Here is a 144,179-nt window from a genome sequence, read left to right as displayed (position 1 = left end):
TATAACAATTTCCTTGAGGTGAACAGCTCAGAGAGGCTACAGGAATCCACAAAGCCACTACATTTTGTCTGCCAATGACTTCAGATACACAAGATAAACATACCTGGAGGTTCTGAGATTTCTATACACACTCATCCCACGGTCACTGTCACTTAAACAATCATGGATGCATCTTTATTTATTTATTCATTTTTGTGGATGCATGTTTAGAAGAGGCACATTCTATGTAGTTTGCCGCAGTCTCCTCCACTCTCAATTAATCCAGTGTTTCTATACCAATTACAGTCTCCCCTGCCCCTGTAGACTTACAACTAGTGACACTAGCCTATTAAATTCTGGATATGAGGGCATATGGCTTTTCTGTAGGACTGGGGTTAAGATTCCCCTCAGCCTTCCTGGGCATTATGTACTATCCCCTGCGAGTAAGAAAAAAAATTCATGGTGACTCTATAAACACTGGGGGGTGTCACAAATGCCCCTTCCTCAGTGTGACTTCTGAACTCACAGATCTCTGGCATCCAGGTAAAAAATTAGGACTACAAAGCAGTCTTTTCCACAAGGCCTTGTCAGCAATGTAAACCAGGCTAAAACTAGAGTGCCATATTCAACCACCATACTGTCCTGAGACACCCAAAATTTGGATCCTTACAAAAGTTTTTTACCCTTCAAGTTGTCAGTCCTATGGTGCTTTCAAACTACCCCACACAATGAACAGAATTTTCAAGATTGAAGGAGCTTAAAAAAAAAGGTGTCTATTACTGCACAAATCAGATCAATGTGCAACCAGCATTTTCTGGTTTGGTGAATCGGAAGCCAGAAAACTTCACTGCAAGCACTACCTGAGATCAAATGTGTCCCTAAAAAACCTAGTCTTTCTCTGCAAGCCATCAGCAGAACTCAGACAGCATTCTCTGCGACAACACAGGGTCAGGTCCATGCCCTAACTTGTCACAGAATAGGGAATGAAGACCCCAGAAGAGCCAGGATACTCATGATTTCACAAGTCAGCTTCACTGAGCACACTGGGGTGGTGACTGATGCACACAATGTGGACATGCCAGGTGGTGGCAGGTGAAACGGCTTCTGCCACAGAACATGGTAATAACATAAATCTGATTAAAAAACCCTGTGGAGGGTACGTGTGCTTTCCACATAACTGAACTTATGGGAAATCTCTGGTCTGTGAATGTACAAATGTATGAGATTCAATTCTGGAGTCTGGCACCTCGCAGAGCCTTTCCTCCAACACTGGTATACTAAGTAAGGAAGGAGCACATTCTCTGCATAGCTAAGGCTTTTTTCCAGAGTGAACTCATTGGTGTTGGCTGAGGTGAAATTTGCACCTTAAAGATTTCTCCTATCACTACATGTGAGCTCTTCTGTGTCGGAGGAGGCCAGAGCTCTGGCTAAATGATTTACCACATTCATTGCACTCATAAGGTCTTGCTCCAGTGTGAACTGTCCGGTGCCGAATGAGGTGGGTTTTGCGGCTAAAGGATTTCCCACATTCACTGCACTCATGCGGCCTTTCTCCAGTGTGAACTCTTTGGTGTTGAATGAGGACAGATTTCTGGCTAAAGGATTTTCCACATTCACTGCACTCATAAGGCCTTTCTCCAGTGTGAACTCTCTGGTGTTGAATGAGGACAGATTTCTCACTAAAAGATTTCCCACACTCAATGCACTCATAAGGCCTTATTCCGGTGTGAACTCTCCAGTGTCGAACGAGGTGAGTTTTACAGCTAAACGATTTCCCACATTCACTGCATTCATAAGGCCTTGTTCTACTGTGAGCTCTCTTGTGTCGGAGGAGGCCAGAACTTTGGCTAAATGATTTTCCACATTCACTGCATTTATAAGGTCTTTCATTAGTGTGAACTCTCTGGTGTTTAATGAGGATGGACTTCTGGATAAAGGATTTCCCACATTCACTGCACTCATAAGGCCTTTCTCCAGTGTGAACTCTTTGGTGTTGAATGAGGTCAGATTTCTGGCTAAAAGATCTCCCACACTGAATGCACTCATAAGGCTTTGCTCCAGTGTGAACTCTCCAATGTCGAATGAGGTGGGTTTTGCGGCTAAACAATTTCCCACATTCACCACACTCATAAGGCTGTTCTCTAACATGAATTTGCTGGTGCTGAACAAGTCTGTATTCGCAACTGAAAGCTTTCTCACACTTGTTACACTTATCAAGACCTGCTCCAGTGCAGACTCTATGCTGATGAAGTGTGTCTGTGTTACTGAAAACTTCTCTGCATTCAATCCACTTGTCATGACTTTTTCCACTGTTTAAGGTCTCCCCACATTTGATGCTGCTGTGAGACATCTCACCATTGGGAGTGGCCTGGTGCAGAAGGCCTGCGGTAGATAGGAACTCCTTTCTGCCCTCCTCAGAGGTGAAGGGCTTCCCTGACACATGGAATCTGCAGTTCATCACAAACGAGGCCTGGTCCACGTCCATTTCAAACATTTTCTCTCCACTGTCATGCTTTTGATACTGCTGAAGGCTTGCACTGAACCAGAAACCTCTGGATGCCCCATCCAAGTATGGTTTATGCCCAGGATATGTTGCTTGAAGCTCAGTCAGATGCAAAATGTCTTTCAAGACTGGAACACACTTTTCACAGGGCTGAGTCACCTGAGCTAATGAACCTGCCTTAGAATTCTTGACCTGTGACACTCCTTCTACAGAAATGCTCTGCTCAGAAAGTACCTCCTTAGTCTCTGCTCCACACCAAGAATCTGAAAGCAGAGAAACAATCATAAAGCACATGCTAACTTAGGTGAGAAAGGGAAGTCCCATTAAAAATGTGTGTCATACATATACATTCAAACCAAAGAATAAATTCACAGGAACGTTCTTAGCATGAAGGAGCAATCTGAAAGCAGGGCTGCTTTGCAGTACTGGGCATCTAAAGATCAGAGAATGATGAAGACATTACAGAATAAAGGGCATAATGATGGGGTGCCATACAGGGAGGAGAGGCAGGATCACTGACTCACTCCTCTGCCAACAGCCTTTAGCAGGGCCTTGTCATGGGGACATGTCCATGCCATGCAGAAGGATGGTTGTGTTCAGGCCCAGAAGAATACAATTGGAACTGAGTATCTGGTTTTCAAGGACTATTTAAGGATATGTGCACACCTCTCAACACATTATGTGTGGGTTACTGTGGGAGAACTGCAGACTGCAGGAGAGAGGAACAAGTGATGCACGGAGGTCAAAGTGCATAGGGATGGCAGAGACCAGAAGTCACAGATAAAATGACAAATTAGAAGCATCAAGTATGCAGAAGGAAGTGTAGAAATTATTTGTATCCAGTGGCATTTATACTACAACATTGGTGGACACAGGGCAGGTTCCTGGTATGACCTGAACACAGCCATGATGTCATGTCCTCCCCAAGCTGCCACTCACCAGGGCCAGGGCTCCTTGGAGACCATCATGCCATGTGCACCCTGTGAGACAATCAGAGTTCTCCCCACACTCCCAGTTGTGTAACTACATGGGACCTGAATGAAACAAGTCTTTAGGGAAAGACAGTTCACGTGAGCAGTCAGCACTGGCCCAGACCAACTCAAGAAACAATGGACCACAGGAAAAATAAAATATTACAACAAAAATCTCAAATGTGGGTCTTTCAAGAAAAGCTTATGAACTACACCAGTAGCAACCAGGACAATGCCTGCAATTGCTGATACACGCTGTCAAAGGGAAATCTTCAGGATTCTCATCACAAGAAAAAAGAAGTTTGTAACTCTGTATGATGAGGAATGTTAACTTGACATACTGTGCTAAGTATTTTGCATTATATACACATACTGAACCACTACATTGTACACCTGAAACTAATATGATATATAACAATTATATATAAATGAAAAAAAAAAGAAAGTGAAAGGGGTTAGAATCTGGGCTGCAGGTGCCATGAATCTGGACAGTCTTACAGCCAGGGAGAGGGCAAGCAAGGGGAGATCCATTATGCTGACTGCAAGACTTCTGACTCCCAGATCCTACCCAGCACACCTTGGGGTAGCAGGTGTTAGGGGTACATGGGGAATGTGTTGCTCAGGGTAGTGCACACAGCTTAGCACTGGCCCCCACAGTACATATGCTAAGATAGTAAGGAAGCTGACAGGGTCCATGGTCTGGCTGTGGAAAGGCCAGAACTGCCTCCAGGACAGGCGAAAAGACAGACCAGCTATGGGAGGAATATGAAGTCCTTACCGAGGGATGTTGTAAGTACAAAGTTCTCCAGCATCACATCGTGGTACAGAAACCTCTGTGCCTCATCAAGGAGCCTCCATTCCTCCTGGGAGAAGTAAATGGCCACATCTTCAAAGGTCACACAGCCCTGTCATAATGAAGACAGTTCATTCCAAGATCAGCTTCTCTCCTAGTGGAAGTACACCCACCCACTACCCTATTATCCCTTGCTCACCCTTCCCCCTATTTCCCCATTTCAGAGGAGATAACAGGCCCTGATGTCACTGATGTACACTCTCTCCTCATGGTCCCTTTGATCCCTACGTCCACCCGCAGCAACAGGCAGGTGGGCAGATAGACAACACCTAAGCTCTGGGCCTGGCATGCAGGGAAGCAACCCCTCTTGTCAGGCAATTCTCCTAGGATCCCCTAGACCATGCCTCCCAGACACAACCAAGGGTATGGGCTCACATCTAACCTTTATGTCTTCAATGATGGGCCTTGGGCCATCAGTTCACATTTCCTCTCCACATGGAAATCACTCTTTCTACTGTCTCTCTCTCTCACAGTCACCACTTTTCCCCTGCCCTGCACCATAGGCATCTCCTTCTCCTTCCTACATATTATTCAACAGAAGGCATAAAGAGAGTGCTTGGCAAATTCAAACAGGATGAAATACTATTCGTGACCTCCAGTGGTCCCCACTGCCATTGGTAGCCCAGAATCTTGTTGTAAGTCTCCCCTTATTAAATAAATAAGTCACAGAGATGTAACAGATAGCACAGCAAAGAAGGTAATCATCGTGGTAATGTTTGGTGACAGATGACAACTAGATTTAGTAATGTATGAAAATATCAAATCACTATGTTGTACACCAGAAGCTAAGATAATATTGCATGTCAATTATGTTTCAATACACACATGTCTCTCTGCACAACTCTATTCCTTACTTCAACCTCAGCCACTAGAAACCACCTGTGGATATCATATACCCATGGCCCTCCTCCACTTGTGCTGCACTTGATGTGCTCTCACCAGTCACAGCCTTCCTCTTTCCTCCTAACCTTCATTCAAAACCCAGACCCAGAGGCTTTCACCTCAGGTCCAGTGATTCTCCCAGATGACCACCTGTGCACCTAGACGAATCCAGCCACCTGACTGAAACTTCCCAGACACACAAAGATCACAACAAATCCCAGAGAGCCCATAGAGCAGTGAATAAGCAGAAGCCCTGGCCTGTAATCTGGCCTCAGTTACTCCTGTGCCTCTGCTTCCATCCCACCTGCACTCATCCCTCAGAAGCCCAGGCCACCTGCCAGATCATCCTCTCTCCAACACCATTCCCATGGCCACTTCTCTCCTTCACCTGTTTTTGTGATGACTATGACCTGCCACCTAGGTGCTGAAGCATGAGACCCAGTCCTCATACTCCACCCTCCTCTTCCAAAGCTATTATTAACATCATCATGACCAGAATTACCCTCTACTGAATGTGGCCCAGGGTTACAGACAACGTATGTGTCCTCCTAAAATTCGTATGTTGAAACCATAATCCCCAAAGTGATGGTAACTGGAGGTGGGGCCTTTGGGAGGAAATCAGGTTTAGATTAGGTCATGAGGGTGGGACCCTTACAAAAGGAAAATAGAGAAATCCCTTGCTCTCTAAGCTCACTTGCACCAAGGAAAGGCTATGTGTGAACCCAGCAAGAAGGAAATCATCTGTAAGACAGGAAGAGAACTCCTCATCAGGAATAGAATCTGCCAGCTCTTTGATCTTGGACTTTCCAGCTCCAGAAGTGTGAGAAATGTAGGTATTTTGTTTTAGCTGCCCAAGCTAAGACATGCAGCTCCAACCTGGTCCATATACTATGCACCACTTTCGCAGATGTCTCCATCCTGAAGACCTCCCCACAGTCCCAGAACTATGTGTCCAGCAGCCCACTTAGCACTTTACCCGTTTGTTCTCTGAAGTATCTCATACACTTAAGGTGGCCAAAACAAAACTCCTCATACCCTGAATGAAAATTAATGCCACTACTGAATTCCACATCCCAGTTGATGGAGCTTCCTTCCCTGCAGCTGCTAAAACCAAACACCTTGCAGTCATTCCTGACTTCTACCTTTTTCTCTCTCACCTTCAAAATCAGGAAATCAGAGCAGACCTACCGAAAAACACTGAGCCAGAATCCAACCGTTTCTACCACCTCCATGGCCAACACACTGGTCCACATCATCGACACTCACCTGGACTACTGTAGTTGCTTTTCCCTGGTCCTCCCACCACTTTCCTCACAACCCCAGGCTGTTCTCCATGCCGCAGTCACAGGGAGTCTGAGGAGAGCTGGGTCAGATCACCTCCCTCCTCTGCTCAAAACCTCTTATCGTTCCCATCCTCCAGAAGAGACACCCAACTTCTCAGGGAGCCATTCCAGGCTTCACTCCTGACCCCTTGCTCTCTGTCCCCAAGGAAAAGAAAGGAGACTTCCGGTTCTCTTAAACCAGTTCAGCCTCACCTCCAAGAGTCTGCACAGACTGGCACCTACACTTGGGGCAACATTCCTCCACACCTCATTCCATCGGTTGCCAGCAACAGTAGCCACTCCATATAACCCGACGCCTGCTCTGAGGACCCTGGGCTTAGGATTTGTCCAGGCTCCCCAGGTTCAAGGCCTCGACCCAGGACACCACAATCCCAGAGATCATCAGTAGGATCAGCATCAGTGAGGTTCTGCAACACCCTCCACTCACTCCCTCTGTAGGGTCCAGAAGTGCTTCTGTACTTGTGACAGGCTGGGTGAAGAAGTGCTGAGAGGCAGGTGACCATGGCAGGGCTCCACGGGCTCCCGGCTGCCCAGTCACCTTGCCCGGCTCTGGAGCCAGGACACCTGGGATGACGGCATTCTCTCTGCGTCTCAGGCCTCAGTGCTGACTCTCATCAGCTGTGAGACTCTGGACGAGGACTAAATCCCCCTGTGCCTCCCACGCTCAGTCCCTGCCCAGTCTGTGCTCCGAGCAGCTTCTGGAACACGCCTAAGAGCCTAGCTCAGGCGAAGCCTTTCCAGTCCACCACTCTCCACGGCTCCCAGCCTCCTGAGAACGGCAGCCTGCTACTCCAACAGCGACTTCGCCTCACAGTCAGAGCAAAGGTCTTCCCTCCTGAACACACACGACAGACCCCGGGTCCCCTCGGCCCGGGACCCTCGCCCGCAGCCCGGCCCCCGCCCGCAGCCACAGGCCCCACGAGCGCCTCCCCGGCCCGACCCTGGGGCCTGGGCTGCAGGCCCGGGAGCAGCGCCCGCCCTCGGGCTGGAGCTCGGGCTGCGCTGCGGGCGGGGCGGGCCGGAGCCGAGCGCTCACCTGAGCCGGCTCCCTCCGTGCGGCCGCCGCCATCGGCCTCGGGGGCGGAGCGGGGCCGGGAGCGGCGGGAGACGAGGCGCCGGGCGCGGCGCTCCCTGGCTCGGGCCTGGTGCGGGGCCCCGGGCGGCGTCGCCGAGCCTCAGAGCCGCCTCGGACCCCGGGACGGCGCCTCCGCCCACGCTCCTTGTCAGTCCCCTCACCCCCCACGCGGCGCTCCGAAGACCGTTACCAGGAGAACGGACTCAAGAAAACCCAAAACGACCGCCAGGAGGAGGGCGCCAGAAGTCCCGTCCAGAGTAGGTGGGCACGTACGGAAATGCTCCTCTCTTGATCTTTCGTTGGCTCAACGCCGAGGGCTCCCGGCGCTGTTTCCTCTGGGTAATGTAGTTCTCACAGCTCCAAAGGCCCAGGTGGTAGGCGCTGCTGGGTGCAACCTCCAGGGGAAGAGGCACTGCGAGAGATACTGGGAAATGGTGTCTCCAGCCCCTTAGGGCGAGGGAAGATCTATGCTTTTTTTTTAAGGGGCTCTTTTCAGATTTCTGGGGAGTGTTGTCTGCAACTGATCACCTAAGTGTTCAGTCTCCTTGAAGCTTAGCATGCTCCCAGGTGCTCCCAATGACTACAAATCCAAAGGGATGTATCATTCAGACACATAATGTGTCTACTCTTAGCTGGAACCTAACATTATGTGCTTTCTCTTCAAGTGCCTGTTGCCTGGAAGGTTAGAGTCAGCTTGATGAGTTTCAGTATGTCATGTCACGAACAAGAGAAAAAGACTCCACACAGGGAGGGGACAGAGAAGATAGAAAAGGGATGTTAGACTGCCCTGAAGCAGGACAAAGCTGGAACTCTGTTTCTGGTTCCCACAGAAAGTGTCTCTCCTGCCTGTAAAGTCAGTGATTGTGTCCAACTAACTCATTCAGGAACACTGGTGTATCTATATAATATTTCTTACTCCATAGTCCTAGATACACTCAATTTCTTTTAGGAACCTGACAAGTAGAAGAGCCACTTACCAAATGTCGTTTTGGAAGAGGACAATGTTTATAGTGTTCACAGTAGGAGCACATGTACAAAGGGGACAGAAGATCCCTAAGAGAAAGATTTGGGACACCAAGATCTCATCTCTTTGATGGGAGGTGATTATCATTCCTACTGTTATTGCAGGAAAGGTGTCCTCATGGGGAGTTGAGATTAGCTCAGAAAAAGTTGTGAAGTGAAAATCACTGAAAGCCATTAATAATGACTATTTAGTTACTCAAAGGCAGTGGCTGGCTAATTCTGGAAAACATCAGTAAAAAGGTTTTAAAAAAAGTTAAAATCTCAGAGAAAATGAAACAGAACACACTGACATCTGGGTGGAGACAGATTTATCCAAGCAGTAACTATACTGAAACTTTGGCCACTCAGGATTTTGTCTTAGAAATTTGAAATTTTTTTCATTTCTGAAAACATTGATTAATACTTGGAGGTATAGTTAAAAAGGACTTTTAAGGTAGCCTCAGGATACTCTGGTGCAAGTTCAAGAATATGTTCCCTGCTCTGTAGGAATATAGGAATTTTTAGTTTTTTGGAGACATTTACTACGATCCAGGAATCTGTTCTGGGCTTTGTCAATGCAAGTAACCCATAATCAATCTATAAATCAAAATGGGGGTGAGTTTATTGTATGAGCCAGTTTTGAGGACTATAGCCCAGGAGCAGGCCTCCACCAAGGAATGAAGCTCTCTGAAGAAGTGGGGTGTACAGAGTGATTATATACCATCTTATAACAAGGAACATATCTCAAATGTGACAGAAGTATCCCTTTTACTATAGTCAAGAGATGCTTTGTTAGCACAGCAGGTCAGTGGTCAAGAGGTCAGTGGTCATGAGATGAGCACAGTAGGTCAGTAACTAATTCTTAGTTTCTGGGAAAAAATGCTTATCTTTTAAGAAATGCTGCTATGGGAGGTGGGGAGGCAAGATCCCTACCTTTAAGGGCATCATTCTCTGCTTTAGGACATTGTAAATATTTAAAGCAGATGTACAGTGCCTACTCTACAGGCCGCTTCCTTTCTGGAAAAAGAAGGTCGGGCACAATTAGTTTTAAACCAAATGTCTTTTTCATATACGCCAATATATCTTATTGCTTTTCATTTATTCATCAGCTTAATTGGATATAATTAAAATTTCCTTTTGTAATAAATAAATTATGAAAATGTTTATATGATTAGTTCTCTTCTTTCATCATGTCTAAAGTATTCTTGGCCATATGTTTATTTTTAATATTAGTTTTCAAATAAGCTTTTGAATTCCCACAGAAATAAAGCTTTTTGGAATATTGACTGTAATTTCATTAACTGTATAGAGATATTAAAATACCTATCAATAGTTGTTCTATGCCGGGTCTTAATTTATAAAGGCAACTGAGTGATGATATGGAGGACAATGCCATTAAAAGAAAAGTGTCATATCAATCACATTTCCCCTAGAAATGAGAGACTTAGAAGGAACACTAGGTTTAGGTCAGGAAGCTGAAGCAAGAACAAGGGGAGAGCCTAGGCCAGAAGCCTTTATTGGGGTTTCAGAGGGAAAAGCAAGGCAGGGCAGGGTGAACAGGTTAGCATTGGCCAGTTTGAATAATTTTGGTGGGTTTAGGGCTACAAAGATGGTCCATATTTGCCTGGTAGACTGGCCTTAAGATGATTAAGGCAGAGCAATACTGCCTCCTGGGGTGCATGGGCCAGATGGAGGAGGCCTGGCTCTGCATGGGTTAGTTGGCATATCAAAGGCATGCTCCTGGCTGGGCCCTTTGCTGTCTCTAAGAATTGGCTAGCCCCAGGAAGACAGTCTCCCCAACCAGAAAGGCTTTTTGAGAAGTCAAAACATCATAATGTGTAAAAATAAAAAACATGATCAATATAACTGATTCTCTGATGTTTTGACATCATGTTAAAGAAACTTTGGAGTGATGATAATGGAGACTTTTAGGTAGAAGGGAATAAATTGCCCCAAAGAAGAAGAAAACATTTTACTATAAGACTAGAAAGGAGGAAGACCAGTAGAGGTATAAGGAGGCCTTGTAGGCTGGCCCATAACTAGATTTTCTATTTATATGGCATTAGCAGTGAAAATAGATATGAAAATGTTGAGACCTCTAGTAATATCTTGGTGGAGTTGTAAAGTGTGTTAGTAATACGCTTAGTTCAAGGTGGCAGGTCTGGCAGTTATGTTGTTGGAGGGTATGAACTGATAAGTTAGTAAAGTATATGTAAAGATTAGTGCTATTTGTGTGTAATTAAAAGGAAGGAGTGTTTGTGATGGTCATGGGCAGAGATGCAAGGCAAGAGATCATGGTGGGAAACTGGAGAGGTGTATTAGGAGAAGGCACTGGGGAGTGGGTGGTCCTCTACTTAGGGGGTCAAGGGGCTGATTAACATGAGGCAGGTGCCTCTTGGAGAAGCAACAATCTCCATTAATTTTTGGAATGGCACAGGCAGTAATAACCTCTACTAGATTTCCCTTTAGGCAATGAGTGTAGGGGTGTATGCTTTAGCAGAGAGCAAAGACTATATCAGGATCAGGAGCTAAGCAGGTAGAGAGCTCAGAAAAGATAACAGGGTTCCTAATGTCAAAGAAAGAGATGCAATAAAATCTTGTGTCCAACTTGTGCCTTAGGATAGGCAATCCATGGGCGTTGTTGAGGCAAAAGCTTTGGCGTCAGGGGTGAAGTCATCTTCAACTTTGAGCTCTTGGGTTGGGGTGATGTCATCTGAAGTGATATCATCTGAGGTAATGTCACCTCCCACAATGAGCTAGCTCCTGGGACAGGACGATGTCACCTGGGGTATGGGACTGGGGTATCCTTTCCAAGTAGGTAACCACTCGAGTTGATATAGGTCTCAGCTTTGCTATGTTAGTTAGAAACAATGGCTTACTTGGAGGGATTGGGCCTCCCTATTGTAAATTAATAAAAGAACTCAGACCAGTAGCAATAAGATCAACAGTCACAAGAATGGTGTGCATTTGACAGAGTTTTGGTTTTTGTTGGAAGTTTAGGTTCAAATGAGTCCTATTTGAGCAGCTGCTTGGCCTATGGGACAACCTACGGTTAAAGGGTTCCAGGAGAATATGTACCCTCTATCTGTCCTCCAGCCCTCATAAGATGGGGCAAGACCAAAACTTGATAAAGATAGGTTAAGGCCTAGAGCAAGACAGAGACACATTTAGGGGTTTATTCAGACTGGAATTTGAAAAGGAGCTGTTTGAGGAGACCATTATGTCTCTTAGTTAAACTTGCTATTTGGGACCTATTAGGGACATGAAAATCCTTTTGAATGCTTCTTTCAAGAGCTCACATTGTATATTTTGAGAAGTAAAATATGTGACTTTTTACCGTTAATGTTTATAACTCTGAAGGGAATAAGTGTCTGGGCAAGGCCTTGTATTGTGGGGCCTCAGAATACATAGAGGTGGGGCCGGCTCCGTGGCTGAGTGGTTAAGTTCGTGCGCTCCGCTGCAGTCGCCCAGGGTTCGGATCCTGGGTGCGGACATGGCACCGCTCGTCAGGCCACGTTGAGGCGGCGTCCCACATCCCACAACTAGAAGGACCTGCAACTAAGATATACAACTATGTATTGGGGGCAGTTTGGGAAATAAGGCAGAAAAAAAAAAAAAAGATTGGCAAGAGTTGTTAGCCTAGGTTCCAATCCTTAAAAAGAAAAAAGAATACATAGAGGCAGGTGTGATTTTGATTTATATTTGGGGTGTGTGTGAGTCAAGAGATTCCTAGAGATTTTTATCCTGAAAGGGACAATTTTTAGGTAATAGCCCAATAATTTATAATAAATGAGAAGGTGAGGTCATTTGTTGGCCAGCGCATATGGCACCAAGACGACTGCCTGAAGTTTGGCCAAGTGTCTTAATTCCTGGCTCCCCTCCTTTTATCAGGGACATTCTGACTGAGGGATGGAAAGCAGCAATATTCCACTGAGCTCCATCTTTTCTGATAGTTGGCAGTATCATTCACATTGCTCACTAAATAAGCGTTCTGAGACCAATTCCATTGTGTATGTGTGTTGTGGGGGGATCCCCACACACACAATCAAGCATTGTGTTCAAGAAGTCAACTCAATTCTGACACTACCTACCCCAAGATAGCATCATATTCCACAAGTTAGGATTTAGTCCTACAAGACTCCCCACACTCCCCCACTTCAGAAGACAGTTGAAAGCACAGGTTGTTACTTGTGTTTCTGACCGATTGGCTGTCATTCAAAGGTTCCCAAGGCTTCCTCCTCAGGTTTGATTAATTTGCTAGAGTGTCTCACAGAACTCAGGGAAACATTTTACCCACTAGATTACTGGCTTATTATAAAAGGATATAACCCAGGAACGCCAGATGGAAGAACACATAGGGTAAGGTATGTGGAAAAGGCATGGAGCTCCCATACCCGATCCAGGCACACCCCTCTCCCGAAATCTCCATGTGTTCACCAACACAGAAGCTCTTCAAACTCTGTCCTTTTGGATTTTTATTAAAGTTCATTACATAGGCAGGGCTGAATCATTGGCCATTGGCAACTGAGTCATCCTCCAGCCCCTCTCTCCTCTGGGGGTGTCAGGAGAGTCAGGTGGGATTGAAAGCTCCAACCCTCTAATCACATGATTGGTTCTCTTGGTAACCAGCCCCCATCCGTATGTGCTTCCAAAAGTCACCTCATTCACATAACTAGACATGTTTATCACTTTTTGTTTTTGTTTTGAGGAAGATTAGCCCTGAGCTAACATCTGCTGCCAATCCTCCTCTTTTTGCTGAGGAAGACTGGCCCTAAGCTAACATCCATGCCCATCTTCCTCTACTTTATATGTGGGACGCCTGCCACAGAATGGCTTGTGAAGCGGTGCCATGTCCGCACCTGGGATCCGAACTGGCAAACCCCGGGCCACTGAAGCAGAACGTGTGAACTTAACCACTGTGCCACCTGGCCGGCCCCTGTTAATAATTTTTAACACTTAGGAAATTCCAAGGGTTTTGGAAGTATTTAGCCAGGAACTGTGGACCAAGACCAAATATGTATGAGAAATATATTTTTGTCATCTGAATGACCAAATATATATTTCTTATAAATCACAATATTGCAGTCCACCCCCCAGTCTTCAAACATGGATCTCTTCCAGCAAAACAATCATAAAAATCAAAAGATACTGGCACATTACTGGAATCTGATTCAGTCATTAATAACCACCCAGTCCATCATCACTTCATATGAAAATGTCTCATAGGGTGAGGCCACTCAGGATTGCAGACTTCCATTCGATCTTGTTAGGTTCCAAAAGCAGGAGTGGTCTCAGCAATACATGGATTCACCTTTTCAGGCTTCTATATAATGGAGCTAAGAGACAATATCATCTCTTGTTCTGAACCTCTTTTTCAAGTGTTAATGTAATATTGGATTTCCCTCATTACTTAACACTTTTATTCATTCCTTTACCCACAGCTACTATTTTTCCTTCTCTCTATTTATACTCAAACTTTTACACCTTTCGAAGGGACATTAGGTTTGACCACTGTGCTGGTCTAGATTGCAGACAATAATGCTAGTCTAGCAGGTCCGCTGCTATTCAGCCAAGGTCAGGTTACACAGGTGCAGAACTAGAGGGCTGTCTTTACCACCACGTAATACAGCTGCTTTCATTGTTAGCCCTAATTTTCCAGATGGGGTGAAAGCACATCCTGCCCTACTAGGCCCTTAGGAATTCTGACATAAAGGTTAAAAACATAGTTACATTTTCTTGCTTAATAATAATCCCTGCTTCCAGCCCTTGAAGTTGAGCCCTGGTCCTATGACTACTACATCAGAGAGAGAAAAAAAGAGTGAAGATGACGTGGGGAAGAAAGAATACCAGCACCTTCCCCACCCTCTCTTCCCCAGATGCACCAGAAGAATAGAGAAATCTATCCAGTAGGGACACTCCTTAAGCCTCACTCACGTTCATGTTGAATGTGAGCAGACTCATGAAGGTGCGTAAGTCATCCCTTCATGCTTTTATCTCCCTCTTTTAGACAACCACTGTTTTAACTGCCCATTCCAGTGCTTGATTAAGACTATTACTCTGAGGAGGATCTCTCTCTACCCATTGTTGAACATTATAGACTGTAAAGTGTGTTCCTTGGTCTGAAGAAATGATGCTCAACCATCCACATTGGTGTAACATTTTCTGTTCTGGTTCTTTTATAATACTCTATGCATTTGCATCTACCATCAGGTAAGCAAAGCCCAGGCCAGTGTCTATTCCATTTATAGGCCCCCAGGGCTGCTTGGATCGGTCTGATGTAATCCATTTACCAGCTGTGTGTGGAGGCCTTCCCCCTAGGAAATCTGCCACATAGCCATCTGCAGTCTCTGTCTCTTTTACTGGCAGGCAGAACAATTCTTATTGACATTTTCTGCCTCAGAGGGTGCAAGTGGAATATGTCTAGATTCAGCCCATGTCCTCATTGCTGCAGTGCCCCCATGCCCACTCATTTCATGGATCCAGGTGACCAAATTAAGGGAGCACACAGGGATATCTGCTTGTCAATTCCAATTACCTTCTGAACCTGGAAGGGAGTTCTTCTGGTGGGCATGCTCATGTCTTACTTTAATGCACTCCCTCAAATTCCCACAGTGCCATGATCCATATTGGCATCCCTTTAGTAGGCCAGGTTTTCATTGCCCTCTTGCCTGACCATACAGTCAGGCCATTGGCCATCAGCCACGAATCAGTAAAAACCCAAACATACAGGCCCTTTCCAACTGTTCACTTCTTTCATCACTGCTAGGAAAACAGCATGCAATTCAGCACACCAGGATCATCCAATTTTTAATCTTATTTAATCAGAGTGGTGGCCTTCCAAACACGGTGTTGTCAATTCACCTTGGAACTGCTGTCCAAAAGTAAAGCAGCTCTTGGTCAGTCAGTTGAGGGCTCTTTATAGTGTACTGTCCAAGTGATGATAGAATCCAGCAACTCCTCACATAGTTCCAGAGTCTCAGCCTGAGGGGAAGAGAGGCTCCCTGCCTCACCTCCCATATTTACTCCTTGGATTCCCCAGGCAGCAGGGTCCCATATAGATTTCCATTTCCATATATATTTATGGAACTCTTCTGGGCACTGCTGCCCGCATTGGAGGTTTTCTCTGACATTATCCCAAACATTATAGCTATTTCAGATTTTAAGATCCTTTTATGTCCTTCATTCATTGGGGTAGCTTCAATTAACATCCAATAGCAAGGCAATAAATACCCCTCAAATGGAAATTCTCTAGTCCAAAGTTCCAGTAGTCACGGCTGGGAGGTGATCACAGGCTTTTGCTATCAGCCCCAGTATATGCTCCGCATAGAGCTATAGCACAGAGAATTTGTCCCTACTAGCACTGCCGCTTTTATTCCTCAGTGTGTGGGCTTGGGCAATCTTACCGGTTCCCATTTAGCATGTCCAGTTAATATTGCTTGAAGGGCAAATTTACATGCTTTCTGTTTAGAGTACTAGGTAGAGGAAACATTCCCCAGACATAATGTCCATCCCCAAAATACAATCAGGTAAAGACCCAACCACTTCACATGAAGCCTCTTCAAAGACATCAATTCTTCTACAAACTTTTACCTTAATTCCATCAACTCTTACATTCCTAACTGTAGCCTCCATTAGGATATCATCCATGGGTTTTAGTTTACAGCATTAGGTAGTGGAAGTGTTCCAGGCCAGATGTAATATCCATTCCCAGCAACATTCTGGTAGAGTTGACAACTTCTTTACGTAATACCTCCTTAAACATTCCAACTAAGTTGATATTCCTATCAACTCTTACACTTTTACATTCTCTCAGCCTAATTGTAGCCCAAGTCAACGCTTTGCCAATAGTGCCTGGTACCCCAGTTCATGGGGTTCCTGTATCAAGGAGTCCTAAAACTTCTCTTCTCCACCCCTGACCATTTTACCCACTCCTGTGCGAAAGGCTTTGGGTCCCCAGTGAGGGGTCCAGCTAAGGGACCCTGGCCCTTTTGTCAATCTTTACCTTGATTAATTGGCCTAATAACTGCCGCCGGCAACTGCTGGTCAGGTTTTTCATTGTAATTTTTGCCTTCCAGCTTTTAAAATTTCACCAATCAGGGGTAAATAGAGTGGACTTGTTTGGGGAACTTGAATTTTGGGGCCCAGCAAGCAGTCCCTTTGGCCCACCCAACTTTGGTGGTACTATATTAAAACCTTTGCTTCAACCCCATCAATGTCTCTTTATTCATCACATTTCTTAATAATCATCCAAAGATTTCCACTTGCTAGGACAATTCCTGTGACTCTCCTCTTTCTGTTTCCTCTTTGTTTCACTCCTATCAATATTCACTTGCTTCACCTTATGTCTTAATAACCTTTGAAAAATGTCCACCTCATTGGGAAGAGTCCCTTGACTCTTCCCTAGACCTCTTTCCATTCTCTTGTTAATTACCTTAATGCTTTTATTAGCATCTGTAAGACCCGTGAAGGGAAGCTGAGACAGCAAATTCCATATGGTTTTCCGAACTGTTTTTCAGTTTTGCAACAGTAAGATTATATGGGGTGCCCAGGTGACAGGGGTCCCCTTAACCACAGCATTTACCATGACCTGGGTAACAGACATACTCAGCAGGTGAGCATCCCAGTCATCATAAAGCCAGTCCCACATGGATTCCATACGAAGCCTATCAGCTGCTTCATCTGGGCGCTCCACTCGGCATTCACAGGGGGAGATGGACAGTCCTCCTTCTCAGAGTACACAGACCTTACAGTGGCTTTTATCCAGTCCACCAGGCTGGCTGTTCCCTCAGGAATAACCTCCTGTGTGTCTGGATCATGTACAGCCCTCTGTGATTGTTCCACAGTGAACTGTGAGTCCTGCATCAACCCAAACATGCTCAGCCCCTAAATGAGTCACTCTCATAATCCATTTCAGTAAAGGTGAGACAGGGCAAAGGCAGAAGAAAAAAACTGTCTATTGAGCAGCATACAGTGCAGCAGCAGGATGCGGCTGTCACCCAGCATCTGGGATTAACCATTGACCCATGCCTCACAAGTTCTAGGAACTCCATGCTCCAAGAACACCCCTCTTCTTTTGCCTAAACATGCCCCTTCCCTTGCCTAGCCAATCGTCAGTCCGGTCGCCAGCTTGCCACCTCACCTACCGGAGATGGCCACCTGGCCTGGAGCCTGACCAGTCCTCAGCTTCCAACCTGACTCCTTGCTTCAAACTGACCAATCTTCAGCTGCCCACTTCAACCACTATAAATCAGCACCTCAGACCCCCACTCGGGGCTTGTTAGTCAGTTTCCACCCAGTCAGCCTGGCCTGCTTTCCTTCCTTAGTTTCTTTCTAATCAGTCTGGCTTTTGCCTCTCGATAAACTTGCACAATCTCTCCTGACCTGCTCTTGAATTCTTTCCTGTGTGAAGTCAGGAACCCACACTAAGGGCCCAGTCTCACCCAGCATCCTGAGCCCACCTGATTCAGTATCAAAGGTTCCTCAGGAAGCTGATGATAACAACCCATAAAATGAAACAACTCCTCCACACTACACCCCTGGTTTCAATAGTTTCTTGGTTTGGGGGCCAGCCTGGTGGTGTAGCAGTTAAGTTACCAGCTCCAATTTGGTGGTCCGAGGTTTGCTGGTTCGGATCCTAGGCACAGACCCACACACCACACAACAAGCCATGCTGTGGCAGGCGTCCCACATATAAAGTAGAGGAAGATGGACACAGATATTCGCTGAGGGCCAGTCTTCCTCAGCAAAAAGAGGAGGGTTGGTGGCAGATGTTAGCTCAGGGCTAATCTTCCTTAAAAGAAAAAGTTTCTTGGTTTTGCCTCCATGTTTATTACCTTCTTGGTGACTGGAGGTCTTAGCGATCTTGCTGTTGTCTCTGCACAATTTTTCATGTGGGGAGCAGCTTTGAGGCCAGTGGTCAAAGCTGAGACTCACTGAAATGTGAGTTTGGTCCAGCATCAAGGTCCAACCCAGTGCTCTCTTCTACTTTTAGTTTAGTTATTACAGATAACAGTAACCAAGTGATTGAATATTTTGCCTTTTTCTTATGAGTCTGCACTTCCTAGTGCATCCAGTGAACCAGCTCCCAGGAGTTGGATCTGTCTCTGAATTCCATTCATAACTTTTACATTTAGTAACTGATTGCAGCACAGCTGCTGCTCCAAACCATGGGTGACAACGTGAACACCAATAAAAGATTCTTCATCCCCCGCCCTTTCATCCTTTCTTTCCCAAGTTACATGATTCCATGGGCCAAGACCGATCTCGCAAATTGGTTCCCACACACAGAACCAAGCAATTCTTGGACAGCAGCAAGGTGTCCGAGAATTCAACTCAATTCTGACACTGTCTACCCCAAGATAGCATCAGATCCCACACGTTAAGGGTTCAGTCCTACAAGATTGCCCACCCTCTTCAGACACCAGTCACAAGCCTAGGTTGTTTCCTGTACTTCTGACCCACAGGCTACAAATCAGAGGTTCCCAGAACCTCCTCCTCAGGTTTGATTAATTTGCTGGAGTGGCTCACAGAACTCAGAGAAGCACTTTCCTTACTAGATTACTGGCTCATTTTGAAAGGATATAACTAAGGAACACCCAGATGGAAGAGATGTATAGGGCAGGGCATGGGGAAAGGAGCACAGAGCTTCCATACCCTCTCCAGGTGCCACTCTGCCAGCACCTCCACAAATTCACTGACCCAGAAGCCCTCCAAACCCCAAACTTTTGGATTTTTATAGAGGCTTCATTACAAAGGCATGATTGATTAAATCATTGACAATTGATGGTTAATTCAACCGCCAGCCCTTCTCCCTTCCCCAAAGGTCATGGGGGTGGGACTGAAAGTTTCAACCCTCCAATCACAGAGTTGTTTCTCCTGGCAACCAGACCCATCCTTAGGTGCTTCCAAAAGTTACTTCACGCACATAATAAAAGACAAGTTTATCACTCTCAACACTTAGGAAATTCCAAGGATTTGGGAAGCTGTGAGCTAGAAACTGTGGATGAAGACCAAACATATTTGAGAAATATATTTTGGTCATCTGAATGATTAAATGTATATTACTTATAAACCACAATATCACACTCATGAACTCCCATTTCTGTTCACTCAGTTAATCCCAAGGGGCTCTCCAGGTAGTCATGGGACTAGGGGAGGGGTGACCTCCTCCAGCACCACAGCATCTGGCAAGGGGCTGAGGACAGGAGAAGTCACCTCTCCTACAGATGGAACATGCCAGAAGGCCCAGATTTTATCCTCTCTTGGGGAGGCCTGTGTAGCATGCCAAGCATGTGGGGTGTTGATTCCATGACCCAAAGCATAGCAGGGAACTGGGTGTGGAGGGTCAGAAGTTCAGGGTCTTTGAGAGCCTCTCTTCTCTTCCAGGAGAGCCCAGTAGGTAGCCAGTCATTTGTTGTTTAATGGTGTGTAGGGGAAGAAGACACATCCCCTACCCTCTGTGTCCTTCTGGCTGAGCTACAAATTAAATTCACATGAGACAGAATAACAGGAGAAAATCAAACAAAGCTTTATAACATATATACATGGGAGACACTCACGAAAACTGAGCAACTCACCAAAATGGCAGAGGCTTTCATCTTAAATACCATCTTCAGCTAAAGACAAAGGAGGATGTTGAGGGTTGTGGTTTGGAAGTTCAAAGGGAAGGAAGGCAACTCACATGGAAATGGAAAAGCAAATGTTTGGCAAATAGAACTTTGATAAGAATGGGCTTAGCAAGGATCCTCCAAGTCTACTGGAACCCAGAGTTATCTATGGTGATGGCTTTCCTGGGGACAGGCCTTTATCTTAAATTTCTTTTAGGCAGTTAGGAGGAAGATCAAAGTTTCTTTGAGTCTTTTGTTCTTAAAAATAATCAAGCCAAAGAGACACATTTTGGGGTGGCCAATTCTGATCCCCCCCAGGTGTATAACACAAGGCTAAGAGGGGCAGTTTCTTGCATCAGAAGCCCTAAGGTAACTAATGGCCATTGATACCAGCTAAACACAAGGTAGACATAAGGGAAGCCATATTGTAGAAAAGAAACCATATTGTAACTTTGAATGACCTGTTTAATTAACCGAGCTGAATATGCACCCACCAGAAGATATACATCCTCCGTAGGTTTTATGGCCCCTCCCAGCTGCAATAAGTTGATAACTTTGTTCTTCTGAGTTCTTTAGGAAAGTGATGACCCCCAGACAGAGAGTTTATACTGATAGCTTTCAACAATGGCAACTGAAAGATCTGGGTATAGGGCATTGCTCCAGTCTCCGATGCATATCCAGTAAAACAGAAGATTATCAGGAACTAAGACCAGATGTTTACCCCAACCCAGAGACCAGATGCCTGCCTCACCCAGAGACCAGCCCCATATATAACTGGACTTTGTTCTGTAGTCTTTGTTCTGTAAGATGGTTCTTTCAGACATTAGTCAGCCATCTTCCCCCTTGCTAGCAAGCTATAATAAAACCCTTTCTCTCCTACCACCTTGCCTCTCGACTATTGGCGTGTCTTGAGGTTGGCTGATGATTCCCCATTGGGTGGTAACATCATCATAATTGTCCAGACTCCAGGAGGCATAGGAAGAGGTTGCCAAAGCCTCTACAGGGAAGAAGTCTGTGATGGCACTAACAGGAGTACCTATTAATTTTAATTTATAAGTAAAATTTGTAATAAGGAATATATTGCCACTAGAACCCTAAAAGAACTAAATGATGTTGGACAGATATGTCCATAATAAGCATGTCAAATGAATCTCCTTGGAGCAGGATAGTATCAATGTAATGTCACACCTGTGCTTTTGGAGAAAGGTGAACATAGTCAAGATTTGTCTGCAGAGATTATGTGCGATGGCAGAGCTGTTGAGGTAGCCTAGCATAGAAGTATTGTGTCCTTTTGGAGGAGGAAGCAAACTGCAGTTGAGAGGCTGTTGAAATAGGCACTGAGCAGAACATGTTACCCAAATCTACAGAGCAAAAAATATTTATCAGTTGTTGACTGAATAGAATCAGTCATTTTAATAATATTGAGAATTGGCTATGGGGCCTTGATGGATGGGACCATAGCATTAAGGTTGTAGTAATCCATCAAGAGAAGCTCTCTGTTTCTTCCAGATTTAAAAACAAGCAAAATTGGGCTGCAAATGGAGAAGCAATGGGGATAATAATCCCTTTATTAATTAGGTCTCATACAAAAAATTTTAATCCTTGAAGACTGTTTTAACTTACATTGGGCCATATTCACGTTTTAACTGGATGTTCATGGCATCTGTTTATCATGCCAATTTTTTGAATTGAGGTTATGATAGTTTACAACCTTGTGCAATTTCAGTTGTACATTATTATTTATTAATCATATTATGGGTGCACCAATTCACCCTGTGTGTCCACCCCGCTACCCTCCTTTCCCCTGGTAACCAGTAATCTGTTCTCTTTGTCCATGTGTTTGTTTATCTTCCACTTATGAGTGGAATCATATAGAGTTTGTCTTTCTCTATCTGGCTTATTTCGCTTAACATAATACCAGCAAGGTCCATCCATGTTGTTGTGAATGGGATGATTTTATCCTTTTTTATGGCTGAGTAGCATTCCATTGTATATATATATACCATATCTTCTTCATCCAGTCATCAGTCGATGGGCACTTAGGTTACTTCCACATCTTGGATATTGTGAATAATGCTGCAATGAACATAGGGGTGCATAAGTCTCTTTGAATTGCTTATTTCAACTTCTTTGGATAGATAAACAGTAGCGGGATGGTTGGATGCACTAATGGGTCCCCATGGTTGTGCACCGAGTGGGACTTGGGATGACAAATCCAGCAATTGGTTACTTTGGTAGCGGAGACTAAGGTTTGAGTTATTCTAACTAGGACATTACCTTGCCAAGCCAGGCAAGTCATGGTAAAGAGGAAGTGGATCCCTAGCTTAAACGTTCCTCTTAAAGACATACTTTAAATCTTTTAAAGGCTCAATCTTCCTATTATTGTTAATATTGGAAGTGTTACTTTCCTGTGAGGCAGGTGCTAGCTCGACCCAGGAATCATATACCCATGGCTTGACTCCAGCCAACTTAACAGTGGTACGTGTTGTCGGCAGCACCTTGTAGGGTCTGGTCCACTTAGCAGACAGTTGGTCCTCCGGTCCTTATTCCCTCCACATCTTCAACAGCACTTGATCTCTGGGTTTGAAAGAGTGCACTGTTATATCTGGAGTGAGTTTTAACCTAGAAAAAGCATACTCAAGTACTGTGGTTAGAACAGTGCTAAGCAACTTTAAGTATGATTTCATTGGCACATCCTGCAGAACAGTAGGGGGAACAGATGGCACGGTGGATGCTAACAACAGTCAACCACATAAAATTTCATAGGGGCTTAACCCAAGCCCACTTCAGGAAGCCACTTGCACCTGGAGTAGGGTAAAAGGCAATACTTTGTCCCATGTTAAATGTGTTTCCTGGCACATTTTGGCCATTGTCTTCTTTAAGGAGTGGTTCATTTTCTCAGTCTGTCCAGTGGATTGAGGTCTCCAAGCAGTGTGAAGATTCCATTGTATCTTGAGAATTCGGGACACCTGTTGTGTAACCTTAAATATGAAGGCTGGCCCATTGTCACTCGTAAGGTATCAGGCAGCCCAAGCCTAGGTATAATGTCCTTAATAGAGTCCAGATTACATCTGAGGCTTTTTCCGTCTGAGTTGAGAAGGCCTCAACCCAACCTGAAAAGGTATCAACAAAGACAAGAAGGTATTTAAAATTTCCAGATACTCGTGACATGTGAGTAAAGTTCAGTTGCCAATCTTCAGTTAGCCATTGGCCCTGGCGTTGAACTCCCATAAGGGCCAGTGCTGATATCGGTTTAGGATTACTCTGGGCACAAAGATGGCATCTTTTTACTACTTGTTCAATGGTCTTTTGCAAATGTGGTCCTGTCAGATATCTTTTGGTCCATTGTACAGTGGCATCTCGCCCGTAATGATTACTTTCATGTAAGCACATAAGGATGGGGTATGATAATTTTTCAGGAATCGAAATCCATCCTTGCTGGTTATATTTTCACCCCAAAGGATGTTCCTGTGAAAATCCCCATTCCTCTATTCACTCCATGTCCTTGGGGAAATAAGTAGGTTTGTATTTTGATATGTCAATTTGGGGGAGTAAAGAGCCAAGAAAAGTCATAGTACCTCCCTTGGCTGCCCATTTTGTAGCTCAGTCTGCCAATCTGTTTCCTCTTGCCAGAGGGGCTTCCCCTTTTTGATGGCCAGGGCAGTGTGTAATAGCCACTTCAGAAGGGCAATGGACCACTTCAAGTAACTGTAAGATTTCCAAACCATACTTAATGTCCTTATTCTTCACAGTGAGGGGTCCCCCTCTCCTTCCAGATGGCGCTGTGGGCATCTACCATGGTAAAGGCATAATGAGAGCCAGTGTACAGGTTTGTCCATTTGTCCTTTGAAAATAGAAGTGCCTTGGCTAAGGCAATCAGCTCAGCCTTTTGGGCAGAGGTGCCAAGTGGCAAGGCCTGAGCCTCCATAGTTTTCTGTAATGTCACAATGGCATAGCCTGCCTGCTGCTTACCTTGATCTATAAAGCTGCTTTCATTGATGAAGAGCTCTCAGAGTCTGCCAGGGGTTGGTCACTCAAATCAATGTGGCTGGCATAAACCATAACAACCACCCGTAGACAGTCATGTTCTAATTGCTGTTCTGTTTCTTTAGGCATCAGGCTCACTGGATTTACAGCAGTGGTCACCTGTAACCTCACATTTGGGTTATCCAGGAGGATGGCTTGATATTTTCCCATCCTGCCAGTTGTAAACCAGTGCCCTCCCTTTTGTTCAAGCAAAGTGAACAACTGGTGTGGTACATACACAGTGGTGGGCTGGCCAAGGGTGAATTTTTCGGCTTCGAGGAGAACATCTTAAGTAGCTGCTACTGGCCGGAGGTAGGCTGGCCATCCCTTAACAGTCTGTTCTAATTGTTTTAAAAAATATGCCACCAGCCTAGGAGTGTTTCCCAAGCATTGTGTGAACACTCCTAGGCTGATACCTTGCCTCTCATGCACATAGAGGCTAAATGGCTTTGCAAGGTCAGGAAGGCCTAAAGCTGGGGATGATATTAGCTTGGCCTTTATGTCCTAGAAGTGCAACTGGCATTGCTTAGTCCATTCTAAAGGCTCAGAATCCAGCCCTTTTATAGCCTCATATAAGGGTTTGACACTTAAACCACAACTTGGAATCCAAACGTGGCAAAAACCTGCCATGCCCAAAAAACCCTGTAATTATCACCAGGTCTTTAGAGGGTCAAGACAGGCTAGAGCCTTTTTCTGATCTGGCAATAACTCTCTTTGTCCCTTAGAAAATGGAAAATGCAAATATGTCTCTGTTTATGTACTTGGGCCTTTTTCTGAGAAACTTTGTATCCACAGTCAGCCACAGAGTTAAGGGTTTTTAATGGTATTCTGTAGGCACAATTTATAAGTGGGGCTTGCAATCAAGAGGTCATCAACGTACTGTAACAATAGTCCATCATCTAATTTGAGGCCTCTTAAGTTTTTTGCTAATGCTTTCAGGAATATTGCAATGGGATTTCTGAAACCTTGAGGGAGCCCTATCCAACAGTACTGCTGTGTGCTTTGAGTATCTGGATCACACCACTCAAAGGCAAACAGTAGCTGAGATTCCTTAGCCAGCGGGACACGGAAAAAGGAATCTTTTAAATCCAAAACAGTAAGCCACTAATAATGTCCTGGAATGCTGGTCAACAGAGTGCATGGGCTGGGCACCACAGGGTGCAGGTCCTGTACCAACTCAATGATGGCCCGCAAATCCTGGACAAATCCATATTCATCAGTTAGGCTTCTTCTGACAAAATTGGGGTGTTGTAGGGTGACTGCCATGGCCGAATAAGTCCAATCCATATAAATCTTTCAAAAATAGGTTGTACTCCCTTTTGGGCTTCCTGATTTAATAAGTATTGTTTGAGATTAAGTTTAGCTTTTCCTGTTTTAAAGAGAATTTCCACCAGCATTGCGTTTCCGGCTTTTCTGGAGTTCCCGTCTGCCCACACTTTGGGCCTTACCTGGTCGTAGAGGTTGGGAGGCAACAGTTCAGGTTTCTGGTTCTTGGAGGTCCAACAAGGCCATCTGTAATCTCAAAGAATGTTCTGCAGGGACCTAAATGCCCAGCTGACCAGGAGAAAAAGTGATTTCAGCATTTAATTTACACAACAAATCTTGTCCCCAAAGAGGTATTGGACACTCAGGCATTTACAAAAAACTGTGTTTAGGAGTCTGATTTCCAGTGTGACACTCTAAAGGCTGCAGGAAAGCTTTATTCTTTACTTCGCCACATACCCTAGTAACTGGGTTCAGCCAAGATGTCTTCTTAGTCATTTGGTATTTAACACGGAATATGTGGTTCCAGTATCCACCAGAAAGTCAACCAAATTATTCTCCACTGTCAGTTCTACCTGGGGCTCCTGGGGGGATATTAGAATAGGGTGACTCATGGGGTCAGCCCAGTGGCACAGTGGTTAATTTCACACGTTCCACTTCAGTGGCCCGGGGTTCGCCGTTGCGGATCCTGGGTGTGGACTTATGCACCGCCCATCAAGCCATGCTGTGGCAGGCATCCCGCATATAAAGTAGAGGAAGATGGGCATGGATGTTAGCTCAGGGCCAATATTCCTCAGCAAAAAGAGGAGGATTGGCAACGAATGTTAGCTCAGGGCTAATCTTCCTCAAAAGAAAAGAAAAAAATAGAACAGGCTGACTCAAAGTCTCTGGAGCCCCTGGGTCCCATCAGCCCTCATCTGAAAAATTGTTTCTCTCAACCATCTGGGTGGCCCCTTTTTCAGGCCTCTTTTCTTTTTCCCATCTTAGGGCAGTCATTTTTCCAATGCCCTACTTCCTTACAATAGGCACACTGATTTTTACCAAGAGGCCGCCCTCATGGCATCCCCTTCCCTTTCTTTCTCCAGTGCGACGACCACCTAGGGCTGTCGTGAGGAGGGCAGCACTCCTCTTGGCATCTTCCTGCTTGGTCTTCTGTTTCAGGTTGTTGTACACCTTAAAGGCTTTATCAACCAACTGGGAAGGGTTCATTCCTAGGGCTCCATCCAGTTGCTGCAATTTTCTCCTGACATCAGGGGCACTCTGCCCCATGAAAGTCATGTTTACCACTTAGAGGTTTTCAGGAGCCTCCGGATCACCCTCTGTGTACCACCACTATGCTCGATAAATTCTCTCTAGAAATTCAGAAGGATGCTTGTCTGGCTTCTATTGTATTCCTTGTATCACGTTTAGACTGTTTTGTTTTGGGAACCCATTTTTCAGGCCTGTCAGAATACACCTTTTGTAATGATCAAGTCTAACTCTCCCTGCTACATCATTTGGGTCCCAGGTAGGCTCAACAATATAGGTAAAGCAGCATTAGCATCTGGTGTACCATTTTGATCTGTTAGATGGACCTATGAGCTTCCTCATGAGCCTTATCAATAACCATCCGTTTTTCAACCCTGGTCAAGATTATGTTCAGGAGAATATGTACGTCTGCCCAGGATGGGTGATAAGTTGCAAAAATTGGAGAAAACAACTCAGTCATTTGGGAGGGATCCTCTCGATAAAGTGGATTATTGTTTTTCCAGTTAAACAAATCAGAGGTAGAAAAAGGATTATGCGTCTAAATAAAACTAGCCAGTTGGCCCTGTCCATCTACACCCACAGGGTACCACTGCAAGGGAAATTGTCCAGCCCCAGAGGTGACTCCTTAGCCAAAGTGTGTGCCTTGCCTCATATGGGAAGGCAAAACCAATTGGTGACCATTTCCCTGCACCCATCATTCCCAGAGGCGAAGGAGGTGGGGGAGGCACTCTAGGGGGTGCTGCTTGCCATAGCCCTCAACTGGTGGGTTAAGTGTTTGCAATATCACTATATCATCTTCCTCATTATTTCCAGCCTCCTGCACAAAGGAACATTTTCCTTGCGTTCCATCCCTTGCCACCATTACCTAGTCCTTTCCTTCTCTCTGATCCTCCTGATAGAGTAACATGAAAGCCTGAACTTAAAGCATTTCATCATCCTTGCCAGCTTTTTCACAGAATAGTTCTAGTTGCAAAATGGTATAGCAATTCAAAGACCCATTGGGAGCCCACTTTTCTCCAGACCCCAAGGAATACCGAGGCCGTGCAGTATTACAATAGAAAACCATTTTCTTCTTGGACATGGGTTTGTAGCTAAAGTCAGCCCTTTTAGCTAAGAAGTGGCCCAGAGAGCTTATCTTGGGGACAGATGGAGTTCCCCCCATTTTGGAGTTTCACATGGACACAAAGATGGGATCAAAACAGAACAGACAGGTGCACTCAACAGATTATGAATAGTTCTGCAACTACTTCTCTTGTTAATTGGTACCCAGACTCAGATGGGGAGATCTATCTAGGATTTCCCCTGCAAGAGAAAGGGAGTTTTTGGCAGGCCTGGCCAAGGTAACTTACCCCATTTCAGATGCAGATCTGCTATTCTTGCTTTCTGTTTCTGTTTCACCAAAGAAGTAGTGAAGGCAGCTGGAGCTCAAAGGGGGTGAAGAGGAGCTATCCCCTGGAAAAAAGGTTCCCAGGCAGCTGCTGGGACTTCCCTGGGGTGCTCCCCAAGATCTACCGGCCACAAGCAGAAGGTGAATCTAGGTGGAGTCACCAGAAATTTTACTGAGCAATGGGCTCCAGCTTGCCAAGAGACTAGCCAAAAAGTCAGGAGGCAAGCTAGTGAAATAGAAAGATTTATTTGTTCTTTCCAGCAAAGATGGAAGATGGTAGACTCACATCCTCAAAGCCCATCTTCCCAGAACAAAGACTACAGGCCAGTTATGGGGGGAAAGACATACAGGAATGCATGGAACTACTTTTGGAATGTGGTTTCTTCAGACTTCTGGTCTCTGTGTGGGCCTCCAAGGCCTGGTCTCAATTCCCCATAATCTTCTGTTTGTCTTCCCACATGACTGATGTTCCTGTCTTCCCAGAGACTGGGCATGCATCAGAGACCACTTCAAGGCCCTATACCCTGATTTAGCTTAAAGACAGTAAGAACAAAGGTTAATATCCATGTGTAATGTAAAGATTATTGTTTAATTCATTCTGCTATGTGAGTAGCACCAACATTCTCAAGGAAGATATGATTACTGGGACAGAGTCCCCACTCCTATCAGGATCCTCTCCCACATTCCTAAGTTTAATGGCTTGTTCAAACAGACCCTCGCCCTGATGATTACTTTGCGCCTGGAATTTGTTAAAATACATTCCTTCTCTCTCTCTCTTTTTTTTTCCCCTTTGTTAGTCATGACTATAAAACCTTCCTTCTCCCTTCAACTGCTAGAACACAATTCAAGTACAACTTGAATCTCTGCTTCCTGAGCTGTAGTTCTAACAGACCCCAAATAAAATTTTCATTTTAAGTTTACCAGAGTTGAACGCCTAACTGATCAACATGATCTAGGGCTAGCATTATATTTGTTAGACCTGGATTTGCTCAGTACATAAGGAGACCATTTGACTTTAATGAGGAGACTCCTAGCATGTTAATAGGTAGCAGGACTTGAAAGTGAACCAGGAAATGTTGCCAGCAGATCTCCAGTTGGCTGACAGGAATTAAGGCCCTGTTGACAGCAGATCTACAGCTCGTGGGAACCAACACCCCGACTCTCCACTAGAGGTACCCGCTAGAAGGGCAGGCTCATGTGCTCAATCACTTACAGCGAGAGGAAGAGTTCAGCAAAGAGCGCAGGTACTCTCTGCTGACCTCAACACTCATGGGTCAGTTGACCTGACTTGCCCCCAACAAAGCCCCATGGGAGGAAGCTTCTCACTCCCTTTGCCTTGTAAGTTAGCCAGTGATCTGAATCACCCCCAGGTCACTGCTAGGAACCCAGGGTCAAACCATGTTTGGCCCAGTGGACCAAGCTGTCCAAGCTAAGGTGGCAACCAGGGAACTATGGCCATCATCAACCTAGACTCAGCACCTAAGATACATGAGAGGGACCATAGAGGCGTGTGCCTTCTAAATCCTCTTACAATTTTGGTTGGAATATCATGGCAGTACCTGCTGACACAGACGAAGTAGCGGAAGCCAGAGCCCAAGCATATGACAGTCAGCTGTGCGCTCCCAAGCAGCCACTGTTGTTTGGTGCATCCAGGCAGCTGCCAAGAGCAGAGTATAGGCAATGTCCTTGCTGCACCAATGGAGCTGTGTATAAAAGCGACTGAGTGATGACATGAAAAGGTCAATGCCATTGAAAGAAAAGTTTAATGTTACTCACAGTTCCCCTGACACAAGAGGCATGACTGACTATGCAGGGCCATAGTAGGGACATCAGGTTTTGGTCAGGAAGCAGAAGTAGGAGCCTAGGCCAGAAGTTTTATTGGGGTTTCCAAGGGAAAGGCAAGCCAGGGAAGGGTGAGCAGTTTGGGATTGGCTAGTTTGAATAATTTTGGCAGGCTTTGGGCTATAGAGGTGGTCCTTAGTGGCCTAGTATCAGGTCCTGGTGTGTCTGGACCAAAAAGAGGAGGCTGGGCTCTGAATTGGCTAGGTTGCATATCAAAGGCATGCTCCTGTCTGGGCCCTTTGCTATCTCTAAGAACTGACTAGCCACAGGAGGGGCAATCTCTCCCCAGCCAGAAACATTTTTTAAGAAGTTAAAACATCATAATGTATAGAAAATAAAAAATGATTTGTACAACAGTTTCATTCCTCTCAGATAAAGTTTATCATCCAAATTTGTCAGCCTTCACAGTGAGCTGAATGTACATCTCTCCCCAAACATGGTGAAAATTAAGGCTGGGTATGAGGTCTAGGGGAAGGACAACAGCTCATTTTAGTAAAATGCTCCCACAGATTCTATTTACAAACCACGCTCTCAAATAAGCAAAAACCAGCATGCAAACAATTGCTACAGAGATGCTAAATGCCCACTCAGAAGCTATGAGTAAAACAGTCTCCTTGCTCTTCACTTCCTGCGGAATGAAGCTCTTGGAGTGGATGTTGTCAGGTTCAGTGTGTTTGGTTGGCCATGAGAGGGACAATAATCCAGACAGGTTACCAAGAAAACACAGAGAGGAGAAATAATGACACCTTCAACATCAAAGCGTCTCCTGAATCAAGTGGCCTAAGTGGCAGGACTGCTTGCACCACAGCAGAGCCCTTTCCTGTTACCACCCAAGTTGGGGGGGTCCTCTGCTCACCACAAGACATGCCAATAGTCAGAAGGCAAGGTGGTAGGAGAGAAAGGGTCTCTTTATTACAGCTTGCTAGCAAGAGGGAAGTTGGCCAACTAATGTCCAAAAGAACCATCTTACAGAACAAAGACCACAGGCCAGTTATATATGGCACTGGTCTCCAGGTGGGGGAGGTGGCTGGTTTCTGAGTGGGGCAGACATCTGGTCCCAGTTCCTGATAGTCCTTTGTTTTACTGGATATGCATCAGAGACCAAAACAACAACCTATACCCTGATCTTTCAATTGTCATTGATGATGGCTATCAGCATAGGCTCGCCGACTGGGGGCCATCACATTCCTAAGGAACTCAAAAGAACAAAGTTATCATCATAAAGCAGCTGGGAGGGGCCACAAAATCTATAGAGCATGTCTGGGCTGGTTAATCAGAAGTCATTCAAAGTTATAATATGGTTTATTGTCTACAACATGACTTCCTTTATGTCAACCGTGTGTCAAGCCAGTATCATTCCTACTCTAGGACTGACCAATGCTGGCCATATTTCATGTCCTCTGGTGGATGACTATATTGACCAGAAGCTGCTTCTTGAGATCAAAGAAGCCTACCAGGCACTGTGCTTTCCTTCTTTGTTTTTTCTCTTGCAAGGAAATTCAAGAAACACATTAGAATGGCTAAAATTTAAAAGACTGATTATACCAAATGTTGATTAGGAGGTAAAGAAACTGAAATTCTCATACACTACCGGTGGGAACCTAAAATTGTATAACCACTTTAGAACACAGTTTAGCAATTTCTTAACAACAGAAATATTCTCCTATCCTCTGACTCAGGTACTACACTTCTAGGTATGAAACTCAAAAGAAATGAAACACATTTCCATAAGAAGACTTCATATAAATGTCTGTGGCAGCTTTAACTGTAAGAGCCAAGAAGTGCAAACAATCCAAATGTTAATCAACAGATAAATGGGTAAACAAATTATGTTATATTTGTGTAGTAAACAAATATCTATTTATAGAATATACTACTCAAAAAATAAAACCTGATCTATTCATGACACATCACAAATGACTATCAAAATAATTATGCTGAATAGAAACCACACAAGAAATAAGGACTTGATTTGTATACAATTCTAGAAAAGGCAAACCAACTATATTGAATAAAATAAGGACATTTACCTAGACACCATGTATCATCCACTCTCACCAACATTTCCAAAGAACGTTTACCATCAAAGGAGCCAGAGGACAGGATTTCACCATGAAGGAATGTTGTCTATGTTGAGCAGGTTCAGCTTTCTGAGAAACTCCCTGCACTGGGCACATTTTTCTTATTTGGCTGAGGATGCAGATATTGTGAGAAGTGAACAGGCCTGACACATGGTCAGTGTTCAGGAGATGTTGACTCTGCTTTTTACTAATTTTTTCTCTTTAAACTGACACATGATTTATTTTTCTTAAATTATTGTATTCTTTACATCTCTCTGGTCAATCAGAAAAACAGTTTTCCTTGTCATAAATGATAGGTTACCAAGAAAACACAATAAAATCAAATTAATGCTACCTCACTTCCTTGGTTTTACTTGTACTAGTTGTGTGTGCCTCAAGTTTGTCACATACCTTCTGTGTTGTGAACCTGGTGTACACATACACATGCCCACGCTGGGTTGAGGGTAACAACATCCCACATCTGTCACACGTTCCCAGTGTCTGTCAGGTACCCCCAAGATGTGCTAAGGAGTGTTAGTATCACACACCTGTCACAGTGTCATCACCACACATCCATCCCACCCAACACCTGAATGTGTTTCCAGGTTGTGCCTCTCACACACCTTTCTGCCAGGACCAGACCTCACTCGTTCATCTTCGCAACATCTAGGGCCTGAGAAATTTGGGGGAAGGGTCAGCATGTTAATAGTATGAGAGATGCAATGAGCCAAATCCAAATGGTGCAAATTATAATGGACACATGGCTCATCACTTCAACAAGGACATAAGAACAAAAAAGAGATGAGTAGTGCCTATAGGTTAAGACTCCCAAGATACACATTGTATATCCTGATTAGTGTGCCTTAAAAAACAAACACGTCTTTGAGAAAATTGGTAAAATTCAGCACTGACAATACTTATATTTAAAAATTTTTGTGTGTGACAAAGTTATTGGCATTATGAAAAGGCTCATACATTTAAGAAAAGCATTCTCAAGAAGTTATGTGTTAAATGACATGATGTCTGAGCTTATAAGTAAAATTACCCACTAATGTGCATGAGGAGAATTCAAACAAGAATGATCATAAAGATAAAAAATTGAGGATTCATCAGTCTTTTCCACTTTTGTATATATTTGAAAAAAGTCATTAAAAAGGTAGAATATGTCATTATAACAGTAATTTTATAAGTTGAGGATGAATTTAAAAAGGGCACAAAGTGGGGCTGGCCCCATGGGATAGTGGTTAACTTCAGCACACACTGTTTGCGGCCGGGGTTCACAAGTTTGGATCCTGGTGTGTGGACCTATCACTTGCCAGCCACGCTGAGGCAGTAACCCACATACAAAAGAGGAAGACAGCCACCGATGTTAGCTCAGGGCGAATCTTCCTCACCAAGAAAAAAAAGGGCAAAAGGAAACTTGTTTTCCTATGTCAAAATATCAAAATATACACTTCAAATATGTGCACTTAAGTCAATTATACATCAATTAAACTGTTCAATTAAACTGTTTAGTTACAAATACTCAAACATCATCACTCTGTAATCATTTTACTGTTTTGTTACTATCTACATTCTTGAGGTTGTTTGCGGCTACTGGATCAGTATGGTGGAAATAGAGTACCACTGGCAATTTCTTCCAATTCTATGTTCAGTGATATTATGTTGTCAGTTTCAAATTGGCCATGGGAGGAGTATTTACACCAGGGAAATTGGCAAACACTACGAACTAGGCCTTGATTTACTGGATTGTTGAATATAATATACTGAACGTCTACACTTAGAAAAGTGATGGAGAGTATGTTAATAATGCTGATGAAACTTAAGTGTTTGGTATTGGTGGCCATCACATTGTGCATACTACAAAAAAAAGAGAAAAAAATTAAAGAAAAAATGACAATATACTCTTCCAGTATTCAAAAACAATTATTCCATACAGCAAAGTTGTTGCTCACATCACTGAAGAATGAATTTCCAACATGTGTTTGTTGTCTCACTGTCTTATTTGTTACTAAAAGGCACATAGCCAAAATTCATAAAATAGAAAATAGACCAAAGATAAGCAAAGGCATTTTACTAAAGAAGGTATGCTGGTAAAAACACACAAAATAATGATCAACATCCTTAGGGAAAGAAATTCTTAGGGAAATGCAATTAAAAGCACTGTGACATCACTATACACTTATTTTAAAAGAGCAAAATTAAAAAGTGACCATACCAGGTATTGCCAGGGTGTGATGGAATTGGAACACTCAAACATTGCCAGTAGGAATGCAAAAAAACACAATCATCATAGATTACAAAGTTAAATATTCAGTGATACCATGATTCAGGCATTTCACTCTGAGTCAAGAATACAAGAAAATGAAACATGTACACATATAAAAAAGAGTAAACAAATGTTCATATCAGCTTTTATTAACAATAGCTAAAAACTGGAAATAATCCAAGTACCCATAAACAAGTGAATGGATAAACACGGTCAATTATATATGAGAGAGAAAGCTACTTGGAAACAAGAATGAAATGTGCATATAAGCACCATTAATGAATCTCAGAGTAATTATGCAGCATCAATGAAACAAGAAGAAAACTAAACACCTAAGGCTAAATAATAAAATTCCAGAAAATGCAATCTATTATAAAGAATGTAAATCAATGGTTGCCTGGAGACAGGGAGAGCAGGGAGAATAAAAAAGGCCACGAGGAAAATATGCAGGTGACAGATATGTTATCACAATGATGATGATTTCATGGGTTTATATACATGTCAAAATTTATCAAATTGTATGCTTTAAATATGTACAATTTATTCTGTGTCTCTTATACCTTAATACAGCTTTAAAAATTGGTTCATAATAAAAATCTAAATCTCCCACTCTTCAGAAAGTTGGGTTTGGCTACTCTATTGACTCTACTATCTCACTCCTTTCCTCAGCGGCAGGAAATACTGGCAAACAATGAAGGCCATTTCCACTTGAGTCAAGAGGATCCCTGGACTGTGGGATCTCCCTTCTCCTCATCCTCCTTTTGTTGCCTGTGTAACAATAGCCTTGAGGTGAACAGCTCAGAGAGGCTACAGGAATCCACAAAACTATTAGATTATTTTCTCTGCCAGTGACTTCAGATACACAAGATAAACACATCCGGAGGTTCTGAGATTTCTGTACACACTCAACCCATAGTCACTGTCACTAGAACAATTGTGGACCCATCTTTAGAAGAGGCACATTCCATGTAGTTTGCTGCAGTCTCCTCCACTCTCTAGTAATCCAGTGTTTCTGTACCAATTAGTCTCCCCTGCCCCTGTAGTCTTACAACTAGTAGCTTTCTGAATTCTAGATATGAGGGCATATGGCTCCTTTGTAGGACCTGGGGATAAGATTCTCCTCAGCAGGTTTGGGCTTTAAGTGATTTCCCCTGTGGGCAACAAAAAATTCATGATGTCTCCAGAAGCACTGGAGGTGTCACAACTACCCCTTCCTCAGGCTGAGCTCTTAACCCACAAACTTTAGTGTCTGTGAAAAAGCTAGTCCTTCTCTGAAAGTCACCAGCAGAACTCAGATAGCATTATCTGAGCCAACACTGGGTCAGGTCTATGCCCTATCTTGTCAGAGAGAATGGAATAAAGACCCCATGAGAGCTCAGGATACTCACGATTTCCTCTAACAAAACGGGAGACCTCAGAGGTCAGCTTCACTGAGCATACTAAGGTGGTTACTAATGCACACTGCATGGACGTGCCAGGTGATAGAAGTGAAACACCTTCTGCCAAAGGTGAAACTGGCAATGACATAAATCTGACAAGAACCCCAGGCAGGTTACACATGCTTCCCATGTAACTAAAACTTACATGGAATCTCCAGTTTGTGGATATCTGGCTATGAAATTCATTTCAGGCAGATGGCTCCTCAGAGCCTTTCCTAAAACAGTTGTTCCCAGGAAAGAGCACATTCTCACCATATCTAAAGTCTTTTGCCAGTGTGAACTCTTAGGTGTTGATTGAGGTCAGATTTGCAGCTAAAAGATTTCCCACATCTACCGCACATGAGCTCTCCTATGTCGAAGGAGGCCAGATCTCTGGCTGAAGGATTTCCCACATTCACTGCACTCATGAGGCCTTGCTCCACTATGAACTGTTCGGTGTTGAATAAGCTGGGCTTTGCGGCTAAAGGATTTCCAACATTCACTGCAATCATAAGGCCTCTCTCCAGTGTGAATTCTTTGGTGTTGAATGAGGACAGATTTCTGACTAAAGGATTTCCCACACTGACTACACTCATAAGGCCTTTCTCCACTGTGAATTCTTTGGTGTTGAATGAGGACAAATTTCACACTAAAAGACTTCCCACATTCAATGCACTCATAAGGCCTTACTCCAGTGTGAATTCTCTGGTGCTGAACAAGTTTGGATTTACATCCAAAAGCTTTCCCACAGTCAGTGCACTCATAAAGTCTTGCTCTAGTGTGAGCTCTCTTGTGTAGAAGGAGGCCCGAGCTTTGGCTAAAGGATTTCCCACATTCACTGCACTCATAAGGCCTTTCTCCAGTGTGAACTCTTTGGTGTTGAATGAGGACAGAATTCGCACTAAAAGATTTGCCACATTCAATGCACTCATAAGGCCCTCCTCCAGTGTGAACTCTCTGATGATCACGGAGCCTGAAGCTAAAGGTAAAAGCTTTCCCACATTCACTGCACTCATAAGGCCTTTCTCCAGTGTGAACTCTCTGATGATAACGGAGCCTGGAGCTAAAGGTAAAAGTTTTCCCACATTCACTGCACTCATAAGGCCTTTCTCCAGTGTGAACCCTTTCGTGATGGACAAGAGCAGATTTCTGGCTAAAGAATTTCCCACATCCGCTGCATTCATAGGGCCTTTCTCCAGTGTGAACTCTCTGGTGTTGAATGAGGATAGATTTCTGGCTAAAGGATTTCCCACATTCATTACATTCATAGGGCCTTACTCCAGTGTGAACTCTCTGGTGTCGAATCAGGTGGGATTTATAGGTAAATGATTTTCTACATTCAGTGCATTCATAAGGTCTTTCTCCAGTGTGAACTCTCTGATGATGATGGAGGGTAGAACTAGTGGTAAAATATTTCCCACACTCACCACACGCATAAGACCTTTCTCCAGTGTGAATTTGCTGGTGCTGACCAAGTTTGTATTTGCAGTTGAAGGATTTCCCAAATTTGTTACACTCATCAAGACCTTTTCCAGTGCTGACTCTCTGGCGGAGAAGCGTGTCTGTGTTGCTGAAAACTTTCCTGCATTCAAGCCACTTGTCATGACTGTTTCCACTGTTAAAGGGTTCCCCACAACCGGGAATGGCCTGTTGCTGGAGAAGGCCTGAGGTAGCTAGGAAGTCCTTTCCACTCTCCCCATAGGTGAAGGGCTTCCCTAATACGTGGAATCTGCTGCTTGTCACAAATGAGGGCTGGTCCATGTCCATTTTGAAGATCTTCCCTCTACTATTATGCTTTTGGTACTGCTGAAGGTTTGTACTGAACCAGAAACCTCTGGATGCCCCATCCAAGTATGGTTTCTGCCCAGGATATGTTGCTTGGAGCTCAGGCAGGTGCAAAACATCTTCCAACACTGGAATACACTTCTCACAGAGTTGAGTGCTCTGGGTTGATGGACCTGCCTTAGAAGTCCTGACCTGTGACACTCCTTCTACAGAAATTCTCTGATCAGAAACTACCTCCTCATCCTCTACTCCACACCAACAATCTGAAAGCAGAGAAATACTGATAAAGTGCATGTTAACTTAGGTGGGAGAGGGAAGTCCCATCAAAAATGTTTCTCTCACACACACACACACGATCAGCTAGCCATATGGGATATGATACTGTCTTGTGATGCTGGGCAGCAGCAGCAAGCCACAGCTCCCAGGTAGCCAGGATCACAAGGGTAAACAACCAATATACTTACAACCATTCTGTTTTTCACCTTCAATATTCAATAAATTACATACGACATTCAACACTTTATTATAAAAATAGGCTTTGTGTTAGATAACTTTGTCCTAATGTAGGGAATATAACTCTTATGAGCATGTTTAAGGTAGGCTAGACTAAGCCATTATGTTCAGAAGATTAGGTGTATTAAATGCATTTTTGACATACAATATTTTCAAGTTACAATTGGTTTATCAGGACATAAACCCATCATAAGTCAAGGAAGATCTGTACATTCAAACCAAAGAATGAATCCATGGCAATGTTTTCAGGATGAGGGAACAGGCAGCCATCTGAAGAAAGGACAGGCTGCTTTGTAGTACTGAGCCTCTAAAGAACACAGAATGGGGGAGACCTTATGGGACAAAGACCTTATGGCACAAGTATGGGGTGCCACCCAGGGAGAGGAGGCAGGATCACTGACTCACTCCTCTCCCAACAGCCTTCAGCAAGACCTCATCATGGGGACACATTCATGCAGTGTAGAAAGATATCTGGGTTTAGGCCCAGGGAAATACAATTGGAACTATTGAAGTTCAACAACTATTTAAAGATATGTGCACACCTCACAACACATCATGTGTGGGTTACTGTAGAAGAACTGTGCCATACAGTAGAGAGAACAAATGATGCATGGAAGTCAGAATGTGGGGACAGTAGGGACTGGAGTCACAGATGAAATAAATCAAAAAAGTGTCAAGTATGCAGAAGAAAGTTTAGAAAGTATTTGTATCCAGTAGCATTTATACTACAACACTGGTGGACACAGGGTAGGTTCCTGGTATGATCTCAACACAGCCCTGATGTCACATCCTCTCTGAGTTGCTTCTCAGCAGGGCAAGGCTTCCTCTGAGTCCATCTTGCCATGTCCACTCTGTGAAACAATCAGGGCTCTCCATGCACCCACAGCTGCATAACTACATGGGATGTGAATGAAGCGAGTCTTTAGGGAAAGACAGGACAAGTGAGCAGTCAGCAGTGACCCAGAGCAACTCAGGAAAAAACAGACCACAGGAAAGGACAGAATCGTATAATAAAATCTCGAAGGAGGGTCTTTCAAGAAAACCCTATAGACCACACAAGTAGTGACCACAATAATGCCTGCAATTCCTGATACAGACAATCACAAGGAAATCTTGAGGGTTCTCATCACAAGAAAAAAAAATCAACTCTACGATGATGAATGTCAACTGGACTTATAGTTCTGAGCATTTTGCAACATATACACATACTAAATCATTATACTGTACGCCTAAAACTAATGTTATATATGACAATTGTATCTCAGTTTAAAAAAAAAGAAAGTGAAAGGTATTAGAACCTGGCCCACGAGGTGCCGCAGATCTGGACAGTCATCTAGCCATGGAAAGGGCGAGAAAGGTGAGATTGATTAGGCTGACTCAAAACTCCTGACTCCCAGACCCATCTCTGCACACCTTGGGGTAGCAAGTGTTAGGACTGCACTGTGCATAGTGCATTGCTTGGGGGAGTGCACACAGCTTAGTGCTGGCACCCACAGTACACATGCCAAGAAAGTGGGGAAACTAAAACTAGTAGGGCCCACGGCCTGGCTGTGGAAAGGACAGAGCTGCCTCCAGAACAGGGCGAAAGACAGACTAACTAAGGACACCGAGAGGAATATGAAGGCCTTACCGAAGGATGTTGTAAGTACAAAGTTCTCCAGCATCACATCGTGGTACAAGATCCTCTGTGCCTCATCAAGGAGCCCCCACTCCTCCTGGGAGAAGTAAATGGCCACATCTTCGAAGGTCACACAGCCCTGCCATGATGGAGACCATTCATTCCATGAATTGCTTCTCTCCTAGAAGTTCATCCACCCAATCATCCCCTGCTCACCCTCCTCCCCAATTCTTCATCTCAGAGAAGATAACCAGGCCCAGCTGCCGCTGATGCACACTCTCTCCTCCTGGTCCCTTTAATCTGTGTCCACCCACAGCAACAACAGGCAGGTGGGCAGAGAGACACCACCTAAGCTCTGTGCCTGGCATGCAGGGAAGCACTCCCTCTTGTCAGGCAATTCTCCTAGGATCCCCTGGACCATGCCTTACAGACACAACCAAGGCTATGGGTTTGCATTTCACCCTTATGTATCAATGCTGGGTCCTTGAATCATCAGTTCACACTCCCTCTCCAGGTGGACATCATTCTTTCTACTACGTCTCACTCTCACAATCACCACTTTTCCCCTGTCCTGCACTATAGGCATCTCCTTGTCCTTCCTACATGTTATTCAACACATGGCATATAGAGAGTGCTTGGCAAATTCAAGCAGGAGGCAGTATCACCCCCGACCTCCAACCGTCCCCACTGCCATCAGCAGCTCAGAATCCTGTTCTAAAAGTCTCCCCTTATAAAATAAGTAAGTCACAGGGAAGTAATATACAGCATAGCAAATACAGCAACGATATTGTAACATAACGCTGTATGGTGACAGATGGTAACCAGATTTAGTGTGATGATCATTTTGTAACGTATAAAAATATCAAGTCATTATGTTGTACACCAGAAACAAAAACAATATTATATATCAATTATACTTCAATAAATATGTATATACTAAACGTGCCCTGCAGTGTTACAGACTGAATGTATGCTTCCTCCCAAAATTCATATACTGAAGCCCTAATCCCCAATGTGATAATATTTGGAGGCATTTGGAGGTAATATTGGAGGCATCATGTTTAGATTAGGTCATGAGAGTGGGACGCTTTTAAGAGGAAGACAGAGAATTCTCTTGCTCTCTATACTTGCTTGCACCAAGAAAAAGCTATGTGAGGATACAGGGAGAAGGCAGCCATCTACAAGACAGGAACAAAGCTCCTCACTAGGAATAGAATCTGCCAGCACTTCAATTTTAGACTTCCCAGCTGCCAGAACTGTGAGAAATGTAGGTATTTTGTTTTAGCTGCCCAAGCAAAAACACACAGCTCCACCCTGGTCCATATACTACGCACCACCTTTTGAAAATGTCTCCATCCTGAAGACCTTCCCACAGTCCCAGACCTGTGTGTCCAGCAGCCCACTTAATACCTCTACCCATTCGTTCTCTGAAGTATCTCACACAGTTAAGGTGGCCAAAACAAAACTCCTCATACCCTGAATGAAAATTAATCCTACTACTGACTTCGACACCTCAGCTGATGAAACTTTCTTGCCTCCAGCTGCTAAAACCAAACACCTTGCAGTCATTCTTGACTTCTACCTTTTTCTCTCTCACCTTCAAAATCAGAAAATCAGAGCAGACCTACCGAAAAACACTGAGCCAGAATCCAACCGTTTCTACCACCTCCATGGCCAACACGCTGGTCCGCGTCATCGACACTCACCTGGACTACTGTAGTTGCTTCTCCCTGGTCCTCCCACCACTTTCCTCACACCCCCAGGCTGTTCTCCATGCCGCAGTCACAGGGAGCCTGAGGAGAGCTGGGTCAGATCACCTCCCTCCTCTGCTCAAAACCTCTCATCGTTCCCATCCTCCAGAAGAGACACCCAACTTCTCAGGGAGCCATTCCAGGCTTCACTCCTGACCCCTTGCTCTCTGTCCCCAGGGAAAAGAAAGGAGACTTCCGGTTCCCTTAAACCAGTTCAGCCTCACCTCCAAGAGTCTGCACAGACTGGCACCTACACCTGGGGCAACCTTCCTCCACACCTCATTCCATCGGTTGCCAGCAACAGTAGCCACTCCATATAACCCGACGCCTGCTCTGAGGACCCTGGGCTTAGGATTTGTCCAGGCTCCCCAGGTTCAAGGCCTCGACCCAGGACACCACAATCCCAGAGATCATCAGTAGGATCAGCATCAGTGAGGTTCTGCAACACCCTCCACTCACTCCCTCTGTAGGGTCCAGAAGTGCTTCTGTACTTGTGACAGGCTGGGTGAAGAAGTGCTGAGAGGCAGGTGACCATGGCAGGGCTCCACGAGCTCCCGGCTGCCCAGTCACCTTGCCCGGCTCTGGAGCCAGGACACCTGGGATGACGGCATTCTCTCTGCGTCTCAGGCCTCAGTGCTGACTCTCATCAGCTGTGAGACTCTGGACGAGGACTAAATCCCCCTGTGCCTCCCACGCTCAGTCCCTGTCCAGTCTGTGCTCCGAGCAGCTTCTGGAACATGCCTAAGAGCCTAGCTCAGGCGAAGCCTTTCCAGTCCACCACTCTCCACGGCTCCCAGCCTCCTGAGAACGGCAGCCTGCTACTCCAACAGCGACTTCGCCTCACAGTCAGAGCAAAGGTCTTCCCTCCTGAACACACACGACAGACCCCGGGTCCCCTCGGCCCGGGACCCTCGCCCGCAGCCCGGCCCCCGCCCGCAGCCACAGGCCCCACGAGCGCCTCCCCGGCCCAGTCCCGGGGCCAGGGCTGCAGGCCCGGGAGCAGCGCCCGCCCTCGGGCTGGAGCTCGGGCTGCGCTGCGGGCGGGGCGGGCCGGAGCCGAGCGCTCACCTGAGCCGGCTCCCTCCGTGCGGCCGCCGCCATCGGCCTCGGGGGCGGAGCGGGGTTGGGAGCGGCGGGAGAGGAAGCGCCGGCCGCGGCGCTCCCTGGCGCGGGGCCCCGGGCGGCGTCGCCGAGGCTCAGAACCGCCCTTGGGCCACGGGGACGGGGGCTCCTCTCGGCGCCTCCTCGGTCCCGGCACCTCAGCCCGACCCGGTGCTCCAGACTCTGAGGTAAATACGTGAGAAGAGCCAAAATGACCGCCACGGGGAGGATGCCAAAAGTCCCGCCCCGACTCGATGCGCACGCACGGAAATACCCCTCTCCTGAGCTTTCATTGGTTCAGACGCCAACGGCGACTGGCGCTTAGTACCCTGGGTAATGTAGTTCTCACATCTTCAAAGGCCCAAGGACTGTATGCTCACCACTGGGGTGTCCAGGGGCAATGGCACCAGGAGAGATTCTGGGAAGTGGTGTCTCCAGCCTCCTAGGGCGAGGGAAGACCTTTGCTCTTTGTTTAAGAGGCTGTATGCAGATTCCTGGGGAGTGTTGTCGGCAACTGATCACCTAAGTGTTTACGGATATTATTTCAGACTTCTTGAAACCTAGCATGCTCCCAGAGTCTAAAAGTATTGTCTCAGGTGCTCCCAATGAGTACAAATCCAAAGGGATGTATCATTCCACAAAGTCCTTCAGACACACAATGTGTCTACTCTTAGCTGGAACCTGGTGAGTATTATCTTCTTTTCCTTCAAGTGCCTGTTGCCTGAGACGTTAGAGTCAGCTTGATGAGTTTCAGGACGTTGAGTCAGGAACAAGAGAAAAAGCCTCCACACAGGGACGGGACAGAGAAGATAGAAAAGGGATGTTAGAGTGCTCTGAAGCGGGAGGACAAAGCTGGAACTCTGTTTCTGGTTCCCACAGAAAATGTCTCTCCTGCCTGTAGAGTCAATGATTGTGTCCAACTTCTTGAGGAACACTGGTGTATCTATATATTTCTTACTCAATAGCCTTAGATACCTTCAATTCCGTTTAGGAACGTGACAAGTATTTGAGAAGAACCACTTACCAAATGCCATTTCTGAGGGCCATTGGTAAGTTCTTTTCAGTTTGAGCTCCACTTTTTCATCTGAGCTCCAGATCTAATTGGCCTTTTAATTGTGGGCTCAGTGGGTCAACTTGGAGTGCAGACGGTTCTGTCCAGAACCTGAAGTCCCTAGCCTACAATTCCACATTGGAATCCCTTCCCCAGTTCCAATCTGCTGTCTGCATTTACTGGGGTTTCCTGGTTTAGTCCTTTCCCCGGTTCTAGTCTGTAGTCTCCATTTCTTAGAGCTAGCTGGTTTAGGTTGTGCAGTGAATTGCTGGTGGTACCAGCCACAGTTTGACTGGGTTCAGCTTAAACACCAGACTGGATCTGGGGTTGGACTGGGTCCAATTTAGTTGGCAGTATTGTCTAATCCTCAGGCCTTGGTTTTGTCCCTGGATTCCATGTGGGGAACAGCTGATGACAGCTGCAGTTCTCCATTTGTTTGGAATCAATCTGCTATCCCCACTCTTTGAGGTGTGCTGGTTCAATCCTATCCCCAGTCCCTAGTTTGTTGGTTACTGCTAGTGTCCATGGTTCCATTTCCCTGATTACTCTTGGTTTCTCTTAATGTACACATGAGGTAAAGGCTATTCCTAAAAGAAAATCTCAGAAGCCTCATAACTTAGGTATTGATGTGGCTTCGAAGAAACCCAAACGTCTACCTAAAAGAAATGGGATCTTTTATTTCCAGAGTGTTGAGCACACCACCTTCCAGCACATTGGCTTATTTTATATTTAATGACCATAGTCCTGGAATTTGCAGATACTTAACAAGATGGCAACATTTTACTAAAAACAACCTAGAATTATAATGGCCATTATGGGGAATGTTCCAATTAGGTGAAATTGCTCATTTAAGAAATGCATCCGCGGGGCCGGCCCCGTGGCCGAGGGGTTAAGTTCTCGCGCTCTGCTTTGGCAGCCCAGGGTTTCACCAGTTTGAATCCTGGGCGCGGACATGGCACTGCTCATCAAGCCATGCTGAGGTGGCATCCCACATGCGACAACTAGAAGGACCCACAACTAAAAATACACAACTATGTAAATAAAATCTTTTAAAAAAACAAAAAAGAAATGCACTTGCGAGCAAGGGATCCCAAATTGGGAGAGCAAAATGAAATGCCTACTTTGTTATACAAATACTTACAAAAGTCTTCAAGATTCCAAAATAGCTTCATTGAAAGACTATTTACAAGAGGCTAGTGAAAAATGAAAGTGACAAAAAATACCTAAAACAAAAGACAGTGGGCTGGATGTGACAGTGGGTAGGACTCTTACAGCCCTCCTCCCCCTTCCTTTTTCACCTGAGTACTCACCACTCACCAATTCTTTGTATGGGAACTTTTTTTTTTTTAAAAGATTTTTTTATTTTTTTCCTTTTTCTCCCCAAAGCCCGCCGGTACACAGCTGTATATTCTTTGTTGTGGGTCCTTCTAGTTGTGGCATGTGGGACGCTGCCTCAGCGTGGTTTGATGAGCAGTGCCATGTCCGCCCCCAGGATTCAAACCAACGAAACACTGGGCCGCCTGCAGCGGAGCGCGCAAACTTAACCACTCGGCCACGGGGCCAGCCCCTGTATGGGAACTTTTTAAAGCCTTCCTCTCCTAAGTTAAAATGAAACTATGTACCCAGAGAGAAAGAAACATTCCAACAATAAGTGGGTGGATGTGTCAATCCTTTTTGCCAATCCCCAGACCTCCCATATTATGTTGTAAAAGATCAGGAAGTTGGAAATAGAATTGTCCGGCACATAAAGAGAAGATAAATTTAAATAACAGTTACTCTAGGAACTAAGAGCCATTCTTTGAAATGCAAACATTAGGGAGAAGTTTCTCATCAGAAGGAAAAAAATGTGAGAGAGAGAAGAAGTATTTGGAAATTGGGCTAATGAAAAATCTTAAGTGTCCTCTCCACAGATATTAGTAACTATAAGGTCTCCGTTTGTGTTTGTCTGTATGATTCTGTGTGTGTCTATGTAGATGTGTTATGTTTTTCTACCTTTGGGTGATATTGCCAAAATTAGTTTGTAAAAGCACTCTATTTAATTGGGTTGAAGGTCAAGTGCTTCTAAGGATTGGGCATTCTAAATTTCTCAGGAATATAAAAATTAACCCAAATGTTCTTTCAAGTTCACGTGGCCTAAAATAATCTTTAGTAAATAAAAGCTAGTTTAAGTTCATTGGTTTAATTAAAAGAGACATGTCTTTACAGCTATCATCATTAAACATAAGACTTTTATTTTACTTAGGCTTACAAATTTGTCAGCAAGAAAAATAACTCGATATGATGAAATTTTCATAGGTATTCTAAACATAATTGTTAAGAGTGAGTAAATTAAATAAATGTAAGTAGAATAAAAGATTTTTAGGTGAACTTTTCAAATATGTTTCCCAAATCTCTTTGGCAACTTGAAACTTTTTAGAGTTTTGCTAAGTTAAATCAAATGATAGAAATGTATTGAATATATCAGTCATTCCCTAATGAGATCAAATATTGAATATTAATTACTGAATATATGTTTATCTACTTTGAGCTTCCTATTGCAGAGAAACTAAAGATAAAACTGGATCTATTAGTAAGCATGTCTTGTGTCACACGAAGAAAATTTCCATGAAAGAGCACATTTCTAGAAATTATAAAAAATATTTACAGACATGAGCCACATTACAACGTTTTGGTCAACAACAGATCACATATATGACAGTGGTTCCATAAGATGAGTACCATATAGCCCAGGTGTAAGGTAGGCTATCCCATCTAGGTTTGTGTGAGTACGTTTTTTTTTTTTTTCACAGGGAAGAAAAATGCCTAATGGCGCGTTTCTCAGAACACATCCCTCTCAAGAGATGCAGATCTGTATATGTCTGCCAATCCACAGAATGCTAATGAAAAAAATAGTTCATAATTGCTTACTTCTTAGTTTACACTAGAAATCAAAGGTTTCTAAGGGTTAAAAATCCTAATGTATGGAATTAGATCTACTGGAAATAGTAAGGGAAAGGAATTTTATGTACAGTCAGGGCTGGCTAAGTTTGGAATAAACTTAATCAAATAAATGAATTTTAATACCAGAAGTAAGTTGATACAAAAGTAAAATTTGGCTTTCTCTCTGTTAAAAAGTTTTTTTAGACTATTGGTCTGCTCCTGATAAGAGATTATGAAAGGAAAACAAAGATTTTTATGGTGTATCAAAAAAATTTTCTGTGCTGTATGAAGTCTGCCTTCTTTATGCTGTGCTTATATTGGCATATAAGTCTTCTAGAAATTATGTGAAGTTCCTAAAATCCTGATATGTCCTGGTATAATGTTATCAGTGATAATTCTCCTTATTATCTTAAAATGTTGTATGTCACAGAAATGACCAAATTTTTTTGTCAATTGCATTATAACAAACCATTTAAAAAATTCTTTTGTCACTTATAGTTACTCTGATGCTTTTGCCAAGATGCTTCATCTTCATAACATTCATAGAAAGGAAACACATGAGACTGAATTGGGCCTCTGTCATCAAAATTGAGACTCACACTAAAAGGACTAAATCTGAGTATCAGGAACATACCCTACCTGACTTTCATGCAAAGGCAGCAGCAACAGAATCTAAAAGATTGCGGCACATATGCGTGAAGTCCATTCTGCTTCTGCAAAAAAAATGACCCCTCATTGCCAGACATTTGCCATCCTGATGTCCTTGTAGCATGGCAACACTCCGCTCCTGAATCAGAAAAATTAAGATAGGTAGACAATGGCTGTAAAATAAACAAACAAACAGTGCTATAGGAAACCCAAGACAGCTGCTTAGTTTTTCCTTGTTCCCTAGAAAACTGTATGTTTTAAGTTTTGCATTCCTTCACCCACCATAGTGCATTTAAGGTGACTCAAATTATGAATCAATGCCAGAGTCCTGCTCCAGCTGAGTCCAGGTTCCTGAGGGAGGGACGGAGTCGGCGCAGTGAAGGAAGAGACATGAGACTTGAGTCGGTGTAATCAAGTCTCTCTTTACTGTTCACAAGTGTCGTTTTTATATTTTTCAGGATTAGTACAGAAATAGCTCTACAAATATTCTCAGAGAGATAAGGAGATACAAAGCGAGCACAAGAATATTTATTAGCATTCCATTCTATAGAGCATAAGGTTAATGATCGTCTTCTCCACAATTGACTATTATTTATTGTCTCTAAGCTAAAAGAGATAGGTACCTTGACATCTGTTGTAATTCATGGTAAAGTTAAATCAAAGAGAGAAGGTCCAGACCTCCGGACAGGACAGCATTCCGTCTCTTCACATCCTGGGGGAGCTACTCCTGCCTCCACCAACAAATTATGAATCAACATTGGTGGGGAGACTTCTACAAAATTGCAAAAGCAGTCTACTAGCAATGTCTGATCTGCCAGGTTCATAGTCCTGGAAAAATTATTCTTGTTCCCAGAGACCTTAGACCTACCTTCTGGACCCTTTGAACACATGCAACTACACTTCATTCAACTGCCACTTAGCATGGGTTATGAATATGTTCTTGTTATTATATGCATGTTTTCTGGATGGGTCAAAGCCTTCCCCTTTCTCAAGGCTGATGCCCTCAAGGTGGCAAAAATACTATTAGAGAATGTGTCTCCCACTTGGGGTATACCTTCCACAACCTCCAGTGATAGAGGCACCCACTTCACTGGGCATATTATATGAACCTTAACAAAAACCTTGCAAACTTCTTGGAATTATCAGGTACTGTTAACTAACCCTTGTGCCACCGAACTCCAGGGAGTGGACTCTTGGATTCATTTGTTCACCTAAAGAAGGCAACAACCCCAACTGGACCTGCACACTGTCCAGTGAGCTGAAATTGAAGATTTCCGGGAATTGAAGCGATGGCATCTGAAGGAGACAGCTCTCCTGAGATGACTGGGCCAGGCCTGTACACCCTTTTCTCACTGTTGCTTCTTCATTTTCTCCCTCTCTTTCTTGGAAGGACAATGCCTTTGCTTCCCTTTCCCAATCTATTGCAAAAGGGGGAAACCTCTCTGATTGTTGGATTTGTCATCAGAATCCTCAATTTGTCCAAGACAGCAATGACCCCTTAGTTCACCCTATAAGTAACTTCACTAGATTCTATATGCCACCGCATGGCTAAATTGTTCTGCAATTCCCTTTTATAAAGTTAGAATACTAAACGCATGTAACCTCATTCCTTGCTTCAATTTAGCCCTAAGATGGGAAAATGAGATCTCTCGACTGCATGCGAGACACTGCAGGGCAGCCAATATAAATTGGGCCATTTGTAAGCTTGCTGACATACCCATATATTTAGGTTGTCTTTCAATATGTAATAATACATTATCTGAGTCTTGGTCAAATTCTCCGAACACCTCTATACCAATGAACGGGTCCCTGGATGTTGTCACAATGCAGGAGCCTTATGCACACCTTCTGGCTACATCTTTATATCTGGAAGTTTTGGTAATGGCCTTTATGCCTGGGCAACTAATTGCCTTGACAGCTGGAGAATAAAAGGACAATGTAGACTTGCTGTATTCACTGTTCTATTCTCTCCCTATAATAAAACAGAAGCCTCCCATTGGTTTGTCCCATTAAATCTCTATAACCACCTGCTCTGCCACATGCCAGCTGGGTAGGCAGTGCAGGATAGGTTGCTGAGAGACTAAAGAAGAGATCTGGAGACAGTGAATGAGACATATTGGTTTATTGGGGGTTACTTACAGGGAAGGTCCAGTGGCGGCCAGCTGGATGGAAGCATACACCACTACTGCCCCTTGAGAGAAGCTTGTTTAAGTAGGCAGAGGAACAAAGGCTGCATGCTTGCCAAGAGGGACTGTCGCTGTATGACCTGTATTCCAAGAAGGGCCCCCCCGCCGCCAGAGGGCCTCCCTGTTCCCTCAGACTGCAAGCGTCTCTGTGGATTTAACCAAAAAAGAGGAATTATTTCCAATGAAATTATTTCCAATGACTTCCATAAAGTCAATATGACTACATTCTATATTAGTAAATAAGAGAATATAATGAATATAAAACATTTCAACAATAATATTTTGAGTAAAATAATGGATATTTAAAGTTTGAAACTATCTATCTGTAGTTTCTAAAAACTTCTTAAAAGAAATGGCATGTGGGCAGATTTGCAAAAAGGAAAAAGCAAGAACTTCACGGGCTCTTGTTTCCTAGTTCTGACCAAGGTTTTCCTGTGTTACCAGGTCATCCAATCCAGATTGCTATCCCCTTTTTTTAAATTAAAAATATTTCAATTAAAATACACTGTGGGGAGTGATATCAGCATAATGGTGGACTAGTGAGCTCCAAGCCCTATTTCCCTTGCCAGAGATTTTTAAAAACCCCAGTCAACTGAGAATTCTATACCTGGGAAATTGTTCTTTAAAAAATGAGGAAGAAATAAAGACATTACTAGATAAACAAAAGCTGAGGGGATTCATGACCACTAGACAGGTAGGGATTCTCATCTGTTTTGTACCACCCTATATAGCCCCAGAATTTAACTCATCCTGGCAGTTGATGGTCACTCATTACATATATGTCAGGTTGAAATCAATATTTCAGGTGGAGAGGGTGGGGGCTAAATGGAGGCAGCCCTGGTGCAGAGAGGAGGATTAGAGGGGACCACAGAAGAACTGAGGGAGTAGGAACTTCGAGACAGCTTCAGCCCCCAGCCAAGATGAGGACCCTCTAACAACCTTCACAGTTAAACAAAAAGAAAGAGAAAATGACTAGTAGAACAGTAATACAAAGAAATTATAGGGCCAGCCATTGGCACAGCAGTTAATTTTGCATGTTCCACTTCGGCAGCCCGGGGTTCGTGGGTTCAGATCCTGGGTGCGGACCTATGCACTGCTTATCAAGCCATGCTGTGTCAGGTGTCCCACATATAAAGTTGAGGAAGATGGGCATGGATGTTAGCTCAGGGCCAGTCTTCCTCAGCAAAAAGAGGAGGATTGGTGGCAGATGTTAGTTCAGGGCTAATCTTCCTCAAAAAAATTTTAACAAAAGAAAAGAAAGAAACTATACTGATGAAGCAAAATAAAAGGAGGGTTAAAGGGAAAGAAACAGAACTGTGAAGAGAAATTGGAAATAAATTTAAGTTAAAAACAGTGATACTATCTTGTTTAGAGTGAGAATGAACGAGGTTTGTATTAGAGACAAGAGGGGCTTACAAGTCCAAAATTTGCTCTTCTTACTGAACACTCCTGGCCCTTAAGAATGGCAGTCGCTGAAGATCAAATAAAGGCTCTTAACCTTCCTCTGATTAAAAAGATTCTATGAGTGCATAATTGGGATTTAATTAAGAAAACAACTCTCTAAGAAAGGGATATGAAGATGCTCAGCAGAGAGTGTTTGTGGCCTGAATATTGGTTAAACCAAACTGTTTCAGGCCTTCTAAATGGTACACTAAGAACCAACACGTATCTGAGGTCTTTATGGTGAAAGTAGTGAGATATTAAAGCAATTAAGATATTAAGTACACATACAACATGCTTCTAGATCTTGGTAACATTTATATCTGGAGATTCTTCACCTCTCTTATTATTCTTGCCATTTGAAACTTGCAAACATTCAGTCACAGTTTTCTTATGTGACTCTTTCAGTTCACTAAATGGGAAAGGCGATCATCTCTTGCACTGATCAGAGAAATTTTGGACAAATACTCCTACTTACTTACATTAGCAAACTATGCCTTGAAAAGATCCCAAAAAAGTATATGAGAACAATGACTAAAGGAAAACTCAGTAGCTGTGAGTTAAACACACTCTTCTCCTGGTCCTCACTTCACACATATGGAGGGCTTTAGAGTGGATGCTGTGAGAGTCAGTGAGTTTGGTCAGAAATGAAAGATGGATTCACACAGGCTATAGGAGAGAAGACAGAGAAGAAATGAGGAAGCCCTAAAGCAAGTGGACAAGGGGGACCCACTGCATCTCTCAGAAACCAACCCCCTGCCTTTCTGTCAGCGGTTATGTCCAACCCAAGCAAGCAGAACTGATTTTCAAGACAGTATTTCTTTTTGATATTCATAATATGTTCTTTTCTTTCCCATAGCCTGACACTTATCTGGAAATAGTAGTTACTTATCAAATTGTCATTTGCTGCCAGCATGGTGGCTGTCATGTGCCATCCATGCATGTATATAAAATGAAGATCTGAGCCCTGAGATAAAGGCTTGTGTATCCGTGATCTCCTCTCTTTCTGGGAAGTGATTACCATTTACCTCTAATCGCTGAGATCACATCTACCTGAGGAGTGGAGATGATTTCTGGGAAATACTTGTGAAAAGTACAATCCCTTGAATGCTATTAATAATGTTACCCCTAAAAAATGGCAGAAATACCAGGGAGAAAACGTATCTTTAATTACTGAGATGATTTAAATATAAATAGCAGGTGAGCAAAGGATTGTGAAGTAAGTTGTGTGAAATAAGGTAATGAAGTGAGCAGACTGCATTCTAGGCTCCTAACTATCCTGAGGGTTTGTCTTCCACATGTGAGGTTTTAAAATTCCTGTGGACAGTTAAAAATACCATATTTGAGAGAAATGTAGAGCAAGAGGAGAATTAAAACATTTCCAGGGTAGTAAAGATGAACAGGGGGTCAGTGGTGTCACATTCAGACAATGGAATGTTATTCAGTGCTAAAGTGAATTGAACTATCAAACCATGAAAAGACATGGAAGAAACTTAAATGCATGTTACTAAGTGAAAGAATCCAATCTGAAAAGACTACATCCTCTATAATTCCAATTGTATGGCATTCTGAGAAAGGCAAAACTGTGGAGACAATAAAGAGATCAATGGAGGTTAGCCCAGTGGTGTGCTGGTTAAGTTTGCATGCTCTGCTTTGGTGGCCCTGGGTTCACAGGTTCAGATCCCAGGTGTGGACTTACACACTGCTCATCAAACTGTGCTGTAGCAGCATCCCACATACAAAATAGAAGAAGATTGCCACAGATGTTAGCTCAGGACCAATATTCCTCACCAAAAAAATAAATTAAAAAAATAATTACCAACATTTACAAAAAAAAAGATCAGTAGTTGCCAGGAGTAGAGAGGAGGAGGGGAAGGATGAATAGGCACAGCATAGAGGATTTTTAGGGCAGTGAAAATGCACTGGATAGTATTATAATGACGGATATATTGATACCCACAGTGATATCAGTTTCCCTACATTAAACCCAGCATATATGGGGTTAAAACCAAAGCACTCATTCCCTGCTTACTCCCTGGCTTCCTGGCTCCAGAATCCACTATCCTCCATGGAGACAGACACAGCCAAGGACAAGCACCTGCATTCACTGTCTCCTCCAAGCAAAGAGGTACAGGCTGGTGGGAAAGATGCTGACCAGCAAGGTCACGGGCTCCCTCCTCTCTGCAGGTAGTCTCAAAGCCAAAGACAGGCTGGTGGGAAAGATCTGACCAGCAAGGGCATATGCTCCCCCTCCCCTACCTAAAACCCCAAATAAAAACCCTTCCTTTTAGCTTTTCAGGGAGTTTGGGATTTTAGCATTAGCTGCCCTCTCTCCTTGCTCAGTGCTGTGCAAAAATAAAATTCCTACTTTCTTCCACTACCCCGGGTGTCAGAGATTGGCGTGCTGCACAACAGGTGAGTGAATTCACTTCAGGTTCCATAACAATATGTCATTATATATTTGTCCATACCCATAGAATTTACAACACTAAGAGTGAATCCTAAGGTCAGCTATGGACTTTGGGTGATTATGATGTATTAAGGTAGTTTCCTCCTTGGTAAAAACTGTGCCATTCTGGTGAGTGATGTTAATAATGGGGGAGACTATGCATGTGTGGAGGCCAGATATATAAAGGAAATCTGTGTACCTTCCTCTAAGTTTTGTTGTGAACCTAAAACTCCTCTAAAATATAAAGTCTTAAAAAAAGAAACATGTTGGGGCTGGGCCAGTGGCATAGTGGTTAAGTTCATGTGCTCCACTTCAGCGGCCCAGGGTTTGCAGGTTCAGATCCTGGGTGTGGACCTGTCATCACTTGTCAGGCCACACTGTGGTGGCATCCCACATAAAATAGAGGAAGACTGGCACAGATGTTAGCTCAGCAACAATCTTCCTCAAACAAGAAGAGGAAGATTGGCAACAGATATTAACTCAGGACCAATCTTCCTCACCAAACAAAAAAGAAAGAAATATGTTATTGCCATCATGTCCACTAACTTCCAATGCTAAACCTAACGCATGTTTTCTCAATTTAAATAGGCATTAAGTATTCGTGCTCATGTGTGCAGAGGCTATTTATGGAAGTTCTATTTAAAAACACTTCAAATGTCTATCTACAGGAACCAGGTGACTGCATTAGGGCCCACCTGCACAATAGTTTAAAATCAAACACAAAACCAGAGAATTTGAATAAAACTAAAACCTACATTTGATAGGAACAATGCATATTAACTCACATAATATTTGACTTAAACATATATGCATTTTCTCCCCCTTTAAATTGAAAAAAATCTAGAAATTATAGACAACTCTATACCAATGCCTAATTCTAGCACCCAGTTTTTGGACTCTTAATCCATTTCCCAGTATAAGAAAGCAGAATGTCTTGAGTGGGGGGAAGCTTATTCCAGGTCTAAGGCAGGAACTTTCCAAGATAATCCTGAAACTTCTTGTTATATAATGGAATCAAGGGAACAATCAAAACACTGAGATCACTTTAAGAGGTCACAGGATTCCACCTGAAGAAGCCACCACTGCACAGTTTCGGTACAAGAGTAATTCCAAAGGGTTGACTCATGTAAACCAAATGCATATAAGTGATATAAAAATAACCGTAAAAGTAAATGCTGGAAGATGTTAAGGAAATAACTCATTCAGAAATCTGATAAAGGGTAAGTATCAGCCATTTTCCTGCAATAGCGGTACAGGCTGTATTTCACATTGAGAAATCTGTGTGTGGGCACACAAAACTGGTCTGTTTCGGATGAGATTTGTGGATGTCACTTACAACATTTCCCATCACAGGTAAAGTTAAAGAGATAGAGAATAAAGTACCAAAAAATAAATTCAGTTTAGAGGAGACTTCCTCACGAGAATAATTCCTTCTTCCAGATGGCGTAATGTTTCAATACTGTATGAAGTATGAGGATATTTTCACATTTGGAAGGAACAAAACCACCAAGCTCTCCAATCCAGCACTTCATTGAGTCACCATCTTCCTGGCATGGTTATTTCAACAGGGCAGGAATAATAGCTGTGACACGTATTTCAGTTTCCATGATCAAGAACTGAAGTAGTTATACCCTCGAGAAGCACTCTAGAAACACAGGAATTGTTATTAGGATCAATAATATAATTTAGAATAGTCACATTCAGACAATGGAATGTTATTCAGTGCTAAAGTGAATTGAACTATCAAACCATGAAAAGACATGGAAGAAACTTAAATGCATGTTACTAAGTGAAAGAATCCAATCTGAAAAGACTACATCCTCTATAATTCCAATTATATGGCATTCTGAGAAAGGCAAAACTGTGGAGATAGCCAAATTTCTTCCTTTATATAGGCACCAGTCTCCTTAAATGTTCACAGTAGCATAACACCTGGAGACAGTCCAGGAAAGGAGATTGGTAAATGGTCTTCTCCACACAGTGGGGCATTATCCACAGCCCAATAGTTCTCCCTTCTGTGGATGCAGCTAGAAATTTGAGCAGATTCTGCATAGCACCCCCCAGTTTCTCAGTAGGATTGAACTCCAATTTCTTAGCGGAAGATAACTCAAAAAAGTATCTGAAATAACATGCCCAGTGCACGGGCTTCTGCCTCAGCACTCCAAAGAATAGTTTCTTACTTTCCAAACCACACTTTCAAACCTGTTCTGGAAATAAGCCCCTCTTCACCTCCTCATACCTGCCATCTTTGGAAGAAAAGAATGGAAAACATTTTACCATTCTGGTATCTCTTTGTCAATAAAATAGCATCCTGCAACTTACAGTCACCAGTTATATTCAGGTCCAATTTAGCTACTAATATTTCCAGTGAATTAAAGAAATGATTATAGCGTTTAAATATAAACATTCCCTTTAATCAGCTAAGGCCTATTTCTGGTTTCCACCTCTGCTCCCCACATTTTTAGGTGCCTGCACTAAATTTAAATTTAGGTGGCTGCACTAGAGATAAAGGGTGTGGACAGAGGATGGGGGGCAGGCAGGGAGCCTCCCTGGACCACTGTGAGCTGGGGTTTGTGTCCTGGAATTGGACATTCCTGGATTGTAAGGAATAAATATAACGAGAACAGAGTCTTGAGTGGAAAGGAAAGGCTTTACTTTCTTTGCCAGGCAGAGGGAGCAAAGAAAGTGTTAGTGTCTCAAAAATTGCCAGCTCCCCATTAAGAAACGGATGGGGGTTTTTAGGTAGGGGAGGGGAGCCATGGCCTTCTTGGTCAGCATTTTCCAATCAGCCTTCCAAGGGGAAGAAGACAAAGGATTCCACAGATGGACGTCCTTGGTTGTTTATCTCCATGGTGGATGGTAGACTCTGGGAAGCTACAGTTTCTTGATATTCTCTAGACATTAGTGTTCCTGTAAAAGAGCTTCAAGATCTTGTGATTAGCCACAACTTTAGTAGGAGCCCAGCTTGAGGCCATCTGGGCTTTAACAATTTGTACCTTCTATTTGGTTGTAAAGTTATCAGCGAGTCAGAGGTTAAAGAAACAAACGTTTACATATGAGTGTAATTAAAGGCAGGGAACTGGGAATATATGCTTTTAGTTTTAACCCCATATGCTGGATTCACTGTAGGGGAAATTATATCAGGGCTGATATTAACTAAGAGTCAGTAACATAAACACCAATATTACACATTCGTTCATTTATTCAACAGATATTTATTGGTCATTTGAAATGTGTCAGCCACTTTTCTAGGCACCTGACATATGTTAGTGAACAAAACTGAGAAATTCCCTGCCCTTCTTTAGCTTACACTTTAGTGGAGTGAGACAGTAAATGGAAAATATAATCAGGAAATTATAAAATGTATTCTAAACAGAGAAGTACTATGAAATATACATACTTGTACAGATTCATATACATTACATTGGGGCTGTACCGAGGAAGCATCTGGTGTGGAGGGAACACTTTTGAAGGCAATTTTCTGGTGAGTCCTCAGGTGGCGGTGGTAGGTGGGTGACTGGCGGTAGCTTCTCTGGCAAAGGGAACACACATAGGGCTTCTCTCCCACGCGGATTCTCTCATGAGCCCAAAGGTTGGTTTTGTGGCTGAAGGACATTTCACACGTGCTGCACTTGAAAGGTTTCTCTCCTGTGTGAATCTTCTGAGGCACACATAGGTCTGATGCCTGGAAGAAGCCTTTGTCACACTGGCCACAAATAAATGTCCCCTCATTATTGTGTCTTCTTTGATGCGCTTTTAACCAAGACAGATACCTAAAGATCCTGGGACACTTCTCACATTTGTGTGACTTGGAGGTTCTCTGGGATCTTTATTGGTGTCCCCCACATGCTGAGTTTCCCTCAATGCTCTGGTGGGTAGGAACACGCTCAGGGGTAACCTGGTTTGGCCGGGAGAGAAACCCTGGTCCCACCTCTATAAGGACATCTTGATAAGGGGGTCCTTTCAGGGACTCTTCCTGGGACCTGCAGGTGCCTAGACCTGCTCTTCTGGAGCTGAGTGGATTCTCCAAAGGAACACCTCCCTCTCCAGGCCCAGGCTGTTCTCTTCCTGGATGATGAGTAGGGAAGGTGTTTGATTGCCTTGACTAGTCATACTGTCATTTACTTGACAAGTTTTCAAAGAAATGTTGCCACCATTTTCTTTCTTTTTTTTGCTTTATCTCCCCAACCCCCGCCCCCTGTACACAGTTGTATATCTTAGTTGCAGGTCCTTCTAGTTGTGGGATGTGGGATGCCACCTCAACGTGGCCTGATGAGCGATGCCATGTCGTCGCCCAGGATCCGAACCCTGGGCCGCCGCAGTGGAGCGCACAAACTTAACCACTCAGCCACGGAGCCGGCCCCAAGCCACCATTTTCTTTATCTCCTATGAAAATAAAGAAGTGACTCAATGAAGTTGTACCCAAAAAAGAGTTCACGTAGAACATCCTCCTGGTGTCTGGGCTCCCCTCACTTACCTCGTCTTGTCTCCAGAGAATTATCTTCAGGGGTCCCCATGTTCTCTCCTGTTGGGATTCCTATTGACAACTGTTTTGTTAGATTAACGACGACTTCTCTTAAGGGCATATTCTCAGAAAAGAGGGCTCCCTGTCCCTGCATGTAGACATCGACATGTTTTTTTAAAAAAAAGCTTGATCACTGTCATATACAGATCTGCTGCGTGACAAAAGCCACTGTAGAAAACCTGCCTCAGTCAGGCTTTCCCAAGAGCTCTGTACTGTGGGCCCCCACACCTCTGTGTTCTGCTCTTACTCTGCTTGCATTAAATTTCGAAGTAATTTGCTTACATTTGCATTAAATGAAGTAATTTCTTCATTCCTAATGAAAACATATAAATACTAAGGCTTTCTGAGGGAAGAACCAGATCATGTTAAGGCCTTTCTCCTCATCCTTGAGGTTTCTGCCCAATTGGCAGTTTCACGGTGAGTCCTCCTACCACTTTACCAATGAAAATCAATTAAATTAATTAATATGTTATTTCTTATATATCCCACTGAATGAATGCCTGTAAAACTTCTTTTATTGTTGTTTGCTTAGGATGGTAAAGATTCACCTTGGTGAGGAAGAGGGGTGATCTGACTAAGAACTGGGTCTACAATTAACTCTTCTTTCTCTGCTTCCAGGCATCTCCAACTGACTCCTCTCTCCTTTCCGCCCCTCACTCCAGGAACCAGAACCCTCAACTTACTAAGCCAGTGGCTTCATGCAGTCATCACTCAGGTCTGCCATGAATTTCTCCAGGTTACTGCCACTCGATTCCCATTTCTCTTTCAAAGTAGCCCTGTCACAGCATTGCCTATTGATCGTAAACTGTTCCAGTTTAATTCTGTTCCAGAATTATTGGAAAATAATTTCACTCTTTCTGTGCTTTTCTGGCTGCAGCCACAAGTGAAATGACTTATGGAGTCTTTGCAGTTCCTGTCTTGCATGTGAGTTATTGCCATTTTGAAAGAAGCTGTGCTGAGTGTTCTGGAACTCAGAGATCTCCTCTGACTTTTGGAGAGCAAGTCCTTGGCTGAGTTTAAAGTCTATTTCTGAACCAGGATCATTGTTGGATCTTTCACACAGAAATGAGGTTCTGAGGGCTGGCCCCATGGCAAAGAGGTTAGTTCACTCGCTCCGCTTTGGTGACCCAGGGTTTTACCGGTTCGGATCCTGAGCGTGGATGTGGCACTGCTCATCAGGCCATGTTGAGGCGGCGTCCCACATGCCACAACTAGAAAAACCCACAACTAAAATATGCAACTATGTACTGGGGGGATTTGGGGAGAAAAATCAGAGAAAAAAAGAAATGAGGTTCTGAGATCTAAATCCATTTTTAGCAATATTTCTCAGAGACTTAGTTTCCAGGATTCAGTTCTTGGAGCCCTGTGATTTTGGGGATCTGTTTCAAAACAAAATCAAGACATCTATAAATAATACTTGACATATTTTGTGATCTTATTTCAATAGTTAGGTAACAGTGAAATGTTGCATAGAGTTGATAGTGGTGGATGCTTAAAGACTGTAGGCTAGAAATAGAAGAGACGTGTTTGATTACATCATTGGCATAGTTAGGAAACAAAGAAAACACAAATCTCAGGCCCAGATTACTTCATAGGTGAATTTTATGACACATTTTTAATAAGTCTAATCTTAAACAAATTCTCTGAGAGCATAGAAAAAGAGGAGATACTTCTCTTTTAATTAAAGAGAAAAAGTTAGTTAATTAATTAGCTTTCCTGATAACAAAACCTTACAAGTATAGTAAAAGGAACACTACTGAGCCAGCTGTTGGCCTAGTGGTTAAAGTTCACTATGCTCTGCTTCAGGTGCCTGGGTTTGGTTCCTGGCCATGGCACCATGCCACTTGTCTGTCAGGTGCCATGCTATGGTGGTGGCTTACATAGAAGAACTAGAAGTATTTACAACTAGAATATACAACTACGCACTGGGGCTTTGGAGAGGAAGAAAAAAAAAGAGGAAGATTGGCGACAGATGTTAGCTCAGGGTAAATCTTTCCCAGCAAAAAAAGAGAAAGGAATACTACTGGCCAATGATTCTCAGTAGTGTAGATGCAAAAATCCTAAACAAAATATCTGCAAATCAAACCCAGTCATATTTTAGGAAAATAATACATCATGAATAAATGGATTTCATCTTTTATATGCAATTTGGGTTAAGTTTCAAAAACTAAGATAATTTACCAAGTTAATAGAATTGAAAGAACACGCTATCATATTATTAGGTACATTAAATGTGCTTAATAAAAGTCAGTACTCAATCTTGAGAAAGACATTTAGTCAGCTAGGAATAGAAGGGAACTTCCATATGTGATGAAGTATTTACAAAATAACTATAGCAGAAATCATTCTTAAAAGTTTTGTCCTTCGGATTGAGAGATGGAGGCACACTATCAACTCTATGCGACATTACGCTGGCACCTAATCAGTGACATCAGATCAGAAAAGATAGCAACTATTATGCATAGGTGGCCTGATTTTATTTGAAGGAAAATCCAAAATACTCTACAAATATTAGACTAGTTGAATTTAGCAAGGTGTCCAATACAAGGTCAATATTCCAAAATCAGTTTCTATATTAAGACAGGCAAATAAAATAAAAAAGTAAAAATTTTATCACTTCTGTTACCAACATCAAATCCCTATGAACAAATCTAATGCAAGACAGGCAAGATATCTACGCAAGTAACTACAAAGTGTTAATAAATATGTGGAAAGAAAAACCGTGTTTAATGTATACAGAATTCGAAATATGATGTACATCCGAAAAAAATAAAAATTAAAAAAAAAGAAAAGCCATGTTTATGGATTGATTGAAAGTCTCAACGTTAAAGAACATGTCAGTTTTCTCCAAATTGATTTATATATTCAATGAAATGTCAAAGAAGATCTAGAAAATCTTTGTGTATGTGTGTGTGAACATTGCCAAATTGATTCTAAAATGATGTGGATATCAAAAGGCCAAAAAATAGACAAGATAATTTTTGAAGAATAAATTTGGAGGATTTATACAACTGGATGATAGAATTTTATTATGAAACTATGATAATTAAGATGGTGTCATAGTAGCACAAAGATGCGGCAGAATAGTGTCCCAGTACAGAGCAACATGAGCACATTCACTTGATTTGTGAAAAATAAGACGCTGGCTCACTGTAATTAAATGAAGGCCATGATCAGCAATAAAGCATGTTCTCTCAGTTATTGTAAGAAAATCAAGTATGAGAAAAAGTAGAGAAAAGTGAAAACAGAAGAGAGAGGCTGGAATCCATATGAATGACCCCTGAGCTGACAACTCCTACATCAGGCTCAGACGTCTGTCTGGCCACTCCAGCTATACCACCATGTCAGTCCAGTGATACGTTCCCTAGGAGACCTTCCCTCATCACCTTGCCTGGGTTTTTTTCTCCATTAAGTTAGTCTTCCTTGTTGATCTGTGTGTTTCTAATGTGAAGGCCAGTACAGATGAAATCAAGTTTGCATTAGTCAATATTTATTTCTACTTGCAAATCACATTACCTGGGCAGCTATAGGTACAACACTTGGAAGATCAAGTTTTTGTTTTTGTTTTAGGAAGATCAGCCCTGAGCTAACATCTGCTGCCAATCCTCCTCTTTTTGCTGAGGAAGACTGGCCCTGAGCTAACATCCATGCCCATCTTCCTCTACTTTATATGTGGGACGCCTGCCACAGCATGGCTTGCCAAGCGGTGCCATGCACGCACCCGGGATCCGAACCAGCGAACCCCAGGTGGCTGAAGTGAACATGCGAACTTAACTACTGCACCACTGGGCTGGCCCCAAGGGCAGGGAGTTTTGTCTGTCATGTTGTCCACTATATTATCTATCAGCAGTCTACACAGAACCTGGCACTTGGTAGGTCTTATTCAGTATGTGTCAAACTGAAATGAATATTCTAGCAAGAGAAAGTGAAGCCTCCCAAAATGATGTGCCAGCAATAGTGAGGGAAGAATCAGATTGGATGAGAGGCTATTATGGAGGAGCTATTCAAGAGACTCAGGCAACTGATAGATGGGCGGCTGGCTCTGTCCCAAAATCACCATAGAGAAATTAGAAGTTAGAATTCGGATTCCAGAAACGAGCAAAGCCCTGTGAGAAAACTATGGGGGATACCGAGGCCTGGCTTAGACTCGTCGGGGTGCAAACCATAGGCCGCAGGGAAGGGAGGACTTGAGACAAGCGCTTTAACCTCTCACCTAAATCACCTTGGGGCAGCTGCTGCCTCCTTCACTTCTCCCGGTCTTCTGATGCTCGAATAGATGGTGATGTCAAGAGGATTTGAGGGTTTGAGCAAGTCAAGCTGACCAGTGGCCCCTGGGCTGCCATATCCCTCCCTCTCATCTTGCAGACTTTGGGGACTACACTTGGGTTGGACGCGCCTCAGCTCAGTGCTCCTCCTCCCTAGGCAAAACCGACCAGCAGGGCCACCTAGTGTGGAGGGAGCTGGTCACTGTAACTCAACAGAGTGCGTGGCTGAACTATGTCCCTTCCTCTACGCACATAGGAGATGGAGGATTTAATACACCTCAGGGAAGGTAACTAGAGAGGGAAGACATGTACACTCCACCCCCAAAATCATATTAAACAACACATCCTGTTTAGAATGAAGGGGGGGAAAGAATAATGAAGAAATTAAAATAAGCATATAAAAATAATTAGGGAGATAAGGGGGGGAAAAGCCACCAGAAATAAGAAAGTATGCTAAAAAAAAAAAGAGAGAGGAGAAAATATTAGTCAGGAAAGATGAAAGTCTAAATTACAATAAAAAGGAAGATGGACATATTTTTTAAGTTAGTAGCAAGGTAGAGGAGAATACCTAAAAATCAAAAGAAACAAAAAGGAAATAGAAGGCACAAAATAGCTTAAAATATACCCTGCCATAAGAGGACATGCTTCTTAAACTTTGTGTCCCTAAAAGCAGCCCTTTGTCTCTAATTGGCATTGAATAATAATTGTGTAATAAAGAAAGATGACAGAAATAGAGGTAGCACAACATGGTTATGAGGGATCTGAAGAGGAAGGAAACAAAATTGGGAGGACCTGGCGAGAGGTGTGTCAGCGGAGGGAGCGGCCAGCCGGTGACAGGAAAGGCCACGAGGTTTTTAGGCTGAGGAGCCCTGGTGCACGTGGTGGGAGACAGGTGAAGAGGCTCTGGGATCAGGAAGGAAGACGCAATGGTGGGCACGGCAGGGTGTCTGGGGGGCTCAAGTTGAGGAAACCTAATGTTCGCATGTCTGGACATTAAACTTTGAAAATGCCTGAATTTCATCCCAAATATCATCTTGGCTCTACTAAAATTAGGATGGTCTCTCTCCTCTCTTTCTCGCTCTCTCAATTCTCTGTCTCTTTATTTATATTATTTTTTCCTATCATGCTTTTATCCCAGGGTGTCCATTAAGACACATTTTACGGTCTTCACCATTTCATTCTTCAACTCTAATTATTGTTTGCTTATTCACGTATGACATATATTATGTGCTGAATATATATATATATATATATATTTTAAGATTTATTAAGATACCCAATCATAGAATTGCTCACACTTTTTTTTTTAAAGATTGGCACCTGAGCTAACATATGTTCCCAATCTTTTTTTTCATTCCTCTTCTCCCCAAAGCCCCCCAGTACATAGTTGTATATTATAGTTGTGGTCCTTCTGGTTGTGCTATGTGCAACGCCACCTCAGCATGACCTGATGAGTGGTGCCATGTCCACGCTCAGGATCCGAACCAGCGAAACCCTGGGCCACCGAAGAGGAACGCATGAACTTAACCGCTCAGCCACAGGGCCGGCCCCTTGAACATATTTTTTAAATGAATTCACATTTTTACACTTGTACTGGGGTATAATTGACATATATTAAGTTGCTTATACTTAAAATGTTCAATTTGGTATATTTTCTTATATGTGTACCCTTGCAAAAATATCCTTAAAATTAAGATAATGAATGTATTCATTACTCCCCAAAACCTCCCCTACACCTCATCTCCAGGCAACCAGTAATCCACTTTCTGTCACTATAGAGTAGTTTTCATTTTCTAGAACTTATATAAGTGGAATAAAACTGTATGTACTACTTTTTGTCTGGCTTCTTTCACTTAGAATAATTGTCTTGAGATTCATCCATGTTGTTGTTCATATCAATAGCTCATTCCTTTTTATTATGGAACGGTATTCCAGTGTACGGGTATACTACATTTCGTTTATCCTAATGGTGGTGGAAGAGGCAGAGAGTTTACATTCAACAGGCTTGAGATACGATTAACCAAAATTTTGTAAGTGAGGAAGAAAAGCTCTTGGGTCTCTTTTCCAGGCATTCGTTATGATGAAGTGTGGAATCTCAGCTTTGTGTAGAAGGAATGGGGTCATTGATGATGGCATCATAGTGGAGTCAAGAGAACAGAGATCCGGATGTGGTAAAATAACTGAGAGGGGTGGGAAAGATGGGAATTTGGTACAATACATATGGTTTTTTGTTCTCTGGAAATAAAATGAAGTTCAAGGTGTCATGTAGATAAACTACGCAATACTTCCATAAAATTGTGATCTATCATGAAATTATAAAATTACAATAACATCCTTAGAGTAAGAAGAGGATAGTAGTTGGATAAATAAAGAGAAATAATGTTTTCTCTGATAAAAATTTGAAAAAAATAAGGTCATTCATAAGTTTGCAGTAAAAGGATATTAGCAAAGACAAAAATATTTTAAATTTAGTTAATAAAAGTTGATCATTACAAAATAAGAATAAATTCTCTTGGAGGACCATTAGCTGTTAAATCTTAATAATTTAAGCTAAAATTAAACATTGGGAAATGTAAATTTTATTAAATAATGTATTTTAATTGAATATTTACTAAATTATTTGTAATAGGTAGAGCTAATCATTATGCCCACCTGACTTGGTTTTGTAAAGCTCCTTCCTTACACTTAAGGAAAAAGTTCATTGTCCTTCCTGATCTTGGGAGAATTGAAGTAACAGAAATAAGATCCTCTTACAAAATAATCCATAAACATGAACACGATAAATGTTTAAAGAATATGTGAACTTTTTTACTAAAATAGAATTGATAAACCAAGGAAATGTGGAAGCTTTAGACTTCAGTAAATTAAGTTCAAACTTTTGGTGAAGTAAATAAAATATTATGTGCATTATGTAGGATATGCAACCCAAAACAATAGCATAAAATAACTGAGGCTTTCAGGAAAAATTTAGTCTACTAAAAATCCTCCAGAAAGCATGAGTAGCCTTAAATAACTTGAGAAGCATTTTTCCAACTTGGAGAAATTCTGCTCCCACTCGCAAGAGCTGTTTCGAACCATCAGAGACAATTGTGGTTGTCATAACTGGATGGTGGTGCTACTGGGGTTTAGTGGGTAGAGGCCATGTATGTTGCTCAACAGCCTATAATGCACAGTAGAGCCTCCCAAAACAAGGGTCCATCCCCAAATGTCCATAATGCCTGGAGAGACGGGCTGTGCCATGGTGCCCTGGCAACCTTGCACAGATCCACATAGTTCATGTAGGAAAGCCTCAGTTGCAGAAAAGTGTTGGCAGAAAACCTTGTGACCCTTCCAAGAAGGAGCTGTCACAGGCCATTTCTAACCCATATCCCTATCTTGTGGATGCCATGGAGTTGTTTTTCTTCTGCCTCCCTGTGTGCCTTCTCTTATTGTACAGCTGAAGACTGGAAAACCACTTAGCTGTAGTCTAGAATGGACTCCTCAATGACAGATCACTCCATTGCTCATTTGTTTATCAGACTACCATCATCTGGTTTCTTTTGTTTTTCTCCTGCTTTATCTCTCTAAAATCCCCCCGGTACATAGTTGTATATCTTAATTGCAGGTCCTTCTAGTTATGGCACGTGGGACGCTGCCTTAACGTGGCCTGACCAGCGGTGCCATGTCCGCGCCCAAGATCTGAACCTGCGAAACCCTGGGCTGCTGCAGTGGAGTGCGCCAACTCAACCACTCAGCCATGGGGCCAGCCCCTGGTTTCTTTGATTAGGTGTCATCTCATGGTAAAAAGGTGGTGGGGAGCTAACAACATGCTGGCCTTGCTTAAGCTGTCTGTGTAAGTAATAAAGTCTAAATTAAGGTTTTTTGTTGCCTCCTTATTGGTGAAATCTATGGCAAAGTGGCAAGCCACCCTAGCTTGCTGCTTGGAGACTCCTTGACTGCTCAACTATGCTGAAGTTAAGAAACCCTGGACTAGAACATAACGGTTTACTGGGGAAAAAACAGCTTTTACTGTGGATCTAAAAGTAAGGAGTAAAAGGAAAACAAAATTTAAGTTCATTTAATGTTTTGCCTTTTGGTGTTGCAGGATAAGGAATAAATATATGAAAGTTAATCTAAGTTCACCATTGCAAAATGAAAATACACTATCTTTAAATTGTAATTAACACTAAAGCATATAACCTTAGAATTTAAATGTTTGGAAAATATGAATTTTTATAAAAGACTTTACTCCAATTGACTCCGTAAATCACTTACAATAAGCAGAGCTGATGATGTCATTCTCCTAACTGAACCCAGTCACTGGTCTGTCATTTCTTAGGATGCAGTTTCCAGTTCTTTACCTATGCTATAGCATCTGACAGAACCACATTCCTCATTCTCCTCTTTTCACTCTTCCCTCACTATCAATATCCCTAAAACATTGGATTTCTAAAGTTCTTTGGGAGCTCTACATGCCTTCCCATCCACGCATCAGTTCAGGCAATTTTCCATCTGTCTAAAGCACCCAGCGTTAAAAAAATTCAAAAATTTTTTTCAGGTGAAAACGTGGAAAAAAAGAACACATACACAATGGAACCCAACTCTTTACTCTTTCCCCCTAAATCAACATTGCATTATCTCAAATATGTCCAGAGTTCCCACACTGAATAGCACAGCACAATGAGACAGGTTAACTTTGTCTACTGGTGTCGAGGGATCATTCACAGTTCCATTCCGAGGGGCAGAAATGCAGGGATATCATTGTTCTTATTTATCATAGAATAACAGAGTGCTAGTCTGATTATAGGCATCTAAGATTCACTGGAAATTTTTTTTTAATGATTGATAACTGATCCAACTGCAGAGTTAGAAAACATATAGATGTTTAACCAGATTGTGAAAACCTTTTTCCTTGCTCAGCAGGCACAACAGAACCAAGAGGCGCATGTATCACTGGTGATGACCACAAAGAGCCTGAATGCTGGGAAACATGAAGACACCAGAACGGAAGTGTGCACCAGCCACAGCTTGGGTTTATGATCAGGGCCAAAGTGTCAAAATGGAAAAGTGGGGCTTGGCCCCGTGGCTGAGTGGTTAAGTTCGCCCACTCCGCTTCGGTGGCCCAGGGTTTCGCTGGTTTGGATCCTGGGTGCGGACATGGCACTGCTCATCAGGCCACATTGAGATGGTGTCCCACATGCCACAACTAGAACGACCAACAACTAAAATATACAACTATGTACTGGGGGGATTTGGGGAGAAATAGCAGGGGAAAAAAAAGAGATTATATGTTTTAAAAAATGGAAAAGAGAGTAAAATGAGATAAGATTAGCTCACCAGGACCAGGATGGTGTGTCTGGCTCTAGCCTTGTGGGAAGGTCTAGGAGAAAGTCTGTTGCTGTAAATGTGTTGGACTCTCTGCTTGTGCCTGAGCAGGAAAAAGCTCATGGAGCCACTAGCCAAGACAATGAGTCCCCAAAATATTACATCAATAGAGAAGAATATGCCTGCATGTACTGACACTAAAAATCTGTCTGGAATGGGTGACACACAGCATCCATAAATTTCCTCCATACTCATGCTTTTGCTTTTCCTTGGGCTTGTAACATTCATAGCAAACAAAGTATTTAACACAAGATGCAGGATCCAACAGAGGAAACAGCAGAGCCAATGCACTTTGGGGATCTCATTCTGAGCTCCATCTACCTAGGGATACTGGGGCAAAGCTTAATGGCCTGGAAAGTACTGAGCAGGCAGATAGTGCTGAGGGAAACTCCTCTACCCACTCTGTAATAACAGAAAACATGTTTACATCCAGCATCACCCAGGAAATACTTTAACCCAAAGGCTGCCATTGTCTGAGGGATCCCTTTAGAGAAAAGAACAAAGTTGTTAGCTAAGGCCATCTGACTAAGAATCAAGTCTGTGGGTCTCACCTCGGGTTCAGTGAGCAAAGTAAAGATGTAAAGCCAAAGGAGTAAAGAATTTCCAAGGATCCCAGCTCCATTCTGAGTGAGGAAAATAAGATCCAAACTTACATTAGTAGAAATCATTTCATCAGTTTAGAGGGGATGTGAAAGGTTACTCTTATCTGTATCACAGGAACCTAGACACTAAAAAAGAAAATTGAGGAGTGATGTCAGCATCACAATGGTGTGAGTTGTCTCTCCCATTCAACTTAAAAAGTAGGACATCTATAACCCAACAAAGGTTCCTCAGCATAACACACCAGGATGTCAGAAAGACCTATACATCTGTACATGTGAAGGTGACTGGATTGGACCTCATGGAAGCGCCAGAACTGAGGAAGTAGCACTGGTGGTGCCCAAGACTTGGGGGTTTCCAGGAACAGTGGTGGCACCCATGACCCCACTGACCAGGCAGCTGCAGTGGTGTCTGTGACCCTGGTGATCCTCTGAAAAATCACGGTAATGTTGTATCACAAAAAGAAAATGACAGTTCTCCAGCAACCAAACTGAAAGTCATGGAAGATTGGGATCTAACTGATGGAGAATTCAAAATAGCTGTTATGAGGAAATTCAATGAGCTACAGAAAAATTACAAAAGGCAATTTAATGAATTCAGGAATGAAATCAATGAACAGAAGGAGTACTTTACCTAAGATATTGAAATTTTAAAAAAGAACCAAACAGAAGTTCTGGAGCTCAAGAACTCTATAAATGAGATGAAGAAGACATTGGAAATACAGCAGATCAGATGGAAGAGAGAATAAGTGATCTGGAAGAAAGGGATCTAGAAATGATTCAGGTAGAAGAGGGGAGAATTATTTTCAAAAAGTGAAGAAACTCTAAGAGAGCTATCAGACTCCATTAGGAGAGCCAACATAAGAATAATGAGTATACAAGAAGAAGAATGAGGCAGAGAGGTTATTTAAATAAATAATAGCTGAGAACTCCCCAAACTGGCGGAAAGAACTAGACATACAAGTCCAAAAAGCTAATAGATCAACATACTATTTCAATGCATAAAGACCTTCTCCAAGACACATCATAACAAAGCTGTCAAAAGTCGATGAAGAAAAAAAATCTTAAAGGCAGCCAGAGGGTAAAGTAGCCTGCAAAGAAATCCCCATTAGACTATCAGCAGACTTCTCAACAGAAATGCTACAGGCCAGGAGAGAGTATTCAAAGTATTGAAAGATAAAAATTGCCAGTCAAGAACACTCTATCCAGCGATATCCTTCAGGCATGAAGGAGAAATAGAGGCTTTCCCAGACAAACAAAAGCTGAGGGAGTTCACCACGGCTAGACCTGCCTCACAAGAAATGTTGAAAGGAGACCTCCTACCTGAAATGAAAAGACAAAAGTAGACAAATATTTGAGTAAGGAGATAAATACACAGATAGAATTAAAAAACTGTAACTATTTTAGAATAGGGTGTTAAACATTTAGCATAAAAGTTAAAGGAAAAAAGCATTAAAAATAAGTATAGCTGCTACAATTTCATGACAAATTCACAGTATAAAAAGGAATAATTTGTGACAACAAAAATATGAAAGGAGAGGAAGAAAATGACAGAACCTGTATAGGCAAATGAAGATAACTTGCTATCAGCAGAAAAAGGACTATTTTATCTATGAGATGTTTTATACAAACCTCATGTTAACCACAAAACAAAAATCTAGAGCAAAGACACAAAACATAAAAAAGGAGAATCTGAGCAAATCATCATAGAAAACCTCATTAAAAAGATAGACAGAAACACAAGGAAAAAGAAACAATGGAGATACAAAACAGCTAGAAAACAAAAGATAAAATGGCAGTAGAAAGTCCTCATATATCAATAATCACCCTAAATATAAATGGATTGAACTCACCATAAAATGGCACAAAATGGCTGGATGGATTAAAAAACAAGACCAAGCTATATCCTGTCTTCAGGAGACTCATCTCAGGGCCAAAGACACGTAAATACTCAAAATGAAGAGGTGGAAGATGATACTCCAAGCAAAGAGAGCAGGTGTAGTCATACTCATATCAGATAAAATAGAATTCAAGCCAAAAATGGTAACAAGAGACAAAGAAGGTCATTATATTATGATAAAGTGTGTTGAAGAAGATATAACATCAAGAAGACATAATAATCATAAATATATACACTCCCAACATCCGAATGCCAAAATATATTAAGCACATACTAACAGATCTTAAGAGAGAAATACACAATATAATAATAGTGTGGGACTTTAGTACCCCACTGTTAGCAATGGATAATAGATCATCCAGACAGAAAATCAACAAGAAAACATTGGAATTGAATCACACTTTAAAACAAATGGACTTAACAGACATATTTAGAGCACTCCATCCAACAGCAGGAGAATACACATTCTTCTCAAGTGCACTTGGAGCAATCTCTGGGATCAATCATACGATAGGCCACAAAACTAATCTTAGCAAATTTAAGAAAATTTAACTCATACCAACTATATTTTCTGACCACTATGGCATGAAATTAGAAACCAACAAGAGGAAAGTGAGTAAATTTTCAGATATGTGGAAACTAAACAACATACTTCTAAACAACAAATGAGTCAAGGAAGAAATGAAAAGGGAAATAAAAAATTATCTTGAAGCAAATGAAAATAAAAATATAACATACCAAATTTTGTGGGATGCGGCAAAAGCAGTTCTGAGAGGAAAGTTTATAGCAATAAATGCATATACTAAGAAATTAGAAAGATCTCAAGTAAACAATCTAAGTTTATACCTCAAGGAACTAGAAAAAGAGAAACAAATTAAGTCCAAAGTTAGCAGAAGGAATGAAATAATAAAAATCACAGTGGAAATAAATGAAATAGAGACCAGAAAAACAATAGAAAGGATCAACGAAACTAAAAGCTGGTTCTTCAAAAAGATACACAAAACTGACAAACTTTTAGCTAGACTAAGAAAAATAAAGAGAATATTCAAATAAATAAAATTAGAAATGAATGAGAAAACATTACACCTGATGCTACAGAAATACAGAGAATTATAAGAAACTACTATGAACAATTATATGCCACAAAATTATGTAACCTGGAAGAAATCAATGCACTTCTAGAAACACAACCTACCAAGACTGAATCAGGAAGAAATAGAAAATCTGAACAGACCAATAATGAGTCAAGAGATCGAGTCAGTAATCAAAAATATCCCAACATAGAAAACTCCTGGGCCAGATGGCTACACTGGTGGATTCTACCAATCATTTAAAAAAGAATTAATTCCAATCCTCCTCAGACTCTTTCAAAATATTGAAGAAGAAGGAACACTTCCAAACACATCCTATGAAGCCAACATTACCTTGATCCCAAAACCAGATAAAGATACCACAAGAAAAGAAAACTATAGACCAATATCCCAGATAAATATAGATGCAAAAATTCTCAACAAAAATATTAGCAAATCAAATTTAAGAACACATTAAAAGAATTATACACCATGACCAAGTGGTATTTATCCCTGGGGTGCAAGGACGGTTCAACATACACAAATCAATAAAGGTAATTCATCACATCAACAAAATGAAAAGTAAAAATCACGCGATCATCTCAATAGGAACAGAGAAAGCATTAGATAAAATACAACATTCTTTAATGATAAAAACCCTTAACAGACTGGGTATAGAAGAAACATGTCTGTACATATTAAAGGCCATATATGACAAATCCACAGCTCACATTATACTCAATGGAGAAAAATTGAAAAAGTTTCCTCTGAGGTCAGGAATAAGACAAGGCTGCCCACTCTCACCACTCCTATTCAATACTGTACTGGAAGTCCTAGCTAGAGAAATTGGGCAAGATAAAAAAATAAAAGGCATCCAAATTGGGAAGGAAGAAGTAAATTCTTGCTATTTGCTGATGAGATGATCTTAGATATAGAAAAGCCCAAAGAATCAATTGAACTGTTGGAATTAATCAGTGATTTCAGTAAAGTGGCAGGTTACAAAATCAAATTATAGGAATCAGTGGCATTCCTTTACACTAATAAAGAAGCATAAGGAAAAGAAATAAACTATCCTAATCACAATAGCATCAAAAACAATAAAATACTTATGAATAAATTTAACAGAGGAAGTGAAAGATCTGCACAATGAAAACTACAAGACTTTGCTGAAAGAAATCAAAGAAGATGCAAACAAATCGAAAGATATCCTGTGTTTGTGGATTGGAAGAATGAATATTGTTAAAATGGCCATACCGCCCAAAGCCATCTACAGATCCAATGCAATCCTCATCAAAATACCAAAGGCATTCTTCACAGAAATACAAGAAACAATCCTAAAAGTTGTGTGGAACCACAAAAGACTCTGAATAGCCAAAGCAATCCTGAGAAAAAAGAACAAAGCTGGAGGTATCACACCCCTGATTTCAAACTCTACTGCAAAGCTATAGGAATAAAAACAGTATGGTACTGGCACAAAAATAGACACATAGACAAATGCAACAGAATAGAGAGCCCAGAATTAAATCCTGACATATACAGTCAAGTAATACTCGACAAAGTTGCCGGAGTCCTGCTCCGGCTGAGTCCAGGTTCCTGAGGGAGGGACGGAGTCAGCGCAGTGAGGGAAGAGACGTGAGACTTGGGTTGGTGTTATCAATTCCAACTTTACTGCGCACAAGTGTCGTTTTTATATTTTTCAGGATTAGTACAGAAATAGCTCTGCAAATATTCTCAGAGAGATAAGGAAGTAAAAAACGAGCACAAGAACATTTGTTAGCATTCTATTCTATAGAGCATAAGGTTAATGATCGTCTTCTCCACAATTAACTATTGTTTGTTGTCTCTAAGCTAAAAGAGATAGGTACCTTGACACCTGTCGTAATTCACGGTATAGTTAAATCGAGGAGAGAAGGTCCAGACCTCCGGACAGGACAGCATTCCTCTGTTTACATCCTGGGGGAGCCACTCCTGCCTCCCTCAATCATTTACGCCATTAGTGTAGATGGTTAATGGGAACAAAAGGCGACTCCAGGGTATCTTATCCCCAGGGCTATTTGCGTTCTCAGCGGGTAGTTAAACACCTTTACATTCCCTCGCCCCTTAGGGGGTGAAAGCACTCGTTTGTCTTTCAGGAGGAAGGGCTAATAGTCCCTTGAACACACTGCCCGAGGAAATATCATTTTGTTAGTAAGGTAAAGGGCTGAAAAGCTAAGCTAAACTATATATCTTCAAGAATAAAAAGCAGAAACAAGTATAGTCAAAACCTTGATAGAAAGCATGCATATAATTCAGAAAATATCAGGGGTGTCGGCCGGCCATTTTTCACCGAGGGGCGTCCCTGCGCCCCCCGGCCCTTCTCAGCCCGGACCCTGTCAGACGGCTGTATAGGCGTCGGTAACACGGCTCCCGGCACAAAGGAGCCAAGAGCACTCAGTGGGGGAGGATCATCTCTACAACAAATGCTGCTGGGCAAACTGGAGAAACACAGGGAGAACAATAAAATTGGACCCCTATCTCACACCACTCACAAAAACTAACTCGAAATGGATCAAAGACTTAAACATAAGATTTGATATCATAAAACTCCTGGAAGAAAACATAGAGAAGAAGCTCATAGATATTGGTCTTGGCAATGATTTTTTGGACATGATGCCAAAAGCACAGACAACAAAAGTAAAAATCAACAAATGGGACTACATCAAACTTGAAAGCTCCTGCACAGAAAAAAAAATCAACAAAGTGAAACGGCAATCTACAGAATGCAAGAAAACTTTTGCAAACCATATACAGGATAAGGTTATAAATATATAAAGAATTGCAGAAAGAATTAACACAAAATATAACACAAAACGTATAAAGAACTAACACAACTTAACAAAAAAAATCTTATTTAAAAATGGGCAGAAGAACTAAATAGACATCCTTCCAAAGAGGACATCAAAATGGCGAACAGGCACATGAAAAGATGTTCAACATTACTAATCATCAGGAGATGCAAGTAAAACCACAATAAAATATCACCTCACACATGTTAAAAAATGGCTATCATCAAGAAGACAAGAGACAACAAGTACTGGTGAAGATGTGGTGAAAAGTGAACCCTTGTACACTGATGGTGCGAATGTAAATTAGCCAAACCACCATGGAAAACAATATGGAGGTTCCTCAAAAAATTATACATAGATCTACCATACAGTCCAGCAATTCCAACTCTGGGTATATACCAAAATGAATGAAGACAAGATTTCAATGAGATGTGTGCACACCCATGTTTATCACAGCATTATTCACAATAGCTAAGATATGAAAACAATCCAAATGACCATCAAGAGATGAATGGGTAAGAAAAGATGTGGCACATATACACAATGGAATATTATTTGGTCATGAGAATGGAGGCTATCCTGACATTTGCAACAACATAGATGGACCTTGAGCACATTATGTTAAGCAAGATAAGTCAGACAGAGAAAGACATGATATCACTTATATGTGGAATCTAAAAAAGTCAAACGTGGGCTGGCCTGGTGGCGCAGTGGTTAAGCTCGCATGTTCCGCTTCTTAGCAGCCCAGGGATCGCCGGTTCGGATCCCGGGTGCAGACATGGCACCGCTTGGCAAAAGGCATGCTGTGGCAGGCATCCCACGTATAAAATAGAGGAAGATGGGCATGGATGTTAACGCAGGGCCAGTCTTCCTTAGCAAAAAGAGGAAGATTGGCAGTAGTTAGCTCAGGGCTAATCTTCCTCAAAAAAAAAATAAATAAAAAATGAAAATAAATTAAAAAGTCAAACCTGTAAAAAAAAAAACAGAGAGTAAAATGGTGGTTAACAGGGGATAGGGAATCGGGGATAAGATTGATGGTGTTTAAAGATACAAACTTGAATAACTGGTAAATAAGCCATAGAGATCCAAGGCACAGTATAATGAATACAGACAGTCACGTTGTTCTATAAAGATGGACTGTGATAAATATTGCTTCAAAGGTAATCATATTACAAAATCTAAATGTATCATAGTAACAAGCTGCACACCTTAAATTTATAAAATGTAACATCAAATTTCTCAAATAAAAAAAAGAAAAATTGGATGACTATTATTACACCTGGAAAATTTCTGTGACCACAAAAGACATTATTCCAACTCAATATGAAAATTAAGAAGACGTATCTCATAAATACAGAGCTATTTCTGGCAGAATTATTTGTAATAGCAAAGGTTGGAACCAATGCAATATCAATCAATGGGAGATTGATTGAGTTAACAATGGTATATCCTCACAATGGGGCACCAGGCAGCCATGGACGCGATGAGGGAGCTCTCTCTACTGTTGCAGCTCAGAACATATTGTTCAGTAAAGAAAACAAGTGCCAGAATATCTTGTACAGTTAGCCTTATTTTTCTAAGAATGAGCAGAAAATCACTTTTCACCCAATTGGCCAAATCCTAACTTTCACAATTGGCCTAGAACCAGCTCTTGTCCTGCTACCGGGCCTTAGTAGAGACAATCGCTTAACCAGGTTACAATGCAACCTGAGCTTCCTAATGTGAACTGGGTATTACCTGGCCTACCAAGCCATAACATTGCATAGCAATACTCCATCATCAAATGGAAGTGTACGCATGTGATCTGGCCCGACCAGTCCCTGAAGGCACAAGTAAGTTGTGTGAAGAAGTGGTTCAAATATACATGGTCCCCACTTACTGCCTTCTCTCACCCACCCTGCACCTATGGACCCATGGGTGTTCCCTACGGTCAAGTGACAGAAGAAGAGAAGACTTGGGCCTGGTTTACAGATGGTTCTGCATGATATGCAGGCACCACTTGAAAGTGGATAAGTGCAACACTGTAGCCCCTTTCTGGGACATTTTCTAAAGACAGCAGGGAAGGGAAATCCTCTCAGAGGGCAGGACTTTGAGCAGTGCACCTGGTTGTTCACTTTGCTTGGAAGAAGCAATGGCCAGATGTGCAAGCAGAGACAGCTTCGTAGGTTGTGGCCAATGGTTTGGATGCATGGTTAGGGAATTGAAGGAACATGATTGGAAAATTAGTGACAAGGAAATCTGGGGAAGACGTATGTGAACAGACTTCTCTGAAAAGACAACAAATATGAAGACATTTGGATGCTATGTAAATGCTCACCGAAGGGTGACCTCAGCAGATGAGGGCTTTAATAATCAACTGATACAATGACCTGCTCTGCAGATACCCGTCAGCCTGTTTTCTTAGCCACCTCTGTCATCACCCAATGGGCTCATGAACAAAGTGGCCACGATGTTATGGATGCAGGTTATGCATGGGATCAGCAACATGCACTTCCACTCAGTCACCAAGACCAATCTGACTATGGCCGCTGCTGAGTGCTCAGTCTATCAGCAGCACAGACCAACACTGAATCTATGAGATGGCAACATTCTCCGGGTGATCAGCCAGCTACCTGGTGGCAAGTTGATTTCATTAGACTGCTTCCATCACTGAAGGGACAGTGTTTTGTTCTTACTGGAATAGACAGTTACTCTGGATATGGATTTGCTTTCCCTGCATGCAGTGCTTCTGCCAATACTACCATCTGTAGACTTACAGAATGCCTTATCCATCATCATGGTATTCTACACAGCATTGCTTCTGATCACAGAACCCACCTCACAGCACATGAAGTGTGGCAATAGGTCCATGCCCATGGAATTCACTTGTCCCACCCTGTTCCCCACCATCCCGAAATAGCTGACTTGATAGAACAATGGAACAGCCTTTTGAAACAGCACTAACTAGGTGGCAATAGATTGTGGGTCTGGGACAAGGATGTTCAGAAGCCTGCATATGTTCTGAATCAATGTTCAATGTATGGTGCTATTTCTCCCATACCTAGGATTCATGGATCCAGGAATCAAGGGGTGGAAGTGGGAATGGCACCACTCACTATTACCTCTAGTGACCTACTAGTGAAATGTTTGCTTTCTGTTCTTGTGACTTTATGCTGTTGAATTAGAGGTCTTAGTTTCAAAGGGCTCCTCATGCCTCAGAATCAAAAAGGAAGGAAGTTACTGTGCTGGCTGGGATGATTAATCCTGACTACCAAGGGAAAATTGGACTACTACTTCACAGTGGAGTTAAGGCATAGCATGTCTGCAATAAGTGAGATCCCTTAGGGCATTTCTTAGTGTCACCATGCCTTGTGATTAATGTCAGTGGAAAACTACAACAACCCAATCCAGGCAGGACTACCAATGGCCCAGACCCTTCAGGAATGTAGGTTTGGGTCACCCCACCAGGCAAAGAACCACAACGAGGTGAGGTGCTTGCAGAAGGCAAAAGGAATAGAGAATGGGTAGTGGAAGAAGGCATTTATAAATATCAGCTACAGCCACCTGAACATTTATAAAAACAAGGAGAGAAGTCTCATGAGTATTTCCTCCTTATTTTGTCATGAATACGTGTGTGTGTAGCAAACATCTTTGTTTTCTTTCCTCTGTCATTCTATTATCACATGAGATAAGATGTATTGACTTTATATCACAGTACTTAAATATTGTGATTTTTCCCTCACGTTATTTAAGTTCAGGGATATCAAGAAGAGGAAACATCACTCACAAACTCTACCTCCTCTTCTGAGGAATGGATTAGTGTGTTTTCGGTTTTATGCAGGATATTTGTGTCTTATTTATTTTATTTTTTATTGAGGCATAACTGACACATAACATTATATTAATTTCAGGTATACAATGTAATAGTCTGATATTTATATATTTTGGGAAGTGATTACCACAATAAGTCTAGTTAACATTCTTACCATACACAGTAACAAAAAAATTTTTTTTTGTGATGAGGACTTTTAAGATTTACTCTCTTAGCAACTTTCAAATATGCAATACAGTATTATTAACTATAGCCACCATGCAGTACATTGTATCTCTATGATATTTATTTTATAACTGGAAGTTTATACCTTTTGATCTTCAAATATTTTGCCTACTCCCCACCCCTCACCTCTGGAAACCACCAATCTGTTCTCTGAGGATAACTGTGCCTTATTAGGCAAAATTATGACCTTGTTATCATCTTTATTTGGAGATTAAGTATGTTAAGGACATGTGTATGGATGCCAATTTGACAAGGGGTAGACCTGTGTTGGTTATCTTATATGCTAACTTTTTGTTCTTGTTGTTGTTGAGGAAGATTCACCTTAAGCTAACATCTGTTGCCAATTTTCCTCTTACTTTTTGCTTGAGGAATATTTGCCTTGAGCTAACAGCTGTGCCAATCTTCCTCTATTTTGTATGTGGGTCACCACCACAGCATGGCTGCCAATGAGTGATGTAGGTTTGTGCCCAGGAACTGAACCCAGGTCACCAAAGCAGAGTGTGCCCAACTTAACCACTAGGCCGTGAGCCAACATTTATGTGTTAACTTGACTGGGTCACAGAGTGCCCAGATATCTGGTCAAACATTATTCTGGGTGTGTCTGTGAGGGTGTTTCTGGATGAGATTAACATTTGAATCTGTGGACTTGTCAAGCAGATTGTCCTCCCTAATGTGGGTGGCCAGAATCCAATCAGTTGAAGGCCTGAATAGAACAAAAAGTCTGTCCCTCCCATGAGTGAAGGAGAACTCTTCCTGCCTGGCTGCCTTGATCTGGTAAACAGGTTTTTTCCTTCTTTCTACTCAAGCTGAAACATTGACTCCATCTGGGTCTCCAGCCTGCCAGCATTCAGACTAGAAGTACGCCATCTACTTTGGGTCTCCAGCTTGGGGCTCGTCACTTTCCATAATTGTGTGAGCCAACTTCTTATAATAAATCTCAATATATAGTGAATATGCACACATATATATATATCCCTTTGGTTCTGTTTCTCTCCGGAACCTTGACTAATAAAGAGGCTTTTACACATGCTCCTTCTATTGCTTTTTTTCTCCCCAAGTTAAAGCACAGCTTCTTGAACTATTAGATATTATGTATGAATTATGTGCTTTTCCCAATGGTGTCTTCCAATGAGATGGACAAAAGACAAAATTAAAGTGGATAAACCTAGCAAACATCAGTTTTAGCAAGTGTTCAAGGTTAACATCCCTAGTTATAGGACATATCAACCTCATGTGCCTTCAAAATGATATACTAAGAAAGGCACTGCACTGCTAGGGCATTCTTGCCATGTAGGCATAACCTCAATCAAACCATGAGTAAATGTCACATATCCCATTTTGAAGGACATACCACAAAATATGTGATTACTACTCTTCAAAAGCATTAAAAATAATTTAAAGTTCACGAAATTCAGCCAAAAACTGAGGAACTATCACAGATTTATGGAGATGGGAGGCATGAGAACTAAATCCAATGTGGTGTCCTGATTGGATTTTGGAACAGAAAAAGGATATTAGCGGAAAACTGGGGAACTCCAAAAAGAGGCTGAATTTCATTTCACAGTATTTTGACAATGTTAGTTTCCTAGCTTTTATGATTGTCATGAAATGTTGACATTAGGGGAAGCCAGATGAACAGTGTGGGAGAACTCGCTGTATTATATTTTGAAACTTGTCTGTAAGTCTAAAATTATTTCAAAATTTTCAAAAATTAAAAATCTTACTATAAAGTTCTGGTAACAATGTAATGCGGTTTTTACAAAATGATGGACATATAGGTCACTGGAACAAAATAGAGAGTCCAGAAATAGACCACATATATATATACATTAATGAATATTTTTAAAGCCAAAGTAATTTCTACAAAAATGTGCTGAAATAATCTAATATCTGTAAGTAAAAATGGGGCTCTTAAAAATGAAAAGGATCCTAATGTAAGAGTTAAAACTATAAGACATGCAATGAAAAAAAATAGAAGAAACCACTTTCTGTAAGAGGATTAGGTAACTATTTTCTAGACAGGCTCAAAAACCCTCACTCTATAAGATTAAAAAATAGATACATTAGATTTCATCAAAAATTTAAACTTTGCTCTTCCAAAGACACTCTTAACACAATGGAAAATTAAACCACAGGTTTGGAGGAAATATTTTCAGATCTTAGTTCTAAAAGTTTAATTCTATCCAGAATGTATAAAGAACTCACACACAATGCAATTTAAAAATGCAAAAGATTTGAAAGTATACTCATGACAGAACACATTCAAATGGAAAACAAGCACATGAATATACGCTCAACATCAGTATTCATTTAGGAAATGCAAATGAAAGTCACAATCTGACACTATGATATACCCAATAGAATGTGTAAAATTAAAAAAACCCTGACAATACCAAGAACTAAGAATTTGGGGAAAATAGAGTAGCCATTCATTGCTGGTGGGAGTGAAAAATGATACATCCAATTTGCAAAAGTGCTTGGATTTTCTTGTACAGTTAAACACATACCTACTATATGATTCAACAATTCTACTACTAGATATTTACTGAAGACAAATTATAACTACTCGAGAAATATTTAAAAAATCATTAGTGAGCTATCAAGCCATGAAGGGACATGGAGGAAACTTAAATGCACATTAAGAGTGAAGTAATACATCTGAAAATGATATGTACTCTATGATTTCAACTACATGACTCTCTGGAAAATGTATAACTATGGAGAGAGTAAAAGAATCAGTGGTTGCTATGGGTTGGAAGGGAGGGAGGGATGCATAGATGGAGCAGAGAGGATTTGTAGGGCAGTGAAACTACTGCTGTATGATACTATAGTGGTGGATACATATCATTATACATCTGTCAAAACCCTTAGAAAATAAAAGAGCAAGAGTGAATCCTAATGTAAACTATGGACTTCAGTGATAATGATGTGTCAATGTAGCTTCATCCATTGTAACAAAAGTACCACTCTGGTGCAGAATTTTGATGGTAGGGGAGGCTGTGTGGATGTGCAGGAGTGGCTGTATATTTAAAATCTCTGTTCCTTCCTCTCAATTTTGCTGTGAACATAAAACTGCTCTAAAAATAAAGGCTAATAAAAAATAATTAGCCAGCATTCTTTAAATTTCTCAGGAATGAGAACCTAAGGGAGGGAGTGACGTCAGCAAGATGGCAGAATAAGACATTCCTAGCTCATATCCCCTCGCCAACAACAACAATTTGGCATCCATCCATGGACAGAAGTGCCTTTGTGGGAGCTGCGGGATGCAGGTAGGAGACTGAGAAACCATAGTGCAGTTCAAGAATGTGGAGAGCCATTTTGAGAAGTCAGGCCTGACTCAGGCATCTGACTTACCAACTGGGTCCTGGAGATGGACCCAGAAACAGTTCTGTACCCCTGGAGGCTCAGCTACAGTCTTTGTGTATTTGCCACAAATACTTTGTGGCTTTGATTCCATTGCCAGCACCATATGCCAAGGGAACTGGAGTCCTGCCTCTCCATGCGTTGGGTAATAGGCTTACAGACCTCAGCCCTGGCTATGGATCCTGAAGTGGCCCATGAACTGTCTCCAATTCTTCTCCACCAAAGTCTGGGAGCCTCTGAAGAACACTGATTTAGACAATCACCCACAGAAGAGAGAGCCTTCGTGGAAGTCCAACAGAAAAGTTCCAGCACACTATTGGAGAAAAAAAAAAATATCTAAGATTGGATATGTTGGAGACAGCATGAGGAAAAGTCTGACTTTACTTGTGTCACGTTCCCCCCCCCCCCCAACCCCCGCCGAAGGTGGCACAACTCCATCCCAAGAGAGTCCTTCTTACCCAATTTCTCCCGTGGGGGGAAAGTAAGAGCATGTGAGTGAGCACTGGTTTTTCAAGCTGAAATGCAGGATGCTGCCAAAGAGGCCCATTTCTCCCTTACCTGATCCAGAGTACTCAGTTGTGAGCTGCTTGATTAGGGTGTAGTGAGCGACCGAGAAAACAGCAGCCAGGGCTCAGAACAGAACAAATCAAAGGGACTCAGATCTTACTATCCAAGTCTGAGCTTCATTAGGAGGCCCACCCATGAGCTCCTGGCAATGCCTCACCCATGGATCCCCTCAACTAGCCCATGGGTACCCCGCAAAATTCATGTGCCTCACCCACACATACCCCCACTCCATGGTCAGGTTCCTGTGCACACTCCTGATGCCAGCAAGAGTGAGCTTTGGCAGATGGCTAGTGAGGGCATACAGAAAACCAATCAGCATCTGTGATCCTGGGAGAGACCACAAACTTGCACATTAACACACCCTTGGAAAAGCAAAAGGAAGGCTGTCAGCACCTCGGCCTGGCTTGAGAGGCTGGAGAGAAGGCATACAAACTTAAGAATTCTACCACAAGTGGGAGCAAGAAGTGTAGAGCAGGTAAATCCATAGAAAGTGTGAGAAAGCCTCAGAAGCCCTGGCAGGGTTGACAGAAGGTATTTCTCTCCAAAAGTTAGTCAGTAAAGACTGGAAGAGGTAACTGCTAGTTCAAATAAGAAGACAACATGGGCTAGCCCAGTGGCCTAGTGGTTAAGTTCAGCATGCTCTGCTTCGGCAGCCTGGCCCAGTTCCCCAGGCATGGAGCTACACTACTCATCTGTCAGTCGCCATGCTGTGGTGGAGGCTCATATCCAAAAAAACTGAGGAGGATTGGCAACAGATGTTAGCTCAGAGTGAATCTCCCTCAGCAAAAAAAAAAAGAGAGAGAGAGAAGACAACAATGCAAGACTTTAAGGAACATGAAAAATCAAGGAAACATGATACCACCAAAGGAACACAATAATTTTCCAGTAACTGACCCCAAAGACATGGAGCTCTGTGATTTACCCAATAAATAATTCAAAACAGCTGTTTTCAGGAAGCTCAATGAGCTATAAGAAAACACAGAAGGATAATTCAATGACACCAGGAAAACAATACATGAATGAGAAGTACAACAAAGAGATGGAAATCCTAAAAAAGAACCAAACATAAATTCTAGAGCTGGAGAATACAATGAATGAAATGAAAAAATGCAACTGAGACCACCACCAGCAAAATGGATAAAGCAGAAGAAAGAAAAAGAGAACCCTTATGCCTTGTTGGTGGGAAATCAGTATAGCTGCTATGTAAAACAACATGGAGGTTCCTCAAAAAATTTAAAATAGAACTACCATAGGATTCAGCAATCTCATTTCTGGGTATATATACAAAGGAAATAAAATTAGGATCTTAAAGAGATGTTTGCACTCTCTTTTTCATTGCAGTATTATTCAAAATAGCTAAGAACCTAAGTGTCTGTCTATGGATGAACGGATAAAGAAGATGTGAGATACATTTATGTATAATGGGAAACCATTCAGCCGTGAGAAAGAAGGAAACTCTGCCATTTGCAACAAGATGGACAGCCCTTGAGGGCATTTGGCTAAGAGAAATAAGTCAGACACAGAAAGGCAAATACTGTGTGATCTCACTTATATGTGGAATCTAAAAGAGCTGAACTCACAGAGACAGAGAGGAGAACAGTGGTTGCCAGGAGTTGAGGAGTCGGGGAAATGGGGAGATATTGATCAAAGGGTACAAACTCCCAATTTGTGGCAAATATAAGGTGAATAGGTTCTGGGGATCTAATGTTCAGCATAGCGACTCTAGTTAACAATACTGTATTGTATACTTGAATGTCACTAAGAGAATAGATCTTAAATGTTTTCACCACACAAACAACACAAAAGGTAATTATGTGAGGTGATGGAGGTGTTAATTAGCCCTGTTTTGATCATCCTTTCCCACTGTACATGTACCAACTCATCACGTTACACACCTTAAACTTACAAAATGTTATATGTCAATTAATCTTAATAAACCTGGAAAAAAGTTCAGAGAAGTAAAAAGAGAAGGAAGAGCAGGAGTGGGAGGGAGGCAACCCGGTATAGAGTATAGAAACTCTCCCTTTCCTTTACCTGCATCTTTTCTGTAAGCTTAACGTTGCGTCAAAATAGAAAGTTAGAAATCTCCATCTATGCAATGGCCACTTTAGCTGAAAGAAATAGAAATATCATATAAAAACTTCACCAGAGGTTTAAACACAATGTAATATAATTTGACCTCATTATGAAGAAAACTGCTAGGAAAAGACTGTAAAGTCAATAGCATCTACAGAAACCTACACCAGTATTACACCCATTGCTCCAAGATTAGAATAGTTTCCTCATGTGAAGCAGCAAAAGACAGATTCCCATCCTTTCCACTACTTTTCGTTACTATCCTCTAGTTATAGTCCTATCTACAGCACTAATGCAAGAAAAACACAAACACTGAAAGATTTAAAAGGAGTAATCAAGCCTGCTCCTTCGTCTCTTTAAAATATTAGCTTCAGTATCATCTTCCTTATGAGACCTACTATGAATATCCTACTTAATGTTGCAGTGGACCCTTCTTTGTCCACTGAACGTTTCATCATCCACATTCTGCTCTTCTTTTCTGTTTTCCATAGAACATGACACCCTCTAATAAACTAAAGAATTTAACAACTTGGTTTTATTTAATGCTACCTGTTTCTCTCCATGAGAAGGTCGTTTCCGTGTTTTGTGTAATGATGTTCCAGTGTAGCCAGCGCCCAACTGACGTAAGAACTTCAATAAATATCTTGAAGAACACTTAAGGAGATGACATCACAGATTTCTGTTCACATGAACCACACAGCTATTCTTTCTATCTCTACTCATTTGCTGCTCTCCCTTCAATTTCAGCACAGTCAGGGAACTCAGCAACAGGAGGGAATCATATTCTGACACAAACTTCAAAGTGATTAATAATCCTAGATACAGAGATGCTCAGTTGCATTCTCTGACTAATTAGAACCCAGTGCCTTCTGGTCTGCTCAATGTTCCATGAGATTCATTTTTCTAAAAGAGTTTCGCAGGTAAATTGTTCCCCAGCTATTTCTGCAATTTTCAATAGAAAACTTGATAATTCAATATTAATTGCTTTCAGTAATTTATACAACCTGAAAATGTTTTTCAAAGATCATCTCAACTCCCTATGCAGGTCTTGTCACTGAAATTACAGGTGACTTGATAATCACTTCCCAACAAGGAGATGACATCATGGTGTCCCAAACCTTTATCTTGGATTCAGACACCCCTTTCCACACCTACACAGATGTGCCTGGGAATCCAGCGTCCTGATTGTAAATGTTACTTGGTAAGTGTCTATTTTTTTTAGATAAATGTCAGAGTCATAGATTTATATCACAGAAAATCCAGTAAAACACACAGACATAAATCTCTCTCATATGTTTGTCTCATATGTTTTCTGGGATTGGAATACAATATATTTTTGTATATAGTGAGAAATGATGCTGCCTGAGAATATCTGCTGCGTACCACCCCTTCGCCCACCTGCTTGATGGCTGCCTGCCATCACTCCTCTTTCCTCACAGTTACAGCTTCTGTGAAATCTTGCTTTATTTTTCTCTGACGAAAGATGCTGAACCGCATAGCAGTCACTCTAAAGACTTCACACTGCAGGCATGTGCCCAGCACTTAGAGAATGATGCCGAGCTCCGGGCTCTGAGTAGTTACCTGAGGCCTGAGTGACAGGCGTAGTTACCTGAGGCCTGAGTGGCAGGCGTAGTTACCTGAGGCCTGAGTGGCAGGCGTAGTTACCTGAGGCCTGAGTGACAGGCGTAGTTACCTGAGGCCTGAGTGGCAGGCGTTGGCATGAGCATTTGGTTTTGCTGTATTTTCTTGTGAGCCTTTTGTGCTAAATGGCGTCTGTAATGTTATAAGTCTAAAATTCCTGTCATCCATAGAAGAGCATTAATATTTATCTCCTATTTAGAGAACTGAAAGTCTAGTCATTCTCCATTTAAGGAAAGGAAATGCTTATTTAAAGAACATTGTGCCTCCTGATCATGAGGTTTGGAAAAAAAAGGAATAATCTGAAACTTTCATCCTAAGATAGTAATATTACCCCCGCATTTAATGTAAGCAGAAGTTAAAATGGCCTTGCTATTTGCATTCTGTGACTAAGCTCTTGCTCTCTACTCTCTAAGATGTGTGTTTATCAACCTAAAAGATAAGAATAAAAACAATAAAATAGAATTCTGATTGGAGAACTTGTTTGATGGGGAGATTCACATCCCTCTTTCTAAGAGCAGGAGTCACTTCATTTAGATCCTCCCTCTTTGCCCTAAACCCTACAGTTGGGAAAATATCCTGATCCTTTATTGCCTGATCTAAAGTTTTAAGGGCTACAATGATCACTAACCACAGTAATTTCTGGATTTACAGGCTCCTGATGCAGGCTTTCCAATTATACAAATTTTATTTTAAAATGTTTTTTTAAATTTTTCCTTGTTCTCCCCAAGGCCCCCCAGTATATAGTTGTATACTCTAGTTGTAGGTCCTTCTGGTTGTGCTGTGTGGGACGCCGCCTCAGCATGGCCTGATGAGCGGTGCCATGTCCGTGCCCAGGATCCAAACCTGCCAAACCCTGGGCCACCAAAGCGGGAGCGCACAAACTTAACCACTCGGCCACAGGGCTGGCCCCTAAACAAATTTTATTAATTCGCATACCATGTCTTCTTACCTAAGTGTTTTAGATTTAAATTAATTTTATGGTGTCTCTTCCAAAAGAGTCTTGAATCTGTCCATTTCTTGTAGTTTACCTCACTGTCCCATTGCTGTTATATATTTTTTATTTCATTAGTTACTCCCCAAATCTCTCTTTTCAATCTTAAGCGGTGTTTTAAAAACTATAAATTTAAACTTAAAAACTAGAAATTTTACTGTGAAATTTTAAGCAAATCAATGTATGTATAAATTGAAGGCAGACGTTCACTCTGACCTCCCCTATCCTGACCCTGTCCACCTGAGTGAGGCGTCTCCTCCACAATTAAATACAAACTGTTCTCTTTAGTTCATTCACTGAAATATAATTGAAATATATTTTACACAGGGCTTAATTCACCGAACCCTCAATTGCACAATCATTCTGGAAAAAAGGTTAGAGAAGATATCACATACAATTTTGTGTATTTGGCATTCTAAATGGTTTTGAAAAATTGAAAAAATTTCAGCAATAGTGTGTATATATATGAAACATTCAGTGTCATTTTCAATGTAATTTGGCTTTTTCTGATGTTTATGAAAAAATCATACTTTATAATGCATGATTTCTTTTTTAAGGGTTGTCCAGGGGCCGGCCCCATGGCCGAGTGGTTAAGTTCTCTCGCTCCACTGCGGCAGCCCAGGGTTTCGCTGGTTCGGATCGGACATGGCACTGCTCATCAGGTCACGTTGAGGCGGCATCCCATATGCCACAACTAGAAGGACCTGCAACTGAGATATACAACTATGTACCAGGGGGGATTTGGGGACATAAAGCAGAAAAAAAAAAAAAAAAAAGATTGGCCACAGTTGTTAGCTCAGGTGCCAATCTTTAAAAAAGAAAAAAAAAGAGCTGTCCATATACGTTGCCAAAAGAAGCACTGAGATAGTTGCCTCTTGTCCTTCTACATATTTAAATGTTTATTTTGAGTTTTATTTTTCTATTTGTTTTAGGAATCTTTCAGTAAAAGATAGCATAAAAGTGAAAATTTTTAAATTTTTTATAAATACAAATGTGCTAAAAATGTTTTAAGTCCCTAGGTTTGGTACACGCTTAGTAATACTTTTTCAAGCAAAATTATGGAAATAGACTGTAATATTTTTAGCTAAGAGATTAGACATTCCTGATGTTTAGATCTAGTATTATTTTCTCTATGATTAAAGCTGGAAATACATCTCTAAACTGTTCAATAAATCTCCAAATATTTTAATAACATATATTAAATAAGCCATTTATACAAACTAATTCATCATTAACTTTTATCATATATAAACCTCTATGAACCTATCCAATAAATTCCTGCAAACACAGATGATTTGCAAGCTCCCTTGTTCTATTACATTTCTGGTTTTTGCCCGTAGCAAGCTGCAGTTATTATACTTTATATACAGTAAGACAAGTTCTTTTCATTAAACGGATTTTTTAAAATCTGTGTACTTTTCATATTAGTAGAGGAACTTCAGAAATTTTCATTGGAATTTTATTCAAACACATACCTGTTAGTATGAGCTGAATTATTAACATTGGACAAATTTCCATCTAGGACAACTGTTTTCTCTGCTGTTACTTAAGATGAATCCTATGATTTAAATACATTGTTTGGTTTTCATTCAATATTTCTCCCATATTACTTAATTTTAATGTTTTAAAAATTTTCACTTGTCTTTCACTAATGTATTTTTGCTTATACATTTAAGGATCCATTGCCTACATAAAGGAAAATTTTGGACTCTCTTTATTGGTGACTATTCTAAATTATATTATTGATCCTAACAACAATTCCTTTATTTTTCAAGTGTATGACCATTTCAGTTTTCAATCACGGAAACTGAAATACATCTCACAGCTATTATTCCTGCCATATTGAAACGATCACGCTGGGAAGATGGTGACTCAGCAAGGTGCTGTCCAGCATGCTGGTTTTTCGTCTTTGCACATGACAATGTCCTCATACTTCATCATCCACCCCTCAAACATCAGTGCATCTGGAAGAAGGAATATTCTCATGGGGAAGTCTCCCCCAAAACCTTGTTAAATTATTTTTTTATGATTTAATTTTGTAGCTCTGTATTTCTTCCCATGATAGAAAATGTTTTTAGGTGACATCCACAGGTCTCATCCAAAACAGACCAGTTTTGTCTGCCCACACAAAGATTTCTTAACGGGAAAAACAGTCTGTGCCACTACTGCAGGAGACACAGCGGAGAGACATCCTCTATCAGTTTTCAGAATACTGAGTTGCTTCCCTAACATCTTCCAGCATTAACCTTTGCAGTTATTTTTCTATCACTTACACCATAAGCATTTGGCTTATGTTTGTGAATCCTTTGGAGTAACAATTGCACCAAAATTGTGCAGCGGCAGCTTCTTCAGGTGGAATCCTGTGACCTCTTGAAGTAAGCTCAGCATTCTGAATTTCCTTACTTCTTTTATTTGACGAGAAGTTTCAAGATGATATTGAGAAGTTCCTACTCTAGACCTAAGATAAGGTTTTTTTCCCCAAGACACTGTGCTTTCTTCCAGTGAGTAACTGTTTTAAGAGTCCATAAACTGGCTGCTTTAATTAGGCATTGTTGTAGGGTTGTCCGTCATTTCTAGACCTTTTTCAAAGGAAAGAGAAATGAAATGCATGTAAGTTTAAAATCAAATACTAAATGAGTGAGGATTGATTGTTCTTATCAAATGTAGGGTTTAGATTGCTATTCGAGTTATTTGGTTTCATATTTGCAGTTATGTTGCCTTACACAGAAAGACCGTTTCTCATTTATATTAACATACTTGTTTTCAAAATGTCTAGCAATACTTTATAGCAAAATATACAGGCAAAATTTAAGATTCATTCATTGCAGGTAGTTTTGCCTTCATTTATCTCTCTTATGGATATACGGTCAAAATTCTGTATTTTCAATTCACTTGAAGTATTTCCATTACATATAAAGACTACCAACTGGATATTCAATCAATTTTTTAACCTTTGAATTTAGTGTTTTTAAAACATTTACTTTGCTGTAATATTTATATTAAAGCAAATATTTAATAATTATCTGAAATATGTACATTTGTACAAATAAAACACTATAACAAGAGTTTTTCCTTAAAAGTCTACTTTTAAATTCTGCCCCATCCCATGTATGTTCTGTGCCTATATTTTCATCCCTCCATTTACTTGGGAAAACTCTAGCATATGCTACACCCAGTCTTATACCTGGCTTCTCACTGCAGAAGGCATCCAGTTCATAACTGTAAGCCAGTAGAGAGATCCTCCTTACTCAATGTACAGGTGTAGACAACTCTGTTGTGCAGATGGGCCATAATGCATTCACCCAGTTCCTGTAAATAGATAGTCCAATTGTTTCCAAGTAGAACCTTCAGGAATAGCCTTTGTACATATAAGCACACGTACTTAATGCTCACTTAAATTGAGAAAGAATGTGTTAGGCTTAGCATGGGAGGTGATGGCAGCATATTCCTTTTTGTTTATTGAACTGACCATTCCTCTGACTCCAACTAAAATCATGTCCCATAGATATTGATGTGATGGCTTCTTCCAAGTGGGAAACGAGAATTATCTTAGTCGCTCAGATGGGGGTGGGAATCCTTGGAAACACCTCCCTCTTTTGTCTTTGTAACTTCACCTTGTTCACTGGACAGAAAGTGAGATGCACAGACATTATTCTCAGTCAACTGGCCTTAGCCAACTCCTTGGTGCTTTTCTCCAAAGGAATCCCTCATACAATGGCAGCTTTTGGATCAAAATATTTCCTGAATGAGGTTGGATGTCAATTTGTCTTCTATTTTCACAGGGTGGCCAGAGGGGTTGGCCTTAGCATTACCTCCCTCCTCAGTGGTTTCCAAGCCATTAGGCTTTGCCCCAATTTCTCTAGGTGGATGGAGCACAGAATGAGATCCTCGAAGTGCATTGGCTTCTGTTGTTTCCTTTGCTGGATCCTGCATCTTTCAGTAAATATCTTTGTTCCTTTCAGAATTACTGGTCCAACACACAGCAAAAACTTGAGTGTGAATACAAATTATGGATACTGTTGCGCACTGAATCCAGACCGATTTATGATGCTTCTAGTTGTAGTCATATTCTCCACAGTAGATCTTACATTTTTGGGTCTCATGACCTGGGCTAGTGGCTCCATGGTCCTTGTCCTGCACAGGCACAAGCAAAGAGTTCAACACATTCACAGCAACAGCCATTCTCTCAGACCTTCCCCCGAGGCCAGAGCCACACGCACCATCTTGATCCTTGCGAGCTCCTATTTCTCCACTTACTCCTTGTCTTCTCTTTTGTCTCTTTGGATGGCTCTATTTGTTATTCCAGGCCAGTGGGTGCTGGATACCTCTATAGTTCTGTCTTTATGTTTCCCAACATTCAGCCCCTTTGTGCTCATTTGCAGTGATACTCGTGTCACTGCGAAAATAGTTCTGTTCCATCTGCCAGGCAGGGAAAACACTTTTTGCTAATTTGGTTGGGACTGTATGACTCTATTCTCTACAGGAAATTCAACTAATCTTTTCCTCATTTGCTAATATTTAGGTGACTGATAATTTCAGATTCTTGATAGGAAAGTATTCTATGCTGACTGGTACAATCAGGTCCTAGAACTCATATTCCTATAAGATGTCTAGCATGAACATCATATACATTATTTATACAAAGATTACTCAAACTAACTGCCTTAGCTTCATCGACAGAAAAGTTCATGAAATTTTGAAGTAGGATAACAGAAGAAAATTTTTGAGCTTGGGGATTTGGACAAAATCTCTCACTCTGTGGTGGTTTGGTGTGTATAATAGTGGTAAGTTATATGTGACATGGAATTTGTCATTTATATCATTTTCAAGTATACAATTCAGTGGCCTTCAATATATTTGAAATGTTTTGCATCAATTACCACTGTTTATAAAACTTTTTTCTAAAATCCAACAGAAAATGTGTACCCATGAAGCAATAAGTCCCTATTCCCCCCTCTCCATCCACTCCCTGGTAATCTCTAATCTACTTCCAGTCTCTATGACCTTGCCTATTCTAGATATTTCTTATAAGGTGAATTATACAATGTTTATCTTTTTGTGTCTGGTTTTAATCATTTAGCGCAATGTTTTCAAGGTTCATCCATGTTGTGGTACGTATCAGAACTTCATCCCTTTTTAAACCAAATGATATTCCATTGAATGAATGTACCACATTTTTTAAACCATTCGTGTGTTAATGGACACTTGGGTTGTTTCCACCTCTTGGCTATTGTGAATAATGCTGTTGTGAACACTGGTGTACAAGTATGTGTTTGAGTCCCTGTTTTCAACTCTTTTGGGTGTATATCCAGGAGTAGAATTCCTGGGCCAATGACATTTCTATATTACATTTTTGAGGAGGTGCTAAACTCGTTTTCACACTGTTAAACTGGTTTTCACATTGCAGCATTTTACATTCTCATCAGCAATGGCTGAGAGTTCCCGTTTTTCCATAATCTTGTCAATACTTTTGGCTTTTTTCCCATAGTCATTCTGGTAGATGTAGGTTAGCATCTCATTGTGGTTTTGAATAGAATTTCCCTAGTGACCAAGGATATTGATGTCTTAAGTAATTTATTCCTGCTGTTTTCCACGATCCTTTCCCTCATCTATTCTCCCCTCTCTTCTGAGCTCCCATCAGTGTACAAACATGGACTGATACCTACTCCCTTGAAAGGAAACTGTCTGCCTCCACCACCTCGTAAGCTCGCTCTATTCCATTTCCTGAGGCTCCCTGTCTCCTCTTCCCCACTGCCCATCCCAGTCAGTCTCACAGCCCATATGTCAAATTCCTTCCTCCACAGTCTCTCCTCCATTCCCAAATGAAGTCAGGGAAACCCATCTTTCTTCCAGTGAGTAAACTGCACATAGCAAAACAGATCTCCAACAGGAAGTAGACATCTCCTACTAGAAACAGAGATAAGGTATAACATAGCTTTAGCCTGTCATTTTATTTTCCTCCCCCCTTATTCAACTCACAAAATAATTTTCCTAACTCTAGTGTTTTTCTAGAAGGGGCTCCTACTTCAGATAAAGTTTCTCCCGACCTTTAAACAGATTGAAAGTTTCACGCTGTACTTGTGGGTTTCGTGTAGTCAGAGCTCAGCGCTGAGGAAGAGGCTGGAATTCCTGCGTGGGCCTGACAGAAAGTGGAATATGGACATTGAAGAAGCCTCAGAAATCTTTATGGGGTCACCAGGGTGTTAGCATAAAACTAAACTGTGCACGTGCAAGGTGAGGCTTCACAAGCACGGAGGGACGGAGAACTGCTGCTGGGGCGGAGAAGCGGCCGGAGGTTGCCGAGGCTGCACAGCGCGGGTAACGTTAGAATCCTGAGCGGCCAGAGGGGAGACATCTCCGTGAACATCCCGAGTGGCCAGTGGAAACGCCGGGAAGGCCTCATCTTGGGACTAAGAGGATGCCCTACTATTTATTAAAATTAGTTTTCGTATCAGATAATCCGTTAGTTTGAATAAAGTGCGGGCTCTCCCTTCTCCCATTTTCCTGAGTGAACCTGGTTAATTTTTTTCCTCTAAGAACAGACTTGCCCCAAGGCAGTAGAGCCGTATGTGATCTGAGGGCGCATCTGATAGGGAACAGCACCGGCTGGGCACAGTGAGCGTGGCAGGAGGGACGCGCTGGAACTGCAGTCCCCACGGCCAGGTCTCGAACCCCTCCTCGCGGGGTTCAGAGCGCCGATAGAGCGGCCCCGGGACGCGGAGGGTACTCAGAACAGCCACAGAAGGGGCTTCCAGTGCCGCCCCCGCGCCGCCGCCAGCCCCATCCCCACCCCGCACCCGGGAAACCCCGACGTCGCCCGCGACCCCCGGGCCAGCAGAGGGTCCCCGTGTGGGGTCGGGCTTCCACGCGAGCCCCAGACCCCAGCGTGGACCGTCGTCGGCTCCCTTTTGCACCCCTGCGGGGACAGTGTTGGTACTCGCAGGGCTGAAAGCCGCCGCAGCCACGCGGCCCAAACGCGACGGCCAAGACTCCGCGGTCCTGGTGCCGGGCGTCCTTCGGCGCGACCTGCGTTGCCGTGAGAACTACGTTACCCATAATGCCCGGTGACACGCGCCCAAGAGTGCAGCCAATGAAAGCCCGGAAAACAGGGCGTTTCCGCTTTGGGACCGTAGGCTCGGGGCGGGACTTCAGGCATCGCTGTGGTGGGGGACACTTTGCCCTCCAGTCAGCGGCGATCTCAGTTCTTTAGGGGCTCGGCGTCGAGCTTCTGGTGACCAGACTAAGAAAGGGCTGGGAGAGGGGTGGTCCCCACTGCACAGCGGCTGGTCTGAGGGTCGGCGGCCGTGGATGGCCGCCGTGCGCGGGCCCTGGCTCTGTCGTCAGCCACTTAGGACCCCGCTTCGCCCCCGAGGCCGATGGCGGCGGCCGCGCGGAGGGAGCCGGCTCAGGTGAGCGCTCGGCTCCGGCCCGCCCCGCCCGCAGCGCAGCCCGAGCTCCAGCCCTCGGGCGGGCGCTGCTCCCGGGCCTGCAGCCCAGGCCTCGGGGCCGGGCCGGGGAGGCGCTCGTGGGAGGGGTCCCCATCTCTGAAAGCCAGTATGATGAGGTGTGACAGGCAGCGGGACCTGTTTGTGTAAAGTCGTGGAGGGGCTACTGACCCAGAAACATTCGCTCCTGGAACGGCAGAGTGAGGAGTTTTACTTTCAACCTCTGGTAGCCGTGGAGGGGTGTGAATAGAAGATGCACATCATCTGAGTTAGACTTTCACACCTCTCAAAGTTGCTCAGAGTTAGAACAGGCTGGAAAGGGGATGATAACACTGAGGCACGGGGAGATTGAGTCCTTGTCCAGGGTCACCCAGCTGTAAGAGTCAGCACTGAGGACTGAGGCTCAGAGATAATGCCGTCATCCCAGGTCACCTGGCTCCACGGTTGGGCAGGGATACAGGGAGGCCTGAGCCGGTGGGGCCCTGACCTGGTCACATCCCTCCAATGACCTCTCCCCTCCCACAGATCCCGGTGACTACGGAAGCACTTACGGACTGTACGCGGGTGAGTGAGTGGAGATGTTCCAGGCCCTCAGTGGTCCTGACCCCACCCTTTGTCTCTGGGCTTGTGTCCTGGGACTCTTCACCTGCCACTCTTCCAGTCCTTGGGCCTGGAGACCCTGCAGAAACCCAAAGCCAGGGTGGTAAATCCAGGCTGGAGGTTATATGGAATGGTTTCTATTGCGGGCGGCCAGTACAAGGAGATTTAAAAGATTGTTCCAGACAGAGATACCGGAACGTGCTAATGCTGGGAGTTGAGACTGAGCTTGTTCAGGGGACTGCAGTTTTCCTGTCTCCTGACTCCTGAGAAAGAAAGGAGAACTGAGAGCAGATGGGAAGGTGTCAGGCCTGGAATGGCTCCAGGGGAAGTTGAGTGTCTCTTCTGGAGGTGATGGGACAAATAGGAGGTTGGGGGTGGGAGACAGTGATCTGACCCAGGTCTCAGCAGGCTCTCTGTGGCTGCAGCATGGAGAGCAGTCTGGGGGCGTGGGGAGGCAACAGGAATAACACGGAAGAGGTGACTGCAGTACTTCAGGTGGGTGTTGGTGGTTGCACCAGGGTGGTGGTCCTCAAGGTGGGAGAACTGGTTGGATTCTGGATCAGTTTTTTAATTAGTCCCACCTAGAATTTCAGATTTTGAGGATGAAGCAGAGAAAGGTGGAGGCCAATGGTGACTTCAAAGTTTTGGGGTTTAGCAGCTGGAAGGATGGAAACTTCATTAACCAGTATATTAAAGTTGGTAGTAAGGTTAATTTTCCTTGAGGATATCAGTTTTGTTTTTGGCTATGTTAAGAGTCTGAGATGTTTCAGAGAACAATTAGTGGGTGGCCACACAGGTCTGGAACTCCGAGGAGGGGTTCTGTATGGACGCATCCGAAAGGTGGTGGCCACTGTCTGCGCTGGGGTGTAGCTGTGGGTCACAGTTGGGGGGGATCATGGTCATCATGGTAATGGTATTAGCAGCCCAGCAAGGGGAAGGTGGGGTTAGGGTTAGGGTCTCATGCTTGGGTCTCTGGGTGGGCTGGTGGGCATCACAAACACAGCTGAGGGAGAGAAGTGGCTGTGGGAAGGCCGTAGGAGAGGAGATGATCTGTCAGGTGGCCAAGGCTTCCATGGGAAGTGTAGGCATGAGAGGAATGCGGAGTAATCGAGACAAGATGACAGTGAAGCCAGGATTAGTGCTTATTCACTGCTCTGTGGGCTCTCCAGGATTTTGTTGTGATCTTGGTGTGTCTGGGGTGTTTCAGTCAGACTGGCAATTTAGCACAGGAGCGCAATTCACCATCTGGGTAAGTCACTGGGCCTGGGGTGGAGGACCTCTAGGGCTGGGCTTTGAATGATGATTAGATGGAGAAAGGGAGGCTGTGACTGCTGAGGGGACATCAAGTGCAGCACAAGTGGAAGAGAGCCATGGGTGTCTGAGATCTGCAGGTGGTTCTCAGTGGCTGAGATTGAAGCAAGGAGCAGAATTGGGCAGGGAGGCCTTCAGAGCAGGTTTCGTCCCTTCTGCCAGTTGGGATCATCAGTGGTCTGGGTGGTACTGGATCCAGTTTGAATTTACCAGCACCGTCTGGATGACATGTGCTGAGTAACATTGGGCAGGCCGGGGAGATGCCTGTGGTGTGGGCAGAAGGGTAGAAGTGGCTGCTGGAGTGAGACTCAGAGAGAGGTGTGGTAGATAGAGTGACAAGGAGAAAGAGTGTGAACTGAAGGACCTATGGCCATGACATTGAGGACGTAAGAGTGAAGGGCGAGCCCACATTTGGTTGTGTCTGAGAGGCACAATTTGGGGGACTCCAGAAGAATTGCCTACAGGGGGCCATACACCCTAGTGCCAGGCCCACTGTTAGATGGTTTCTCCCTGCCCATCTGCCTGTCGTTATTATGAGCAGACACGCTAGTCATGATGCCGTGAGAGGAGGGCAGGCATCTGTGGCACCAGGGCCAATATTTCCTCTAAGGTGGGGATTTTGGGAGGAGGGTGAGCAGAGGTTGGATGTGTGGGTAGAGGAACTTGGGGTCCTAGGAGAGAAGTTGATCATGGAATGATCTGTCCGCATCATGGCAGGACTGTGTGACCTTTGAGGACGTGGCCATCGACTTCTCCCAGGAGGAGTGGGGGATCCTAGATGAGGCTCAGAGACGCCTGTACCACGACACAGTGCTGGAGAACTTTGCACTTATAGCCTCTCTGGGTAAGGCCCTTCACCCACCCCAGTGACCTGGTCCCTCTCTGTCCTCTTTTCCCCCAGAGGCAGCTCTGTTCTTGCCACAGCTGGACTGTGGGCTCTGCTAACTTCCCCACTTCCTATTCTTGTGTGCTATGGATGCCAGCGCTGAGCTGTGTGCGCTGCCCTGAGCAGCCAGAAGTCCTTTTGCCCCAAGGTGTGCAGGAGAGGGCCTGAGATTCAGGCATCTGGCAGTCAGCCTGATGCATCTCTCCTTGTTTGTGCTCTCACTGGCAGGAGGAAAGTATGCATGGCACTTTGTGTTGCAAGTTCTGATTGAGTTAGTCGTTTTAATAATATTGACATTGGGTATCAAGTCCTGATGGATAGGGCCACAGCATGCGGGTTGTAGTCCATGAGGCACCCTTTAGTTTTTCCAGATTTAAGAACAGGCACGATTGGGCTATAGAATGGGGAAGCAGTGAGGATAGTCACACCTTTATTTATTAGATTTTATATAATAAGTTTTAATCCTTGAAGGCCCTGTTTTAACTTACATTGGGCTGTATTAACTGTTTTTACTGAGTAGCCTATGGGGTGCTGTCTTATGAAGTCAGTTTGTGTCAAAGACTTATGTTAATTTAAATTTATCATCATCATGTTAGAGCATCTGTGCTCAGTATGGGATATTTTCGGGTAGTGGGTGCTATGACATTGGGAAATTTAGGAAAGGCTACAGTTCAAGTGAGGCATATCTGTTTTTCTCTGTTTTATATTTGGTTACTTTCCTAGCAGTATGGGGGTACGGTGAGTAAAAGGAGCGGGATCCCCAGGTATAATTTGAGCCCCACTAATGATTATGTTTTTGAAGTTTGGCCGTTGGTGCCTTTTAGTAAATGTTTAAGGTTATTTATTTATTTTTTTATTTATGTTTAAACCACTTTATTGAGGAATGATTAACATGTAAAAAGCTGTACATATTTCATGTATACAACTCAGCGGGTTTGGGGATAAGTATATACCCTTGAAACCATCATCACCATCAAGGCCTAAACATATCCATCGCCTCCCAGAGTTTCCTCCCATTTATTATTTATTATTTCTACCGTTTATTATTATCAGTATTAATTTTTAATAAATTAGGTAGGTGTGGTAAGAATACTTAACATAAGATTTCGCCTTGTAGCCAATGTTGACTGTGCATTACAGTATTGTTGGCTGTAGACGCTGCTGTGTAGCAGATCTCCAGAACTTATCATCTTGCTAATTGAAACTTTGTACCCTTCAACCACCACCTTCCCGTTTTCCCCTTCCCCCAGCCCTGGGCAAGCACCATTCTACTCTTTGCTGCTTTGGGTTTGACTGTTTTAGATTCCACGTATAAGTGAGATCATACAGTATTTGTCTTTCTGTGTCTGGCTCATTTCACTTAACTTAGTGCCCTCAAGATCCATCCAAGAAGGAAATAGCAGGATTTCCTTCTTTCTCATGGCTGAATAGAATTCCATTGTACGTATATATGACGTTTTCTTTATCCATTGAACTGTCGGTGGCCGTTAAGGTTTTTCTGTATCTTGGCTTTGTGATAATGCTGCCGTGACCGTGAGAGTGCTGGTATCTCTTGGCGAACTTGATTTAAATTCCTGTGGATAAATACCCCAAAATGGGATTGCTGGATCATATAATAGTTCTGTTTTTAATTTTTTGAGCAATCTCCATACTGTGGTCCATAATGGCTGTACCAATTTACATTCCTACCAAAAGTGTACTAAGTTTCCGTTTTCTCCACATCCTTTCCTACATTTGTTATCCTTTGTTTTTTTCTTTTAATAATAGCCATCCTAACAGGCGTGAGGTGATATCTCATTGTGGTTTTGATTTGCATTTCCCTGATGATTAGTAATGTTAAGCACCTTTCCGTATACCTGTTGATCATTTGTATATCTTTGGAGAAATGTCTATTCAGGTCCTTTGCCCATTTTTTAATTGGATTACTTGTTTTTTTGCTATTGAGTTGTATGAATTCCTTATATAGTTTGGCTATTAACCCCTATCAGATACATGGTTTGCAAATATTTTCTCCCGTTCTGTAGGTTGTCTTTTCATTTCAATAAAGTTGTTGATTATTTCCTTTGCTGTAGAGAAGCTTTTAGTTTGATGTAGTCCCAATTATTTATTTTTGCTTTTGTTGTCATATCCAAAAATTCGTTGCCAAGACCAATGTCAAGGAGCTTTTCCCCTATGTTTTCTTCTAGGAATTTTATGGTTTCAGGTCTTATATTTGAATTTTTAATCCGTTTTGAGTTGATTTTTGTGTATGGTGTAAGGTAAAGGTCCACTTTCTTTTTTTTGCATGTGGACATTCAGTTTTCCCAGCACCATTTGTCAAACAAGCCACTGTTTCTCACTTTGTATTCTTGGCCCCTTCTCAAAGTTTAGTTGACCGTATATTCATGGGTTTATTTCTGTGTTTTCTATTCTGTTCCATTGGTCTATGTGTCTGTTTTTATGCCAGTACCACACTGTTTTGATTACTGTAGCTTTGTGACATAATTTAAAACCATGAAGTGCAATGCTTCTGGCTTTGTTCTTCTTGCTCAGGAATACCTTGGCTATTCAGGGTGTTTTGTGGTTCCATATGAATTTTAGGATTGTTTTTTCTACTTCTGTGAAATATGCCATTGGAATTTTTAACAAGATTACATTGAATCTGTAGAACGCTTTGGGTAGTATTGACATTAATTAAGAATATTAATTCTTCCAGTCCATGAATGGAGGGTATCTTTCCATTTATGTGTGTCATCTTTAATTTCTTTCATCGATGTTTTATAGTTTTCAGTGTACAGATCTTTCACCCTCCTTGGTTAGATTTACTCCTAAGTATTTTATTCTTTTTTGATGCTATTGTACAAAGGATTGTTTCTTAATTTCCTTTTTGCATAGTTTGTTGTTAGTGTATAAAAATACAACTGATTTTTATATGTTGATTTTGTATCCTGAAACTTTACTGAATTCATTTATTCTAACAGGTTTTTGGTGTAGTTGTTAGGGTTTACTGTATATAAGATTATGTTATCCACAAACAGGTAATTTTACTTTTCCTTTCTGGTTTGGATGCCTTTTGTGTCTTTTTCTTGCCCAATTTCTCTAGTTAGGACTTCCAGTACTGTGTTGAATAGAAGTGGCAAGACTGGTCATCCTTGCCTTGTTCCTGATCTTAGTGAAAAAGTTTTGAACTTTTCACCATTGAGTATGATGTTGGCTGTGGGCTTCTCATATATAGACTATATTATATTGAAGTACGTTCCTTCTATATGTATTTATTGAGAGTTTTAATCATGAAAGGATGTTGAATTTCGTCATGTGCTTTTCCTGTATCTATTGAGACAATCTTATGATTTTTATCCTTCATTCTGTTAATGTGGTGTATCACATTTATTGTGTTTGTGGAAATATCTTTTCATCTCAGGGATAAATCCTGGTTCAGCATGGTGTATGATCCTTTTATTGTGCTGTTGAATTTGGTTTAGTAGTATTTTGTTGAGGATTTTTGCATATATGTTCCTCAGGGATATTGGTCTGTAATTTTCTTGTGTTGTAGTGTTCTTATCTGGCTTTGGTAGGAGAGTAACACTGGCCTTGTAAAATGATTTTAGATGTGTTCCTTCCTTTTCAGCTTTTTGGAGGAGGATTGCTGTTGAAGGTTTCATAGAATTCACCAGTGAAGCCATCAAATCCTTGGATTTTCTTTTTTGGGAGGTTTTTGATTACTGCTTCAATGTCCTTACTCATTTTTAGTCTGTTCAGATTTTCTACTTCATCATGACTAGGTCTCAGTAGGTTGGTTGTTTCTAGGAATTTATCCATTTTTTCTTCTAGGTTGTCCAATTTGTTGGTGTGCAATTGTTTATAGTAGTCTCTTATGATTCTTATATTTCTGTGGTAATAATTTTAATGTCCCCTCTTTCATTTATAATTTTATTTGTTTGAGTCTTCTCTCTTTTTTTTTTTGCTTACTCTAACTAAAGCTTTGTCAATTTTATCTTTTAAAAAGAACTCTTAGTTTTGATCTTTTCTATTGTTTTTCTAGTCTCTTTCTATTTCTGCTTTGATCTTTATTTCCTTCCTTCTGCTAACATCAACCTTAGTCTGTTCTTCTTCTAGTTCCCTGAGGTGTGAAGGTAGGGTGCTTATTTAAGATTTTTCTTTTTTTCTTAATGTAGATATGTATCTGCTATAACCTTCCCTCTTAGGACTGCTTTTGCTAGATCCCATAAGTTTTGTGTATTGTGTTTCCATTTTCATTTTTCTCAAGATATTTTTTGATTTCCCTTTTGATTTCACCTTTGACTCATTGGTTGTTTAAGAATGTGTTGTTTAATTTCCACATATTTGTGAATTTTCCAATTCTCCTGTTACTAATTTCTATTTTCATCACATTTTGGTCAGAAAAGATACTTGATATGATTTCAGTTTTCTTAAATTTGGTAAGACTTGTTTTGTAGTCTACTATATGATCTATCCTTGAGAATTTTCCCTATGCCCTTGAGTAGAGTGTGTATTCTGCTGCTGTTTGATGGAATGTTCTATATATGTCTGTTAGGTCCATTTGGTCTATAGTGTTATTCAAGTCTACTGTCTCACTGGCCATCAAGGTTTTTTAAGATATCAAAACATCATATTATACAGAAAGTTAAAAAAAATGATTAATGTTCTCATACCATAGTCAGCATGACTCATCAGTATTTTTTTTCTTTCAGTTTGTTGGCATGGAACAGAGAATGGAGAGACACCTTTTGAGCAGAGTGTTTCTGTAGAAGCTTTATCACAGATCAGGACTCCAAAGGTAGGTCCAGCCACCCAGAAGGCTCACCCCTGTGAGAAGTGTGTTCCAATCTTGAAAGACGTTTTGCACCTGGCTGATCTACCTGAGCAGAAACCATACTTGGTTGGGGCATGTGCAAACCTACACCAGCCTCAGAAGCATTCCAATGCAGAGAAAAGGGACGTGGATAGAGCATCATTTGTAAAGAGCTGTATATTCCATGTGTCAGGGAATCCCTTCACCTGTAGAAAGACTAAAGAGGAGTTCCTGGTCACAATGGGCCTTCTCCAACACCAGATCATTCCCAACGGTGAGAAGTCAAACAAAATCACCAAGCATGGAGAGGCCTTTCATGGTGGAAAGAGTCATTACAAGTTGCGTGAATGTGGGAAAGCTTCCAGCCACAAACACAGTCTTGTTTACCACCCAAGAGTCTCCACTAGAAAAAAAGTTTATGAGTCTAGCAAATATGGGAAAGCCGTCCACTGTAAGTACTTACTTGTTCAGCTCCAGAGAGTCCACACTGGGGAGAGACCTTATGAGTGCAGTGAATGTGGGAAATCTTTTAGGCAAAGAGCCACCCTCATTATACACCAGAGAGTTCACACTGGAGAAAGGCCTTATAAGTGTGGTGAATGTGGGAAATCCTTTAGTCAATGCTCCAACCTTATCGAACACTGCAGAATTCATAGTGGAGAAAGGCCTTATGCATGTGAGGAATGTAAGAAAGCCTTTGGGTGCAAATCCAATCTTGTTCGGCACCAGAGAACTCATACTGGGGAAAAGCCTTATGAGTGCAACGAATGTGGGAAATTCTTTAGACAAAGCTTCACCCTCGTTCAACACCGGAGAATTCACACCACAGCAAGGCCTTATGTGTGTGTCCAGTGTGGGAAATCCTTTAGTCAAAGAGCCACTCTCATTAGACACCAGAGAGTTCATACTAGTGAAAGGCTTTATGAGTGCGGGGAATGTGGGAAAGCCTTTGGATCCAAATCTAAACTCGATCGGCACAACAGAAGTCACACTGGAGAAAGGCCTTATGAGTGCACTGAATGTGGGAAATCTTTCAGACAAAGCTACAGCCTTGTTGAACACCAGCGAATTCACAGTAGAACACGGCCTTTTGAGTGTGGCCAGTGTGGGAAGTCCTTTAGCAGAAGAGCCATCTTCACTAAACACCAGAGAATTCATACTGGAGAAAGGCCTTATAAGTGTGGTGAATGTGGAAAATCCTTTAGTCGAAGCACTAGCCTTATTCAGCACTGCAGTATTCACACTGGAGCCAGGCCTTATGAGTGTGGCCAGTGTGGGAAATCCTTTAGGCAAAAGTCTGTTCTCATTCAACACCAGGTAGTTCACACTGGAGAAAGGCCTTATGAATGCAGCAGATGTGGCAGATCCTTTAGCCAACGCTCCAGCCTCAATCTCCACCGAAAATTTCACACCATGGAGAGGCCATATGAACGCAGGAAATATGGGAAATCCTTTACTCCAACATCTAACATTTAGTGCCAGAAAGTCCACACTTGGGAAAGGCCTCAGACCTGAAGGAAATGTGCTGTCTCCTTGTTCACTGTAATGGCACTAGATGGCTTTTGTGAGGGAGCCATCTGCCTGAAGTTGAACCTCATACTTCCAAACATGCAGAGGGGTGAAATTCCCCAGGAGTTCAGACATATATGAGGTTTATAGGAGCTGCATTGCACACTCTAAACTCCCCGGGCCCTTGCCAGAGTTACATGACTGCCAGTCTCTCTGGTAGAAGCCATCTCAGCTCTACCACCTTGCACAGTGTTTCTTGGTCACCCCGATGTGCTAAGGCAAAGCAGACTTCTGTGCTGTCACTCTCCCAGTCCCTGAAGGAAATTTTGACTAGCAGGTGCCTTTACAGCAATTTCCTTTTTCTGATTGATTCAGTATGAATATGACCTAGTTTGGGCTAAGGGTGGGCTCTGCTGGAGGCTTGCAGGGAAGGCTTTTTCTTCTTCATGGGAATTGTTGGTCTCACATGACCCCTGTTGATTTTTCCAGCCTCCAAGTCATCAACTGGTAACTGTCTGCCTCACCGTCCTCTGGTTTGTGCTGTAATAAAATTCTTAATGTTTAATCTACCTTTAATCTTGGGGGTTACAGGCACTGTTTTTGGTGGGTAGAAAACAGAATTGGGCTCCATTTGTGTGAAGGGATGGATGGCTTTTGTGGGCCTTCAACTTAGTGTGCGCCTCAGCAGGGACAGTACGACAGAGAGTAGTTCTCATTCCAGTTTTGGCCTAATTTGCATTGCTGCCCAAGACCTAGGAACCAATGCGTTGCTTTGTGGTCCTGATTTGTGTCCTGGATTTCTCCATATATTTTGAGACCATAGGTCACCCTGAGGAGGGGTCACTTGCTTTGGCAAGCTCCAGTGCCTTTGGGCATGGCATGAATTTCTTCTCTTGTTCCCCGGGGGGTGTCACACAATGCCCAGCACTGTTGAGGGGAAGCTTTTCACCAGGCTCTACAAAGGAACCAAGTGTCCTGATGTCCATATTTCTGTAGGCTCTGTCACTCATCAGACCAGAGGAGCCAGGTGTGAACCATGATTGGTACTGAAATCCGGGGTGTGATTAATAGGCAGTGAAGAGCCTGCAGCAAAACAGATGGACTGTGCCCCTTCTGAAGGTACGTCCACAAATCTTCCAGTGACTGTGGCTGTGAGGAATCACAGGACCTCCAGACTGTGCATCTTTTGCAGCTGAAGTCATTGTTAGAACAAATAATCTGAAGGTTTTGTGAATTCCAGTTGTCTTTCCAGTCTGTTTACCTCAAGTCCATTGCTGTAAAGGCAGGGACATGAGGATAGAGAATGGAGGGCCTGTTGTCCAGGAATGTGGCTTTTATGATCCAGCCAGTGGTCCTGTTGTCTGTTGTCCCAGATTGGAACAGCCTCCAGTGCTCGTGCCCTGATTCATGACTGTCCTTCCCCAGGAATAAGGAGAAATAGAGTGGAGACGGCTTAACAGTAGAGTGGAGTGGGTTAGTAAACCTTCTGGTTTCCAAAAAGAGTGAGAGATCTAGATTTTTTAATTTTGAACTATTTTTTAGAAACTTTATTGAGGCATAATTGACATTCAGTAATCTACACATATTTAAGGTGTACAATTTGAAAAGATTTGTCTTACTTATAAACCCATAAAACCATCATAGTCACGGTAATGAGCACATGCGTGATTTTCCTTGTGCCCTTTTATAATCTTGTCCTTCCTAGGCCTACAGGAGTCCAATGATTTCCTTTCTTTAATAACAGATTAGTTTGCATTGCCTAGAATTTTACATGCATTGGATCATGAAGTGTTTACTCTTTTTTTCTGATATTTTTCACACTGCATAATTATTTTGAGATTCATCAATGTTGCTTGTATGAAGAGTTCACTCTTTATTGTTGAGTAGTGTTCTCTATGCATATGCCACTGTTGTTTATCCATTCATCTGTTAATGGGCAGCTGCATTGTTTCTAGTTTGCTGCTTTTAGAAATAAAGCTGCAGTGAACAGAGGCATCCAATTCTTTCTGTGGATATGTGTTTTATTTCTCTTGTGCCAATACTTCAGAGTATGTGAATGATTCAATATTTGAGAAACTGCCACACTCTGATCTAAACTGGTTGTACCCATGTTCCCACCAATAGTACATGAGAGCTCCTGTCTCTCCACATTCTGCCAATACTTGGTATTCATTGGTCTTTTTAATTTTAGCTGTTTTAGTAGGGGTGTAATGGCATCTCACTGTGATTTTAAGTGCAGTTCTGTGATGCTTCATGACATTGGGCATTTTTTTGTGTGTTTGCCACTTGTATATCTTTTTAAATGACTTAATGCCATTTGCTTATTTTTCAATGGATGTTGGCTGATATTTTCCTTTTCATTAATAAATAAAAAGACATATGTATAACAAAGACATTTGTTGGAACTTCACTCATTCTTCAGCAGTGATATGTCATCTTTGCTAAATAGAAGTATTGTTTTTGAATACTATAAGAATATTTTCTCAATTTTTTGTGCTAATCACAGTATAAATTCAGTAAAATAAGCAAGCCTTGTTTTGTAGTGTTGGTCAGTTTCTGTGGTGTATATACTCGCATCCTGGCCAATTTTAAGTTGCCAAAATGATGTCACTAAACCTGGAGCTGGGAAGAGACATGCAGTAGCACAGCATTGTATTCTGTTCCCACCACATGATGCAGTGGTCACGATAACCTCGGGAAGATATGTAAGAGTAAGACAGACTAAAATAATTTGGAAGTGACAACTTTTGAGTATTTACTACATTTACTTTAAAAATAGCTTCATGGAAGTATAATTGTCTTATAATAAATTGTGCATATTTAAAGTGTACAATTTGTGTTTTGATACATGCTTAAATCCCTGAAACCAAAAATTTCCTCTGTGCTTTTCAATCCATCCCTCCTAACATAAAATTGATAAAAGCACATCATCTGCCCTTTGTAATGGATATTTTCAAACATGTGCTTGAAAGGAATGTGTTATAAAGCTCCGTGGCCTCATCCCCAGTCCATTATCATTGATCAATTCATGGCCATTCTTGTTTCATCTGTCACCACACACATTACTGAATTGTTTTACTTAGAATCCCAACATCTTGTCATTCAAAGCCTAATCTCTTCAGAATGCATTTCCAAAACATAAGGACTCTTTCATAATCCTAATAACTTTTTCAAACAAAATATTTGAAGTGTCATAAAGTATATTGTCAGTGCTCAGGTTTTTTCGGTTTTCCCAAAAATATGAGTATTCTTTAAGGCAATCAGACCCAAAATGAATCTCTATGACTTTTAGTAGATGTATCTGGTAAGTCTCTACTAACTTACAGATATCACTTCATTTTTAAATTCTTGGACCAGTCATTTGTTGAAGTTGCTTAGTCGTTTGTCCATCAGAATTTGCCATGTTCTGGATTTGGGTTTTTTTGCGTCTGTCTGAAGCTGTTTACCATGCTTGACCCTCCCATATTTCCTGTACACTGGATGGTAATGAGATGGATGATTGAGGTCTACTCCTGGTAGATAAATATGTAAGAGTGACACACCTGGAAACCCATGCAGTGTGACAGTGTGTTTTGCTAGAACACTGCAACTCAGCCTGGAAACAAAAGCATGTCAGTTACCATATGTTGCAGATGTCCCCAGGAGAGTGGGAGAGTGCATTTTCGTGTCTGGTAGTGTCACTGCAGCATATCCTAGAGACAAACATATCTCAAACCCTGTGCAACAGGTATGTGAAACTGACACCTCAACACAGCCTGTACACACATGTGCATTTACCACATCCACAACAGAAAACAAGTGTGACATACGTGGGACACCCAGCCAGCTTATGCAAAGCACACGAGGGACCTGTGAGACAGGTACAGGTACCGATACACCATAGGAGTTGTGGCCACATGAAAGCACCAATACCGCACAGAGATTTGTGAGACAGGCAGGTGATAAGGATGCCCCAGGGCCTGGTGTGTGGCTTGCATGCGCATACATGGAGACTGAATATGCACACAGACAATGGCCAGACCATGTATGAAAATAGAACTGTGACCCACATCCTCTGTAGTAATCAACCCACAATGGGCAGGACTTGGTGAATAGTTGTTAGCTTCCTAAAATCTGCCCCCACTTCTGACTCAGGACCAACTAGAGCAAGCCAAATGTGTTCCCCTAGCCAATCACATAGGATGTGTTGCTGCTAGTTAGCCCGCCTCCAGCCTCCCCATGCTAACGGCCTCCGTCAGGGAGTTCCTGAAGCTTTCTCTTCTTTCATCATCAAATTTTCCCATATTGCTGTCTGCCTTTGAGTGTCTGCCAAAGCAAGCGACGGTGACTGTCTTGCTGTAGCAAACTGTGAATAAATAGCCTGTAGCTTTTGCTTGTGCTCATTTGTGATGGTTTTCATTTATTTCTGCAACATGCACACACATACAATCACACAGTCTCCATGTACTGAGTGTGACAATGCGGGGACTGTGTGGTTTGGAGAGAACCACTCTCCCCATCATTCTACAGGCTTGATGAAGCACTGATGGGGGTCAGAATAGGGTGCAGGTGCACACCTTGGCACAACCTGGAGGCTCACAGTTTGGATGATTGAATGTGAGTGCATGGGGACACGGGGTTGGGGGTAGAAGCCATCCAGAGGCCCAGCAGCAGACTTCACTCAGAAATTGCTTCCCCAGTTAGAGGCATCTCAGCTACAATTCCATTATGTCCAGAGGCCACGTGGCCCTCCCTCAGTAGGCCAACATAGAAATTCTTCAGGAGGCCTCAGTGATTCAGTGGTACTCGCTACAGCTTTCCCAGTGACTGAGCAATAGGTTCTAATCTCATGCAACAATCCAAGCCTACTGGCACCCTCTGACTCTTCAGGCATTGGTGACCTTAAAGAACATCACTGTGTCCTTCACCTGGGAGAAATAAGGGGATTTGGACCTGCCCCAGAGGACACTGTAGCAGGATATGATGGAGAACTGTGAACTCCTGGCGTTCCTTGGTAAGACCTCACCTCTCTGCCATGTGGACAACCCAAGGCTTCCTTCCTGTTTCCACCTTTTGCTCATGGGTGGCTGGTAAGCACCGCCTCTCGAGCCTTCCTGTGTCTACCCACAGCCCCTGCTGTTTTCTGTGTTCTAGTCTCACATCCTTTTGCCTGGTCTTCCTGTGTCTGCATCAGGAAACATCAGACAAGAAATATGCCTTCTGAACACAATCTTAACCCGAGGGCCCAGCAACTCTGTCCTCAGTTGGAGGTCCTTATTCCGTAATCCACAAGAGAGAGGCTGACTAGCTCAGCCTGGTTAAGGCAATTATCCCCAAAGCCCAGTTAGCAGGGCCGTGGGTGATGGGCTGTTCTCAGAAAAGCGGCTGAGTCAGGCAGACCTCCAGGTGGTATTTGCCATCAGCGCCTTCCGGGGGGATCTTCCTAAACAACACAATCTCGGTAAAAATGCTCCTGGTGTCTACATGATCTTCCCTGTTTCCTGAAGCCCAGGCCACACCCCTCTGCTGGAGAGTGCCCAGAAACGTCTTCACATGGCGTGGATGATCTCCCTGAGAAAGACGATCCTTTCTCCCTGCTCTTTTCTGCCTGAATGATTTCAAGAGGAAGTCTCTGTTCAGCACTTGGTCATTGATGCTGCCCTGGCTGTGGATAATTTCTCTTTTTAATGAGAGAACAGCTTTAGACTCACAGCATTCAGCAGGCAGCGTGAGCTCGCTGGGACTTGATTTTATTATTTCAATTTCATTGCTGTGTTTTGAGGGCAGTTCTCCATTTGCAGCCAATCAAACTGATTTTCCAATTTACCAGAGCAATGAACAATTCCCTTTTAGAATAAATCTATTTAAGGTAAATAAAAAGCAGATCCATTTAAATTGGAACCAGTAATATCAATGGCCACAGCTAATGTTTCCTGACACTGAGTACATGTTGGGTCTGTTCCAGGCACTGTTGATGGCCATTCATTTAAGACTCATGACATCTCTGTCCTCTCAATGTCAGGAAAATACAGCCAAATGCAGTAAGTTCCTCATCAAGCTCAACTTACTCACTTTAGAAGATGCCCCTCCCTTGTGAGATGCCATCCTCTCCCTTCTTTGGTGGTAAAAGTTCTTTCTTTTATGAAATGTGGGTGAGAGGAAATGATAGTTGATGTCTATGAGATGTTCTTTTTGGAGCAAATTTCTGTGTGGGCTTTCTAGTTTTAAAATTCTTTTTAGTGGTTCATGAAATGCTGACATCTGGGTATCACCAAATCATCCCCTTTCATAGGCTCTTCCCCCTATTAACTTCTCTCACTCATACCGCCCCCCACACCTGCCTTCATGGCCCGCTTCCGCTAAGGCTTCTGACTTCACACAGCAGCTGCACATCATTTCCTTCTTTGTGTAGCACCCAGGAGCCCAGCTCCTGAGGCCCACTGATGGTGTTGAATTCCAGCTCCGCTGCTTGTGAGCTGTGTGACCCTGTGCAAGTTAATGAACCTCTTTGCGTGTCCATTTCCTCCTTGGTAAAATGGATAACACGGTATCTACTGCTCAGGACTGTATTAGGATAAATTGGTTAATGTATGAAAAGTGCATAGGACAGCGCCTGGTGCTCCCTAACTATGGGCCTGTTGATGGTTATGATCCCTGCTGCAGTCATCGTCATCATTGTCATCATCATCATCATTTTACCAGGACTTGGCCCCTTCCAGAGCAGTATTGCGTAGCTTTGTGATTATGCAGCACAGATGCCAGAGACGGCCAACCTGGGTCTCTAGCTTGGATCAACTGCTCATCAGTTCCCCGCCTTTCAGCAGTTACGTTGATCTCCCTGAGCCTCGGTTTCACCCTGTGGAAAATGGTGCCTGTCAGCCACCTGCTTCATAGGAGGCTGTGAGGAAAACTCAAAATAGAATCCTTTAGTGCAAGGCCTACAGGAAGAGATTCCTAACACTTTACTGTGAAGATACATACCACGTTTCTGAATAAGGAGACCAAAGTGTGTGTTCACAAGGGCAGCCAGAAGCTGAGTATATGTGTGCCACTGCAGGCTTCAGACTGCAAGGGCACCCCTGCCTCTGGACTTCTGTGGGAAGCTCCTCAGTGTGGCCTCCCTGCTTCTCTCTCACATCAAGTTCCAGTGTGGGTCAGCTTGGAGCTCTGGACCAGTTATTCAGGGACCCAGGTGCCTTCTAATGTCCCCATCTAGCTTTGTGTTTGCTCTGGCATCATCCAGGTTGCATAGGGGAAATGAAAGGGGAGGGCAGAAGTCACACCCATTTGCACACAAACATCACTTCCACTCATATTCCATTGACAGGAAGTAGGCGTTGGGCCACACCAGGGTGCTCAGGTCTGGGAAATGTGGTTCAGCTGTGTTCCTGAGGAGATGAGAAAATGGGCTTGCTTTACAATCCCATTGGACATTGGGAATATGAACCCCTCCTTCCAGAAGGTGTTTTCTAATTAACCTAATTTATTGGATCTGAAATATCCTGTGTACCAGCTACTTTTAAAAAATACTCAACCTACTCTTGAAAAATAGAGTGATAATCATTCCTGTGTCATTGGGTTACTTGAGGATGTAATGAGATAATGCAGAGAAGTGCATAGTGTTGTGCCTTATTCATAAGAAATGGCTCAGCAAAAGTAAACTATTAGTATTATCCATGTAGTAATATTAATCATAATGAAAAATAGTAATATCGTATGTTTTCTCATAGACTGTCTTCCCGACTCAGGAAAAAAGGGATATTTCTTCCCCTTGAAATTACTATCTCTTTTATACTCTGCATCCCATCCTTTCCCACATTCTCCATTCATTTATTCATCCTCCTCTTTGTCCTTCGGACTCTCAGAGGCATTTCCTTGTATTATGTCTCCATGGCCTTTGTGTACTCAAAATACTAACATGATATTTAGACTTGTCTATCTCACAGCTGACTGCAGAGGCAGCTGGAGGCTTCGCTGCCATGTGTGGCCTCTTCCCACTAGTCATCCTTCAGGCTGCTCAGCCAGCCAATAAGTGTCCGTGGCCAGCACCAAATCAGATCCTGAGTCTGTTCCAAGTGCTCCCCCATCTCCTCTACCCAATGTCTCCCCTTGAATGTCTCAAACGCACCCTGAGCTCATCATAACAGAAATTCAACATCTTGCCTATTACTCCATATTCCCAATTTCAGTGAATAGTCTTGCCATCCAAACAAGTTTGAAATCCAGATTCACCCTTTGGCCATAATACTCCACACAGTGCTGAGAAATTATGTCTGGATCACATAAGCCCGCTCTGATGTCTGGGTGTCTCTCTCCTGTGATTGGGTCGTAATGTTACTAGTTTTTTCTATCCAATATCAATCTGCCATGCATCTTTTATCTATTGTGTTAGCACTCAATGATGATCATTGGGTAGTTGATTATTTTATGAGCTGTTGAAACATTTGTATCCTACTTCTATTGCTATTTCTGCATTTATTAGCTAAAAATCCTTTATAAGGAAGAATTTTCCATAATCTCCTGTTACCTCAGAACACAGTCTGTACAGAAAAGAGAAGAAAGAGCTTGATACCTTCATTCTATTTAGCAATTTTCAGAATAATTATTTGGATCACTAACCTCATCCTCAAACAATAAGCAAATGTTTATCTCAGGGATAAGACGCCCCCTTTGCACACATGATCAGACCATGATCATGCCAGCCACTGTCATAGTAGGAAAAAGCATTTGGTAAATGGCTCTTCTTTTCAGATAAGTCTAAGATTCTAAAATGAATTGTATCTATCTTAGTCTTTTTGGGCTGCTATAAGAAAATACCATAGACTGGGTGGCTTATAAACATCACAAATTTATTTCTCACAGTTCCAGAGGCTGGAAGTCCAAGATCAGGTCTCTGGAAGATTCGATGTCTGGTGAGAACCCATTTCCTGGTTCACCGACAGCCTTCTCTCTGTGTCCTCACATGGTAGGAAGGGCAAAGGAACTTCCTGGGGCTTCTTTTATAAGGGCACTAATTCCATTCATAAGGGCTCTGGTATCTAATCACCTTCCAAAGGTCTCATCTCCTATTACTATCATATTAGGCATTAGATTTTCAACATATGAATTGAGGGGAAAACAAGCATTGGGACCATAGCAGTATCGATGTCAAGAAATTGAGTTAGAAATATTATATGGAAAAAAACAATGGGCCTTGCTGGGGTTGGAACATAAACACTGAGATGTATCTGTGCAGGAAGAATGTGTGTGCGTGTATGCAACGGGGCGGGGGGTGGGGGGGACAGGCAGAATGCCACATTGTCTACTTCCTTTTGGGCCTCCTGACATCCCTCATCCATTTCCCCCGTCATGACCCTGGCTGAACTCTTCTCTTCTGTGTCCCTTGATTGCACATACTGAAGCCTACAAAATTGACTCGGAAGCTTTGATCTACATATAGTTAAAGAGTAATAAGATAATATTTGTTGGTTGAAAATATTATTGAAACTATAAACTATTGAAAGCACATATTTCGTGACTGAATGACATTGCAGTGTGTGCATTCAGGTTTTTCTTTGGGTTCCTGTTCTGCTGAATGGAGTCTATAACATATTTTCTCCCTTTTTTAAGTAATATATTTTTAAAAAATAGAAGGGCAGAATAAATATAAAGACACTTGGATAATATAAGCTTAAAATTATAATTTATGTCAGACTTTCCTCATTTATGTAAATTAAATCCACTGTATATATCCCGCACAGAATTTTGAAGAACTTCACAAGTTTATTTAAAAATTTATAGAAAACAAAGTTTTCTCTATCGTTCCCCTGTTTCAGGGACATCCAATATCTTCCTCCCCAACATCTCAGTAACAGCCCTCTGTAACGTCTTTTCTCTCTTGACCCTGAGCCAACATACAAAACTCACAAAATTGGCTCTAAAGCTTCAATCTGCGTGTATTTGAAGAGCAACAAGGTGGTTATTAGTTCGCAGCTATGACTCCTACTTTGTATCTGAATGACATATCTTGTTACTCCCTCATATTGTGACTGGCACTTGCACCATTGGGAACGTCTGAAATAACAAGATGGAGAAAACACTGCTGAGAAATCTGGGCGCGTCCCCTTTAGGAACATCCGATGCCTCTCTTCCTCCGATGGAGCCTCTGCACTCCCTTTCGCAGGGCGCCTCTCCGGGCCTCTGCGCCCTCGGCTCCTGGAAGGAGCAGAGCGTCCCTTGCCTGGTGGGATGCAGAATAAAAACTACATTGCCCAGAAGGCTGTACTCCGCGGGACAGCTGTCTGTGCCCGACCGTTGTCGAACCGGAAAGGGGCGTGGCTGGCCCGTATTGACAGAGGCGGCGCGGGGATGGACGTTTGTGCCGGGGCGGGGGTCTGTCCACACCCGCGGTGAGCCCCGCGCCGCTTGTTTGGACGGAAGGCGGAAAGACTGAGAGGAGGACGCACCTCGGCCCCTTTGTAGGACTTGGGGGAGGGTCGGCTGAGCCCGCGGGACGCTCCCTGCCCCCGGCGCGGCCCTGCTCTCCCCACGGTCCAATGGCGCCGCCGCTGGACCCCGTGCAGGTTAGTGGACGGTGCCCCAGGCCCCTCGCCCGCTGGGACCCCACCCGCGTGGCCACGGCGCCCGACGTGCGGGATGGCGGCGTCCTGTGACCCTTCGCCTTGCCGTCTCCCGGCCGTCGTTTCTCTGAGCCTCAGGATTGGGGGCTGTCGGCTCCAGGGTCCGAATCCAGGTCAGGGGCTACCGGGGGACGGTCCCATTTCTTCAGCCAATAGAATGCTGTGTGGAAGGGAGAGATGTGGCTTCTGGAACCCACTCCGCCCCACGACCCCGCGCCGTGCGCGTGGAACGACCTGCAGGGAGGAGCGAGGGGGCAGAATCTGGAGACTTCCCTGTGGGTTCTGGCCGCGCCCCTTCCCGAGGCTGTGACTAGGAGCAAGTGCCCCTGCTGCCCTTAGCTTCTATTTTCTTGGTTATAAAATAGGAATATTAACGGTGCTTTTTCCTGAGTTGAGGGAACTGGAAAGTGTGTATGGGTTTGTGTCTCCCACTGCCCAGCACAGTCCAGGGAGCATCGCTCCGGCGCTGTTTCCAGAGATGTCTCCTGGGCCTGTGTTGATTTTACAGGCTCACCCAGCAGGAGTCTGACTCTTGGCCCTCCCTGGCCTCTGGCCTCTACAGGGATCCGGCTTGGGTTGGGGAGAGGCAGGAGCAGCGTTTTGGGATTGCTGCAATGTGAGGGCTGAAACGGTGGCGGGACAGTCTGGGAGCCATAAAGGCCAAGGAATTTATCTTTCAGTTTACAGCAGGTAGAACTGGCTTCCCACTGACAATAGTGAATCTATTTCCCTTTTTAAGACGTTCAGTTATACTAGAAAAGTGAGTCCATTCAAGTGGTCGGTGATGATCGTGTGCAGGAGTGTGGTAACTCTCCAGCAGTCATCCCGAGTAGCCTCATGGTAGCCCTGATCACTGTTGGGGATTGTCTTATTGGTTAATTTCCCGTCCAGGTGAAGGTCCCTCCCTCACTTTATTGCAGACTCACTCCAGTGTCCCCTCCTTAAAAAGGTCTCCGTTGCCCCATCTAAAGTGGTCTGTCATCTCTTTAATCTCCTTGCTCCATTTTCTTTCCTTTGGAATGTTCAGGGCCCTCTGACAATGTCTTGCTCATTTATTTAGTTGTTTGCGTAGGATCCCTTTCCAGTCCCAGAATGTGTCTCTTGCTGCTCTATGCCAAGACCTAGAATGGTCTGGGCTTGTAAAAGGCACTCAATAAATGGTTGAATGAATGGGCCTCCCCTTTAGGGGCTCTCATCACACTCATAATAAATACTCACACCCTCCCCTCACCCCCCACCCCCGGCCGCGGCCCACAGGGCTCCACTAGATCTGCGCCTGCCTCTCCCTCCATGCTTCTTCTGTTCTTCCCTTGCTCACTGCACCCAGCCATACTTCCAGAACTTGCCAAACTTCTTCCCATTTTGCAGGCTTTGCCCTCACACTTCTCTGTGCCTGGGTCCCTGTCCTCAGGTCTCTGTAGGGCTGTCTCCCGGCCCCCTTACTGTGTGTCGGTCACCTCTTAGGATCATCTTTTCCGCTGTTTTAGCTCTAGCTAAGGTACCGCGGCCCCCACCTGCCCATCTTCTGGTAGCTCTGTGCCACCTTTTGCCAGATGTTCAAATCCTGCCTCTGCCCCTTAAATGTGAGATTGTGGGTGACTTTCTAGAGCTGCCTGAGCCCCAGGCTGCTGGCTGTGACATGGAGGTGATGATGGCATTTACCTCATGGACTGTGGGAGGATTTTTAGTAGAAGTCACAAATGACATTGAACACTTACTGGGACCAGGCACCCCAGTACTTGCCATGGGAACACTTTCTCTTTAGTTCTCAGAACTGCCTGGGGAAGTGGCAATGATCATTGTATTGATGTGGAATCGAGGCATAGAGAAACACTGTGATGTCCTCCCCATGGTACACAGCTGGCAAGAGGCAGATTCAGGAGTCCTGATTCAAACCCTGGGAGTCTGGCTCCACAGCAAGATCTTTAGTCACTTTACCTCAGTCTGTGAAGCCCTCAGCCCGGGGCGGGCACGCGGCGAGGACCAGGGAGGCTCAGCTGCTGCTGTTTTCATTGTTGGAGTTGTCATCATGATCATTTTCCCCATTGCTCTGACATCCCAGAGCACTTACCATCTGCTCCCACAGCCCTCACAGGAACACCACTGTCTCTTATCTCCAGTGGCCTCCCCCATGGGAGGCTTTTCTCTCAGCCACACAATTGCATTGTGTCCAAAGGCCACGTCCACCTCCCCCTTGAGCCCAAAACTGAACTCACCCCTCAGAAGGCCTTGGTGATTTGGGCCTGGGTCTCTCTGCACCTTCACCAGTGACTAAGTGACAGGCTTTTATCTCATCCAGCAGCACAAGGCCAACATCACTACCTGTTTGACTTTCCAGGTGTTGGTGACCTTCAAGGATGTGGCGGTGACCTTTACCCAGGAAGAGTGGGGACAGCTTGACCTGCATCAGAGGACCCTGTACCAGGAGGTGATGCTGGAGACCTGCAGGCTCCTGGTCTCACTGGGTAAGGGCTTACCTGTCACCCCTGTGGGGGACCTCAGCCTCCTTGATTCCTGGCTGGTCAAGGAGGTCACAGGAGCCACCGTCCCTCCTCACAGCCCCTGCAGTTTTCTTGTCCCTTCTCCTGCCTGGTCTCCCTGTGTCTGCATCAGGGATCGTTGGGACAGAAACAAGGTCCTTCTGAACACAAACCCTCACCCAGCTCCCAGGACACTGGGGCCTCAGTCTGAGGTCCTTATTCTGGATTCCACAGAAGGGGAGCTGACTGACTCAACCAGTCTGGGTCAAGTGTCCCCACAGCCCAGTTGGCTGGGCCTTGGGTGATGGGCTGTTCTCAGAAGAAAGGGTGAGTCAGGCAGACCTCCAGGTGGCATTTGTCATCAGTGTGCCTCAGAGATCTTCCTGAACAACACCATCTTGGTAAAAAGGCCCCTGGTGTCTACGTGATCCTCACATGTTTCCTGTAGCCTGGGCCACAATCCTCCATTGGTATAGATGATTTTAGAGGGTGCACAGGGATGTCATCAAATGCCACAGGTGGACACTCTGAGAAAGCCGATCCTTTTCCCTTCTCTATCTGACATGCTGATTGTTGTCAAGAGAAAGTCTCAGATCAGCGCTGAGTCTTTCATGTCTCCCAGTGGTGGCTAATTTCTCTCTTCAGCAGAGGGAGCAGCCTCCAGCTCACAGCCCTGAGCAGGCCGCATGAGCTCACTGGGACGTTAATGGCATTATTTTGATTTCATTGTTGTGTTTTGATGGTAACCTTCTATTTGTGGGAAGTGAGAGTGACTTTCTCATTTACGAGAGCAAAACAGGGTTCCCTTTTAGAATAAAATATTTAGGAAAAATAAAATGTGGGTCAGTTTATGATGGCAGACTGTGCTCTGCAGACCCATCACTCTGAGTTCAGGTGGGAAAGCAGACATCAATTCTTAGATGAACTGTGATGAGTTGCAGAAAGAAAAAATAAGAGTATTTAGGAATATATAACCAGGGGTCATAATCTATCGTGGGTACTTCGAAAATGGCTCCTTAAGAAGTGACGCTGGAGCTGAGACTTGAAGGCTGAGTAAGAGCTAGCTGGGAGCAGCAGTGGAGGCGGAGTTCCAGATGGAGGGACCAGCAGAAGAGGCCCTGAGGTGACGGGGAGCTCTCTTCCTGGCAGAGCCAGAGGAACGTCTGATTCATGTTTTCTCCCGCCCCGTCTCTGAGCTCGGTGCCAGGCACGAAGCACACATAGGGAACGTTCCTGAGAGGTGTCTGCACGAATCCTGGGCTGTGGATCAGAGTCTGCCAGTTGAGACTTCTGTGGGTCCTGGTATTTCAGTCATTGGACTTATATACAGAACTCTCCTATGTTTTACTCCCCCCATCCATTGAGATGTATTTGGCTGCCTCCAACAGAAGACCAGCTCAAACTGGCTTCCCCCAAAGGAACTTTACCACCTCACCTAATGAGAAGCCCCAAGGCAGTGGTGGATGTAGCAGTGCAGTTACATCATCAGTGATGTGAAGGTTCTCTCTGCTCTCCGTGGACCAGGCTTCTGCCTTTTCCTCAGCCTGGCTCCCTGGGGGATGTAGGATGCTGCTGCAGTGGCAGAGGCAGTAGGCCCCCTTGTTCAGTCCTCCCCTCCTGCATGAGAATAAAAGCTTTCTCTTCAGAATGAGAATCCAGCTCAGGTTACCTGCCTACCTCAGATTACCAGTGATCAAGGATGCCATTCACTGATTTATTTCCACCAACAGTTTTTGCTAGTAATTTCTCTCTGGGCATCAGTTCCCTGGGGTGATTTCAGAAATACTGATGCCGAGGCCTCACCCCAAGAAATTTTGTTTTATTGGGTTTAAGGTTGGAATCAGACATCCCTAGGTGGTTCTGAAGGATGTTTGAGAACCAGTGACTTAGATTAATTACAAAACACCTGGAAGGAGGGCCTCAACTTCCTGGCGTCCCAGGGCTGTGTGTGAAGTGGTATGCACCTGAACAGTGTTGGCTTCCACTGATAAAATTCAAGGGCAATGGTGTTGCACAGACAGCACTACACTCTGCAGCTGTTGCAGCCCGAGTGGGATTTGTGCCCTTAGTGTCCAGGTCACAAATCAGCATTTTCTTTTCTTTGGGAGCAGATTTATGCATGGTCTTGTTCCTGTCATGAAACCCCAGATGAATGAAAAGGTTTTTTTCTTCTCATCAAAACACTTGTGTCCTCTTTCTTTCTCCATCAACAGGGCATCCAGTTCCCACACCAGAGTTTTTCCCCCTGCTGGAGCACAGGCAGGAGCTATGGACGGTGAGGACAGGCCTCTCACGTAGCCCCTGCCCAGGTAGGAGCTTTCAGACCCTCAGGGGACCACTGCCTCAGAATTTGGGGACCTCCTTGTTGTGACCTCCTGGGGGCCTGGATGTTTCTCTCACACACTAGAGTGTGCACCAGCAGGTCAGCTCTGAACCACAGTTATTCAGGGACTCAGGTGCCTTCTATCGTCAACAGGTAGCTTTAAGATTGCTCTGGCATAAGGCAGCTGGCGGAGGGGAGACGAGAGAGGAAGGGACAGAGACACACCCGGGTGCACACATACTCACTTCCACATAGTCCACTGACACAAGCTAGGTGTTTGGCCCCACCTGGGACCTCAGGCCTGGGGATGTGGTTTAACTGTGTACCCAAGAAGGGCCCATGGGCTTGGCTTGTATTATCTCAGTCAGTCCTGCTGTACTCAGCCTACCTTCAGAAAATCAGAGAGAGAATAATTTCTGTGTGATTGGTTGTTTGAGGATGTAATGAGATAGCGCAGCAGACAGCTCAGTACAGTGCCTGGCCTATAGTAAGGGTCAACAGAAGTCAGCTTAGTCGTATCCACGTAATTATCTTAATTATAATGAAAGATAGTAATATCACATGTTTCCTTCTGGACTCAGAGGAGAGGGAGCCTTTCCTCCCCTTGAAATTACTCTCTACACTACACTCTGTATCCCACTCTTTCCTGCCATCTCCATCCATTCATCCATCCTCCTGTTTGTCCATCAGACACTCAAGGGCAGCTCCTTGCGCCGTATCTTCCTGCCCCTTCTGCCCTGAAAAACACCCACATGACGTTCGGCCTTTTCTGCCCACATCCATGCTGCTGAGTGTAGCTGGAGTCATCCACCCAGTGAGCTGGATCACTGCTGAGTCCCAGGCTCTCTTCTCTCTGGGTCCTTCTCGCTTCTCAGCCAGCCTGGGAGTGTCTTTGGGCAGCCCCACCGCCCACACTCTGTTCCAAATGCCATCCCCACTGCCCCCAATCCCATGGCTCCACTTAAGTGTCTCAGAGGCACCTCAAGCTCCTCAGCCTTAGAAGACACTTGTGACGCCCCCTGCTCCCATCCCCAGTTCAGAGAATGTTCTGCCATCCAAGCAGGCTAGAAGACTGGAAACCCCTCAGACGGCACCTCAGCACCCCTGCCTCCATCAGACCCAGCATCCATCCATCTCAAGGCCTTCCATTTGATATTCTCCACATTTCCTGAAACCATTACCTCCCCCACTTTCATTGGCTCATCACCAACACCCTAGTCCAAGCTCTCATCAAAAGATGAGATGATGCCAGATACTCCCACCAGGTCTTTCCACACCTCTTCTGTGCCTCTGCAGCCACTCAGACATGTTCCAAATCATCACCTCTTCCTCAGTCACTGTATCTCAGCATGAAATCAACTTCACGTTAAAAATAAAGGCTACGTACTTTTGCTTCTTGCTCCTGAACCCTTCGAGACTCATTCATGTCTGTCCCCCACCTGTGGCTTCCCTTGTCATCTGTGGAAGACCTTTACCTCTGATCATTGCCAGTGCTGCCTCCTTCATTCCTTCGGCCCTCTGGGGAACTTGCTTCTTCACTTATTTTCTGCCTTGTCTGTATCTTCATCCTTTCTCTACTCAGCCTAAAAATGGGCTCCAGTTGCTTACACTTGGAGAAAGAAAACAAACACAAATGCTTTCTGTCAGTCATAGACCACAACTAGCGTTGACTCTACTTATAAAGCTGAGTTCCTTGAGGGAGTTGTCTCATTTTGGGAAAAGATGTATACACCTGAATTCCATACCTATTGTTTAAAATCTCCTAATTTTTTAATATAAGAAGTACAATGATGTGCACAAATCTTAAGGGTTCAGCTTAAATTTTTACATATGTATAAACTGAAATATTCTCCACCCCAGTCAAGATTTAGAATATTTCCAGGACCTGGGGCCAGCCCCGTGGCCTACTGGTTAAGTTTGGCATGCTCGGCTTCAGCGGGCTGGGTTCAGTTCCTGGGAGCCGACCTACACCACTCATCTGCAGCCATCATCATGCTGTGGCAGTGACCCACATACAACATAGAGGAAGACTGGCACACGTGTTAGCTCAGGGCGAATCTTCCTCAAGCAAAAAGAGGGAGATTGGCAACAGATGTTAGCTCAGCGCAAATCATCCTCAGAAAAAAAAAAAAATTTCCAGGGCCTTTCAGGCTCCTGGTGCCCCATCCTTTTATGGTGGGGAGGGGTGTCTTGAACAACAGAATTTATTTTTCTCACAGCTCTGGAGGCTGCAAGTCCAAGATCAAGGTGTCAGGAGCATTGGGTTCTACCAAGGCCTCTCAGCTTGGCTTCTACAGCAAGATGGTTTCTTCTTGCTGATGTCATTGCGGTCATCCCAACTGCCCAGTGGAACGATGAGAATAATAACATGTTAGTCAGAGGTCTCCAGAGAATCAGAACCAATAAGATGTGTATATATGTAGAGATTTATTTTAAGGAATTGATTGTGAGGGCTAAGCAATTTTGAAGTCTGAAAGGCAGGCCAGTAAGCTGGGGCAGTTGATGTTGCTACCTTGAGTCTGAAGAAAGTCTAGAGGCAGAATTCCTTCCCTTCCAGGGGATCTCAGTCTTTTCTCTTAAGGCCATCAAATGACTGGATGAGGCCTACCCACATATGAAGGGTAATCTGCTTTGCTCAAAGTCCACAGATTTAAATGTTAATCACATCTAAAAAGGACCTCACAGCGACATCTAGAATAGTATTTGACCACACAGCTCAGCACAGTAGCATAGCCAAGTTGACATATAAAATTAACCATCACAAATGATAGGGATAATGAGGCACAATTTAGTAAACACTCAGGCTATATCAAGAATCATGTAGAGCGCTTTACAGGCATTTTCTCATTAAACCCTTGTGAGAGCCTGAGAAACTGAGCATCTCCCAGTCTCTCAAATGAGGAGTTATGACTTGAAGAAGAAGGTAATTCCCCCAGGATCAGCTCACCTGATAGAGGCAGGGCTGGAACCGACGCATTCTGGCTCCAGACCCTCATTCTGAACCATCACGCTGATGCCTCTCCACAGAGCAGAACCTTCTCTTGTACTGTTGGGCCCTGTGACCCTCATTCCCTCCTCCTCTGTGGTCTTCATCCCCTTCCTCTTACTGCAAACACCTCTTCAGTGTGGGCTTCCCCAGGCATCGGGTGCCCTTTCTTCCTTTAGTTCCTAAGCACTCTCCACTGGTGAATCTGTCCATGCTTACTCCTTATATTTCAGTCCAGCCCCATCCTCTCTTTTCCTCTTTCTGGCAAGTTTGACTTCTCCATCAGGACCCAGCTCATGGGACACCCATCTGGGAACGTGACCTCTTTTTCTTCACGGTCTTGTTGGGTGCTGCTTCCGTATGCTCTCATAGCACCAAGACATCAGTTCTTGGGGCAAATGCCCCCAGACAGTGTTATTAAAACTGCCCTCTCTCCCCTACTCTGGGCTGTGAGGAGGGGTCTCAACTCCACATCCATGTCCTCTGGTCCAGCCTGCCCTGCAGATTTTCCCTTTAATAGTATCAAAGTTAGAAGGACCACAAAAAGTAATTGGAAACCTAGGTTATGAAGATGTAAAAGCACAGCCAATGTCAGAGGTGCTATTTTCTTCCTCATTTTCCCCTGAGGTGTTGCTTTTGTTTCTCCTATATTTGCATCACTAAAAGTGCCCCTTCGTGTATTGGATTCTCTTCAGGTGACACAACAAAACTTCAGACCAGAGAGCCAAGCACATCTCAGCTGGTTTTGCCTGAGGGAGACTTGCTCCAGGGAAGCCTGACTGAGGGATCTTCAAGGGACTCCAGGTTGGGACAAGCCAGGGATGAGGAAGGGCTTCTGGAAATGCAGAAAGGTCAATGGAGGCCAGCAACAGAGCCCCACAAAGAGACCCATCCTGGGGAAATAAGCCTTGAAGATAGTCATTTGGGGACACATGATAGTCTGCATTCCAGGGTGTTACAGGAGAGAGTCCCTCAGGGAGATGTCCTCCATGAACGTGACCCACAGGGACCAGAAAAAGGCCCCACGATTCATGCTGGAAGTAACCTGTACAAATGCAAGCAATGTGGGAAAGGGTTTAACAGGAAGTGGTACCTTGTTCGACATCAGCGGGTTCACACTGGCATGAAGCCCTATGAATGCAATGCGTGTGGGAAGGCCTTTAGCCAGAGCTCAACCCTCATTCGGCACTACCTCATTCACACCGGGGAAAAACCATACCAGTGCATGGAGTGTGGGAAGGCCTTCAAACGCAGGTCCTACCTCCTGCAGCACCGTCCAATTCACACTGGGGAGAGGCCCTACGAGTGCAGTCAGTGTGGGAAGGCCTTCACCCACCGCTCTACTTTCATTCGGCACAGTAGGACCCACACTGGAGAAAAACCCTTTGAGTGCAAAGACTGTGAGAAATCATTTAGCAATAGGGCACACCTAATTCAACACTCCATCATCCACACTGGAGAGAAGCCCTATGAGTGCAGTGAGTGCAGAAAGGCCTTCAGATGCAGCTCAGAACTCATGCAGCACCAGCGGGTTCACACTGGGGAAAAGCCCTATGAGTGCACCCAGTGTGGCAAGGCCTTTCACCGGAGCACCTACCTCCTTCAGCACTCTGTCATCCACACTGGGGAGACACCGTACAAGTGCCTCGAGTGTGGGAAGGCCTTCAAACGCAGGTCACACCTCCTGCAGCACCAGCGGGTTCACAATTGAGAGCCTGCGAGCACCTGACTGTGGTAAGGCCTTCACCCACTGCTCGTCTTGTCTTGCAGAAGGGGATCCACACTGGAGGAAAAAACCCATTCCGTGCAAAGAATGTTGGAAAGGTTTTTTTGGTCAGCTCTTCAGACACATGAGTAGTCACATTGGAGAGAAGCCCTGTAATGCAGTGAATGTAAGAAGCCTTCAGCTGCTGCTCCGCCCTCCCTCGCCATCAAAGGATTTGTACCAGAGAGAAATGTGCGAAGGTGTGTCACCAGTGTGTCCACCTCTGTCAACATCAGAGAACATACAGGCAAGACATTCTGAATATAACTACTGAGGACAGTCTTTAGCCAGAAGAAAAAATCTTACTTGCCATCTGAGAATTCATAATGAAGAGGAACACGTAATTGTCATGGTTGTGAGAAAACTTTCCGTGACAGCTCTTATCATGTGGGGTCATACTGGGACTAGAAGTAGCTCGGGCTTTCCCGTACCTGTGAGAAAGCGTAGAGGAGGCTGGCCCAGCAGCTCCTGTGCACTTACCGCCACCTTCAGCCACAGGTCCCCCTTTGGTTTATGCTTAGAAAGCCATCTCAGGATTATTTCAGAAAGAAAAGTAAAAAGGAGAAGGAGGAGATGGAGACGGAGACTATAAACGGAAAGACAAATGCCTTCACAAACCCTTTCGGACTCCCTGCCGGGCCTCGTGCAGTGTCTCATCAGTTCTAATTTTCGGTGGGGGAATGTTTGAGAGGTAAAGGATCTCAGCCCTTCTACTTGTTTCTTATATGTATTCACTGCTGTCTTGTCAGGGAGGCTGGACAGTGAGGGCAGCTCTACAAATGTTTGTGGGGAGCCTTTCTTCCAAACATCTCCACCCATGAGGAGCATAATTCTTTGTGGGAAACGTGAAGGCTTGAGTCATGAGATACTTGAACTTGTTAGATGTTAGAAAACTGAAATAACATCACCTAACACTTATCTTCTATTTTATATCTAAGGAGAGAAGTCACATACAGATTGCCACGTTAAAATGTGCACCCCTTACAACTGGTTAAGGCTTTGAGTTTTAGACGTAAACTCTGCTCGTGTGGTATTAAATGCCCAACATACTCTCACTTTTTCTTGATTCCATTCTACTTGTTTGTTTCCTTTCTTTTCTCAGACAGCATGGTGATAATCTTGTACTTGTGAGGCCTCAGGTGAGTCCTAATTCTTTCCTCTTCCTGGTGTTTCCCAGGTTCTTTAATCCCGTGTGGAGGACTGGGCATTTCCACACCCCCTCTGCTGTTTTCTAGGGGTTGACTTACAACTAAAACCAGTAAAATGAAACACAGAGCTGAGGTAAATTCATGATAAACTCAGAAAAAAAAAAGTCAGAGGATTCTCATTGTCTGATCTTATAAACGTTTGTGTAGAGTTTTGTTACAAAATAAAGTGCCAGGGATTTTAGCAGGAGACTCTGGATGTGTACATGCCAGTGTCCGGTTTGTCTGGTTTTCACACTTGCCACCATGGTCTTATTCTCTTGGTGCTGGCATTGGATGTGTTCATTTGAAATTCGTCCAGAGGGATTTTCTTTGAGACTAGTTGTGAAGTTACACAAGATAATCAGTATTAACTCAGGTGAAAAAATTTATTGTACAGAAAAATATACATTTCGTCACTAGAGTCTTCCTTGGAGCCTTTTAAAAGACCTCATACAAGCTTCACACTTGCAGAGTGGGTATGTGCCTTTTTTGTGGTGCATATACTGTGACTGCACTTCTTGATGAGTTAATAAGAACTCTATTTTTCTGTTTGTTTTCAGGATAGTGTGCAGTTTCCTGTTTTTTGGGAAAGAGAGTTGACTCGTGAAGACCCCAGCCTCCTGCCTCCTCTCTCTCTCGAGGGTGGTATATTGTAGTTGTGGCTGTAATTGTGACTGAGCCACTGGGTTCAAGAGTTGGAGAAACTCCTCCAGAAACATCTTGGCTCTCATCAAAGGGTTCTTTCCATGCCTGGAACCCGGGCTCCAGTTTGTCCTAAAGCAGGAGTGATGTGTTTTCCGCTGGATGAAGGAAACCCCAGGGATTGTTCCCTCAACTCCGAGCTCTTTCCATCCAGTCTTCACTTACGTATTCAGTGTGGTGACCTACAATATATTTGCTGCTCTGGTCAGCAAATCTTGTGAGACCTCCATCCTTCATCTACGTGAACACTCACTGTGCTGTGGGCACACTGGGCAGGGAGGCACTCATGTGACTGACATGGGTCCTGCCCTTGAGCAGGGAGGGAGCTCACTGTCGAGTGTAGGTGAGCAGAGTACGCTGAACTCTAGAGAGACAGAAGGAAGCTGAGCACACGGCTTTGCTGGATTCTTAAATCACCTTGAAGATTCTGTCTCCAAAATCAGATTCTTCCCCATTCTTGAGAGCACTCAGGGTGCTGAACCTGAAGGGAGGGCAGTGAGTGACTGAAGTTAGGATGAGTAGCAGAGAGATGCAAAGGGAGAAGAAAGTTAAGGTGACATTTATTCAGTGCTCCAAGAAATAATTTTTGTCTGTCATATGTGGGTCTGGTACTTTAATAGATCTATGAGATGCACATACACAAAACATAAAAGTGATTTTGCCCACAGAGAACTTACATTCTGACTGAAGGAAACAGCCAATTAACAATGGCCCTAAGTTATGAAGTTGCATAGTACGTCAGAAGGAGATGGATTCTATGGAAAAGTGAAAACAGCAGGTCCCGGGTGAGGAAAATCACAGCGGCAGGGATGAATTACAACATTACCAGACTTCACATTAGGACTGACGAGGATGCGGCTATTTTAGCACACACTGTAGGGGTGAGAGAAGACAGTTCATTTCCTCCTTTCTAACGTGTACGTATTTTCTTGTCATAGAGCACTAAAGAGTCCCTGTGAAGTAATGTTGAAGGACAGTGGAGATACCAATTTTTCTTTTGTCTCTGATCTTTGAGGAAATAACATGATATATAAGGCATGTGCTGTATAATTTTTTGGCAGACTTTTTAGATGTTTAAGGAAAATCCATTCTGTACTTTATTCAAAAAGAAATGCCAAGAATTGGTGATTTAGCATCAAATTATGTTTTATGCATCTTCTGAGTTGATTGTATGATAGATAGCATTTTCTATGAAGTGATGAAATACACGTATTGATTTTTCATTTTTATATTTTTCATATAGTTTGAAACTTATAGAAGTTGCAAGAATATTACAAGATATTCTTGTATAAATTTTACCCAGATTTAACAATTGTTTTGCACCTTTTCATTTATCATTCTCTCCCCCCACATACGTGTGTGTGTGTGTGTATTTCTAAGCAATTGGAGTTAAATTTCAAAATACTTTTCCTCTGTACTAGTGAATACTTCAGTGCATGTTTCCTAAGGGCACATTTTATATTATTGGAGTAGTATCATAATCAGGAAATTCAGCGTTGGTAATTACTATTCTTTCATCAACAGTCCATGTTCAGATGTCATCATTCACGTTAATATTGTCCCTTAGTATTCCCATGGTTCCTGACCAAATCTAGAACTGCATATTGCATGTAGTTATCATCACCCCTTACACTCCTTTAATGAAGCAGTTCATCAGCCTTTCATGAAGGTCCTTGGACTTGACAGTTTTCACAAAGACAGCTCATTTATTTTGTAAAATCTGTTTCTTTGATGTTTCCTAATGATATTTTTCTTTTGCATTGTTTTACAATGAAATCATAGAAGTGACATTATGTCTTTCACAGCACATCATATCAGGAGGCACACGATGTCCATGTTTACCAATTATTAACTTTAGTGACTCCTGTAGGTTTGTGTTCTTGACTTCAAAATTACTGTTTCCCTTTATATTTAGTAAATAATTATTCAGAAAATATTTGAAACCGTGTCAATGTACCGATCCGCAGCAATACTTCCTCCCTTGGTTTAAGCCACCACTCATGATTTTCAGATTCCAACAGTCTTCCACATTTATTTGTTGTCATTCGACCTTGGAAGTAAGCTTTCCCAAAGAAATGTCTTTTCATTAATTTGTATCAGTGTGGGCCAACGGATCCTTAAGTGTTTAAGTGGGTTATAACCAACCACTGTCATTTATTTTGATGCTCAAATTTTCCTAGATTGACTCCATGAGAGTTCCTTCAAGCTGGCTTCTTTGTCCCCTTTCCATATCGCCATCACATTTTAGGCACTTCTTTGTGGTACAAAAGATACTCCAGTTTCATCTTGTAACTTTCCTTGCCCTGCCAGAAATCAGTCTTTTCTCCAAGTAGTTTTTCTTCTTTGTGGTAGAGAAAGGTATTGAGAAATCAAGAGCTGGGTATTGGAAGATACTTAAGGACACGGGTGAACCATTGCTTCCAGGCTGCTTCTGACTACACTGAATCTGCCTTCATAAACACTACCTGTGTCATGGCAAACTAAAAACCATTAACGTTTAGGAAATGATTTAAACTTTTTAAAAGTAAAATGTCTATTCAGAGGAATACACAGATATACTCAGGAGAATACGTAAGTACAATCTGATGACTGACAAATGCCTTTATCCATGAAACAACTTCCCAAACTATACAACGATTCCATGATGCCAGAAAATGCCCACTTGCCTGATTCAGTAAATCTCAGAGCTCATCACTTTTCTGATTTTTTTCAGTGCAGTTGTTTGCCTGTTGTCTCATTGGTATCTAAGTTTTACCTGCCCTGAGTTTTATAGAAGTATTTAATTGGAAATATTAAACATATCAAGATTTTTACTTTTTCTGGATTTTTAAAATAATTATCCAGGCATAACAAAATTATGCTCCTAGGATTTTTTAATATTAGTTTTAGCTTTACATTTATTCTTAGAGCAGCTCAAGTCTGTCGGTCTACGTGGTGTTTTCTATGAATCCAAATAAACGGGACTATTTGGTGCTAGTTACCATCCTAGGATATCACTTTGTGATATCCAGTGACTAAGAACACCCCACCCTCACAGAGCTTGTAGTGGAGCCAAAGTAGGGGATTATGTATACAATATGCAAAGATTACTTAATATACACATGCTGTATTCCTCAGTGAAGAAGTTCAAGGTCCCTTGTGAGTGTATAGTGTATGAAAACCATCAAATTTGTGAACGTAAGTAAAATGTCACCATTTTATACATAAGTAAAATATTTAGTGTTGCACAGGGCCTTTTAATAGTTTTAATATTTTTTTCTAAACCTAGATGGATGAGGATGCATCTATCAGGGAAAATCATCTGGAATGGCCCATGTCGGGAATGCACATGCAGCCTTAGTGAACAAAGAAAACTCCCCAAAACTCTAGTGTTTGCAGTTGATTACTGTACATCAGACAAGAATTCTAACCTTTGTCCTAACAATAGTGCAGGTCAATGAAGGGCTTCAGTAACGTGTGAAACATCACCTTTCCTTTTTAGATGTCATTTAGTGCATATATAAGTAAATGTGTTTTATGTTAATAAATCTCCATTTGACTTCTAATTTTAGTTAAAATATTCTGGTTTAATGGTTCTAAAACCTAACATGTTTCCAATTTTCAACCATCAACTTTTGTTTTAAACAAAAGGCAAAATTTCAAAGGAACTTAAGCAGTCTTCACTTCCTCACATTTTAACAGGCGTTAAAATGGCTATAATCACCAAGACTAAAAATAACAAATGTTGGAGAGGGTGTGGAGAAAAGGGAACCCTCATACACTGCTGGTAGGAATGCAAACTGGTGCAGCCACTGTGGAAAACAGTATGGAGAGTCCTCCAAAAACTAAAAATAGAACTACCATATGACCCAGCTATCCCGCTACTGGGTATCTACCCGAACAACTTGAAATCAACAATCCAAAGTAACATATGCACCCCTATGTTTGTTGCAGCACTGTTCACAATAGCCTAGACATGGAAATAATCCAAGTGCCCATCAACCGATGAATGGATAAAGAAGTTGTGATGTATATATACAATGGAATACTACTAAGCCATAAAAAAGACAAAATCATCCCATTTGCAATAACATGGAAGGACCTGGAGGGAATTATGCTAAGAGAAATAAGCCAGATTGAGAAAGAAACACCAGATGCTTTCACTCATATGTGGAATATGAACAAACATGTGGACAAAGAAAACAGTTCAGTGGTTACCAGGGGAAGGGGGATGGGGGGTTAGTACAGGGAGTGAAGGGGAGCACTTATGTGGTGACAGACAAGAAATATCGTCCAACTGAAATCTCACATAAACTATTATGAACTCAATTTAAAAAAAGAGAGAAAGGGTGATGTTTAATCAAGCTCTGAAAACTGGAACACGAGTGGCTATGGATGTTCCACTGATCCTTCCACAAAGAGGGGCCAGGTCTTAAAGGCCCTCTGTCAATTCAAAAGCAGCATATTAAATAAATACAAAATAAATGAGAGGGAAAAAATCAGGGTTGTATAGTCTTCCAACTTTTCTCTTCTTTTTCAAAGCTCTTTCGGCCATCCTTGGTCCTTTGCAAAGACATATAAATTTTAGAAGCCACTGTTAATTTCTATGAAAAAAAGTCTACCAGGATTTTGATATGGATTGCATTTTGTCTATAGACTGAATTTGAGAGAATAACATCTTAATATGATGTGTTCCTGTAACCGCAGGATTAGGAATAGAATTTGCAACCCCAAAATACACTTCTTTTGCATAAGGGCTATTTTGAGCTAATAATTAAAAAAAAAAAAAAAAAAGCAGACAGGAAAAGTTTGAAAATCTAGTAGAAGTTACCCTTTTGTGAGGGAGATTTACATTTATAAGAGAAATCTCCGTTTGTAAAGGTGCCTCTCTCTCTGTGCCAGGAAGAGGAGGGTGACTCTAAATCTCTAGAAACTCTTTAGAAACTCTTATAAATGAAGAAGGCAATGACTTAAACCTCCCTAACAACTTCACCCATGTTTACTGCACTTTTCCCCATAACCTCTCATAACTGACCTATCTTAACAACAAGATGCTGAAGCTGTTTTTCAGGGTCAATGAGTCAAAATTTTGATCTGCCAATTGAAACTCATCATGCCAGCACTTCCACATACCAGCAGGCTTTCTCTTATCACTTGAATCTAACCCCATACTTTGGATGGGGGAGATTGATTTGAGAGCCTGGCCTTCTGTCTCCTTACAGATCAATCTCACAATAAAGCTATATTCCTTTCTCAAAAGTTAATGCCTTAAAAAAAAAAAAAAAGCTGATGCCATGATAATTGGCTTTTTTAATGCACATCAAGTAGAAGAAGGCCATCTTTGTGTGGCCCATCCATAAATGTGGTATATTTCTCCTTTTATTTAGGTCTGGAAGAGCCTAGCTCTAAGCCCAGATCCTATGTGTGATCTTTCAAGCTGTAGAGGAGGAAGATAAATCCTCTACTCTCTGGGTCCTTCTGGCTGGGCTACAAATTAAATTGACATGAGACGGAATGGCAGGAGAAAATCAAACAAAGTTTTATAACATATATACATGGGAGAAACCCAGGAAAACTTGGTAACTCTGCCAGAATGGCTGAAGCTGCCACCTTAAATAGCATCTTCAGCTAAAGACAAAGGAGGATGTTGGGGGTGGTAGGGAGTCAGCTACAGGAGATCACCAGAAAAGCACAGTAAACAAGAGTAAGGTTATCGTGCAGATTTAAGTCCTTGTCTTACACAGTGATAAGAGTTTCAAGAGATAAGGTCATAACCCTCTTCCTGTTAGAGAGAGGGAGACATCTTTACAAATGAAGATTTCCCTCACAAATGTAAATGTCTCTTACAAAGGGTAACTTCTACTTGGTTTTCAGAGCTTCTCCCTGTCTGCAGTTTCTTAAAAGTAACTAGCCCCAAACAATCTTGATGCCAAAGAGACACAGTTTGGGGTGGCCAATTCTAATCCCCTACAAGGCCCAACTACAGGTGATGAGAAACACTTTACCAGGCAGGCCTTAAGGGGGAAAGCTGCTCTTGCCACAGCAGACTTGGTGCACATTCAATGAATTTCAGGCTCTGGAGGGAGTTGCAGTCAGGGATCATTCCTCCTACCCCCTGCCATGCTGCCACACATGTCTGCTTTCCTAGCATAGACACCTCCATTCAGAGGCCTTCTTATAGGTGGGAAGACAGGTGGGACTCCACTGAGATACTGTTCAGGCACCTTTACTGAGTCCTCCTTATCAGGGGAGGTTTGAAGACACTTTCTCCACTCTGACTTAGTACTCAGCACTCCTAGCCCTTACCCCCTTCCTCCTCCTGTCCACTGGGTCCGTTAAACAGCAGGAGTCTTTTGTTCAGGGCTCCCTGCAGTGAGATTCCCCTGTCCTCACCTGACCCTCATCCACTGCAGTTCTGTGGGGAGAATGGGACACTAAGGAATCAAGCACCTCTTTCTCTTTTTGGACTCTTGTTTACACTCTCACAGTAAGTGAATAAAGGCTTACTTGTCACTTTTTGTTTTTCTCGGCGTCCTATTTGACCATCTTTAGGAGGTTATAAATCTTATTTATCTCTAAAGATTTATATATCCAATACTATTATAGACTGCAATGTTTCTTAAATTTTATTCCCATTTTTGGTTGTTCATTGCTATCACATAGAGTAGCATTTAATAGTTCTAGTAGTTTCATTTTATTTTTTGGCTTTTAGGTCTTTGTAGATCCCATAGGATTTTCTCCATAGACCTTCACGTCCTCTGTTAATAAATACAGTTTTACTTCTTTGTTTCTAAATTGGACATCTCTTTTTCTCGTCATTGCCCTGGCTAACACCTCTAGTGAAGTAGTCTCCTCTAAAAGGGATTGCTTTAGCAGCATCTCACAAATTTTGAAATACTGTGTATTTATTTTGAGTAAGATAGTTAATCGACCTGGACTGGAAAACTTCAGCCACATCTCTAGGGACTCCTGGGTGTCTGGCTTTAACTCTGTTGAGATAGTGCAGTGGGATTTATTATGTGTTGTTTAAAGTCCAAAAATCCCATGGGAACACCCAAGGCCAGATTGTTTACTGATGGTTTTCTAAACGTCATAATTGATTTGGCATCCTGATTTCACTGTTAAACGAAGGGCATAAAGTCCCTTCTGGGAATTCTGATTGGAGTTATCCTTGATCTGAAGATGAATCATGTCCATATGCAAATCAGGATTCTGAAGATTTGTGCCTGGGTGACCTGCACTATCATGTTTTGCTACATCGTGTCCTGTACATTTAACTAGCAGCCTCACATTCCAATGCTCTGTGTAGACTGCTGAGTCTCTTCGGTTATCCAAACTGTTGAAATTTTTGCAGTCTGTGGTACAGATAGGATACTTCATATGAACTTAAAGTCTTTTTTAAATAGTTATGGGAAGGTGGTGTTGGGGAGAATGAAAAATGAGGAGAGGGAGTGCGCGAGGAACCACACCACAATATCACAGAAGCACTATTTATTGTCTTTTTCCATCAACAACAGAGTAAGTTCCAGGATTTCTATCAATATCTGTGCACTGATATATTCCATATGCCTAGAAATGTGCCTAAAACACATAAACTCCACAATAAATATTTGTTAAAATGCTGGACAAATATCACAACACATATTTCCTGTCTATTTTTCCAATTCTGAATACACTTTCTAACTCTACCCACGCTTCTTTTCCTTCAAGTTCACTACCCACAGTGCTCTCAGGAATGGGGAGGAATCATATTTTGGAAACAAAGCCTTCAAACTAAGAATCCCCGACAGACATTTGATCAGCTCCCTTCTCTCTCTTATTAGAGAACACAGTATTCTTTTAGCATTCCAGTGGAATGTTATTGTTTCAAACATAGATTCTTCCCATCTGCTTCTGCCACTCCTGATGGATATCTCATTAAGCACTTTTCATAGCTTTCAGCGGTTTGCACAATCCCAAATGTTTTTCAGAGATAATCCCCGGTCCCCATGCAGACACTGTCACTGCACTTACAGGTGAAATGATGATCACTTCCCAACAGGGAGTTGAGATCATGGAACCCAAACCTTTATCTCAGGCTCATCTGTCCCATTTAGACACTTGCACAGGTGCTGCCACAGCAGTCCCTGTCCTGGGAGCAAAGCCACACTTGGTAAAGAGCTCTTCTTTTCAGGTAAGTTTCAGATTCTTAGAAAATATTTATCTCTGGAAATTCAGCATTCACTATTTTTTGAAAAATTGGCTTTCTGAGTTGAGGGGAAAAAAACCTTAAATAGATGATAAAGATAGATAGACAGACAGCCAAAGAGATAAATCCAAACACATACAAACAGGAAATGCATTTGCTGAGGAAACCAGAGGCTTGTTGCTACTCTTGTCAACCTGCTTCAGGGCTGCCTGACATCTCCCCTCTCCCCTCAGTTACATTGTTTGGAAACTTTTGTCACTTGCTTCTCACTAAACACAGTGACCATAATAGTTCACTCTAAAGGCCCCAAGATTCAGCATATTTCAAGTAATAACAGAGAACATGAGCTCCTTTTCTGAGTAGACACCCCATGTCTGCGGGATATCAGTTCCTGGTGTGGGATGTGTTTTGTTTTGAGCAGGGGCAGGCTGTGCTACACGGCGACTTTAGCAATGTGTCTCTAAACTTCCCTCATAAGTGGAGGGTTGTTAACCACACCTCTCATTTAGACCAGTCTGTCACGTACAGAAATGAAAATATTGTGTAAAGATGAATATGGCAAAAAGACTGGGGGGGTATGGGAAAAAGAATAATTTAGGACTTTAAATCTCAAAACATAAACATTATCCAGACATTTAAAAAAATTTAAAAGTGCCTCAGTTGTCACCTTCTCACACTAATCTGATGTCTGTCTACCCTCCAGGGGGCTGCGCTTCTCGACTCACACCTGTGTCTGCATCTGTATCGATCTAGCCACTCTCTCTCCTAGTTTTAGTGTGATTTCACCCCAAACACGTGTCCCATTCATAAGACAATTCTTTTTCAAGCAAAAAAATAAAAATTCTGACCAGACACCCTGTAAGAAGAGCAGGTCCACCCTCCAATCTCTGGGAGCAGGAGCAGGAGGCCCTTAACTTACATCCTCCCTATGTCTCCCCAGAACCCTTATGGGCAAGGGAAATTGAGAGTCATTACTGCTTTGGAATCCCTGCGGGTCCCCAAGGGCTGGAGTGACCCACAGCCTCAGCGATGTCGTTGTTGTCAGGTTCTCTGTTTGCTGCAGGCATTTTAAATTCCCACAGTAGCTTCTACTGACACATTCTGTTGTTTCCCTTCATCTTGCAACTCCTCTTGAAGTTGATTCCTGGTTCTTTCCTTTATCCCTTCTCTTATTCTGCTTCACTGTCCTTATTTCATAACCTATGTTGATTACTCCAGTGACTCCCTGTATTTCCCATTTCAACCTTAAATACCTTATAAAATTACACTTTTCATGTGAGTATGTTTAATAAATCCATGTGTGATACAGGATTCACTTTGACACACTATCTCCCTCCTCCCTCGCATCCTCCTCAGTCCTCAGAACTGTATTGTCCATTGGTGAGGATCTTTCCACATTTTCATTTGTATGGACATAATCAGCAAGATCTCTGAGAATACCCCTCTGGTTGACCGCGGCTGCATGAATTCCGTCTGTGCATTCTCTTCCCAAACGTCCTGAGCCATGTCCACAGCACGCACACGCTCACTGCCAGTGGGGTCAGAGCTTCCCACTCCCCCTCAATGTCCCCACAGTCTGATATATGTGTTTATTCGGTTTTCCTCCCCAAAATGTTAATGACTTGAATTATGTATAGTATTTATTATGATGAAAGCAACTGCAGTAAGATTGAAAAAAAGTTATCTTGCTTCTTTTAATCCAAAATAAATTGCTCTGAAAAAAATACACCTTTTAGATTCTGAAAAAGAAAAAAATGCTATTGAGGTAAAGGGTGTGAGTCAAACTGATTAAGTTTAAAGAAAGATATGATATTTCTGTGCACCTGAAAAATGTTTAAAATATATCCTAATTTCCTGGCTACCTTAATGAACTCCAACTCTTAAATCATACTTGAGTAATTATGTCTTATGACAGGTATGAAAAATGAAATTTTGTATCAGAGAAGTATGCTCCATAATAATATTTTGGCAAACTGATATATGTTAGAGTTGAAAATAATATAACATCCTTTTCAATTTCATTGGTATTTTTCTGATCACTTGCAAAACAAAGATATTTTATAAGCACATGAATGAGTCTGTTGAGTACTGTCTGTTCATATCCATTGTCATCATTTGGTTTTGGTTTTAATACTGTAACTAGTATTGTTACTTAGGTTATTGCTATAGCTTCCTCTTACACGTCTTATCCAATTAAATACTTTTGTGTATTATTTAATATAATATCTACTAATCTTATTTCATTATTAAAAATAAAAGTGCCATTGTTTTGGACCATGTACTGTGATGATTTCCCCAACCCCAAATTATAAAAATATACTCTAATATTTTTACCTCGGAGATTTGTCATTCCTTACATTTTAGATTCAGTATGTCATTTAGTTGTAATTGTGAAATGTTGAAATACCTCTGCTTCTACCTCCAAATAAGTTAATACCATATAATAAGTAGATAATTTTCCTAGAAGTTTATTACATTTATTAGGAAGAATACATGCATTCACATATGTGTGTGTTTGTTTATTATGCTTCTTGTTTTGTGCCATTGACTTCTCTACTTTTTGCATTTTCAGCATAAAGCTTTCCCTAGTACCCATTATCTTCATTCTCCTTTAGTTTTTTTTATTCTTATAATTACTTGAGAAATGTTAGAAATATTACCATTTAGACAGGAATCATGTTAAATAAGATATACCTACATTGTAATAATATCTTTATGAATATGATCTTGGGCTCTAGTTTCTCTCTATTAATTCTTTCTGATGCTCATATTTTAATTGAGTTTTAAATTTTGCTTCTATTTTTCCTTAAAATTACCTAATTGGGGTGTAATTTTGCCAAATTTTAATACATAGCTTTATTTTTTTTTTAATATCAATACCAATGGATTTTACCAAGGAATGATTCTGGGTACGACTTTAACATATCTTTGCAGGTGTTTTGCCCTCTATATATCCCTTGGATTTTTTTAATTGGCATTTTTATAGAGATAATTGATGACTCACATGCAGTTGTCAGAAATAATATAGAGTTGGGGCCAGCCCCGTGGCCAAGTGGTTAAGTTCCCGTGCTCTGCTTCGGCAGCCCAGGGTTTCACCGGTTCAGATCTTGGGCATGGACATGGCGCCGTTCATCAGGTCATGCTGAGGCGGCATCCCACATGCCACAACTAGAAGGACCCACAACAACAACAAAATATATACAACTATATACTGGGGGGATTTGGGGAGAAAAAGCAGAAAGGAAAAAAAAGAAGATTGGCAACAATTGTTAGCTCAGGTGCCAATCTTTAAGAAAATAAAACAAAGAAATAATAGAGATTCTGCATACACTTTACTCAGTTTCCTCCAGTGGTAACATTTTGCATGACTGATAATATGCATGAATCTGATTCACTTTTCACTATTTTAACCTTATTTTATAGTTATAATTCACTATTATCTTATTTGACTACTTTCATTCAGTTGGGAGTGTGTGTGTGTACCCTTCTGTGTTTTAAAGCCATTAGAAGGCTTTCTCTTTGTCTGGATAGGCCACAAGCCAACACACAGAAAGGTCATTTTTTCTTTCATTTTGCCTTTCATTTTATGGATTTTTAAATTTCACTTTGATTTGATATAGTTTAAAATTATGTAAAATATTTAAATTTGTTAAAGTCAAAGCTATAACACGGGAAAATTTCATAAACTTTCATTTCTGTCCCTCTACCCCATTAACACTCTGTTCATTTATTTAAAATTTTCTACTTGCTTTAAAAATATAGCATACTTTGTACATTGTTCTAGACTACACCTTTTTCACTTAAGAATATATCCTGGAGAAAACTCCACAGAGTTTCTTCAGCTGTAATTCAACATATGTGCTCCTGAAATCCCCCAAGATACACAAAATCCAAAATAACAACACAGAGCTTATTGGGCCACTCAGAGATGTCATGAGTGAAACATTAAAAAGAAGATAGAAGCCTAGTAAATATGGCAACAGTTTTAAACATTTTAAATACTAAAGAAATAAGTAAATACTGTAATAAGTATGACACTTTGCCTTAAAAAGCTGAAATTTTCCTGTAGAAGTGGCAGTCAGAAGGATTACAGTTTATGAATGATTGTGAAGTTGGGGAAGGAGGGTTATGTAGAATCAGGCGGGTGGGGGGTGGGGGACATGGGTGAAGGGAGTCAAATGGTACAAACTTCCACTTGTAAAATAAATGTCATGGGAATGTAATGTACAGCATGGTGACTATACGCAATAATACTGTACTGCTTATTTGAAAGTAGTAAGAGTAAATCTTAAAAGTTCTCATCACAAGAAAAAAAATTTGTTAACTATGTGTAGTGATAGATGTTAACTAGACTCACTGTGGTTATTATTTCACAATAAATACAAATATGAATCATTATGTTGTACATCTGAAACTAATATAGTGTTGTATGTCAATCATACCTCAATTTTTTAAAATTACATAAATATAATCAGCTGGAAAGTTGCAACACCAGATGTGGATATAAGAGGCTATAAGACACAGCGAAGTGAGGTGCCTCGTATGTCTGAGTTGTGTCCTAGTATGTATCTGTGTATTCCTGCATAGCTCGCATCAGAGTGCAGTTTTCGGCACTCATCTAGTATTTCTTCCAGATGAAAAACACACATAAGCAAACAAAATCTGCTTTATGCTCAAGGTGTTTCCCAATTTCTCAACCGTGTTGGAAAAAACTTTGACAACACACTGCTTGGCTCAGTGCACAGAGATCTCCCCTCTCCTCGTCTCTCTAGCTGTTGAGGCCTGTGTGCAGCTGTCCCTCATTCATCCACCCAGATCCTCAGAGATGGTTACGGCTATTTCTTTTGTTTGTTTCTTTTGCTCACTTGGCAGTTTTCTTTCTTTCTTCATTTTTGTTTTAACAGATTTTATTCTTATTAAAATATGTTCAGCATACAACATTGTGTAAATTTAAGGTGTACCACTTGTCAATTTGATATATTTATGTATTGTAATATGATTGTCATTTCAGTGATAATTCGCAACTGTATCACATTACATAATTATCCTTTCTTTTTAGTGATTTAAATAAGTTCTAGTCTCTTAGCAAATTTGACGGTTATCTGAGGCTATTTCTAATGCAGTTCTTCAGTGAACTGCCATTACAAAAAAAGTCTAAAATGTTAATACCTGCTTAAAGTGAGAAAATATGGTTTAGGTTAAGTGCTGAAAAGTACTCTCCATAGTGATGGCAAGACATTTATTTTGGGTTTTTTTCTCATTCTTCTGACTTCAGTTAAAATCAACACCCATAGATATTGATGCAATGGGTTCTGGCAAATTGGAATTGGGGATTATCTTCCTCACTCAGACTGCAGTTGGGATCCTTGGAAATTCATCCCTCCTTTGTCTTTACAGTTTTACTCTGCTCACTGGACACAAGGTGAGACCTACAGACCTGATTCTCAACCAACTGGTCTTCGCCAACTCCTTGGTCCTTTTCTCCAAAGGGATACCTCAAACTATGGTGGCTTTTGGATTAAAATATTTCCTGGATAATGCTGCATGTAAACTTGTCTTTTATTATCACAGAATGGGCACAGGAGTTTCCTTCAGCACTATCTGTCTTCTTAATGGTGTCCAGGCCATCAAGCTCAACCCTAGTATTTGTAGATGGATGAATCTCAAGCTAAGATCCAGAAATTTCATTGGCTTCTGCTGTTTCCTGTGCTGGATCCTGCATCTCTTGGTGAATTCATGTATGCCTATAATAGTGAACGGCCCATTAAAATGCAAAAACCTTAGTGTGGAAAACAATTGTGGATACTGTTCCTGGACAATGCCAGGGAGATTTAGCTCATTATATACTGTCATATATTTTTCCCCCGACTTTATGAGTTTGGTCTTCATGGTGTGGGCCAGTGGCTCCATGGTCTTCATCCTGCTCAGGCACAAAAAGGGAGTCCAACATATTCATAGCAACAGAGTCCCTCCCAGACTTTCCCATGAGGCCAGGGCCACATATGCTATCCTAATCCTGGTGAGTTCCTTTGTTACATTTTATTCAATCTATGCTATTTTGACTCTTTGGATGACACTGGTTACAAACCCAGGCCAGTGGATGGTAAACATCTCTGTGCTCATAGCCTCATGTTTTCCAGCATTCAGCCCTTTTGTGCTCATGATCACTGACACCAGAATCTCAGTTCTGCTTTGCCTGAAGGTCAAGAACAAATCGTTTTCCTCATCTAGTTACAGTGCCATGAATCTGTAATCTTTACGGCATTTAGTCATTCACTTTGACATTTGTTAACGTTTGGTTAACTATCATGTTCAAGGAAATTACAATGTCACAGCAAATAAGGCCAGTAATAGTCCATGGATCTTACAATAGAGGTAAAAATGAACATCACGTACTTAAGTATACAAAGATTACTTACTCTAATGGTGTTAGGATCCTCAGAAGAGACGTTCAGGGAATTTTGAAATAGTGTAAAGGAAGGAAATTTCTAAGGTTAGGGAATTAGGGTAAATCTCTCACTTTGGGTCTTACGAAGATACATGGAAGGTTTTTAAAAAATATATTTTTGAAAATAATTGGGTCAAGTTCTTTCTGACAAAGGGAAAATCACATGGAAGGATCCTATGCAGCCTAAAGTAATTTGGAGGATCCTGAGTCTTTCTTCCTCCTCCCCTTCTTGACACAATAGTGTCCCTTTCCTCACAAGTCACATCAAAGCTGTGATAGTCAGCCAGAGCTCAGCCCACAGGTGAAAGGCTCAAGGGAAAGATCAGGGAAATGAGGGGTGACATGAAGGAATAGAGTCAATTGTGGGAGGGGATCAGAGGTAAACATGGAATCAAGTGTTGACATCTTTTTTTTGGGGGGGGGGGGAAGATTAGCCCTGAGCTAACTGCTGCCAATCCTCCTCTTTTTGCTGAGGAAGACTGGCCCTGAGCTAACATCCATGCCCATCTTCCTCTACTTTATATGTGGGACGCCTACCACAGTATGGCGTGCCAAGCAGTGCCATGTCTGTACCTGGGATTCGAACTGGCAAACACCAGGCCGCCGAGAAGCGGAATGTGCCAACTTAACCGCTGCACCACCGGGCTGGCCCCGACATTTCTTTTATCAATAGCTGTCCTTGGCCAACAACAGCCCAGTATATCACCCACGTGGGTGTCTTTAGCTTTGTATCTGGAAAAGGAAGCACAGTGGGATTATGAATGATGAAGCCATAAAGGGGGAAATCTAGGCAAAAAACTGTATCATCTCATAGGTTTAGGAATTATTGTGCTGCCTAGACACTAGTGCTGGGTCCCTGAGAAAGGAAAGGGCAGAAGGAGGACATGTCGGGGAGGAAGGCGAATACTCAGAATGTCTCACACTCTCTCTACTGACCTTCAGAACTCAGGCTCTTTTCTAATTCTCTTGTATGGCGACACTTCACAACTGATGACTGCACTTGGAGGTCTGCTCAACAATGAGACATTTGGCAATGGATCCCTGGCTCAGTCAGTGAAAACCACTTTTTTGTGGCCTTGAAGATCCTTTCCAAGCCTGGGAAAATCAGTTCTTTCCCACTCAGCATATTCCTAATGCTAGGAACTCAAGTCCCAAACAGGAAATGGAATCCTCATCTATAGAAGCAGTTGTCCTGATATGAGTTCATCCTGCTTGTCTGTGACTTCACCTTATAAAACGATCTCTCTATCTCCAGGAGACCTCTGTCTAGGATGGGATCCTGCTGCTTCCAAAAGTAAGATTTTCTTCCTTCCTTTACCTGGGATGGAGATTGTGTTCTCTACCCTGTGCTTTCTCTTGGACTTGCAAACATCCTTCGAGTGATCACAGGCTGCAAGTTAATAATCCACAAAATGCTTTCCTATTTAGAAGCACCCACACAGCCTTATATTACCGCACTAACAGCGACAACGATTTTGAGGTGCTTCCTGGTACTGTTTTAAAAGCTCTCTGTATTTTCATTCCCTTAATCCTCACTCTTACTTTGTGATTCTCTGAGAGCAGGGTACTTAAACTGTGTCATTTCAAAATCACCTAGAGAACTTGGTACGAATACAAGTGCTCCTACTTCAGTGAGGTAGGGGCTTCTGTGGTCCTATTTCTCCAGGGATTCTGATACACCCCCAAAGTCTGAGAACACCTGCACTAGAAGGAAATGCCAAAATTAAGGACCTACCTAGTTAAGACGCAACCATTTGATATCTGGCAATCCTACCTAGGAGAAAAATAATAATGAGAGAAGAGTAAGCTGCCACTTAGCACAAATCTGTCGATCCAGCTGCCTGAGCAGAATGAGTACCATGATGTAACGACTTGTTAAATTCAAAACATCCACACCTCAAGTCCGTAAGGATGAACTGTTTTCAGTTTGGCTATTTGGGATAATGAAGCAATCCAAATAAAAATAAGAGTGAAATAACCGCCATTTCGGCATCAACGTTACTATAAAAGAATTGGAGACTCCTTAGATAAATTGCCTATATGTTGTAAATAATATGAGAGATAAGGTGATTTACATGATGGAATTATTTACAGGTTTAAAAAATAACAAAATTTGTTACTCTGAAGCAAAGTAGTTTTAATTACATAAAATATGCTTTAAAAAGTTGTATGTCACACTCCATGTTAGTTACAATTATAGTGAAAAAGCATGACCCGATTTCATGAAGGGAGGTAAAAAAAGGAAACTAGCAAAATTGAAGAGAACTCTGCTAATTTGGTGTGATTTTAGTTGGATTTTTTTCTTTTTAAAGAATGACTCTTTTTATTGGGCATACATATTAATAATAAGGAAAAGATTGTCTTTTATATAGAAGTGCCATTTGGGAGAGTACTAACATTGCAATTTGTGTTTCATCTATTCTGATTTTACAAATTATTAAGTGTTTGCATCTTCCCTAATCCTTTTGCTATTACCAAAAAGCTTATTTTGCTAAGGATTTGAGATCCATCCCAGACATAAAGTCACACAGCAGAGAACATGGTGTCCCACGCTGACCAGGTACTGGCCAGGGGGACAGGCACACCACCCCCCCACACACACACACACACAAAAGAGGTTCACCATCACATTCTAACCTTCCTCTAAAATCGCAGAGCTTGGTCCATATCGGGACACATTTAAACAAGTTTTCCTGACCTCTTTTGCTCATCTTTTTATGGAAAAGAAACAACATCCCTGATACATTTCACATGATTAATATTTTAGGTCACGACCAAATGTGTTGGTTGCGTTTTACAGAAGCAGAACCTGGCACGGGTTCTGTGATTTACACGTGATTTACTGAGGGGAAATTATCAGGAGAAATCTAAGGTCTGCAAATGAGGCAAGAGAAGAGCTAAACAAGGATGTGGTCTCATGAGGAATCCACCTCACCATGATCCCACATGGAGCTCTGGAGTGTAAATGGCACCACACAGTGGTCCCACCTTGAAACAAAGGAGCGGTCCTTTTGTTACTCTAGGTCAGGCAGTCCTCAAGTATTCCCCAGCTAAACTGCTTTCTGTGTTTACTTTTTCTAAAACATTGGACTTACCTGCAATAGCAAGAATCCATATATGAGACATTTTACTTTGTGTTATTTCTGAACATTAATTTCTTATTCTGTTGGGGAGTCTGTATTGTACTGCTAGGGGCATTCTAAAAATCAGTCCATCAATGAATAAAAATACTGATATATTTTACAAAAAAAAATCAGAGTTCTATATTGAAATGCCTACAGTCTGTCTCACTTGGATATTTGATAAATTCTAAAACAAAATCATGTTCAAAAGTGAGATCCTAATATTTCCTCCTAATCTCCTCTGCCGGTACCACCACCATCCCTTTCCCATCTCGGTTAATGACAAATCCATCCTTCCAGCTGGGACAAACACCTTGAGTCATCCTTGACTACTGTAGTGTGACAGACAGGCTGACTGGGAGTGGAGAAGCCAAGTTCTGACCTGAGGACATGGAGCTGTGTAACTACAATCAAGTGCAGCTTCTCAGTAACAAAGATGCTATACAATGAGAACACAAGGCACCTTCTTGGAGTGAATTTTTATTGAATAAATGTTCATGGATTGCATGAGGTAATTGGTAACATTGTGCATAATCTTGCTAGTAGACTAAAACTGGTGGGGAGTAGTTTGCTTTCCACAAATGGTTTTCAGAGATAACGTCAATTCCCCTGGTAGATACTATCACAGCAATTACAGCAAACAGATTGAGGTCAAGAAAACCCAAATGTCTATGTCAGGGTTTGGGTGGCCACTATCTACACATTCTCTGACTGGGACCGCTGCAGGCACTGTCCCAGAAGAAAATGAAATTTGGTAAATACCTTTCCTTTTCAAATAGATCACAGGTGTCACGCTACTAAAAGAAATGGATTATGCCTTGGAACTTGGAGTAAGAAATACTGACATTGCAAAGATAGCATTGCTCGCTGGGTTGGACACGATACAATCAGTGACTATAAAAGCAGGAAAAATGTATTTTCTGAGGGAAAAAAATGACAGCACCTTGGCCACGTGATTCAAGGCCGCCTAATAGCATCTCCGCCTTCTTCGCCTCTAGGAAGTCTTTTCTCTATTGTCCCTGACCAGTATTGAAGCCCACAAAGTTGACTGTCAAGCTTCAGTCTTGTCGACGAAAATAATCCATAACCAATCTATAAATGAAAATTTGGGAGAGTTTATTCTGAGCTGAAATCTGAGGACCATGGCCCGCGGCCTTTCTTCCTAAAGGAAGAAAGGGCACCAAAAAAGTGAGGTATACAGAGTGGTTATATACCCCCAAACTGGACGTTTCACATATGATTGAAATGTCCCTCCCACAATAGTCACAAGATTGCCCTGTCAGCACAGCACTTGATGGACACAGCAGGTAGTGGGTCTGCTATCTCAGAGGGCGTAGCAGGAGGCAAGTCTATTGTCTCGAGCTGGCCGGTCACAGGTGAGCGCAGCAATCAGTTTCTAGCCTAAGGAAAGACGCTTAATCCTTAAGGAGATGCCAACATTGGGAGGG

General features: G+C 42.6%; 5 protein-coding genes and 2 pseudogenes across 10 annotated transcripts in view; 3 read left to right on the top strand and 4 right to left on the bottom strand.

Annotated features, from left to right (window-relative positions):
* The window catches only part of LOC106825596 (zinc finger protein 530-like), a 42,035-nt gene extending 2,259 nt beyond the window's left edge, over positions 1–39,776 (bottom strand). Inside the window, exons 1-3 of one of the 3 annotated variants that reach the window (XM_070498346.1) lie at positions 39,656–39,776; positions 4,232–4,358; positions 1–2,745 (exon numbers count right to left, since the gene is read on the bottom strand). The exon at positions 1–2,745 is cut by the window's left edge and continues 2,259 nt beyond it. In XM_070498346.1, the coding sequence (XP_070354447.1) occupies positions 1,364–2,745; positions 4,232–4,265 (1,416 nt within the window). In that variant the 5' untranslated portion in view covers positions 4,266–4,358; positions 39,656–39,776 and the 3' untranslated portion in view covers positions 1–1,363. Of the gene's footprint in view, positions 2,746–4,231; positions 4,359–7,567; positions 7,936–39,655 lie in introns of those variants that run through there. The other 2 variants (XM_070498345.1, XM_070498344.1) reach the window with 2 other exon arrangements.
* On the bottom strand, positions 32,294–42,755 carry LOC123281259 (zinc finger protein 530-like). Its single transcript, XM_044760033.2, has 3 exons — positions 42,463–42,755; positions 39,656–39,782; positions 32,294–37,775 (listed from the first exon to the last, which is right to left on the bottom strand). The coding sequence occupies exons 1-3, from the start codon at positions 42,493–42,495 to the stop codon at positions 36,079–36,081; spliced, it is 1,857 nt and encodes a 618-aa protein (XP_044615968.1). The 5' UTR covers positions 42,496–42,755; the 3' UTR covers positions 32,294–36,078.
* A 12,042-nt stretch (positions 42,756–54,797) lies between these two features.
* On the bottom strand, positions 54,798–58,803 carry LOC106825597 (zinc finger and SCAN domain-containing protein 4-like; annotated as a pseudogene).
* An 8,482-nt stretch (positions 58,804–67,285) lies between these two features.
* Positions 67,286–68,010, bottom strand: LOC106825598 (vomeronasal type-1 receptor 1-like; annotated as a pseudogene).
* A 21,916-nt stretch (positions 68,011–89,926) lies between these two features.
* Positions 89,927–90,859, top strand: LOC106847387 (vomeronasal type-1 receptor 1-like). The gene has a single exon (XM_014866638.3). The coding sequence runs from the start codon at positions 89,927–89,929 to the stop codon at positions 90,857–90,859; it is 933 nt and encodes a 310-aa protein (XP_014722124.1).
* A 2,669-nt stretch (positions 90,860–93,528) lies between these two features.
* On the top strand, positions 93,529–123,191 carry LOC106847388 (zinc finger protein 550). Of its 4 annotated transcripts, XM_014866640.3 has the most exons (7): positions 93,655–93,819; positions 94,381–94,419; positions 96,484–96,610; positions 101,344–101,429; positions 115,890–116,016; positions 118,245–118,340; positions 122,036–123,191. In XM_014866640.3, exons 1-7 carry the CDS (start codon positions 93,787–93,789, stop codon positions 123,049–123,051), a joined length of 1,524 nt encoding a protein of 507 aa, XP_014722126.3. In that variant the 5' UTR covers positions 93,655–93,786; the 3' UTR covers positions 123,052–123,191. The 4 variants fall into 4 exon arrangements, with proteins under 4 accessions (XP_070354464.1, XP_070354463.1, XP_014722126.3 ...); XM_070498362.1 differs by lacking the exons at positions 115,890–116,016; positions 118,245–118,340; positions 122,036–123,191 and having other exon boundaries at positions 93,550–93,819; positions 101,344–105,775; XM_014866642.3 differs by lacking the exons at positions 93,655–93,819; positions 94,381–94,419; positions 96,484–96,610; positions 101,344–101,429 and adding an exon at positions 113,241–113,494.
* Positions 123,192–138,454: 15,263 nt separating this feature from the next.
* LOC123281304 (vomeronasal type-1 receptor 1-like) lies at positions 138,455–139,406 on the top strand. The gene is given in 2 exon segments (XM_044760249.2): positions 138,455–139,338; positions 139,340–139,406. Coding segments are annotated over 2 exon segments (939 nt in total). The 5' UTR covers positions 138,455–138,466.
* Positions 139,407–144,179: the final 4,773 nt, after the last annotated feature.

The sequence above is a fragment of the Equus asinus genome, chromosome 26 (genome assembly GCF_041296235.1).
Source record: "Equus asinus isolate D_3611 breed Donkey chromosome 26, EquAss-T2T_v2, whole genome shotgun sequence".
Lineage (NCBI taxonomy): Eukaryota > Metazoa > Chordata > Mammalia > Perissodactyla > Equidae > Equus > Equus asinus.
Note: the sequence above shows the minus strand (reverse complement) of the source record. Positions and strands in the feature narration are given on the sequence as shown.

Excerpts from the sequence above, each read along its gene's own strand:
- LOC123281259 (XM_044760033.2), bottom strand. The coding sequence starts at position 42,495 with ATGGCGGCGGCCGCACGGAGGGAGCCGGCTCAG. Across the intron at positions 39,783-42,462 it reads CACGGAGGGAGCCGGCTCAG|GGCTGTGTGACCTTCGAAGA; the intron begins GTGAGCGCTCGG and ends CCATCATGGCAG. Across the intron at positions 37,776-39,655 it reads TGTACTTACAACATCCTTCG|ATTGTTGGTGTGGAGTAGAG; the intron begins GTAAGGCCTTCA and ends CTCTGCTTTCAG.
- LOC106847387 (XM_014866638.3), top strand. The coding sequence starts at position 89,927 with ATGGCTTCTTCCAAGTGGGAAACGAGAATTATCTTAGTCGCTCAGATG.
- LOC106847388 (XM_070498362.1), top strand. The coding sequence starts at position 93,787 with ATGGCGGCGGCCGCGCGGAGGGAGCCGGCTCAG. Across the intron at positions 93,820-94,380 it reads CGCGGAGGGAGCCGGCTCAG|ATCCCGGTGACTACGGAAGC; the intron begins GTGAGCGCTCGG and ends CCCCTCCCACAG. Across the intron at positions 96,611-101,343 it reads TGCACTTATAGCCTCTCTGG|TTTGTTGGCATGGAACAGAG; the intron begins GTAAGGCCCTTC and ends TTTTTCTTTCAG.